Genomic DNA, 131503 nt, shown 5'->3' with positions numbered 1-131503 from the left:
AACAAGAAATTCCCAACCAATCTGTACATGGATGAATTTCTTGTAACATATATGCACTCTCTTCTTTTGCCACTCTGCCAATAAAGTCAAATTATTTTTGATAATACTCAATGCTGTCATGTTTTTGTACCATATAAAAGTATATATGTTACATACTTACCAGATTAAGAATCTTATTGTAAAGTGGAACTACATTGATGATAATGGCAACTGTCCAATATATGAATAAAATCCCGGATGTAACAAAACCTTTCCATCGTTCCAAATGGATGTAGAAACCTACCAAAATCTGAAAAGTAATAAAACAAATCCTCAATTGCCTAATTCTAACAGAATAACGTAATGTAGAGTATAGATCCACTGGGAGCTCTTTAGCGACCGGATCAATATCTTTATTTTTTAATTATAAAAACCTTTATCATATGAAAGCACGTGCCGTCAAGGTGAATATAAGATGTGATTTCTCAAACATCAAGCCAAAATCATTGAGAATGTAAACATTCATATCATTTGTTATTATTTTTGTGGTCATCCAATGAAAACGCGCGTCTCTAAACACTTTTGTCTAGGTTTTACACTTGGAACAACCCTCGGCCTTTTCCGCCAAGTTATTATGAAACGGTAAAGACCAAGCGATGTTCCGATGACCAGTAGGTCTTGCAGACAACGTACGTAAGGTCAGGTAGGTGAGTAAACATGGCGATATTCATATGTCTAAACGACGTACAGTTAGAGCGATAAAGATATAGAAAACACTCAGAGGGTCCCGAAAATGTCCTTGAAAACATTTTGAAGCTATCTAGTGAACAAAACGCCTTTCTCGTGATCTTAGACATCAAACAGCCAATAGGTGTATAGTGATTCGATACGGAATATCATGTTCTCTGTATGATCAATTTCAAATCAAAGCAGGCTACAAATAATTTGATGTGCGTGCCAATTGTTAGGCCGTTCTTTACATACTAATTTTGACTAAGGGTTACTCCGTTTACCTGGTCAAGATATAGGGCTCACAATGGGTGTGACCGGTCAACAGGGGATGTTAACTACTTCTAGGCATCTGAAAACACATCTGGTACATGTATGCCAAGTCCGCATTTGTCCTACTTTTAATTTTGTGTCGTTCATAGAATTCACAAGTACCCTGCGGGATCCATGAATATTGTTTTTCGCTGGTAGTTAAGATATTGTATTGACCCTAAATATGAGGGGAAACGCAAGTTTGTAAAATTGTTTCCTTGCCTTTTATCCTTCATGGTGCAAACAGCCGAGAATGCATTTCACTTGAACTTCCGTCAGGTTTTGAATTTTGACATGAAATTGCTATTTTCTTGTTTTGTCCTCTATAGAAAGCTTACAGCGTTGGCTTGGGCAGACTTTATCTGATGCCAATATTCATTTTTGTAACAAATATTATAGAAAAAGTATGTTGTGATTGATGTTTTTTTTACCAAGAAAAGTTCACAAAAAGTGAATTTAAACGGTAAGATTGCGTTATTAGGATTTTATGTTCTCCAAATAAATGGGCAAGTTATATACATGTAGAACCATATTGGACATGATCCATCTATTTTTTTTTTTTTTTTTTTATTTTTTTTTTGCCATCTTAAGAAATTTGATTTTTATGGGGCAAATAATAAATATTATAGTCTTTCATTCTATATAGGTATGATTATAAAGAATTAAAACTTTCGTTTTTGTCACAGCTAAGACTAAGGTATTCATTTGCAGGTTTAAACCTTGTATTATAATATGTGTGTTCTATGGGAATTTCAATACGATCAGACTGTAACAACACTGCCTGTTAAATGAATTCAATTTCAGAGACTTAAGGTTCTATTAGAAGTTTATCTTATGTTGTTATAATTTACTAATCATCGGTATAATAATATTGCAATTGATGTTAACATCTGCTGTTAATTTTTTTTTCTATGATCAAGCAATTTTTCAATAGATACATCGTTATACCCTAGTGATAATATGATAATCATAAATTTTGCAAACAATAAGGGTATTTCTATTACCTGTGTACAGATTTGCAAAGTAAAGCCTAAGACTGCTGCGTTCCACAGAGAATGATGAGGTGTGTACTCCAGAACCCACTGTACAATCAATAACGCTGTGTTTACTGCTAGGAGGAGCTGGAAAATATTAAATATCAAAATCTTAAGAGGTTCAAGTTAAAAAAGATAATCTTTCATATGTGATTATAAAACGTTATATTTCGAAAAACTGCTAACCTTTTGTCCATGACGGAGGACCGATGTTTACATAGCAAAATGATAAAGGAGAAATTGGCAAGCCAACATCCTAAGTTTAACAATGGAATAAAGACTGAAAGATATGTCTAATCAGTGCAGTGAACACGATTTCGATTCGTCTGCTTTTTTGTACGTACAGTCTTTAGAATTGTTCTCCAATTGAAAGGGTTGGGGTTTGTCTTGGTATTGAACAGGTAATAGATATAGAAGGGGGAGATAATCCATATCCAGCCGTGTATCACCCAGACAGGAACCGTGGACAGAAAACATGGAGTAAATAACAGCTGGTCCCCATTTACTGTTTGGTTCCAGTCCTATATCAATAAAAAGAAAATACATTAACATCATGATCTCCTTTTCAGATACATTTAAAAATATGTCATTTCATAATCCTTAATGTTAAAGTCGAATAACGTCAATTTCAGCACACTCGAAAGACACTGGTATTCGAACTTGGATTAACAAAGTTAATAACGCCTGTGACCACCATTTGCATTCACGCATGCTTGACAACGTCGCCTCATTGATTCCACTAAAGTATTCAGAAATGTTCGAGGGATGTAGTTCCAGATCTTGGTTAAAGCCTGGCCTAAATCAGCCAATGTCACTGGTTGATTTGGTAAACGGTGTAGATGTCGTTCCATTTCATCCCAGACGTGCTCGATCGGCGATAAATCGGGGGAAACAGCTGGCCTAGGCAAGACATTGACATTCTGTTGAACAAAAAAGTCCCTGACTACACGTGCAACATGTGATCTTGCGTTGTCTTGCTGCAGCGTGATGTGATTTTGTTGTCTCTGTATGAAGGGTATCACATGTCGCTGAATAATTTCGTCTCGATAGCGTTCGCCGGTGAGATTTCCATTGACAATTTGTAGAGGGGTCCTTCCACGTGCTATTATTCCACCCCATACCACAATGCTACTTCCACGAATTGTTGATGTTGCACAACACAAGCGTCCTGGTACCGCTCCCTAACGCGATGATATACCCTACAACGACCGTCACTGCTATCCAAATGAAATCTGGATTCATTAGTGAACAGAATGCTGGCCTAGTCCTGTATTCTAAATCGCAGATGTCGTCTGCACCACGCTAGTCTAGCGATACGATGACGTTAAAGCAGTATTGGGCGCGCCGCTGGACGTCTTGGTCTGATGTTGTGCTCGCGCAGACGATTATGCACAGTTCTTGGACTGATTGGTCGAAGTTCAGAAATGCTACAAAGAGCCAAACTTGCTGTCTGAAAACGATTTCTCAGGTGCACAAGTCTGATGTGGTTGTCCTGTCGATGCGACGTCACACGAGGACGCCCAGAACGTGGTCGATCCCGAGTGTTACCAGATTGTTGGAAATGTCTATATAAAGACTGGATGGTGTTCCGATGAACTCCAAAGTGTCTTGCAACAATATTTTGTACCATTCCAGCTTGAAGCATCCCAACAGCACGATTTCGTTGGTTTTCGCTGAGTCGTCGCATGACAGAAAGGTAAATGTTGTCAAAACTAAAGTGCTTTCCTTAAGGAATAGTGTCCAAACAAACCTTTTACACTTCTTACTCCAAACGATATTGGTCAGTAAAACTCGTGCGTACGAACACTTCAATAAACAACATGTGTTCACTAACCATGAAGACGTCCGTGCATCTGCATCGGGTATTATCCGATATTGCTAAAAAAAACATCACCTTTATCGATTGTTTAGATTTTATAAATATAAACAATAAATATAGAAAAATTATACTAAATTTTATAATGCACGGTTTCTTTTTTCCGCTAGTAATACATATACAGTATAGGACACAATATAAGATACTTACTTATACTTACAAAGTCTTACATGATGAGTGCCCAATTTATATCAAACGATTACTAGCGGTATGTAAGCCTACCCGAAATAGTAGGTCTATAAAACAATCGGTCACTCTAGTTGTTCCAAAAAGTCGAATCGTTACGTTCGGGGATCGGTGTTTCAGAACAATAGCTCCAAAACTGTGGAATGCCCTTCCGGAACATGCAAGGGACTGTAGAACACTGTGTGCGTTCAAGAAGTCACATTTTGTCTTTCAAGTTTTCCAGGACTAGCTTAGATTATCAATTCAGTCGTTCGTGTTTGCTGTTTCAGTGCATTAAGATTATCTTGTCTGTTTTGACTGTGTGTTTCGGTTTTTCGAGTACCATTCTGTGATGTTTCATTTTTTAAAAATCTATATTTTAATGTATTATAACGGAGACATTATACGCTGTGTGTGCGTGTGTGTATTTCATTATTATTATTATTTTAATACGCCCTGAAACTGATGTTTATTCTTATCTAGCATATTTATGGTATCTTGTGTTTTCATGTTTTATATATACAATCAGGATAGGTACAGCTACGGACTGTTTACATGTGATATAACGCCTTTTATATCATAATGATTGCTTTTTAATGTTTTATTTATTTTCTATGTATTATGTGTATAACATTCTATAGTAAGGTATATGCATTGTAAAGCACCTTTGAGCGTACATAGTGTATGAAAAGGGTACTATATAAATATGGTATTATTATTATTTATTATTATATAAGATAGGAATCGGAATCTTGTATGAGGATAATATAGAAGATATATAACTGACAGTATGTATGTTGAATGAATTTTGAGATTAAGTACATTGTCTTAAGTTGTTGTATGTCATTATATAACAAATCAATAAACATGGTTTTCATGCATCAATGCCAGCGAAAATGTTCTCTCATGGGTGTTAATGAGCCATGTACAAATATGCATTAAATGGTTTCGGTGAAATGTCACAAGCGATTTTTTCTTATTAGATTCACTTTTCGTTATTTAAGACCTAAGTGATGTCTCATAAATAACATTGAATTATCACATTTTTAGACATTCATCATGCCGGTACAAATGTAGCACTGACTAGTATGCAGATAAATTGAATACCATGCATATCAATTTTGTCATTCCAGTAAGGAACACTGGGACTTGCGAAGCTCCTTGGATGCATATATACATGTAAACCACGGGGATAACGATGCAAGTCAATACGAAACTTCAGTGCAAAGAAAATGCCAGAGTTTAAATGGATTGAGTCCTTAACCTCCGCACTTACCCAGAATTTTGTATTTTTGCACAGTTGATCCATATCACTAGGTCCCCATTATCCATGGACTTTATTCTATATCGAGATGGCACTCCATCCTGTTGCACAACACTAACACGCGGAAATCAGAAAGTACGGCAGCACAGTGCTGTAACCAGAGGAATACTTACCGTCAGTGACAAATATTGTTTACTCTCTAATTACTATAATTATAAGCAAAATCAAAACGTTTAACATAGGTAGTGACTGATCATTTGTCAAGCTCCCGACATAAAAAGTCTAGAGTGTTTCGGATATGACATTATATATGAAAGTCCCGGGTTATGGTATTCCCAATCACGATAAAGAACCCTCACTCTTACGATTGTAAGCGGGATCCACAAGTCAAAATTTGGGACAATTCACCAAAGGTGGGAATGCTCGAATGGAACGTAAACCAAGTCAACCTACAAGGATAAATATTATATTTACATGTATCAATGAAAAGAGACACATGGCCATACAATCCGACTGCATTATAATTTACATGTAATATGGTTAAATTTTGATTTTTGAATGAAAGTGCATTTTAATACCATATTTATTTAAAGTTTAACTAATTACTATCATTTTATTCCCAATGCACAAAGATGTAAACGTAGTCAAGGACATCATTTGTACCAAAAACCAAACATACAAGATGTCTTATTTCAATTAATTTACTTTACGTCAACACACAGTTGGATCTATACGGCGGTGTAGACAGGCCAAATACAAACAATTATAGTATTCGTTCGAACGAATCAGCACTTTGTTCGGACGAATTAGTCATTATGTTCGGGCGAAATAGCAATTTGTTCGGACGAGTTAACAAATTGTTTGGACGAATTTGTTATTAGCTATAAAGCAAAGCCAATGGCGTAGCCACACATCTTAAAGTGGTGCTAATGGAGCAAAAAACTTAAATTGGGGCACACGTTGAAATGACATTAAATTCCAAAATTTTCCTTATATAACTTTTTCAATCACAAATGGAGGCGGTAAATAAGGTAAACTACAAAATCGCCCGCAAACTCCTGAAATAATGAGCTGAAAATCTTGGGACCCCCTACATCGACAGGTTGAGATAAGCCTCAACACCCCCCCCCCACCCCACCCCAACACCCCCGACCTTGTAACGTGAATACGGTTAAAGAGGTATGTTACACCAGAGAAATTTGATGTAGATGAAAAGTGGAGGATATGTACATGTACAACAATATTTTGAAAATTTTCAAATTTACTAAATTTTGTCAAAAATACAGTTTTAGTAGAAGGTAATCTGAAAAAAATTAAAACCCCTGCTGGACTCGAACCTGCGACCTACAGTTCAGCATTCGGTATTTTAACATACTGAGCTACTCGGCTAGGTTTTTAAATGGAAAAGGAAAAGTCAAATATTGTTGATATCGATTTTTTCATCCATGTTTTTAAAGAAACGCAGCCATTATGACAATGTACAGTACTACCTTAAAACCTGTGTATGCATGAGTGATGGAGCTCAACTACATGTAAAACGCGGGTTTTTTCTTTTTACATAAAGCTTTACCATTACATATAGTTTCTTATACATGAAAGGTGAAGATAACGAATATTGATCAATCTCGTACCTCCTATAAGCAATACAAAATAGAGAGTTGGGCAAACACGGACCCCTGGATATACCAGAGGTGGGATAAGGTACCTAGGAGGAGTAAGCATCCCCTGTCGATCGGTCACAACCGCCGTGAGCCTATATCTTGATCAAGTAAACGGAGTTATCTATAGTCAAAATCAGTGTGCCTAGAAGGGCCTAACAATCGGTATGAAACAAGCCCGACAGCATTTCACCCGATGATAGGTTGTATTGGCAACCTAGATCGTTATAACAACCATAGAATTTGCGATATTCTAACTTTAAACGAGACTGTTGAAATCCTTGAACCATCAACTTGTTTGTCAATTGCCTGCCTCGATTTATAAACTGACCATACGCAGAATAATCTCTTGCGTGTTGAATCAGTTGAGATATATAAACACCATATGCTGGTGATAATGGAATATTGCTACATACACAAGGTGTCCGGATAGCGTAGAAAGGTGTCCGGGTAGGGCAGAGGTAGCGCTCTCGCTTCTCACCGCTGCGACCCGAGTTCGATCCCCGTGATCGGCAGTGGTTGTGTGTGAGAGGGTATGGCGGTCGCCACTCGGACACGTGGGTTTCCTCCGGGTACTCCGGTTTGCTCCCACATGAAATAGCAAATATCAATTTTAGAACAGAAATTCCTAACACCAAAATCAAGGGGAGGATGTTATCAAACATTAATTATAAAGATGAGGATTTCGTTTAGGACCCAAAGGAGTGAGAAGGGTGCACCAACATACTCTTCCCCCTAGTTTTGAAAATGAGAAAAGGAAACTAGCAGGCGCGAATCATCGTTTTTGAAGGGGAGCTGGGGGTCAGCGAAAAAGGAGGGGGCGCAGCCGGACCAAAAAGAATTTTAACATGTAAAAAGAAGACAAAGGGAAGATGTAAAAAAAAAAAAAGTGGGGATGGGGACCAAGCCCTTCCTGCCTACCCCCTCCCTGTTGCGACATCCTTGACGAGTCTCCTCTACCGTCCCCCTCCCCGTAATTTATATACCTACATGTAGAGAGCTCTTTATAAAGATACGTCGATTGATTGATTGATTATGGTTTATGCCTATTTGGCAATATTTCAGCCATTTTATGGCTGGTGATACGACGAAAATGTCCCTGAAATGCTGCTAACTCGTCCGAATAAATTACTAATTTGTCGGAGGAAATTTACTTATTCGTTCGAACGAATTTCTATTTCGTCTGAACGAATTGATAAGTTGTCTGAACGTATTTGCTAATTCGTCCGAACAAATTTCTATTTCGTCCGAACAAATTGACAATTTGTCCGAACAAATTGACAATTTGTCCGAACAAATTGCGAATTTATACGAAGGAATTTCTAATTCCTCCAAACAACTTGGTAATTCGTCCGAACAAATTACTGATTTGTCCAAACTATTTGCTAATTTGTCTGAACAACCAAATTTCTATTTCGTCCGAACGAATTTCTACTTCTCCCAAACGAATTTCCATTTCGTCTGAAAAAATTGCTAATTTGTCCGAACGAATAATATATTTTTATTATTTGACCTTTCTACGCCGCCGTAAATCTACATCATATTCGCACAAAAAGTATATTCCGCATGTTCCATTTAAACAATTGAATAGGCTGTTTGAAGAAGCCATATTATTCAACATCAGAATACAGGCTGAATTATGTAATTCTGGATGTTGCCCATCACAGGCTCTTAGAGCGGGTTATGGGTGGTATTCCTGACCAATTATAGAGCCGTTCCGAATATTTACATGTAGATATATTAACAAAGGAATAGATGTTGTCAACATAAGTAAAACTTTTGTCTTAAGAAATTCAGCCTTGTATTCCATCATATTTTATGTTCGAATCTATACCCTGTAAATCCTACAAATGTACTTTTACCAGAGCATGTAAACTTTTCAATTACAAATAAAATTTACAATGCCTGGATAAACAGTGTAGTGTCATATACGATCCAACTTCTATTTCTTTTACTATATGATTTATTGTAAACAACCACTTCTCTAAATCATTTTCATCAACTCATCAGGATTTCATTGATGGTACATGTAATCTTTTGCACCTTTAACAACACAAATACTTGCAGTTTCTGGTCCCAGTGTCTTATTTTTTCCTGTTCAGCCATGCGCATATCATATGACTGTAAGACCACCACGTTCCATTCTTACAAAGGATTGTATAAAGAAAATTGGATATGTTTTATAATAAATGTTTTATTTTCATACAAAATAGATCAAAAGTTAGCTCATTTATGGCACTACGATGTAGACCATCTTATACAATATCCACCGTGTTTTTCTTCCAACCTTAGTCCAACTGGACACGTCATTACTGGTCTGTCGATATGGTTGAAAATGACGATCTGAAGTCACATATTTTAAAGTAAAAAATTCAGATAGCACCATTTTTTTAAAATTGGAGATGGAACATCACCTTTGTTATGAATTCTGTTGAAGTATATGCCAGACAATCGATGATGCATGAAGAAGTTAGGACCTTGTCAGAATGAATAAAAAGTAAAAGAGATGCATTGAAATCTCCTATCATACACAATAAATACACTTTAAAACAAACGTGTGTACCGTTTTAGTAAACCAGAAGTGATGAAGGAATTAGGTAGTTCAGATGAGGAACATTTCATTAGTTTTAGCTAATCAAGCTTGTAATAACCCCTTTGTAAGGCTCATTATTATAACTGTATTTCAAACGAACTTGGCATTAATTCCACATTTGGTATCGTACTTATATTCATTCCTCATTTGGTAATCCAATTCATATTCAAACTTCCATTTCCAAAGACGAAATTCTTTTAAATCATGTTTCAGCTTTAAACGCATTTGATATCCCAATCAATCGATTGAATGATTATGAATTACCGTACCTATACTGGATGCCAAAACTACACAAAACCCTTACAAATAGAGATACATTGCAGGATCGAGTAAACGTTCTACCTACACAAAACCCCTACAGAGATCGAGGAAACGTTCTACCAAGTCTTTATCTTTACTCCTCACGAAAATATTAACTGTTTTGTAGAAGAAACTTCAGACGCACTGTGCCACATCATATGCAAGAAGTGGTGTAAATTAAATATGTATAGTCCAAAATTCCAAAGGACTTTTCATAAATTTGAAATCATGATTATTTTCCCAAATAAACATCATCAAAACGAACGACTTTTAAATACTTTACACGACCATTCCTTATAATGAATTAAAAACCAGATTTTTTGACATCATTGACAGCTATTCTTCAGTGACAATCGAGGATAGGAATAAACATATCTTGTACTCAGTCATTCGAAAATGACTGTTAAACACCATTCCGATTCTTGGCACATTAAAAAAGAAGCTGGAGTTCCTTATTGAAAATTTCCAATTTGTGTTTGATGATCAGGTCTTCGAGCATTTGTTGGAAATCCCATGGGTACAAATTGTGCTCCATTCTCGGATATTCATAATTGAATATTCTATTGAACATACATGTAGATGTCAAAGACAAACTTACAACACAATCTTATGACAAACGAGATGGCTTCAGCTTCTCCATCATCAACTTGCATGTGCGTTTTATATCGATGCAGGATACTGAAAAATACGTTGATGCTACAAAGGTTTCAACAGTCTCGTTTAAAGTAAGCATTTTGTAAATTCTACGGTTAAAAAAATAACGCCCTCGTTTATCAATTGAAGTATCTAAACACAATTTACAGACGATAATGGAATATTGCTATGGAAATATGGGAAGTTAATGATCGAAAAGCTGAAAATCATTGTCCTCGGACAAAACATCCAGCATACTGTTCTTGTTCCTGGCTGTTGAATTGGGTATATACTCTGCTGAAAAGTTTTTCTCCCAAGTAGAGTTAAGCAATTTAGGTCACATAGAATATTTTTTCATATTCACGTTGAAATAAATATATCGTTGACACCATTGGAATTAAAGTATGGCACAATACATTGATTTCATAGTAAAATCAAAGAAACAAATATTCTTTCATCTATTTATTTGATTAATCCCGCATTTTTGACAAGTTGATAAAACATGCTTTTAGAATCTGCCAAAAGATTCTGTGGTGTATCATACTCCAGCACACATCCTTTGTCAAGAACCATAATCCTGAAAATAAAATGTAGTACATCAAACTCGTATGGATTGATAAAGCATCTCACATGGAGTATAATTTCACCATCAAACGAGTACTGTAATCTTATCTCATTATTTGGAGGGGGCATTTCAAATTTATATATTTGGAAGGAACTGTATGCAAAAATAGGGAAGTCCTCTGATAGAATTTGAACTTCACAACTTTTCATTCACGGAAACAAAGTGACACCGAATAATAAAGGATTGATTTTCCTAATTGTACGTTTTACTCCAGTTAAACAATGTGTGGTGTTGAAGTTTAAAAACAGGAGGGTTTAATTACATTGCATGAACCAGTGAATATAACAAACAGTGATTAATCTCATCAATCATATAACGAATACAAAAGCAAAAGAACGGTAAACACAGACCCCTGGATATACCAGAGGTGGTATCAAGTGCCTCAAAAGGATAATCGTTCTGTTGACCGGTAACACCCGCCATAAACCCACATGTAACGATTACACTATAAATCAGTCTTACTATATAAATAGAAAAACGGACATACTGAGAAATTAAGATAACATCTGGGATCATTTTTTTTTCATGACCCAGAGTTTCGTTATAAATTTCATAGTCCTCTGTGCTAAACCCACCCCATACCTGTTGAAGTTCATGGCAGTCTTAAGTCTGGTGTGTACCTGTCTTAATCCACCAGTGGTTTATGTTCGTTGTCTGTATGCCATAGTTTATCAATATGTCGATTCTACTGTAAACTTGCCATGCTGCATCAATATATCATTCATAGGCTATCACTGCATTAAGTCTGTTCTATGCTTGCCGTATTCTATTAATATGTGAAGTTTGTTTTAGACCTGTTGTAATTCATCATTGTGTTAAATCCGCTGTATGCCTGTCATAGTCCATCACAGTGTTAAGTTCTCTGTGTACCTGTCATTGTCCATCACAGTGCTACGCTCTCTGTGTACCTGTTAAAGTCCATCACAGTGCTAACCTCTCTGTGTACCTGTCATAGTCCATCACAGTACTAAGTTATCTGTGTACATGTCATAGTCCATCACAGTACTAAGCTCTCTGTATGTCTGTCATAGTCCATCACAGTGCTATGCTCTCTGTGTACCTGTCATAGTCTAACAATGTGATATATTGTACATCTGACAATAGCCGCTAACAGTTTTACTTCTGTCCTATATACATATGTTGTATACCTGGTATTATCAATCACTGTGTTGATTATGTTCTATACCTGTCAGAGTCCATCATTGTTGATTATGTTATGTAAAAGGTGAAGATAACGAACAGTGATCAGTCTCATAACTCTAAAGGGAATACAAACTAGAGAGTTGGGCAAATGCGGACCCCTGGTTATACCAGAAGTGGGATCAGGTGTCTAGGAGGAGCAAACATTACTGACCGGTTATAACTATAACATTCCATCACTGTGTTAATTATGCTGTATACCTGTCATAGTCCATCACTGTGTCAAGTCTGTGCGCAATGGTCAGCACTGTGCATTCTCGGAACTCCTCGCGTATTGTCCTCTGTATAAGATCATCTGTCTCCAAATCAACTGCTGCCGTTGCTTCATCCAGAATTAGAATTTTTGTTTTCTTAAGTAGAGACCTTGCCAAACAAACCAGCTGTTTTTGACCAACACTGGAGATAAAATATAATATAATATATAGAATTTCGTTTCCAGGGATTATTTACAAAAGTACATTTTCACAGTTTGTGAAGTGTCGCATCTTAAAATTTAATCCCTCTCATTCTCAGTATAATCACATTTGTACACGAGTAAACAGCGCTCAGTTTTGTTTCTACAATAAATTTCATGCATTAAAATTACAAAGAAAAAGATATATTTCGGTACCTGAAATTATCTCCCCTTTCCCCGCACTCTGAGTCTAAACCAGTAGAGAGAGACTGAACGTATGACTTCAGATGAGCATGCTCTAAGGCATTCCAGATCTCTTCATCCGTGTACTCGTCCATAGGGTCAACGTTCATCCTCAGGGTACCAGAAAACAACACAGGGTCCTAACAAATATACTCAAACCGAATACAAATGTATAACACTTCTCTTTCTCCTATTATTCCTTTTCATTTTTATTGATAATCGAGGTGTAAATTATCGACCAAGTCCGGGGTTTTTTTTACTTATAGAATGTTAATGATTTTATTGCAACAACCAAGAAGTCAATATCAACCAAGGATTGAATTCAAATTTTGCCAACGTTTTTGCCATAATTACCATGAAAACTAACAATTGGTCTCACAAACGTCTACAGATTTAGAGAAACTGTCCTACCTGGGGTAAAATAGTCAGGTTAGACCTGCAATCATGAAGACCAAGATATGTTAACCTTTCTCCATCAATCTCAATGTTCCCAGAGACTGGTTCTATCAAGCGGAACAGAGACAGAGTCAAGGAAGATTTACCTGCCCCTGTTCTCCCAACAATGCCAACCTAAACACAAATAATAACGTTTGTCAAAATAAAAGAATAGCGATGTTTCTCTGAAAACAAATATCAATCGCCTATACGATAATTGTCAATTGTTTCAGTAAAATCGCATTATCATGTTATCATTTTATTAATTGCATGCTATTTTCTTAAACAAACATACCTTTTCTCCTGGTTTGATGGTAACATTGATATCTCTGAGTACCAAGTCTAGCTGGGATCTGTATCTTGTGGAGTAAGAGGACAGGGTGATCCGACCTTGACCAGGCCAGCCTTCTGAGGGTCGGTGGTCAACATTGATTAGATCAGCCTAAAGAGAAAGCTATTTCATTCCAAAAAAATATTTTCCATTAATGTGCCATGTGATATTGACAATATATTTAAAGTTATACGAGTCATTCTCCCTTCTAAAAGTCATATCGATTAACTGATAATGAATATTGCTTTTCCTGCGAGTTTAAAAGTATATGCGGCTGCTAGATCATTCACAATATATCAGAAATTTTACTAAATTTGAAATCTCAAACCATTTCTCAAATTCACATCAAAATGTATGACTTCTCAAAATTTTACACGACCATTCCTCATGATGAATTAAAAACTAGACATTTTTACTTCATAAGCACTTCCTTGTTCGATTAAAAAGGAAATATTCATATCTAATGATCAGTCATTCAAAGAATTACGTAATAAAAGATCACTCTGATTCTACGCACAAGTCCTTGGAAGTTGATATTAAAAAGATACTGGTGTTCCTCATTGACAATACCTTCTTAGTCTTTTTAGATCAAATATTCCAAGTCTGTAGGAATTTCCATGGGCATAAATTGTGCTCCTTTATAAGCTGACCCGTTTTGTATTCTTACGAAGCAGAATGTATTCAAAAGCTACTACATGAGAAGAAAACATCTTGCTGTCGCTTCAACTAGACATTTAGATATATCGACGACATTTTATCTATTAATCATTTTCATTCATATGTCGATTTGACTTCAAATAAAGGACACCACATAGTCTTCTACATCTGATTCGTATTTAAATATCTTATTGAACATAGATATTAACGGCAAACAAGCACCACTAGATATGACTATTTCCTTTTAGTCGAAGAGGTAAATTGGCTATGATGTCAAAAAATCTAGTCTTTCATTTACTGTGGAGAATTTGTTCCCTATAATGCATCCTACTGTGGAGAATTTGTTCCCTATAATGCATCCTACTGTCTTGATATCAAGTTGAAATGGAAACATGTATATCACGGCCTTTTTATTGAGCATCACCACAAGGTTTCTATCGAGCATAACAAACAAAGAAACTACAAAGGTTCATTTTTAACAGAATATTAGTGAATGTAAATAATATAAAGCGCAGAATTTTGTTGTAAATAGTGAATGACGCTGAATGCAGAACTCTCACCTCCGATTCATTGTTTGTGTACTCAGCTATCCTTTCCACCGATACCGCATTAGTCTCTACCAAGGTGAACACGTAGACAAACCAATTCATCAGCTGTGTTATCTTAAGACATAAATCAAGGATATACAGTATGTATATGTATATATATATATATATATATATATATATATATATATATATATATATATATGTGTGTGTGTGTGTGTGTGTGTGTGTGTGTGTGTGTGGCTAGATTTTTTCATAGTTGGGAGGAGTAACCCTTCATGAACAAAATTACAAGGGAGACATTCTTGCTGCCAGTGTTGTACCTCATTTTAATAACCACCCATCTTCAACCAGTGCTTGTGTTGCAGGACGTATACGTACAAAGGCAATTGTGTCTCTTAAATGACCTCAAAGTCCAGATATAAACCCTATTTAGCCCATTTGGGACATAATTGATCATCGACTTCGCCAAAATACACGGCCAATTTAAACATTAGATATATTACACAGCATCAGGAGTGAGAAACGCTACCACAGCTTCAAATTCAACGTTTTATCGGATACGTACAGAGTTTGTCATTCGTGTACTGTGAACGGAAGTTACACTAGATAATAATAATACAAAACCTGTTTGGTTTGACGTTGATAACATGCTAACCGTATTTAACGTTGTCTTATTCATAAGACACATTTCACTCACTAGATAGAGATATTTTTTAGAGATCAAGGGATGCTATCCAAAATGACGTCAAATATGAAAAGTGGTATTCATATTATAGTATGAAATGATTATCATACTTATGGCTAAGAGAAAACAGCTATTTGAGGTAGGATAAAATTATGTTTTTTTTCCTGTGACTTACAGTCAGAGAGTATGTAACTGAGAGTCCAGCTGTTCCGGCACTAATGTTGTCTTTGGTTCCTACTGCTATCATGCATGCCGCTAAAATGACCAAACAGCCCAACATTTCCACGTGAACACTTCTCCAGCTGTTGATATTATTGAACTTCATCAAGATATATACGTAGTGAATGGCGCAGTGAAAATAAGGCTTTGTGATGTCCATTTCTTTACTTGTTTAAACATATATGACTGTGAAATATATTGACAATTGACATACTAGTACCGTAAAATATAATTTCGGCATCACAAAGTACCTCCTCATATTTTCTTTTTCAACTTCCACGTCATAATAGCCAAACCTGTCAACTATTGTTGACAATTTGGTATCTACTATAATCAGTGATCAAATCTTTATATAATCTCTGATGTATACCTTATGTTAAGCTATTGATGCAAGGTGTAGATAACGAACAGTGATCAATCTTACAACTCCTATAAGCAAATCATTTCAGGATATGTATCCCATACACCGCATTTTGTTTTCCCTTTAGACATAGACAGATATATTATTTTAAACAATATGTATTACGACAGGCTACGTCATATCACAGGAGTTTCAACAGTCTTGTTTAGATTAAGCATTTCGCAAATTCTATGGTCGTTTTAACGGTCTAGTTTGCCAATACAACTTGTTATCGGGTCAAATGCTATTTTACTTTTTCAAACTAATTGTTATGTGGTTCTTAATACACTGATTTCCACTACCGATTACTCCGCTTACCTTATCAAAATATAGGACTCATGGAGCGTGTGACCGGTTGCCAGGGAATGCTTATTTATCCTAGGCATCCGATCCTACCTCTGGTATATCCAGGGGTCCGTGTTTGCCCAACTCTTTGTATTCCTCGTAGGTGTTATGAGATTGATCGCTGTTCATTATATTCAATCCTTTCATTCTTTAATCCAACTGAGTCTTTCTGGTTTATTTTACGTTCCAGAGGATCCGGGTTAGAATAGATCCTCATTACCCCTTTCATGTCGTAAAAGGCGATTAAATGGGATGGTTCTTTGAATAAGACCGCGGAAACCAAGGCCCAGTGTCACAACATGTGTGGCACGATAAAGATCCCTCCATGCTTAAAGGCTGTAAGCAACGAGCATATGCCTAAAATTTACAGCCCTACATTGACAATTGTGATATCTCGATCTGAGTGAAAAGTTTTCGAAAGCGACGTTAATCATTATACAGCGAACCAACCAAGCAAGTGCACATCGTAACATTATCACTATTTTCGCGGGTGATTATTCTTATTTCACATGGAAACTATCGTTTTACGTATCTATATTAATTAACTATTTTCCGGAGGGACGACACTCTTCAAACAAGCGAAATATACAATCAAGGAATATTATGAAATGCTATACGAAAACTTGAAACAGATGAATAAAACGAATACTCGACCTAGTGATGACAATATCAGCCCAGTCAACCTGATGGAAGTCATTCACTCTCCTCTGCATCTCTATCAGGAATTGGTTCTCCTTGCCAAAAGCTCTGATAACACTTGCACCAGCCAAAGTCTCACTGAAAAAACTGTAGATCGGGGATCTCTTAATTGAAATAATTCTTCTCAGTTGCCTTGATGATGGCAAATGGAAACTCTGCCAAAAGAAAAAGACTATCACTAAATTATCGTTTCTATGTTTAAATACACATAGAAATACACATGTCAAATCAATTCAGAAAAAAATCAGCATTTCGAAACCTTTATGGTCGTTATAACGATCTAATATACAAATGCAGCCTATCAATGGGTCAAATGATGTATGAAGTGTATCATACCGATTGTTAGACCCTTCTTTACATACTGAGTTTGATTACGGATTCCTTCCTTTACCTGATCAAGATGCAGGAATCACGGCGGGTGTGACCGTCGACAAGGGAAGCTAACTCGTCATATGCACCTGATTCCACCTCTGGTATGTCAAGGGGTCTGGATACTTAAAGAATCGTGAATATTTATCTTGACTAAAACATTTAAATATCAAGAGTGGCATTCACAAGTGAAAATAACAAAAGGAAATCAATCCCATCATTCCATTAAAAATACAAAATTAAGACGTCAAAAACGGACTCCTGGGAACATCAGAGGTGAGATCGGGTGCCTAGGAGGAGTAAGCGTTCCCTGTTAACCAGTCACACCGGCCGTGATGTCAATATCTTGACCACGTAAACGGAGTAATTCGTAGGCAAAATCAGTATGTAAAGAACGGTATGACAATTTGTGTGAAACAACTGACATCTTTCGAAACGAATGACTGTATTCACTGTAATAAGAAGCAGTAATACCATGATAAGGTAGTATATCACGCCGAGTGGGATAACTACAAGCAGAAACCAGTGAACACTGTATGTAATGGCTGCCAGAACTCCCATGATTGATATGATACAGAAAATCAGGTTCTCTAAATTAACTGGTAGCATGGTGTCCACTACTTCCATATCCTGAGAGAAACGGTTAATGATCCGACCCGATGGAGTTGTGTCGAAGAAGCTGATTGGACAGCGCACAGTTGTGTGCAGTAGGTTAGCATGCAGTGTGCGAGATGCAGCAACTGTTCTCAGTACACATAAAATTCCAAATAGCACCATGGAAGTTACTGTCAATGAAGCAATTAATAATGTAATGTAATCCTCGTTTGGTCAACCTATATTACTACTCACCATGGTATAATTAAATAAATCATTAGAAATGTATTAATTTCAAGTCGCGAAAGGTATATTAGTTTCTTATAAATCATAAGCGTTTGATCTGTGTTTCCATATCGTAAATGGTATAAAATACTACACGAAAATTATAAACGGTATGTGCTGTCATACTTTGCCCTAATCCAAATCCCAAGTAACTCCCAATGAAATGAATATTCCTTTGCTGAACACTGCTGTTGTTATTCGTTGTTGCTTTGGCTGATTTCATAACAGGGTCATCTGTCCACCTGCTCAGCCAAATGTTTCCCAGTAGAGTTAGGCATTCATTAAGACTATACAAGATCACCAACAAGACGCAGTATCCCAGACCAATGGTCCTAAAGTAGGTCATAAACTGCTTCCACTTCACCTATTGAGATATTTGAAATATATATATGAAACTGAAATGTAAAATGAAAGGATTAATTTTACATAATTGTTTTTATGTAACAAAACGAGGTTCTAATTAACGCATGGATAAGTAGAAACGCAATAGTCAAGTCGTTACATCCTTCCCTTCATCTACAGAAACTGCGATCTGAATTTCATTCATATACTTCCTGAAATGTACCTTTCCAATTTCCGTTGTCTCTTCCTCAATAAGATTATGCTTAATAAGATCTTTCTTGACTTCGTTATCTTTCGTCACAGAGGTAAGTCTGTGAGTTGCATGGCTTGAACTGCTTTTTACATGAAGATGATTTGCACTTAAATCATTTATAGATTGTCTAAAATAAAACAAATGGCAAATTAGACAAACACGATGTCTCGTAACATGCCTGAAGAGAGTTAGTAGATATGTTTTGTCTGTAAGAGAAAATGGATGCCACCACTGTAAATTATTATATTTACCATGATACACAATGTCATATGGTACAATGAGTGCCAATACATCGCATCATACGTGGAAGAAATAAAAATTAATACCTTGACAATATACACAATATGATGCCCTGCCTGACTAATTATAGGATCAGTGAAGCGGATCGTTTAACCTTAATGCAAAATGTAATTAAAAGTCCTTCTACTGTCATTTGTGAAAGAGTACGACAAAATAGTACCCAGATTAGAATTCTACTTAACATAAAAGTTCAAAGTTCAAAACTGTAATCCACCGTCCTGTCACATGTGAAAGGTTTCAAGGAAATCAAATCCCTGATAGTTACTACCAAAATAGCGATATATGATCGAGAACCCAGCTCTATTTAGACGTATTTACTTGAAACTGTAGGAGTTACATTAGTATCGGGGGCAAAAACTGAGAAGAAAAAATTCGAGTACATTATTCATTTCTAAATAGTTATTTGGCTTATACCAAATCACATAATGATAGTTGAAATAAGATCGCTACAAAACGCTACCGCTTCGCTCTATTTATATCATATCGGCTTTATTCACTCCTACTTACCGACACCCACCGTTGTGTTATCATTGCATACAAAATTATATTAAGATATGGGAGTTGAAATATAGGCATTTAGTTCAATGTAAAATATTACAATAGCTCATACCTCAAATCAAATACTGATCCATTTGTTTCATTCGATGTTAGTGACGTTAGTCGCTGTAAGACTTTCACCATAACCTCCTCTAAAATCACAGATGGTGTGTTAATTTTTGTTTGTTTTGATGTTTTCTGCCACACTCAACAATTTTTCAGTTATATGGTGGCGCCCAGTTTTTATTGGTGGAAGAGAGAACCCAGATACAATGTACCTGGGAAGAGACCACCGACCTTCCGAAAGTAAATTGGGAAACTTTCTCACTTACCGGCGCGAGCGGGATTCGAAGCCGCATCGACAGAGGTGAGAGGCCGTGTGATTTTGAGCGCAATGCTCTAACCACTCGGCCACGGAGGCCCCCCTGGTGTGTTAATTTTATACCAATTATAATATATGATAATCGTGAACAATATACATGCTCTAACGAAAACAATTGTCCTGTGGGGAATACCAATAAGGGTATTTATTTGAAATACTGGACATCAGGATGCCATATTCTTTTTTGGTGTTGATAAATTACTTTTTTTCATGATAAATCGAACGACCTCGCCTGAGCATATCAATTTCACACTATGCGCTTTAATGATAACTGCATTTGAATGACTGATAAGCAGCTGATAATTTCATGAGGAAATACATTACGTTTCCCGACAACCAGAGTGTAGACCGGGAATGGGTGAGAGTGGAGCTGAAAACCTATCACACGAAAACTTCACCAGAAGAAAGATATATATTACAGATACAAGGACAGATTGGTGATTTATAGGAATAACGCGGAAATATCTAACAGAGGAATGAATCCCATCAAATCAATTCACACCTTCAACGTCCCCTTCATCTGTATCATTCAAATAAGTCTCTAAAACTTCAGCAAATGGTCCAGCATGATTAAGCAGTTCGTCGTAAGTCCCGGATTCCGATATTTTTCCATTGACTAAAACAATTATCTCATCAACCTTGGGTAGCCACTGTATGCCATGTGTAACCAAAATACATGTCTGTCAACGAGAATATACGTTTAAAGTTTCTTCTGAAATCTTTAATATTTCACACTTCCAATGAAAACAATAGTGGTTCATAGATAGTGCGTGTATGTAAATGATTTAACATCAACATTACTACTTTGAAAGTGTATCCTACCTTGTCTTTCAGTAACCCGGATGATCCAATAACTTCATTAAAAATATGGCGGCCTACATGAGAGTCAACTGCGGACAATGGGTCGTCAAGGAGATAGACGTCCCTGTCACTGTAAACTGCGCGTGCTAGACTCACTCTCTGCTTCTGACCACCACTTAAATTGATTCCCTATACAATGGAAAAGTGAAAATAACGAACAATGGTCAATCTCATACTTCATATAAACAACATGAACTCAAGAGTGGGGTTGGTTGGTTGTATATTGTTTAACGTCCCTTAAAGACCAAATATACCGCGCAGTTTCTTCGTGGATCACTAGCTGTGGGCAGGGCTTATCTATGGTCATCTTTATTTACCTGGCCAAACGATCACACTGTTGTGTATAGCTTTGATAAACACAGGAGTGCCTCTAAGGGTTGTCTGCAAAGGTTATGTGGTCATAGTGTTTGTATAATGCTTGTACCCCTAACAGTAGCGGACTCATATACTACATTCCCCCTCTTTCTTTATGCAAGGTGAAGATAACGAACAGTGATCAATCTCATAACTCCTACAAGCAATACAAAATAGATAGTTGGGCAAACACGGACCCCTGGACACACCAGAGGTGGGATCAGATGCCTAGGAGGAGTAAGCATCCCCTGTTGACCGGTCACACCCGCCGTGAGCCCTACCTTACCATCATTCACTGGCTCAATGTATAATTTCTATTTGTAACTACATAAGAATTATTTCAATGACCAACATTTTTCACAATGCTATGCAAGTTTTTTCCTCATGATTACATATGGCGCGCAGCATATTGCTGTCCTCAGTTGACAGTGTCATATAAGGAATAAATGGAAACTTTACAAATTTTGATTGCAATCAACTGCCAGTTAAGGAATTTTTGTAAGAATTAAGTGTTATGACTAAAAAAAATAGTATAACTGAAAAATAATAGTTTTGTTACTGATTAAATTTACAAGTATGTGTCTCTTGTGTGGTTTTCTCCCAAGCGGTGTATGGTAATGATGTAAGAAAGTATGTAAATATTAACTAGTCCTCGACTTCTTTAGATCAGAATCAGGATGTCTTTAATATACCAGCAATTCTTCATTATTAATTCTTATCACTATTTTCGACAACCGAAACACGTGCAGTAAGATATGCCTAAAAACACATGTGCAACCAACGCATACTTGTACATTATCAATTTATCATTTCATACTGAACAAAACTGCCTGTTGCTAGACGTACACCAGGTGTACACAGAACATGGATTTTTTTTTTAAATCTTACTTGTCAAGAATTGTAGGACAATATTATGAAGTCAGCACTGCTTTTTTAAACGATGCAATGTGCGTGTGATTCAATCTTTTGAAAGTTAAATTTTGTGTAAGCCATTCAACTTACAGCTCTTCTTGTACTTCAATTACTCAAATGAGCAACAATTGGGCTGTCCCTTTTATTATTACATGTAACGTAAGTGCAAAGTTCGATCTATAGATAAGCTGCAAGCCCCCCCCCCTTTTTTTTTGTTTAAAAACAACCAGCATTTACTCAAGAATTGTAGGGCAATATCATGTAGGACCCCCCCCCCCCTTTAAACGATACAACGTTGTGCTTTAATTCTAGGTGTCTGTTGTTTTTAAAACAGATAACTACTGAAATTCTCGCTAATCATTGCGGTATAACTTGGACAGAAATAACGTCAACCACGCCTATAATACCCCTCCCCCTCCCCAACTCTACAATTTTACAAAGTGCATATTTCAAAAAGTTTTCTCCATAAAACCGAAAAAATTAAACCTTGTTTATGCCATAGATTTAATACAACCAGTTAAAACTCAGAATAATAAAGAATTTAGTAGCTATTTGTTAAGACTACTAATGTGAAGCTTAGGACCGTAATCGTAAGTGCACCCCCAACCTCCGGTGTAAGGGGAGTAACTGTACAAATGTAGGCCATTATCTATGTTTTAGAAATTAAATGTGCAAATTATTGTTTGATCATAGGGGGCAGGACTTGTTTAGAAAAATCAAGACACCCATGTAGGAAAAATATATGTGTATTTTTCCTAGAGCGGTGTCTTGGTTTCTACAAAAGCCCCTGTGTTTTGATGTGTATAATTTATATATATGAGAAATAAAACAATGATTATCAAAGTTGGGACTTTTTTTAAAAATTGGAATTCTAAGAAAATACCCATCGTGGACAGTTCAATGCTATCAAAACTCTGGTATACTGAACTCCCTCAAGATCTAAAGAATTTCGGTAATTATTGGCAGATATTTTTATCAAAATACCTTTCTTGGATAGCTACATACCACAGTGTCGGCAGATGTCAATCCACCTAATATCTATTGTTAAAAGATTGAATGCCATTAATCAGGAAAGATGTAAAGTTTGGGGGGGGGGGGTAGATTAAAATTGAGTCTTTAAGAGTAGGGCAAACACGAATCAATAGGCGTCTTGGGGAACACAGTACTCAAACTGCTATCATACTATCCTAAAATACCGAAAACGTACTTATTTGTACTGGGTCAAAATATCTGCTCGACTTTGTACAAAATCCGTTATCATACAATTTGATTTGAAAATAAATTGGTTGTACATTATTTATCTTATAACCCAATGATGAACAATGAGTTTAATTACCATTGTATGCGCGTCAGTTCCACGATACAATTATTGGTTAAAAGTCCAACTTTTGTGAACATTAACTTTTCCACAATAATCATTGCCCAACAAGGACTCCCTCATCTTGTCTAAATGACCTTTGAATCCATAATTAATCTGATGTCAAATCAAAAATGAAAGCGAAACATGTTGAGAGTGTTGCAAAGGTAATACATACCCACATTGCCAAAAGCGATTTTCCTATAAAGGGTCATGAATTATATAAAAACTAAGCAATCATACAGGAAATCACACTAACCAAATAGGTAATCATCGCAAAGCTACATAAAGGGTTATATCTCGTGTATAAGTAAGTCAACATCATTCATATTGAAACATGATATCTAGTCATTCCGAAGGTACACATCGAGTTTTACATCCATGTTGTTAAACGGAATAAAATGAATGAGAAAAAGAAAGTTAATCTAAAGGATCATACCTCTTTTAAAACTTGATAGAGTGTAGTTAGAAAGCTACACACCTTGTTTCACACGAAAATTACAAAGATTCATGGACCAACATGCGGAAATGAATATAATGGGAAACGCAAAATTCAAATTGTTCAAGCATAACGAAACTCGAACTTAAGATGCAATTATATAATCGCCATCAAGCTACACAGCAAGTTTTCCATCAGTACCTCAAACCATAATGAAGTGGGACATTCGGACAGCGAAAGAGTAGACATTGAGTCCTTCCATTTTCCCTGATAGCAGACGAAAATTCTGTTCACGTTAACGTAAAATTTCTTACCAGTCAAGAATACTTTTGAAAGAGATATTCATTAATAAATGCTTCAATCTAATATCCAAAACATCGAAGAAACCTTTTCTCCTATTTCTGTCTGATCTCCTGCCGGCAGTATATCCAGGTCCTGAATGAGAGCACACGCCTCCAGAACTTCATGGTAACGTTTGTCGTCCATCTTGTTTCCAAACAGAACATTTTCTTGAATTGTTGCATTTTGAATCCAAGCTTCTTGTGAGACGTATGCAACGGAACCCTGTTGTAGTTATTATAAGATGGATTTTTTCATATGAAAATATAATCGAATTTATCTTTTATGTCATATTGAATCTCCATGAATGTAAGGCGTTGGCATGATTGATATCCCGCTTAATCATTCATCCCTCAGAGGACATCTGAGACTATATGTTAGCTTTGAGAAATTGGACAATTGTATTGTGTCTTCAATATATGTGGATTCACTTCTACAATCGTGTTTTTATTTGCACTAGCTAAACAATTATCTGATGAATTAACACTAACCTTGACGCTGACTTTTCCCCTTATTTTTATCATTTCCCCCAATATGGCTGACAACAGTGAAGATTTCCCTTGTCCCACCTGTCCAACTACTGCCACAAGGCCTCCCTCTGGGATCGCTATATTCACTCTAAATAAATAGAACATCAGTTTGGACAAATTGTTCAACCACATTTAATACTTTTATACAAGAGGCCAATGGGCCATAACAGTCATTTGAGTCACCTCGGTTCTATTGTTGTTCAGCAGATGTAATTTTGAGGATCTATACATATTTCAAAAGAAGGTCCAATCGCAAGGTAAAAAACACAAGGGCACATATCGTAAAGAATGTGAAATATGAAAGCCCTATCACCGTTCATTCTAACGTTCTGCCTAGCGTTTCAAACTTACAGAGGGACAGACAAACATACCAAAGTTTCAAAGATTGATATATTGACGACCTTTTATGTATTAACAATACTCGTTTTCATTTATTAACAGCTGTGAAGAAAAAACTTCAAACGCACTGTGCGACTACATATGCCAAAAGTGGTGTAAATCAAATGTGGATTCTAAAAAATTCTAAAGAACGTTTAGTAAACTTTAAATCGCAAAACTTTTCTCAAATCAACAATATCAAAACGTATGACTTTTTAGCTCCTTACGCGACCATTGCTCACAATAAGTTAAAGACTAGACTTTTTTTTACATCATAGACAGTGGCTTCTTCAACAATTTGGAAAACGCAAATATTTCAATCTAGTAATCAGTCATCCAACTAATTACTTTGTTAAACGCCACTCTGATTCCACGCACAAGTACTCTGAGGTTGAACAAAAAATATGCTGGAGTTCCTTATTGACAATATATTCGTGGTCAAAGGTGATGAGATCTTCCAACAGTCTGTTGGAATCCCCATGTACACGAATTGTGTTCCTTTGTTAGCTGACCTGTTTTTATATTCCTATGAAGCAGACTGTATTTTTTAAAACTTACATGTGAGAAGAAAAAATTCTTTTGCTGTGGCCTTCAATATATCGACGACGTATTATCTATTAACAATGATACTTTTTACTCATATGTTGATTCGATATATTTCAGTGAACTCGAAATAAAAGACACCAAAGAGGCGTCCATTTCTGCGTCATATTTAGATATATGTTATTAAAAGTAGATATTAACGGCAAACTAACGACTCAAATTTATGACAAACGGAATGATTTCAACTTCTCCATCGTCAACTTCCTATATCACTGTTTGCGATCTTCACCTTCCATTAATGTAACAATATTCCATTATCACCTGCATATGGTGTTTACATCTCTCAACTGATTCGATACGCAAGAGCTTTTTCTACGTATGGTAAGTTTTTAAATCGAAGCAATCTACTGATGAACAAGTTGATGGTACAGGGGCTCCAACAGTCCCGCGTAAAATCAGCATTTCGCAAATGTTATGGCTATTATAACAAATAAGTTTGCCAATACAACCTATCATGGGGTCAAATGCTGTCTGACGCTTTTCATGCCAATTGTTATGCCGTTCTTGGCACACTGATGTTGACTACGGATAACTCCATTTACCTGATCAAGATATAGAGCTCCTGGTCGGTGTGACCGGTCGAGAGGGGATGCTTACTCCTCCTGGCCACCTAATCCCACCTTTGGTATATCCAGGGGTCCGTGTTTGCCCAATTGTCTATTTTGTATTGCTTATAGGAGTTATGATATTGATCACTGTTTGTTATCTTCACCTTTCATTTGTCATTTCGATGTATCCCATTGAACTCGAAATAAAAGACACCACATATTCCTCTACATCTGCTTCGTTTATTTGTTGTTTAACATCGCGTGCGAGAATTTTTCACTCATATTGCAAAAGTCACCATTGCCAGTGAATGACTGCAAAATTTAAATCTATATTCGGTGCAATTACGGCCTTTGAGCCTTTGCTCTTACACGGACATCATTTTTTCCGTTCTCATCCCAAGGACCGCCCCATTTCGTATCCTGCTACGACAAGCAAGGGGTATTGTGGACCTATTCTTACCCGTACCATCTGCTATTTTATTGAATATAGATGTTAACGGCAAACTAACAGTCCATTTTATGACATTTTCAATATATATAACCATCTTAGGTCCACTCAGGGGTATAAACCCAAAATCCTAGGGTCATGAATTTTATAGTCTGTTATAGAGGCCACATTCCTCATTACAATCATGGGAACATTTTCCTTGTTTGATATTCAGAATTAAATAGGATTTTGTAAGATATAGAACAATTTCAATATTTGATCGTCGTATTCCCACCTTAGTGTCTGATCCCTAAAACCAACATTGTTCACTATTATTAAGCCGACAAGTTGCCTCATTTTTGTCCAGAAGAAGGATATTTTTCAAAAATGAAATACATTTTCAATATATGACCAACTTAATTCTACCCTGGAACATCAACCATGATTCCTGGGGCCATACACTCTACAGATTTTGGTATCGGGCTTATCGATCATTATAATCATCCTAATAATTTGACTGTAAAGAAGAATATACAAGAAAACTACAGTAACGTTGATGGTTTTGATCATAGTCTTTAAAGCATTTTTATATTTGCTCATAGCACATAGTAATAGTGATTCACTCCTTGATACTATTCTACAATCCACTCCACTTATATTGAAGTTGGTAATATTGAACTATATCTTATATTGAAGTTAAAATAAATCCCGCAGTAGCAATATTCATGTAGTTCAGCATTGGTTATATTGAACTTTGGATATAATGAACAATTCAGGTCGGTGCCCTGTATTTTAATATATTCGGAGTAGACTGTACTAATACTGATGGTAAAGACTAGTGCAAACTCACTCTTTTAATAAACTGTTGCTGGTTTCCCAAGCAAACTCTCCATCGATGATAGCAACAGCCTCCCCTAAGAAGTGATAAACATGTGTCAAGTATAAAAATATACTGATGTTTTCTTATTTCAAAGAAGATATTTTACCTTGTTGACATCTTTCAACATTATCCTCCTGGATATCCACTGCATTTAAGAAGGTATTTATTCTCTTGAAAGCCACAAAAAATCTCATATTGTCTCGAACACAATAATACAGGTAGTCGACGGAGTATTTCAGTACGTTGAATAGAGAAAGGGAGACAAATACTGTCTTGGCATCCAGAGGTGTATCACTAATATGTATGTATGTGAGAAACACTGTAGATATGACCTGAAAAGAAATATACTAAATTCTAATAACAGTTGGAATCGGTAAACGGATGATCAGAAATTATTTATAGTAACTGTTATATCTGTTCTGAAGATTAAAATATATTATTTTCCTATAAACCTTTGCTTTTGTTTTTGACCACGTTTGAATTCTTGCAACGCTGTCACACGCTACACTATCATTGAGAATGGAAATGGGATGCATTCATTTGACGTAAATCTAAGAGATACACATTGCATTTTCAATATCTTAAAAAGCACAAATTCTGAAATAAACATAACTGCCTGGTCAAATATTAGATATAAAGCATGGAGAAAATCATTTTATTTGGATATCGACTTCCGCATTTTATCCCAGTTGAACTCGCAACATGCTTAACCAAATCTCCTAACAACATGTGACCAGCACACCTAACCTCTCGACGATCTAGGTAAGTTCGAATGAAATTGCTTTTAATTACGATGGACTTTCCGCTACGCTGTCGAATACTACTTGTCGCTTATACAAACATGAATCCCGTGGGGATCCGGGTTAGAGTAGGTCCTCAGTACCCATTACTTCTCGTAAGAGGCGGATGAGACCGCAAAAACCGAGTTCCCATGTCACAGCAGGTGTGCCACTTAACCTCTCGACCATCTGGGCAAATTCGCATAAAATTGCTTTCAATCACGATGGAATTATTTCTACGCTGTCAAATATCCCCTTGTCGCTTATACAAATATGATTCCCGTGGGGATCCAGGTTAGAGTAGGTACTCAGTACCCCTTGTTTGCTTGTCGTAAGAGCCGACTAAATGGATAGTTTCATCGGATGAGACCGCAAAATCCGAGTTCCCTTGTCACAGTAGGTTTGGCACGATAAGATCCCTCTCTGTTCAGAGACCGTAAGCGACGAGCATAGGCCGAAATTTTGCAGCCGTTCACCGGCAATGGTGACGTCTCCATAAGAGAAATATTCTCGAGAGGGACTTTGAATAATATACAATCAATCAATCGATTATGCAAGCACGATTCCTGTCTATCCGGGGATATGCCATGTCAAATATGGATGAAATTGGTCAAGTTGATCTAGCTAGAAAGTTGGAAATATAAACATCTCTGTGATTACGTGGACTTATTGAACTACGATAACAAGACAAAATGTTGATCAGAAAAGTGAACTTGAAACCATAACTCAAGTAGGTGAAAACAATGACGTTGAGTATTATTTAAATTTACATACTAGAAAGGGGGTTATGTGGAAAAAGGTTTCAGCAATTCGTTCGAAGACTTTAATTTTGAGCATCTCTCTCAACTCTACATTTCTCTTGTCTATAATTTTGTCTTTGAAAATCATTTCCCAGGCGTACAGCTTTAAGACCTGCAAATGATACACATATATAAAAACACATGTTTACTGTAAACAATTCTAAACAGTGATATTTACCTTATAATTCTTTTACATTAACCTTTTTACTGTAAACAATTCTAAACAGTGATATTTACCTTATAATTCTTTTACATTAACCTTTTTACTGTAAACAATTCTAAACAGTGATATTTACCTTATAATTCTTTTACATTAACCTTTTTACTGTAAACAATTCTAAACAGTGATATTTACCTTATAATTCTTTTACATTAACCTTTTTACTGTAAACAATTCTAAACAGTGATGTTTACCTTATAATTCTTTTACATTAACCTTTTTACTGTAAACAATTCTAAACAGTGATATTTACCTTATAATTCTTTTACATTAACCTTTTTACTGTAAACAATTCTAAACAGTGATGTTTACCTTATAATTCTTTTACATTAACCTTTTTACTGTAAACAATTCTAAACAGTGATATTTACCTTATAATCCTTTTACATTAACCTTTTTACTGTAAACAATTCTAAACAGTGATATTTACCTTATAATTCTTTTACATTAACCTTTTTACTGTAAACAATTCTAAACAGTGATATTTACCTTATAATTCTTTTACATTAACCTTATTTAAACACCGATGTTTACCTAACCAATTAGAAACACTGATTGTTGCCTTAAACAGGTCGCATTACGGATTGTAATTTAGCCAAGATAATGGGCAATATCACATTTTACTGAACTATGCAATAAAAGTCCTCACTTCATCGACTTCAAAGCTTTTTCAATGATCAGATTTTTTAACATAACAAAGGACATCAACTTCAGGGTCATATTTTTTGGTACCAATAAAAAAGGGTTCCGCGGAAATTCTAAAATTGAATTTTTATTTTAAAAGATATGCGCAATTTAAAAAAATGTCACTGAAATTACATGTATGTCAACTTTACATCATTTTTCTAATTGAATTCGAACCACTACCTTTACCCAAAGGTGATACGTTAAACAAATTCAAATTTATATTATAATTTTCTGCTACATTACAATGTTTGTAAATATCTGAACAATGGTTTGAAAGAAGACTATCTTTTATTAACGACTACATTTTGTGTGGGATTTTTATTCAAAATATCTATATTATATTTGACAATCCTATTAAGACAATATATATCAGTATATATCAGGACAATTAAGTATAGGACATTCTGAGTTAGAATTGAATAAATATTTGCCAATTGGTTTAAACACATAGCAAACCATCCCATGCGATATACAATAAGCGCTTTGATCTTTTGCAAAGTAATTTTTCTGGGATCAGAATAGAATAGATAAGGCATTGCCTGAGGTGCGATAAAGTCCAAATATGTTGACATTGTTTTGAAATTGTTTACAAATACTTTGATGTCATATTTTATATCAAATGTTGAATACTATACAGATCTCAGAAGATCGTACCCTAACTACATGTTCGAAATAGTTACCTTTATACCATTTATAACTTCTGACAAGAGATGTATGCGGTTGTCTTTGAGCATCATTTGTGTCTGCATCACTCTAAACAATCTTGAGCTAATAACTACATTCACAATCATCAGCACTATCAATACGCCACATCCTGCAAATGTAGCATATCCGAGGATCTCATACAGAAAGTAAATTGAAAGTATAATCTCCAGAAGGCTTTCAAACCATATCCCAAGGTACATCATGGCACTTCGTATGGTAGAGGTATCAACTGACATCAAATTCAAGATTTCTCCATCTGATGAAAACTGCTTCGAATGATGGCTGATTGTCAATACCTAAATATAATTAAGAGGTTGTCATTACCTTAAACATTTAACTGATCAAGATGTATGGTTCAAGGTGAGTGTAACTGGTCAACATATAAAAATACTTACTAGTCCTAGACACCTGATTCCACTTCTGATGTTTGCAGGAGCCCGTATTTATCTTTTTTTTTTTTTTATTTTCATAAGATTCGTGGGCTAGATCACAGTTTGTTATATTTGAGTTTTCATGCCGTGGTCCAAGACCACTGTAATTACTTTCTAATCGCTAGAAACTTGCCGAGGATTACGAAATTTACAGTATCATTCTATAACATGAATGTATCAACCACATTAAAACATGAATCCATATTCTGGCGACTAGCGCATAAGATGATAATACTGGAGAATGGATGCAAGAACTAAATAATATACTGAATATAATAGTATGGTCAAGATGGTTACGATTAGATTTTAAAATCAAGGGATTTGTTTTATTAGTGCAAGTTGGAAATACTATCTCTCAAGAAAGAGTTTAAGCTATTCAATGCATAACGATCATATTACTTGTATATATCTTATAATTGATGATCTGAGTTTCGTATTCATGGTATCGATTTGAAGGATTTATCAAATTGAAATATTCTACCACAGGAATATACATAATTGTCATTACTGCAAATTCATGTTGCTTTGAACATTATAATGAAGTCAATAGGAAGAGCATCTTTCATTAAAATTATTTTACAATGAATTGTATTTTCATACAAATCTCTTGGTTAAAAGTTAACAAACAATTTTTCATAACAATATGAAAAAGAATGCTATCTTTTAAAAATTAGGTTTTTCTTATTTTTGGTGGAGAAAATTCTTCAAAAAAGATTCAAGTGTGAAAAGAACGGATTTTAATCACTTACCAGTCACGGTATACACATTCCACTTCCATCATTATCGGACAATAAACATGAAAAGGTGAAAATAACGAACAGTGATCAATTTGATCAATCCTTCAAAGAACACAATTACGAGTTTGGCAAACACGGATCCCTGGAATGACCAGAGGTGGGGTTAAGTTCTTATGGGAATTAAGCACCCCTGCTGATCAGTCAGACTCATCGTGACCCCGTAGTCAAAATCAGAATATGAGGAACGACCTGACAGTTGATATGAAACATTCATCCTAATAACAAGCTATGTTTGCTTATTAAATCACAACAGCTTATTTTCTGTAATCTGTCTAAATTTTGGAAAAGATCATATGCAGATCTCTTATGTATCGTGCCTTTAGACATACCGATGGAGTTTCATCTACTAACAATACACATATTTCTTGATACATATCAATTCAATATATCATAGTGAACTCGGATTAAGTCACAACACAATATTCCATATCTGCTTCTTATTAGATAGGTCGACAGGGGATGCTTACTCCTCCAAGGCACCTGATCCAACCTTTGGTATATCCAGGGATTCGTGTTTGCCTAACTATCTATTTTGTATTGCTTATAGGATTTATGAGATTGATCACTGTTCGTTAGCTTCACCTTTTCGTTCACCTATTTATGATGTAAAAAAGCCTAGTCTTTATTCTATCATGAGGAATGGTCGTGTAAAGTGTCGAAAAGTAATCCGTGTTATGATGTTGGTTTTCGAAAAGGTTTGTAATCCAAATTTACCATAACTTAGGAATTTTTGAGAATCCACAACTCAAATTTCAAGATCCCTCTATGAAAATAGGATGTTTACCTCACTCCAGAGATTTGAAGATTTCACCTGTCCTGGGAAACAAATTCATGTGACGTGGCTCATAAGTATATACCGTTACCCAGTGTACTGCGTGTAGCTAAATACCCTAAAACTGATATTGTGAGCTTTTAGCCGTTAATAGGTATTACATGTATATGATGGACGTAGGAATGGCCTACCAGAGGAGGGGATTTGTCCCAAGAGGTATAGAAAGTACTTGCAATGTATATCACTTTTAACAACTGTATACCATTTCAGCTAACTATGCTGGGAAACGGGCAAATCGTTAAGGTTGAAGTGGGGGTCTGGGGCTCGCTGGAGATCATCTCAGGTACGTAGTAATCGAAACGAAAAATGAAAAATCATATATTGCAAGTTCTTCTGAGTTACTGCATAAGCCTTTGGTAGTTACTGGGAAATGTTCTAAAAGCACATGATATATATACTAAACATTTCGTGAGTGTGGGTGCTCCCTACCTTTTTATACAGTGCAGACATGAGAGTAGCACTGACTCTTCTACCCAAGTTCATGGAAGTGTATAAATAATGGCTGTAACACATGGTTTCTATTGCTGATACCAGGAACAGGGATACTGCGAGGATATATCCCCACCACAGCTGATTATTCTCACTCTGGGGGTCTGCTATAACATCAAGGAGCAATCTGTAATACCACAACATGACAGATTATCCCCATCAAATATTGTCATCGATTTCCATGCTCATAGTTTAAATTTTATTGCATATTACGTAGCATTCACTAAAGCAACACTGGTGACAGTTTGAATTTCGTTTTGGTTATACTCAACATGGAAAATTCTGTTTTCATTCCGTTTTACCCCCAAGATTGTGTTTATATGTTATATAAATGTTACAGTTATGTTATTTTCCTTGCCTTGTTAATTCCAGCAGATCAGTTAAACATTAGTAAACTATTTTTACATGTAAGCATACATTGTCTGTAACACTATGCAAAATCTCACCTGAGTAACTGAGGACTTGTCATTTTACAGACAACTCTGAACATGGCAAGTAAATGGAACATCAAGAATTCCCAACCAAACATTTTGATTAGAGTTCTCAAAAGGGAATGATGGGAAGGGTGGTATTCAGGATGGGTATTATCTCCAACATCATTCATCACAAGCAAGGATTCTCCAGCATTCTCTAATACAGGCAAATCATTTCCTCTTTCTATACAACTTTGAATGAAATATGTTATCGTAACACTACATTTTATTCATCAATGAGAACACATAATAAAGCCGGTTTGGTATTCGGAGAATAAAATAAAATGGTATATTGAATTTTCACCTTATTGGTCACTCTTGGTTTTGCTATCATTCTGTTTCATCATGTTCATCAATGTGTAATACTGATGAAAAGTAGTAAGAAGGGGGGGAGGAAATGGCATTGATAAACATTTTTAATCTAATGATACCTAACTCCAAAATATGTATTTTTATTACTTTTCCTTATAGAGTTTGACTTCAAATTTACCTTTGTGGTTCATACTCCTGCTGGTATATTACACAATGAATTATATGTAGAAGGATTGTGTTATTTAGAAGACACATTAACTTAAATTCAAAGCCCATGAATTTGAAATTTGTCAGGATAACAGTATGTCACTTGCTTACCATTTTGTTGAGGTATTCTCAGAAGGTTTCCAATGATATTGATATTTAGACAATAAGTAGCCCGCTTTGTCTCTGGAATCCATCGGAATGATATCCTCCTGAGTCAAGGGTTTTCTAAAACCTCTCATTAAAATCCTGTGTTTGTATCATGAAATATGAAGAACAGGGATCAATCTCATAACTCCTAGAAGCAATGCAATATAGAGTTGGGCAAAATATGTTTTGATAAACATTTTTGGTCAGTCAAAGTACATCAATTAAGCTGTATAAAAACTATATTATACATTTTAAATTCAATATTAAACAAAATGTAACACTCGCGAAAACACAAGCATAATTACATTGCACTTTGATGGTTAAAAATCTGAATATATAACGAAAAGTAATAACTTCTATAACTCGTAACTGTATCTGTGACCAAAGTCTCCCTAAGGGAAAAAAATAGAGGCTGATAGGTCATACCACTCGCCTCAGTCGATCTCTCCATCATGAGATTTGAATAAGATGTGCAAAGCTTGACAGTGGTTATACAATATGTCAATACCTATAATACCGATTGTTTACTTTGATGTTCATGGGATGGTTTTATAGTATTCTTTTGTAAAGTTATTGTGACCACAGTTTCTATTCCAAGCCTTTGTACAACTCAAAGAAGGGGATATCGGGAAGATTTTCCAATTAAATGACTTCAAAATGATGATATCATGGTTTCACCAAAGTTTCCATCATAAGTGGTAGAAAAGATTATTTCATACAACTCATATAAACGGTCTCTAAAAATTAATTTACATCACCTACCTAAATATCCATAAAAACAGCAGTTTGGAGGGGATGGAAGATGTACAATAAGGACTTCTCTCCTAAAAGAAATTTAACAATGCAATTTTAAAGAGCAATTTTTAGGAAGTAGACACGTGTTTTGAAAAGCGCAGTGAAGTTTTATAAGGCATTCATTTAGGTAATCATATATACATGCTTTTAATAACAGGTGTAAGCTTTTCTGGACTATGACGAAGGAAAGATAACAAGCAGTACTTAGTCTCAAAATTCCTATAACGAATACAAATTTAAAAGTAGGGCAAACACGGACACTTGGACACACCGAATGTGAGATCAGGTGGTACGAAATAAGTCTGACATATATAATTGATTGATTGTATTTTGTATTTTGCTCGAGAATTTTTCACTCATTTGGAGACGTCAACGGGGAAATGCTGCAAAATTTAGGCCTATGTTCAGCGATTAAAGTCTTTGAGCAGAGAGGGATCTTTATCATGCCACACCTGTTGTGACACGGGGCTCGGTTTTTGCAGTCTCATCTGAAGGACCGGTCCATCTAGTTGCCTCTTATGACAAGAAATGGATACTGAGGACAACAAGATCCCAACATTCTGCAACATCAACTTATTTGTCAGTAACCTGTCTCAATTTAAAAACTTTTCATACATATATGTAGAACATGTTCTCGTTTATCGAATCAGTTAAGAAACATAAATACCACATGTTGGTGATGATGGAATATAACTACTTAAATATGAAGAGTTGGCAATGGGGAAGCTGCAATTATCTCGTTTGGCATAAAGTTGTTTTTTTTTGGGGGGGGGTATTTTTTTCTTTCTTCACTTTTTAGTCTCCGCTCTATCTTGAGGATCGAACTCAGGTTGCAACGGTGAGAAATGATTGTGTTAACACTAGCTACGCGGACATATGTCAACTACATTCCCGTTATTTTTGCAGTATATTCCTGGTGTTGTATGTCACTTTCTGCTTCAGAATAGAACTTTACATATTGCACCTCTCCACAATAAAAGCATGTCAGGCAACTCCTCACTATTAAAATAAATTCAGTAATTGTCATAACAAATACACATCTTCAATTGCAAATACTTCTTTCAAAACACTATCCCTTTTCCCTACTTTTCGCTACTCTTTCGTTCATTCATCGCTCACCGCTCACGTAGCACACTCAAGCTGCCAGTAATGAGGCATGTCCTAATCTCTAGAGGAATGTGTATTGTGACATTATACAAAAACAACAAAATATCGCAATCCTTAAAAATATCAAGAAATAAAATTATTAATGTTTCTAAATTGCACGAAAGTATAGCACTACACAAAAAAACATTAAACAGGGTTTTTTACATTAACGTAATCTGACAACTTGAGATATAAGCAAAATATTTATTGCGATGCACTTGTCATCGTGACGTCATCATGAGAGTCTGACGCATTTTATTTGCAGTAAGTGCCGGATCAACTGTTGTTTCTTACTGAAAGGTGAAGATAACGAACAGTGATCAATCTCATAACTCCTATAAGCAATACAAAATAGAGAGTTGGGCAAACAAGGACCCCTGGACAGACCCGAGGTGGGGGCAGGTGCCTAGGAGGACTAAGCATCCCCTGTCGATCGGCCACACCCACCGTGAGTCCTTTATCCCGATCAGGTAAACGGAGTTATCTGTAGTCAAAATCAGTGTGCCAAGAACGGCCTAACAATCGGTATGAAACACGTCAGACAGCATTTGACCCAATGATAGGTTGTATTGACGAACTAGATCGTTATAATGATCATAGAATTTGCGAAATGATGACGTCAATTGAGACAGTTGAAACCCCTGCATTATCAACGTGTTTGTCAGTAGCTTTTAAAATGCTAAAATAGATAATCATATTTCATATAAAATTATACGAGCCTAGATATTTATAATATTTTGCTTCAAGACAAATTCGACGAAAAGTCCGAGGAAAGGAGGAGGGTGTTTTTATTTATTTCTTTAGCATTTGTGACATACATTTAGTACATCACAATATAATATAGTGAACGAATAGTATTTTGAAAGTTAACAGTTCTACATACAATTTCCGTATTTAGTTGAAAATAGCTATACTATTTGAATAACAATAAGATTTATACTGATTTCCAAATTCATTTTTTTTCAGCGGCGGTATCTAAAATATAAGAGCGAATGTGCTTTTGATAACGCGTTTAGGTACATGTAATACAAGAGGCCCAAGGGCCTAGAATCGCTCTTCTGATAAATTGTACAACCCCACCATTTCTATTCTTAGCCTCTTAGTATTCTAAATCTTTAGTTAAATCCTAAGAATTCAAAAAAAGTAGGTGAATGTGACCTACTTTTTGGTTTACACATTTTGAGAACCCAAGAAATATCAACTGACAAAGTTTGATGATTTTAAGCCAATTAGTATCTGAATATTGAAATATAGCTGTCAAATTCCAATCGTAGGTCATGGTGACCTACTTTTTGGTCAGCGAACTCCGAACATGCAAGACCCATCAACTGACAAAGTTTGATGACTGTAGGTCAAATAGTATCTGAAATATATAAATATAGCCGTCAAATTCCAAAAGTAGGTCAAGGTGACCTACTTTTTCGTCAACACCCTTCAAACATGCAAGACCCAACAACTGACAACGTTTGATGACTGTAGGTCAAATAGTATCTGAATTATATAAATATAGCCGTCCAATTCCAAAAGTAGGTCAAGGTGACCTACTTTTTGGTCAACACCCTTTGAACATGCAAGACGCATCAACTGACAAAGTTTGATGACTGTAGGTCAAATAGTATCTGAATATATAAATATAGCCGTCAAATTCCAAAAGTAGGTCAAGGTGACCTACTTTTTGGTCGACACACTCCGTTGACTCAAGATGCATCAACTGTCAAAGTTTGATGATTGTAGGTCAAATAGTGTCTGAAATATAGTAATTTAGCTGTCAAATACCAAAAGTACGTCACGGTGACCTACTTTTTGGTCGACACAAACCGAAGACGAAGACGCATCAACTGACAAAGTTTGATGATCCTAGGTTTTACAGTGCCCAAAATATGCATCTAAAATTGAAAATGTGAAATTTGAATATCTGCAAAATTCAAAAAGTAGGTCACTGTGACCTACTTTTTTTATAAATATGTTTCAAGGCCTCAAGATGCATCAACTTACAAGATTTGATGATTCTAAACCTCTCGGTATTTGAAATAACAACTTAAAATATATCTATAAATGATAAGCCATAAAATTCAGAAAGTAGGTCACGGTGACCTATTTTTCAGTTGACGCATTTCAAAGTCCCATGATCCACCAACTGACAAGTTTTGATGATCATAGGCTTCAAAGTGTCCAAGATATGCATCAAAATTAATTTTAAAATAAATACCTGCAAAAATTCAAAAAGTAGGTCACCGTGACCTACTTTTGAGACAACTTGACACAAGGTCCTAAGATGCATCAACTGTCAAAATTTGATGATCCTAGTCCTTATAATGGCTAAAATATCTAAGATTTAAGGAATTTAAAAAAAAATTAAATTTAGGTCAACTTTGAAGTGACCTTGAGACCACGCCCTTTGCCCCAGGGTAATGCCTTGAACAATTTTTAATCTACAACATATCCTCATCCTTATGTGTAAGTGTGGTGATAATCTGCCCTGTGGTTCTTGAGAAGAAGATTTTTTAGCAACCACTACTTTTGTTTGTATTTTCCTGATTATCTCCCCTTGTTAAAGGGTCACATCCCTTTATTTAGTATGTATGAAAGCCCTTGGGCCAATGATACCCTGTACCAAATTTGAAAGAAATTGGCCAAGGGGTTCTTGAGTTATAGCCCTTTTTCTAAAAAGTTTACGCACACCGCACACCGCACAAATGGCCATAGCATTAGCTCTTTGAGCCTTTGGCTCAGAAGAGCTAAAAAGTATCATTACCTTTCATCACAACGAATAAATAACATATTACATTAGAAAATATTGATCACACGTGCAGCATACACAGTTCTGTAATGATAATCAGTGAGGTTATTTGAAAGGGGCTTATTTTGAACCTTAGGGTCATCCAAGACATTGTTGACATGCATTAGAGAGATTGTCAACAAAACAGTTAATTAAATCAACTCATGTAGGTTATTTTGAGGAGGGGGGCCTGCATCCAAGTACCTGTGGCAGCATATATGTATTCAGTGAAAATCATGCATAGCTTCCATTCAATAAGAAAAAAACGTATGAAGATTGTAACACAATTAAATGTCACGCGATTTGGAGACGGGGAAAGCACGATATCTATTAATATTCCTACAGTGAATGTTGTCCTTTGTGTTAAGACCCGCCAAATTTGTTTATCATTTTTCATGAAGGAGTACCATGGCGAAAACTGATTGTTTAGCGGGTTTGAAAATCAATTGACATTTCGACATTTCTCATGACAAAAAACAAAAGGAACTATTTAAACTATTCAGAAACTATCGGCTGTGTAAATTTTAAGTTTTGTACAGAAGAAAAACTTTTATTGACCACAGAAAAGGGGGTCAACTTTAATACCTGTTTCACCTCATCCTTTGTTGATTACCTCAATATCGCAGATATATTTGCTAAACACACGGGACATCGAATCACGTGATCAGTCTAAAATTAAATAAAATCGTACTGAATATGTATTTTAGTCCATCATATTTTGACCCATTATCAGTAACGTTCCAAAATATCCCACCCCTCCTAATAAATGATATTTTTCAATTGCATATTTTCTGCGAATTTCTATTTGCCACCTTAACTGTGCTACTCTCCATGGATTCAATAAGAGGAGTCATTGGACTAAATCGCGTCGTTGACTGTGAGAATATACTTGTTACATATACATGCATATTAGTGAATAGATTGAATACAATCCCCAATCAAATTCGGGGAAAAAAACATAAATGCGAAGCTCAGAGTGATTGTACATGCCTTCTTGTAAACCCCAGCGTCAAACACAGAGTTGTATATTATGTAAAAGTAGCTAATTGAAATTTAATCAGCCTATGCAATAGTTTCATTGACCATTCTAAACATATGTATTACTCGTCAAGAAGATAAATATTGTATACAAAATACCAACACCATTCAAAGGCATTCGGGAAATTACACAGACCTGTTTCAAAAAGCTTTCTGCTCAGCGTATCAGAAGTATATCCCCTTATAATACTCTGTAAAATTAAACATCAGAACAATGTAATTGCTTTGAATAAAAGGTGAAGATAACGAACCGTGATCAATCTCATAACTCCTATAAGCAATACAAAATAGAGAGTTGGGCAAACACGGAAACTAGGACACACCAGAGGTGGAATCAGGTGTCTAGGAGGAGTAAGTATCTCCTGTCGACCGGTCACACCCATATTAGAATTCAATTCCAATTATCTTTGTATAATTCATCCATGACAGCATTTGATTAACCTATGGATCATACTGAATTTTTTACTATTTTCTTTAACTATCATCGAATATAGTTTGGCATCTCAGAGCTAATATTCATTCCAAATGCTAGATCACACCATGTTTCAATTACCTCCTCTGCATCAGACGAAAAGAAATCACACTAATCAATTGCCAGCCTATTTACCAGATATAATTTGTTTTTATGTTAAAATGTCCTAAATCTCATTCGATATTTTTTCACTCAGATGTGATTGTAGTGCCACACATTTCTCTATACATGTCGCCCAGGACAGTAAAGGTCGGGGTTCATCAATATATCATTGCCTGTCACAACACGGGTTATAATTTTTAAGATCCACAACTCTCAACTCTAAAAGCGGAACTTTGGCGAAGGAGCAATTACTGAACATAGTATTTTTATGTCATGGCTTTGACGCGACCAAACTGCTTGCACGAGCGGCACTCGAACCCACCATCCTCCGCTCACGAGACCAACATTCGTAAAACGAAACACTCATACATCCATGCAAAGTTGGCCATTATTGCTCAGAAAATGGACGTCCTTGATTAATGTGATTGGTAATGTATTCAGACATTCTTTCATCATCCCTGCATATTGACATAGCTATTTACTTAAATTGACTTTGGAATTCACCTGTTAGAGATCAGCAACATCACATTCGGGATCAAAGAAAGAGAGGTAGAGTGAATCCTTATTTGTATTTTATTCCATGTAAGGATGAAAAAAGATGACGAAGAGTGTAAATTTCCCCTTCTTGAACCACCCGAGAGAAGAAAAAAAGCATTCGTAGATGCATTATCTTTGTGAGCGTTGTCCAGACACGGATTCTAACCTTATCGCATTATATTTGAGGTGACATCTCAACATCTGCTGGCTGCGAATTATGATGTCTTTGTGGTTTCGATGGGGTATTAATTCTTACCTTATCATTATGTTTAGGAATATCTGCCAAGCAGGACAACATCCATTGCATGCACAAAACCACATACATAGCACAGAACGAGGTAAACAGCCACGTACTCTGAAGGTATTCCTAGAATATATATGTATACATAAAATCTAAAAATAGTATGCATATCAAGAACATTTCAATTGATGAATATAGCTCTAAATCTAATGTATTTTGTCGAGGTTGAATACAAAGACCAATTGTAGTGAAGAATCTACATTATATGAAATTACACTGAACCTGAAATAAATGTACAGACGTTAACTATAGATATATCACATTGAGAAAAACATAGCCAACGGAATCAGTGTGAAGAAACATATATGTCAATGATATTCAAACTTTTGTTGTAAACATTTTCTGTGTATGTATTTACATGTATATAATTCCAATGTTATTTATTACAGTTGTTTTGATTGGACAACAATAAACCTGAACAAGAGTTTACACATCAATAAATCCGAAAACGTGATGTATTCATACACGCCTGAAAACAAATATCATAGTGCGGGAAAACTATTCAATTTTTTGTATTTGTTAGTAAAGTGAATGAATTGGAATTATAAGAATCAAACATTCTTTTTGACGAATTTATCGATGTGCAAATTCCAGACATTTTACTAACACTTTTATTCAGTTTGTGAGTAAAATGTCCGGAGTTTACACATCGATAAATTCTTCAAAAGAACGTTTAATCATATAGTGTCTATGGAATCTCTTTATGTGTGTGTGTGTATGTATGTATGTATGTATGTATGTGTGTGTGTATTTGTGTATGTATGTATGTATGTGTGTAGGTATGTATGTATGTATGTGTGTATGTATGTATGTGTAATCTTTGAAATACTTGAAATAGCAGTTACATTTGGAATTGGATAAACATTGCATATCATGACAGTCGCGGTGACCGAGAGGTTAGAGCGTTCGCCCCGCATGCGGAAGGCCGGAGTTCGAATCCCGGCCGCGACAGACCTCAGTCGTTAAAAACAGGTAGTGACAGTTCCATCGCCAAACGCTCGGCAATATGTGTGAATGTCACATGTCCTCGGAGATTACCTTAAAAACGGATGTTTCGTGTCACAGTAGGTATGGCACGCTAAGAACCCTCCCTGCTCAATGGCCGTAAGCGCCGAGTATAGACCTAAATTTGAAGCCCTTCAGCGGTCTTGGTAACGTCTCCATATGAGTGAAAAATTCTCGAGTGAGACGTTAAGCAAGATACAATCAATCAATCATTTTTTTTTATCATGGATGAGTTTAGGAAAACACATCAACGTAAAGTAAATTCAATCTCCAAATCTCAATGGACCATTCAAACATGCCTACTAGTATTCAACCGTTACTTTGTTTGTCGAAAAGAAGTGCTATATTTTCATGCCCTATCTATATGCATGAAAGGTGAAGATAACGAACAGTGATCAATCTCATAACTCCTATAAATGTGAAGATAACGAACAGTGATCAATGAAAGGTGAAGATAACGAACACTGATCAATCTCATAACTCCTACAAGGAATACAAAACAAACAGGGGATGCTTACTCCTTATGGGCACTTGATCCCACCTCTGGCGTGTAATGGGGTCCGTGTTTGCTTTACTCTTAATTTTATATTCTTTATAGGAGTTATGAGATTGGTCACTATTCGATTTCTTCACCCTTTCATCATATCAATTTTTGAAATTTATAATTTACTAACAAAGCTTTGGAATGTTTTAAAATTCAGTCTTGATTTACATCATTTTTCATATTTGTTGGGGTACGGAACTTCTGAAGTTTTTTCTCCTTCACAGCAGACAATATTTTTGTGAGGAGCGAAGATAGGGTTTTGGTATAACATTTATTGCTTGCAGAAATGTATCTCTACATAGAAGAGTTTTTGTGAAGGTTTGGAAATTCTGCATAGATACGGTAGCTCATATTCATTCTTCCCATTGACTGGAATATTAAATGTGTTTAAAGCTGAAGCGTGACTTTGAAAAAATTGCATTTTTTCCAACGAAACGTGGACGATAAGTAGGATTACAAAATGCCAATTAAAGTCACGTTCGTTTGATATACAGTTGTAATTTGATCCTTACAAACAACGACAATGTTCTTTCAAGCTTTGCCAGCTGGAACAATATATAGTTTTCCATGTAACCTATCTAATATTTTGATCACTTCTAGATTACTAAACATTGAATGATAAATGGTAAGGATCTTTGTTCTGATATGAATCGAATGCGGGATTTTAATTTTCCTCTTATGATTTTATCCACATAAGGTAAATAGATTCCTTTTATTCTTGATATCCTTAAAGGGACTGGTTCACGATTTTTGATAAAAAACATTTTTCATTTTCAGTGTTAAACAATAAAAATATAACTCATTTAATGTTGACAGCCAAAATTTTGGCCTTAAGAATGCAAGGGATAAAAGCGATATTTTAGCCTTAAATCTGTCTTATATAAACAAGGACTCGAGTCTTTTTATGTTTACAAACAAACAGGTGAAATATTGATTTTGTAATGCAAAGCATGGTAATTTTGCATAGTCACAAATTTTACCTTTTAGATGACATATTTTACCCCCAAAATGCTTGAAATGTGAAAGATATGATAAACTTAGATCGATATTCATTTCTTTTGAAAATTTCGTAAACAATAACATACCGCAATCTTTGTTTACAAAAGAAATAATATTAAACTCTCTAAACTGAGCTTCTGTGATAATTTATAACCATATTATTATGTGAAAACTTTTAAACACATTAGACAGCAGATTTTGATCATTAAAAGTGAAAAAGAAAAGTTTGGGGGAAATCGTGAATTGGTCCTTTAACAACATTATAGTAAACTATAAGTAACCGTTATTATGCTGCATGGCAATATTTTATGGCATCACTTTGATACCCATATGGACAATTTACATGTGTAAATTGTAAACGAAGTCTTAAAAGAATTACGGAGGTCCAGAAAACTCATATAGTTGTACAATTGCATACATATATATAGAATTTTTCAATTATTTTAACTCCAAATATTGTAACAATATCTTTATGTTCATGTGTCATACATAGGTACATATGAGGTACTTACCAGTTTAAGAATCTTATTGTAAAGTGGAACTACACTGATGATAATTGCAACTGTCCAATATATGAATAAAATTCCGGATGAAAGAAAACCTTTCCATCGTTCCATGTGAATGTAGAAACCTACCAAAATCTGAAAAGTGACAAAAATACCGGTGCTAAGATCTAACATAATAAAGTAAATAACGAATATCACTATATGCTGGATGCTCTGTAGCTTTTAAATAAAAACGAAAATGCAAATGAAACAAGAGGCTCATGGGCCACATCGCTCACCTGCGTCACCTTGGCTCATATTTAAAGATTTTCCCTATACAGTCAATGATATTAATATATGCAAACCACAAGCCATTAGGGCAACCATTTTCAGGAAATCCACATGCCCGAACTCAATTTTACTTGCCCGAAGAAAAAAATGTCGTTGGCCTTGCGCTTTGGTGCTTTGCCAGGGACTGCCCCAGCTAAATACTTAAAGTTTAAGACTGACATTGAATAATGAAAGTCGTTGATCATGAAAGTAAATTATACGCATGCGAAATCTGAATAATTTTCGAGACAAATCCGGAACAGACCGAACGAAGATGCGTAATTAATGGGACGAATGACTTTGTTTGGGGTGATTTATTCTAATTCTATGATTTGAGCATGCGCATAATATTTATTTACTTCCGATTGCCAAATTAAAACTCCGACGGGTAGAATATTTTTTACAAGCCAGTCGGACTTGTTGCCAAGCGGATTTTACAAGTCCGACAGGAAAATCACTGGCCACGGGCATTCGGACTACCGCTAATTTCGCAGACTGGACTCTATATATTCGCATGTAATACTTTGATCCCTATTATGACCCCAAACCACTCCCGGGAGCCATACTTTTTTCAAAATTGAATCTGGACTAGGTCAGGAAACTTTCATGTGAATGTAAACTTTTTTGGCCAATTGATTTTTCAGAAGATTTTTAATGATTTTTCCTATATATTTGTATGTAAAAATTGATCCCCTATTGTCGCCTCATCTTATCCCCCGGGGGCCATGATTTTAACAAACTTGAATCTGCACTATGTTAGGAAGCTTTCATGTAAATTTCCACTTTCCTGGCCCAGTAGTCTTTGAAAAGAAGATTTTTAAAGATTTTCTCTATAGATTTGTATGTAAAACTTTTATCCCCTCTGTGGTCCCATCCTACTCCCGGGGGCCACGATTTTAACAAACTTGAATCTGCACTATGTCAGAAAGCTTTCATGTAAATTTCCACTTTCCTGGCCCAGTAGTTTTTGAGAAGATTTTAAAAGATTTTCCCTATATATTTGTATGCAAAACTTTTATCCCCACTTGTGGCCTCATCCAACCCCCAGGGACCATGGTTTGAACAAACTTGAATCTGCATTATGTCAGGAAGCTATCATGTAAATCTCAGCTTTCCTGGCTTAGCGGTTCTTGAGAAGAAGATTTTTAAAGATTTTTCCTATATATTTGTATGTAAAACTTTGATCCCCTATTATGGCCCCATTAAAACCCCCGGAAGCCATGATTTTAACAAACTTGAGTCTGCACTATGTAAGGAACCTTTTTATGTAAATCTCAGCTTTTCATGTTCAATAGTTCTTGAGAAGAAGATTTTTAAAGATTGTTCCTATACATTTGTATGTAAAACTTTGATCCCCTATTGTGGCCCCATCCAACCCCCGGGGGTCATGAATCGAACAAACTTGAATCTGCACTCTATCTGGAAGTTTTCATGTAACTTTCAGCTTTTCTGGCCCACTGGTTCTTGAGAAGAAGATTTTTAAATGACCCAACCCTATTTTTGTGATTATCTCCCCTTGGAAAGAGACATGACCCTTCATTCGAATAAACTTGAACGCCCTTTACCCAAGGATGCTTTTGGCCAAGTTTGGTTGAAATTGGCCCAGTGGTTCTGGAGAGGAATTCGAAAATGTGAAAATTTTACGGTACCGCCGACGACGACAACAGACAACGGACAAATTTTGATCAGAAAAGCTCACTTGAGCCTTTGGCTCAGGTGAGCTAATAAAAGCTATATAAATATACGAAACGCAGGTCCAAGTTGTTTGTGTGATGGATCTATATAAAGAATTGAAGGTAGTTTCCACAGACCATTCATTTTATATCCTTAACGTATAAACAACCTAAACTATACACGGTATTTTGACAAAAATGACTATTTTCACACAGTGTTTTCTCTACAAAATTTACAGCGCAGACCTAAACAAACCTCTTCTGTTCATACAAAATAAGTATTTCAATTAAATTTGAGTAAAATTGAAAACGTGTCACATTTGATGTTAAGTTCTCTAAAATGATCGACATATTGTGATCGCGCAAATCTGCATTGGGTACGAAGCGTTAATAACATAAACGAATATTTCGTTTTTCTAATAACAAAATTGATTTTTTTTTCAGGGGAAAAGAAAGTTAATATCATTTGTAGTCTTCTGCTATATGTTCACATGATTTACGAGAATCGAATGTTTCCACATTAAAGTCATTTATTTCGAAATGAAACCGTCGTGTTATATGAAATATGAAGAATGCTGAATATGGTTTGGGGAACTTTCATGTGATACTGTAAACTCAGTTTTCCATGTTAAATGAACTTGTCCTTTTCTTATTTTTATCTGGAAATTGCTTTATATCGAAAAATATTTGCTTTTAATCATTTAAGAGTATATTCATTTCAATGTAGCATAGACTGATTGATTTATCTGGAAGATCATTTGATTAAGACTTTAGTTGTTGAAGATTACGCACACAAAGTGTCACATACATGAATGAAGAAACTGGGCAGGCATACATACACTTTGTAATACCCATACCCTATGAACAAAATGTATCATACGATAGCAGTTGTATAATAAATGTCCTTATTTCGATTAGTATAATTCTAATCTTATAAAAAATACTAAAATGCAATATATCAAATTTGAAGATATACATGTAGGGCTCACAGCGGGTGTGACCGGTCAATAGGGGATGCTTACTCCTCCTAGACACCTCATCGTAACTGGTAGGTCCATGTTTAGCGTTCTCTTAATTTTGTATTCCTTTTAGGATTCATGAGAATGGTCACTAATCGTTATATTCACTTGTTCATTGATGTAACAGCAGAATAATATCGGTATACTCTTTGTATTTCATGTTTTTGAATTTCTCAGTAAAAACATGGTGAGAACAAATGTTTTTTTTAATCTGATAAACAAGGTCCAAATAATAAGGGTGTTACCTGTGTACAGATTTGCAGAGTAAAACCCAAGACTGCTGCGTTCCACAGAGAATGATGAGGTGTGTACTCCAGAACCCACTGCACAACCAGGAGCAAAATGTTTACTGCTAGAAGAAGCTACAAAAGGATAGAATACTCAATATAAATGTCAAATATTTAGTGTTTGAAATATCTGTGGTACACTTAAAGTCAACTTTTAACTTTTTAAAAATTTACATGGAGGCCAAAAGTATTTTTAAATCATTCCCCTCCATACCGAAATTGAATAAGTGGTTTCATATTTCTTTTATTCCATTTTTTTTTCAACGTGGATAGTTTGCTTAAATTCTGCTTGAACTTTATCGTGTCATTTAGGTGTGAGAGTTACGGGATCTTTAACTGAGCACTTGACCTACAAATGGCGTCGTTTCAATGTAAATTAAAAGCACTTGAAGGGTCATAAACTACGCAAATATAAAAATGACATACATATTTCGATATGATTCGCCCGCTCAGAGGGTTTGGATCTGATTTTTGTCTGAACAGGTAATACATATAGAAAGGGGAGACAATCCATATCCAGCCGTGTATTACCCAGACAGGAACCGTGGACAGAAAACATGGAGTAAATAATGGCTGATCTCCACTCATGGTCTGGTTCAAGTCCTGTAACAATTTACAGAAAAATCACTTTATTACAGAAATCCCCCTCCATACAAGTTAAAAGTATGAACTCGTAATATAATTATTATTTACTTGCAAGTAATGAATTCTACTATTCGTAAAACTAATTATGAATCACTTTAACGTACAATAAACTGTATCATTTACATCAATCAGTTTGCTTTAACGCTCTCGTTGCGGAGTCAAAAATATTCCCAAATTATCAGACTTGATGACAGCTACCATATAAAAATATTACGTTTTATGGGAAACACAATACATAAAACACCACAAGTCAATATACTTTAAACCTACCCAGAAATCCTCATGTTTACAAAGTGGATTCATGCCGTGCTGTTCGCAATATTCACCTTGCAAACTGTTGAACGGGTGGGATTTATACAATAACATCCAGTGATGCAACACGTTAGAGACGCTCGAATAGTATGGCGGCGCGTTTCTGTTACCAATGAAAATCCTTCTTCGTGACACTCATAAATAATTTTTCACGTTTATGAAAATGTTTACTCCTCGGTTGTATTCAACAGAAAACCAACAACGCTTATAAGTATATTTACATTACGTCTTTATTGTTTCGTGTGTCTCGAATTATAGCCACTTATCGTCTTGTCTTCTAGTTAATGAACATCATAAAAGCTTTGATACTGTTGTTAGTCTCTATGATTTGTTTTGACAAAGACAATGTTGTTACTGTTAAGAAGCTGTACTTACTTGACCTCGATGTTCAACATTCACATAAACCATTCCAAAACTAAAACGGCAACATATCTGTTTCAGGGAACGCACATATATTCCATTCCCTATAATTTTATTCAGTCATTAAGGAACAAGTGAAAATAACGAACAGTTACGATCTCATGAACCCTTTAATAACGCAAAGTTAAGAGAAGTGCAAACACGGACCCCTGGACATACCACAGGTGTAATTGGGTGCCTATGAGGAGTAAGCATCCTCTGCTGACCTATCACACTCTCTTTGTGCCCCAAATCTTGATCATGTAAACAAAGGCATTGATAGCCAAAATCAGTGTGCAAAGAACGACCTAACAATTGATATTAAACACGTCAGACAGCATTCTACTTTTTGGCATGTTGAAGTAATCACGTTTTTCACCAAATTGGGTTATTAGTTTGTCATTGATCTCTATGTCCAGTAATAATCTTATATAAATGACGTGAAATACTCTGTGGTATCTTTTCTTTCGAGATCACTGTGACATATTGAATTAAGATATGAAGGAACATGAATAATGTTAATAGATATTGTGATAGTGTTAGATGAAAGGTGAAGATCAATTTCATAAATCCCACAAGCAATAGAAAACAGATAGTTGGGCAAACACGGACCCCTGGAAACATCAAAGGCGGGATCAGGTGCCTAGGAGGACTAATCATCCCCCATCGACTGTTTACATCCGCCGTGAGCCCTATAACGGAGTTATCCGTAGTTAAAATTAGTGTGCCACAAATGGTCTAATAATTGGTATGACGATGGTAAAGATTTATAGTGCAGGCTGCCCAGTAGCGGCCCTGCTACACTAGGTTTGTTACGACGAGGCGACGATGGTGGTCGACCCTCGGATCCCCTGGAAACGGGGAAAAGCGGTATGAAACATGTCAGACAGCATTTGACCCAATGATAGGTTGTGTTGGCAAACTAGACCGTTATAACGACCATAGAATTTCAGAAATGCTCATATTAAACGAGACCCCTGTACCAACAACTTGTTTGTCAGTAGCTTGCATTGCTTTAAAAACTGACCATACGTGAGGGAATATGACTATTCTTAATAAATATTGCGATATTGATAGATAGATGACCTTCTGGTAAAGCTGATTTGGCATGAAAATTCTATCACAAGATTTTTCTAATCCAAATTCGCCAATATTCACCAATATGAGTTCAATAAGCCTATAACATCACAGCCAGATAAAACCAATAACATGAACGATATTTGTTTAATTTCGATACTGATTACTCCACTTCATAATTAACAGACTTTTATCATGCGGACAAAACTTTTCTAAACTAAAACTTTATTTCTTAGATATTGATGGCACCCAATGAAAAACAATTTACAATCCAAAGGAATAGTATATAAAACCCACCATACCACGTCAGTCAGTGTTTACGCGGATCAAAACATATAGGCCGTAGGAAGGCCTACTTTTAGATGAAAAGATGAAGATAATGAATAGTGATTAATCTCATGACTCCTACACGCAATACGAAATAAAGAGGTCGGCAAACACAACCTCCTGGATATACCAGAGGTGGGATCAGGTGCCTAGGAGGACTAAGCATCCCCTGTCGACCGGTTACATCCGCCTTGAGCTCTATATCTTGATCAGGTAAACATAGTTATCCGTACTCAAAATCAGTGCATGTGCCAAAAACGGTCTAACAATCGGTCTGAAACATATCGCAGGAGTGTGTCATTTGATTCACAAATCAAACTGTTGGTTGCAGCTTAGCAGTACACGGTTGATCCACATCTTGAAACTTTTTGTCTGTAACTTACGAATGCACCATGATCAACAAGACACAATATGCAGCGTGCCAGCTTGTCATTTTATATAACGTGTCAAACATTGACGTCCTATGTCGCAATTCATCGACTGATAAGATTTTCGCATATAGTAAAAGAGACAAAATCGTATTGATGACTCGTTTCGAGGTCATTGTTTCCACATGATGTGGATATAGTACAGACAAAGTACACATGCAAATGAGGTAATGAGTCATAATTTTGATTTGATTCGTGTTCAGCATTCTCGTTTGAAGTCAACGTTTCACAAATGTCATGGTCGCTATAACGATCTAGCTTGGCACTACAACCTAGACCTGTCATTGGATCAAATGCTGTCTGACGTGTTTAATACCGATTGCTAGGTCGTTCTTTACACATGAATTTTGACTACCGATTATCCTGTTTGCCTGATCAAGATATAAGGCTAAAGGCGGGTGTGACCGGTCGCCATGGAATGAGTCGACAAGAGATGATTACTTGTTTAACGTCTCGCTTGAGAATTTATCACTCATGCACGTATTGAGGCGTTTCCGGCCATGGAGCAATGAGGGTTCTTTAGCGTGCCACACCTACTGCGACACGGGTCACCCGTTTTAAGGTAATCTCCGAGGACCCGTGACATCCACACCTGAAGCCGTGCGTTTGGCAATGGAACTGGCACTAACTGTTTTAACGCCATAAACGTGGCCGGGATTCGAACCCTAACCTCCTGCACGCGGGACGAACGCTTTATCTCCTGTAGACCACTGCGGCGGTTGTGGATCAAGTGATGCATGTGTATACTATAGAGCTATACCCATCGATATTCGTCCTCTACATCACGTGATGCGCTGCTAAGTTACAAATACCAAAGTCGGATTTGTGGATTTCATCAATTTATTTTTCTACCAACACTCTCAAAATTTTACAAGGAATTTACAATTCATTGCACTCTGCTGTATGCAGGATTAAGCTCTTAAGGTCGCATACAACATTTTCCCTGAGAAATAAATATATCATTGACATCATTTACCATATCAATATTTTTAAAAAAAACAAAAACAAAATATCGTTATGTTATGGTAACATGAAAGATGAGAATGTCTTTACAAATGTATATCTTATTTTATTAAACCCGCATTTTTGGCAAGTTCAAAGAACAAGCTTTTGTCGTCTGCAAGAAGATTCTGTGGTGTATCATACTCCAGCACACATCCGTTCTCAAGAACCATAATCCTGAAAAAATGTATATATATTTTACAAGCTATTACTGATTTAAGGTGGATTGTTTCACCGACATTTTATTTATTACCTGGTTAAAAATGTCAAAAAGAAATTAGCAAGAAACATTAATAAATGATATCAAGTTAGATGATAAGCATTTTCTTGTCTACAGAGGGCCAATTTGTCGTAATTTTATCATACACTAGTTGGAAACTTTACTATATTGAAGAAAGTGGAGTATATGGGACGTTACAACCAATGTGTTGAGATATGTTATGTGCCAGTCTTTGAATGAATATTCTGTGCACCCTGTTGTAGTATAATAGAATCTTCACTTTAGTTTCTAGAAGTAGACTGTAAGTATATCTAGGTGATATACTGTGGTAGTATAGCCACTTGGAAAGGGTACAGTTGCAAGAGATAGGCAACTGGTTGAAAGGCAACTGGCTAACAGTAAGACACCAGGCAGGTGTTGCTATTATTGAATGCTTATTGTCAACAGATGCCAGGCAGGCGTCGGCTGACTGTATATAGACAGTTGTTACTGGGTAATTGCCATAAGGCACCAGGCAGGTGTCATCATTAAAGCACTTAGGTCACTTGATTCAAAGACACCAGACAGGTGTCGCACTATCTGTATATTTTGCTTAATCAAACCTTTAGTAAACTCAGTAATCTGAGCACGGATCTACTGACCGCTAAGGTCCGACACGTTACACAATATACCTCTCGTAGTCCATAATCGTTACGTTTGTTGCATATCTGTCACTATGTTAATTATATTGTATATCTGTCATAGTCCATCACTGTGTTAATTATGTTGTATACCTGTCATAGTCCATCACTGTGTTAATCATATAGTATACCTGTCATAGTTCATCACTGTGTTAATTATATTGTATACCTGTCATAGTCTATCACTGTGTTAATTATATTGTATACCTGTCATAGTCCATCACTGTGTTAATTATATTGAATACATGTACCTGTCACTGTGTTAATTATATTGTATACATGTACCTGTCACTGTGTTAATTATATTTTATACCTGTCATAGTCCATCACTGTGTTAATTATATTGTATACATGTACCTGTCACTGTGTTAATTATATTGTATACTTGTCATAGTCCATCACTGTGTTAATTATATTGTATACTTGTCATAGTCCATCACTGTGTTAATTATATTGTATACTTGTCATAGTTCATCACTGTGTTAATTATATTGTATACTTGTCATAGTTCATCACTGTGTTAATTATATTGTATACATGTCATAGTTCATCACTGTGTTAATTATATTGTATACCTGTCATAGTTCATCACTGTGTTAATTATATTGTATACCTGTCATAGTCCATCACTGTGTTAATTATAGTGTATACCTGTACCTGTCACTGTGTTAATTATATTGTATACCTGTCATAGTCCATCACTGCGTTTATTATATTGTATACCTGTCACTGTGTTAATTATATTGTATACTTGTCATAGTCCATCACTGTGTTAATTATATTGTATACATGTACCTGTCACTGTGTTAATTATATTGTATACCTGTCATAGTTCATCACTGTGTTAATTATATTGTATACATGTCATAGTCCATCACTGTGTTAATTATAGTGTATACCTGTACCTGTCACTGTGTTAATTATATTGTATACTTGTCATAGTTCATCACTGTGTTAATTATATTGTATACTTGTCATAGTCCATCACTGTGTTAATTATATTGTATACATGTCATAGTCCATCACTGTGTTAATTATATTGTATACCTGTCATAGTCCATCACTGTGTTAATTATATTGTATACCTGTCATAGTCCATCACTGTGTTAATTATATTGTATACCTGTCACTGTGTTAATTATATTGTATACCTGTACCTGTCACTGTGATAATTATATTGTATATCTGTCATAGTTCATCACTGTGTTAATTATATTGTATACCTGTCATAGTTCATCACTGTGTTAATTATATTGTATACCTGTTATAGTCCATCACTGTGTTAATTATATTGTATACATGTCATAGTTCATCACTGTGTTAATTATATTGTATACCTGTCATAGTCCATCACTGTGTTAATTATATTGTATACATGTCATAGTCCATCACTGTGTTAATTATATTGTATACCTGTCATAGTCCATCACTGTGTTAATTATATTGTATACATGTCATAGTTCATCACTGTGTTAATTATATTGTATACATGTCATAGTCCATCACTGTGTTAATTATATTGTATACATGTACCTGTCACTGTGTTAATTATATTGTATACATGTCATAGTTCATCACTGTGTTAATTATATTGTATACCTGTCATAGTCCATCACTGTGTTAATTATATTGTATACCTGTCATAGTCTATCACTGTGTTAATTATATTGTATACCTGTCACTGTGTTAATTATATTGTATACCTGTCACTGTGTTAATTATATTGTATACCTGTCATAGTTCATCACTGTGTTAATTATATTGTATACCTGTCATAGTTCATCACTGTGTTAATTATATTGTATACCTGTCATAGTCCATCACTGTGTTAATTATAGTGTATACCTGTCATAGTCCATCACTGTGTTAATTATATTGTATACCTGTCATAGTCCATCACTGTGTTAATTATATTGTATACATGTACCTGTCACTGTGTTAATTATATTGTATACCTGTCATAGTTCATCACTGTGTTAATTATATTGTATACTTGTCATAGTCTATCACTGTGTTAATTATATTGTATACCTGTCATAGTCTATCACTGTGTTAATTATATTGTATACCTGTCATAGTCCATCACTGTGTTAATTATATTGTATACTTGTCATAGTCCATCACTGTGTTAATTATATTGTATACCTGTCATAGTTCATCACTGTGTTAATTATATTGTATACCTGTACCTGTCACTGTGATAATTATATTGTATACCTGTCACTGTGTTAATTATATTGTATACCTGTCACTGTGTTAATTATATTGTATACCTGTCATAGTTCATCACTGTGTTAATTATATTGTATACCTGTCATAGTTCATCACTGTGTTAATTATATTGTATACCTGTCATAGTCCATCACTGTGTTAATTATAGTGTATACCTGTCATAGTCCATCACTGTGTTAATTATAGTGTATACCTGTCATAGTCCATCACTGTGTTAATTATATTGTATACCTGTCATAGTCCATCACTGTGTTAATTATATTGTATACATGTACCTGTCACTGTGTTAATTATATTGTATACCTGTCATAGTCCATCACTGTGTTAATTATATTGTATACCTGTCACTGTGTAAATTATATTGTATACCTGTCACTGTGTTAATTATATTGTATACCTGTCATAGTCCATCACTGTGCTAATTACATTGTATACTTGTCATAGCCTATCACTGTGCTAATTATATTGTATACCTGTCATAGTTCATCACTGTGTTAATTATATTGTATACATGTCATAGTTCATCACTGTGTTAATTATATTGTATACCTGTCATAGTTCATCACTGTGTTAATTATATTGTATATATGTACCTGTCACTGTGTTAATTATATTGTATACCTGTCATAGTTCATCACTGTGTTAATTATATTGTATACCTGTCATAGTCCATCACTGTGTTAATTATATTGTATACCTGTCATAGTTCATCACTGTGTTAATTATATTGTATACCTGTCATAGTCCATCACTGTGTTAATTATATTGTATACCTGTCATAGTCTATCACTGTGTTAATTATATTGTATACCTGTCACTGTGTTAATTATATTGTATACCTGTCACTGTGTTAATTATATTGTATACCTGTCATAGTTCATCACTGTGTTAATTATATTGTATACCTGTCATAGTTCATCACTGTGTTAATTATATTGTATACCTGTCATAGTCCATCACTGTGTTAATTATAGTGTATACCTGTCATAGTCCATCACTGTGTTAATTATATTGTATACCTGTCATAGTCCATCACTGTGTTAATTATCTTGTATACATGTACCTGTCACTGTGTTAATTATATTGTATACCTGTCATAGTTCATCACTGTGTTAATTATATTGTATACTTGTCATAGTCTATCACTGTGTTAATTATATTGTATACCTGTCATAGTCTATCACTGTGTTAATTATATTGTATACCTGTCATAGTCCATCACTGTGTTAATTATATTGTATACTTGTCATAGTCCATCACTGTGTTAATTATATTGTATACCTGTCATAGTTCATCACTGTGTTAATTATATTGTATACCTGTACCTGTCACTGTGATAATTATATTGTATACCTGTCACTGTGTTAATTATATTGTATACCTGTCACTGTGTTAATTATATTGTATACCTGTCATAGTTCATCACTGTGTTAATTATATTGTATACCTGTCATAGTTCATCACTGTGTTAATTATATTGTATACCTGTCATAGTCCATCACTGTGTTAATTATAGTGTATACCTGTCATAGTCCATCACTGTGTTAATTATAGTGTATACCTGTCATAGTCCATCACTGTGTTAATTATATTGTATACCTGTCATAGTCCATCACTGTGTTAATTATATTGTATACATGTACCTGTCACTGTGTTAATTATATTGTATACCTGTCATAGTTCATCACTGTGTTAATTATATTGTATACTTGTCATAGTCTATCACTGTGTTAATTATATTGTATACCTGTCATAGTCTATCACTGTGTTAATTATATTGTATACCTGTCATAGTCCATCACTGTGTTAATTATATTGTATACTTGTCATAGTTCATCACTGTGTTAATTATATTGTATACCTGTCACTGTGTTAATTATATTGTATACCTGTCATAGTCCATCACTGTGTTAATTATATTGTATACATGTACCTGTCACTGTATTAATTATATTGTATACCTGTCATAGTTCATCACTGTGTTAATTATATTGTATACATGTACCTGTCACTGTGTTAATTATATTGTATACCTGTCATAGTTCATCACTGTGTTAATTATATTGTATACATATACCTGTCACTGTGTTAATTATATTGTATACTTGTCATAGTCCATCACTGTGTTAATTATATTGTATACCTGTCATAGTCCATCACTGTGTTAATTATATTGTATACCTGTCATAGTTCATCACTGTGTTAATTATATTGTATACTTGTCATAGTCCATCACTGTGTTAATTATATTGTATACTTCTCATAGTCCATCACTGTGTTAATTATATTGTATACTTGTCATAGTTCATCACTGTGTTAATTATATTGTATACTTGTCATAGTTCATCACTGTGTTAATTATATTGTATACCTGTCATAGTCCATCACTGTGTTAAGTCTGTGTGCAATGGTCAGCACTGTGCATTCTCGGAACTCCTCGCGTATTGTCCTCTGTATCAGATCATCTGTCTCCAAATCAACAGCTGCCGTTGCTTCATCCAGAATCAAAATTTTTGTTTTTCTTAGCAGAGATCGTGCCAAACAAACCAGTTGTTTTTGACCCACGCTGTAATTGTAATAATTAATTTCCTGCATTATTTTCTTCACTGATTTACAAGATTTCCCAAGCTCATGGAGTACCAACTATTTTATTTTCGCTTTTTTCACAACCCCTTTTGTACACAAGTAACAAATGTTTTACATTGTTTCCACTTCAACCCCAATAAATTATATGTAAAACAATTACAAAACAGAAGACAATTTTAGTACCTGAGATTTTCCCCACTTTCCCCGCACTCTGAGTCTAAACCAGTAGAGAGAGACTGAACGTATGACTTCAGATGAGCATGCTCTAAGGCATTCCAGATCTCTTCATCCGTGTACTCGTCCATAGGGTCAACGTTCATCCTCAGGGTACCAGAAAACAACACAGGGTCCTAACAAATATACTCAAACCTAATACAAATGTATAATGATTTGGAAATTATTACAAAGGTACCACAGTCTCTCTCTCTCTCTCTCTCTCTCTCTCTCTCTCTCTCTCTCTCTCTCTCTCTCTCTCTCCGACACACACACACACACACACACACATTAATTATTTTAATTCTAACTGATAATTCTCGTACAAATTATCGGTATGTGTTTTATTCTATCATAGAATGCTGATGGTTTTATCGAACCGACCATGAAATTAATATTGAACATGGATTGCAATCAATTTGAGCCACTGCTATTTCTTTAATTACAATGAAAACTAATAATTGGTATCAAAAACGTCTACAGATTTATTCAAAATGTATTACCTGGGGTAAAATAGTGAGCTTGGACCTGCAATCATGAAGACCAAGATCTGTTAACCTTTCCCCATCAATCTCAATGTTCCCAGAGACTGGTTCTATCAAGCGGAACAGAGCAAGAGTCAAGGAAGATTTACCTGCCCCTGTTCTCCCCACAATTCCAACCTAAACACAAATAGTAACATTCCTCAAAATCAAAGAACTGTAATGTTTTGTGGAAACAAATATTAATGTCTTACATGACAAATGTCAATTGTTTTACGAAACTCACTTTATATTATTGTATGCTATTTCCTACATGAACATACCTTTTCTCCTGGTTTGATGGTGGCATTGATATTCTTTAGTACCAAGTCTAGCTGAGGCCTGTATCTTGTGGAGTAAGAGGACAGGGTGATCTGACCTTGACTTGGCCAATCCTCTGAAGGTCGATGATCAACATTAATTAGTTCAGCCTAAAGTAAAAACCTCATTCATGAAAGTGCATTTAGTCATGCGAGCTATTTTCCCTTTTGAAAATCATACAGAGATCAAATTATAATGAATATTGCTTTTCCTGCGAATTTAAAACTAAGTAATCTATTATCTCACGATATAATTAAGCGGAAAAGATTGCTTGGAAAAAGGTTATTGATATAGTCCCTGAAACGTTCTTCTTTCTCACTTGAACAATGAGCGCACGGTGAACACACGCAGAGTGAACGAAATACGCACACAGATCTAACAGTGAACGCACACAGAGCGAACACTGAACGCAATTTGGTGAACGGTTGGTAAACGGCGAGCGAACGTAGAACGCGAACGGAGCGCAAACGCGAGCACCATGTGAGCGCATGGTAAAGACACAGTGAACGCAACACAAAGTATCCATTCGGAATGTTTCCCCTTTGATTGTTTTTTTTTTCATAATCAGGTGAGAAAAAAGATATATACATTTAATCAATGGATAAATAATAAATATACCAAAATCGGGAAACTGCATGTTCTACAGTTCTGAATATATTCAGTCCAAACATAATATAGTGCATTTTTGTAAAAGTACTGAACGTATATTTCTCATGAAATGATCGCAAATTTCACATCAATTCACGCAGCAATTATACACAAACAAAAAGCAAATTTCATGTGTACATTGTGTACAGTATTACATGTACAGATACATGCATACATAGAAAAGCAGGGGAAAATGTATGCTTCGAATTATATTCTATAATATTTAGAATGCTTGACCTTTTCAAGATAAATCAAGAGAATTGATGGGTCATCTCGGGATATTATTTTGACTAATAATACATGGTATTTATTTTTTAATGAACTATGTATATGAAAAAGAAAAGACTATACTCTAGTAATAGCACTGTAGTGCCATCCAGAATTTACAGATGTTCATGTATGGATTCAAACTGTAGGAGCTCGGTCATTTGGAATACATGTAATTAACAAACACCTATAAAGGGGTGAAGATAGATGCATTAAACAGACACCACGGACTGTATAGGTACCCAGTGTCAACACCTTTATGCTCCTAAACAGTATAAGAAGTTTATTTCCAACTTAGATTAAACATTCAGATTTTGTTTCATTCACTTTATCGGAACTATATCGATCCGAAGCAGTAATCCCAGAATCTTTGTAAATACAAAATTTATTACTATCATTATTAATGAGACCAAGGATTGCATTTAGATCGTGCAATATTTGTATATCTTTGATGCAGACAAAACTAACTGCTGTATTTAACTACACGTAAAATGTTTAAAGAATGTATTATTTGTGAGGCAAGTACAAAAACATACGAGAAATACAAAAACCTTTTTGTTTGGGAGACAAAAGATATAAAAGTTTCAAATTTGGTGAAAACAGTAAATACATTTATTCACAATGTCTTTCATAGATATAGGCGTAAAATTTTTGTCAAATCAGTTTCAAATGACATTTAGGCATGCATGTACATTAAATTGGTGTATCATTTTCTTTTCAATTACAAAGTGGGGGAATTGACTTAAAATTATGTTAATGATAAAAATTTTAAACGTGTTCTTGCCCAAATTTGATAATGCGAAATCGAAGGTGTTCCGAATGACAATGCAAAGACAAAAGTCTGAACGCTGACCGAACAGTGAGCGCAGGGAAAAATAGTAAAGTAGAACGTTTCTGGCATTCTATCCATGAAATAGCCAAAGCACTGAATCAGCAAATTTAGAATTCCCAGGGAAGCTGATTATTTAGGAATAACTCCATGCTTTCATTGTTTCAATAACCCCAAAACACATCTTAGTTATGTATTTACTGATTTTGTTTTATTTCACACTTTTGATTCAAATATACTTGTATCAATATTAAGTTGAAATGGAAACTTGCGTATAACAGTGTCTCTATCAAGCATCGTAAACAATAAAACAACGAAGCCTCACTACCGAATTAATAAAAGTGGCTGTAAATAGTATTGTTAATGATGGTGCACCTATATGTTGTAAGAATACCCGGTGTAACATACAGAATCTCTCACCTCCGATTCTTTGACTGTATACTCTGCCATCCGTTCAACTGATACCGCATTAGTCTCTGCCAGGGTTAATATGTATACCAACCAATTCATCAGGTGTGTTAACTTGTAAAAGTTCAGTACATTACTTGTAAATCAGAATTATAGAACTAAAAAGTCTAATCATTCAACAAATGAAAATCTAATTCTATGTATATATTTAAAAAGAAAACGTTGGTAATTTCCTATACTTTACAAAGCTTGATACCATATAAAGGGAGTGAAATGATATTTTTTGTGACTTACAGTTAGGGAGTAGGTCACTGAGAGTCCAGCCATCCCCGCATTAATGCTATCTTTTGTTCCTACCGCTATTGTACCAGTCACCAAAATGACCAAACAGCTCAGCATCTCCAGGTGAACACTTCTCCAGCTGTAAATACCATTAAACTTCATCAAGACGGAAAACAGCGCAGGCTAAAATCGACGGCAGACAAACGACGCAAACTAAAACAGACGACAGGAAACCCGCGCAAAACTAAAGCAGACGACAGGCAAAAAAGCGCAAATTAAAGCAGACGACAGGCAAACAGCGCAAATTAAAGCAGACGACAGGCAAACAGCGCAAATTAAAGCAGACGACAGGCAAACAGCGCAAATTAAAGCAGACGACAGGCAAACAGCGCAAATTAAAGCAGACGACAGGCAAACAGCGCAAACTAAAGCAGACGACAGGCAAACAGCCAGGCTTCAACACAGCCCTTGATTTATCAAGACGACAGGCAAACAGCGAAGGCTTAAACACAGCTCTTTCAGCCTTCATGGTTTCCATTTTATTACGTGGACAGTATGATCTATGACTCTGATATATTTTGTAATTGACATATTGTACAATACGTCGAAATGTATGTCATGGTTATATAACAGTCTTGTCAAATTCACAGTCAGAAAGCAAAAAGATGTAAACTATATAATCCCTATACTTGATTATTGATAGAACCATAACTTTATTTTTCTAACGCATCTACCCTATCTAAAACACCGGTGAACAAGAGTATTCTAGAGTTTCCAACTGAAAATCTTATACGTCGCTTTCTTCTCTTTAATACATGTGATTATATCTAATATTTTTCAATGCAATTTAGTTCCATCGAGCTTTACTGATCAAAATATCTGTTTTATGAAAGGTGAAGATAACGAACAGTGATTAATCTCATAACTCCTATAAGCAATACAAAATAGAGAGTTCGGCACACGGACCCCTGGATATACCAGAAGTGGGATCAGGTGCCTAGGAGGAGTAAGCATCCCTTGTCGACCGGTCACACCCGCCGTGATCCCTATATCCTGATCAGGTAAACGGGGTTATCCGAAGTCAAAATCAGTGTGCCGAGAACGGCTTAACAATCGGTATGAAACACGTCAGACAGCATTTGACCAAATGATATAATGATTAAATCAGTTAAAATGGTAATATAAATGTTACAAGGTTACTTAACAAAATTCAAATAAATCGAATAAACAAACCCAGTGATGGCATTATTAGCCCAGTCAGCCTGATGAAAGTTATTCACTCTCCTCTGCATTTCAACCATGAACTGGTTCTCCTTGCCAAATGCCCTTATAACGCTAGCACCTGCCAAAGTCTCACTGAAATAGCTGTAGATCGGGGATCTATTAATTGAAATAATTCTTCTCAACTGCCTGAAGGATGGCAAGACGAAAATCTGTCAAAAGAAAAGAAAAAAGATTCTCCGTAAACCATGGTTTCTGCAGATGAAGACTCACATAATAATTTCAAATTAATTTTGTTAAAAAAAAATACAAAGACAATAACTGCTGACCAAGACATCTGATGTTGATCTTTGAGATTGACCTAGACCTGACCTTAAGTCATGACTGTGATGCCTACATGTATTTCTAGACATGAATTCTGTATATCGTAAGTTAAAATGTTATGACAGATACCTTAACTGTGGATTATTGTTTTCTATATTTGTTTAGTGTTCATGTCCAAGGCAGAATATGTTGCCCATATTGAGAGGTCATAAGTCATAGGTGACGTGTCACAAATTAAGATTCATAGTATGAACTCAGAAAAACACAGTGAAGATTGTCTGTCGCTGACTTGCACTTCTAATGCTGAACTTTCACAAAGAAACGTTCAGTACCCATCATAAGAATTCAGATATGTCACTACTAAGGTTCTAACCATAACCTCTCATTTACGAAGCAGGTGGTCTACGAATTCCTGTACTTTTGTGGTTTGAGAATACAAATCAGATGAGTTATTTGCCATTGAAAGGTATATGTTATATAATTACAATACTGAATACATACACTGATAAATGATTTCCTACGTTTGTTCATTGTAAAACATTACCCATGAAGGGTAAATCTAACGAACAGTGATCAATTTTATAACTCCTTTAAGGAATACAAAATATAGAATGGCAAATACGGGCCCCTGGATATACCAAAGGTGGGATCAAGTGCATAGGAGGAGTAAACATCTCCGGTCGACTTGCCATACCCGTCATGAGCCCTATATCTTGAGTATGTCTGTTACCTTCATTCGGAACATCCCTGCATCTACACAGGTACACGTACTCAATATTCCTACGTAGCAGTGTTTTGTAGACAGATTTAACTTGGAATAGAAGGGTTTCCGTACCTCCATTATAGTTTGATTCCGTTCCGATGGGAAGCAGGATGCGCCTTGTTGTATCAGATTGAACGCAACAGACTGTTCGGACGAGTTAACTGCTAATGATAGTCTTCCCATTGAAAACATGCCGAATTTTTAAGAAGAAAAACTATGAGTATGACATTACCCAATTTGGAAGACCGTTAATACAATCATGTATATTCCAAATCAATTTCTTTACGTGCATAACCTCAACTTCATTTAGATAGAGTAATTCATTAATATTGACAAGGTCGTCCACCGTTATAAGCACAGTACTGCTACACGTGGTTTAGAGGTTTTGTTACTTTCAGTAAAGAAGAATTGTATTTAGACAATTTTACACCATCACACCATCTTACAATTCTTACTAAGAATTGCGGAACCAATTACATCCAATATCAATTTTACACCATTGTCACCACAACATTGGCACTAATGTCTGATATTTAATGAAAATAACAATTGATATTTTCTTGACCAAATAATTCATAAACAGTATTACCATGATGAGGTAGTATATTACGCCGAGTGGGATGACTACAAGCAGAAACCAGTGAACACTGTATGTAATGGCTGCCAGAACTCCCAGTGTTGCTGTGATACAGAAAAGCATGTTCTCTAAATTAAGTGGTAGCATGGTATCTACTGCTTCCATATCCTGGGAGAAACGGTTGATGATCCGACCCGATGGAGTTGTGTCGAAGAAGCTGATTGGACAGCGCACAGTTGTGTGCAACAGCTTAGCGTGTAGTGTGCGAGATGCAGCAATTGTTCTCAGTACATATAAAATTCCAAACAGCACCATCGAAGTGACTGTGAATGAAACAATACATGTAATCTAGATCTGTTGATAGCGGTATAATTAAATGCATTAATTTTTGAAGTTGACAGAAATACATTAGTTTGTTAATGATTATTACGAATACTTTAATTTGCGTTTCCATGATAAACAACATAACTAACAAAAACAAGAAATAATAATGAAATGGGATATACTTTGCCCTAGTCCAAATCCTAAGTAACTCCCAATGAAATAAATGTTCCTTTGTTGAATACTACTGCTGCAATTTGTTGTTGTATCAGCTAATTTCATAGCTGGGTCTTCTGTCCACCTGCTCAGCCAAATGTTTCCTAGGAGAATCATGCACTCACCCATGCTATAGAGAGTCACCATTAAGACGCAGTATCCCAGACCAATGGCCCTGAAGTAGGTCATAAACTGCTTCCACTTCACCTATGGGTTTCATAAATCGCAACTTAGCTAACGATAATCTTAGTTTACATAAACACAAGTAAATGTATATAATTGTTGTTTTATGTAACAGAAATAGTACTGATTAACACATTGATAAATGTAAATACATCCAACCATTGTAGTCCAGTCGCTTCATCCTCAACCGCTACTTCGTTTACAAAAGCAACCAGTCGTATTTTACCCTTTCTGATATGTACCTTTCCACTTTCCATTGTCTCTTCTTCAATAAGAGTATGTTTCCTGATATCTTTCTTAACTTCTTTGTCTGTGGCCACAGATGAAAGTCTCTCAGTTGCATGGCTTGAGGTGCTCTTTATATGAAGATGCTTTCTACTTAAATCATTTATAGACTGTCTAAAATAAAAAAAAAAAGTCAACTTAGACAAAGACGACACCCCAGCGATATATGTGAACAAAACGGAGTACGGAGGTTGTGTCTGGACAAGGAAATTAAATGGATGCCCCCGCTATGCATTACCATGAAAGAGTGAAGATAACAAACCGTGTTCAATCTCATAAATCATTTAAAGAATAAAAGAGCTAAGAGTAGGACAAGAACGAATCCCTGGACACACTAGAGGTGGGATCATGTGCCTAAGAATAGTAAGCATTCACTTGTTGACCGATCGGACCCGCCTTGAGTCCTATAAGGTAAATGGAGTAACCCGTAGTCAAAAGCAGTATAAAAGGAACGGTCATGATTAGATTGTAAAATAAGTTCCTACACATTTTGTAACACGTGGAAAAAATCAAACAAATTGAAGAGCAATACACGCCGTCATATTGTATAAGTTAACTGATGTCCTGTTTGACATAAAAGTTCGAGTTTGATTACTTATAGGATGAATCAGAAGTTTCAAAGAAATCTAAATCCTGACAATTGTATAGCTTAAGAAGAGGTATCCTGTTTTATATATAGAAGTTTCAACATGAAAACTGTACGTGGAGTTAGTTAACTGCTTTACTCTATAACAGACAGATGGACGGACAAGGGTAAAATGAAATATGGACAATAGTAGTGGGAGCAGTAAAACAAACAAGATAGATTTCATTATTCAGTTATAGTATGTAATATGTTAATGACAATTTACAGTAATAAACAAACAAGAGTGCCACAAAACATAAAAAAAAACCGTCGCGTTATTTCCGATTCTAAATCTTCCAATACAAGGGAATAATATGATATTATAGTCGTTCAAATATAGGCATTCAACTCAATGAGAACAATACAGTAACCCGTACCTTAAATCAAATACTGATCCATTTGTTTCATTCGATGTTAGTGACGTCAATCGTTGCAAGACTTTCACCATAACCTCCTCTAAAGTTAGAAATATTTTGTTAATTCATACTATATATAAAACAAACCAACGCCAACATTTTTTGTTAGCCAATGTATGGTGATTAATTTCATGCTATTAGATGAACAATTCATGTTTGACGGCGTTATCTATAACACCATCATTTGATCTCTGAAAACATAAAAAAAAAAAACACCCTCCGTAAATGTGTTCATCGTCATTCTTTTTCAAAGATGAAACGACGGGTCACTTTAAGGAAAATTTACAGTAAATATCTATGCCTATATAGATTGATTCAAATGCTTATTATAAAAGATATAAAATTAAATAAGGTTAGCTTCACACTAATAACGAACAAACTAACAACTCAACTTTATGATAAAAGGGATGATTTCAGCTTCTCCATTGCTAACTTCCCATATCTATGTAGCAATATTACATTATCACCTGTATATGGTGTTTATATCACTTAACTGATTCGAAACGCAAGAGCTTGTTCTGCGTATTATCGATTTTTGAATTGGGACTGACAAACAAGATGATGTTACAGGAGTTCCAACAGTCTCACTTAAAGTCAGCATTTCGTAAATTCTATGGTCGTTATAACAATCTGGTTTGCCAATACAACATGCCATTGCGTCAAATGCTGTTTGACTTGTTTCAGGCTTTCAAGTGACACTGTGCAAAAAATAAGGGCCATTTTTAGGGCAAAATTATCAAAAACAAGAGATGTTTGTAAAACACATATGCCCCCATGGTGCAAAATTGAAAAGGGTTATACACATACACCATTTAATTGATAGTAGTATCATCAATTTTAAAATATTGAACAGACAATATATTCCTATGTCAAGAGTGAATTGACCATGTGACCTAAAAATAACTAGGGTCATTTACTCCTTATGCTGTACCAGTGTTCCAAGTTTGGTGTCAATCAAGCAAATAATTCTTAAAATATAGGAGACAATATATTACTATGTCCAGTTCAACTATTGACTTTTGACCTCAAAATCAATATGGGTCATCTTCTCCTGAAGATGTACCAGTGTACTAAGTTTGATGTCTGTCAAGCAAAAGGGTTATCAAGATATTGAGTGGACAGTATATTATATGTCCAGTTTGACCCTTGACCTTTGACTATGTGACCATAGGAGTCATCTTCTCCTGAATATACACCAGTGTACTAAGTTTGATGTCTGTCTAGCAAAGGGTTCTCAAAATAATGAATGGACAGTATATTGCAATGTCCAGATTAACCCTTGACCTTTAGACATGTGACCTCAAAATCAATAGGGACCATCTTCTCCTGAGTATGTACCAGTGTACCAAGTTTGATGTATGTCAAGCAAAGGGGTTTTAAGATATTGAACGGGCAGTATATTCCTATGTCCAGAGTAGATTGACCCTTGACCTTTTGACCTGAAAAACAATAGGGATACTCTTCTACTCATAACCAACCCACATATGAAATATCATTATCATCAAGTGAATGGTTCTCAAGATATTGAGCAGACAACATGCGGTCTACCGACCGACCGACCGACAGGTGCAAACCAATATGCCCCTCTTCTTTGAAAGGGGGGGGGCATAATAAGGGGCTTTTTAGGATTTTTAAGGGCTTTTTAGACAAAAGTAAGGGCTACGTTTACAAATCAAAAGGAAAAAAATATTTTACTCATCATTTGCAAGAGCAATAATACAAAAACTAATTACCCAATCGGAAGATCATACCAGTGGTCATCAACAGTCATATTCGGCATTCAGCACAAACCATGATATAATTCAGGTGGACTCCCATGGCTTACAATCAATGCTGAATATAGCTGATAACCATCAAGATGTCTTCTGAGATGTACATTTAATCAACATATTCATTTTCTGAAAGTATACTAAGACTAAATTTAATAAATTCCAACACTTACTTTATGTCAAATTTATTTAAACTTTCAAAATTTGAAAATGTACGAATTTCAACAAAAGATTAGGGCTTTTTTAGGATTCTAAAGCTCAAATAAGGAAAATAAGGACTGTTGTAGAAAAATAAGGAAAATAGGGCCGGCTTGAAAGCCTTTTGTTTCATACCGATTGTTAGGCCGTTCTTGGTACACTGATTTTGGTTACGGATAATTCCGTTTACCTGATCAAAAGATAGGGCTCACGGGAAGTGTGACCGGCCGACATGGGATGCTTATTCCTCTTAGACACCTGATTCCGCCTCTGGTATATCCAGGAGCCCGTGTTTGCCCAACTCACTATTTTGTATTGCTTATAGGAATTAAGATCGATCACTGTTCATTATTTGCACTGCCCATCCGGAATACTTTGACCCACTTAAAGACCTAAGTAGATGATCAAGTACATGCTCCTGTTGTGTAAACTTATAGCTAAATGTGAGCTTCCAACGATCGCTGCATTTGAATAATAGATAATTAGTTGATATTTTGATATCAAAGTATTAGTCTATGTGTAACAAATAGAAAGACGGATTTGCGATTTTGAGAAAAATGCAACAGACATGTGGGGCAATGGAATGAATCTAATCAATTAAATTAGCACCTTCAACGTCCCCTTCATCTGTATCCATTAAATACGTCTCCAAAAACTCGGCAAATGGTCCAGCATGATTTAATAGTTCGTCGTAAGTACCCGATTCTGATATTTTTCCATTGACTATGACGATTATGTTATCAACTTTTGGCAGCCACTGTATCCCATGCGTAACCAGGATGCATGTCTGTGAACAACAACATGTATATATATATATATATATATATATATATATTCTACTCTTTCATATTTACAATAAAAACTAGAAATTTGTCCATAGGACATGAATGTCCCGACTGATGTGACATTTGTAATGCAATATGAAAATAAGGGGTCCATGAGTCGCCTTGGCCCATATTAAAAAATCCCGCCTTTATATATATATATATATATATATATATATATATATACATACTTTTGATCCCCTATTGTGACCCCAAACTACCCCCGAAGGCCATGGTTTTTACAAACATGAATCTGAACTATGTCAGAAAGCTGCCATGTAAATTTGAACCTGTCTGGACTGGTGGTTCTTGAGAAGACGATTTATAAAGACTTTATCCTATATATTTGCGTGTAAAACTTTGATTCCCTTTTGTGGCTCCACTCTAGCCCAAGGGGCCATGAATTTAACTTGACTATGTACAATGTCAGGAAGCTTCCATATAAATTTGAATTTTTCCAACCCAGTGGTTCTTGAGAAGATTTTTAAATGACTTCACCCTATTTTTGTGATTATCACCCTTTTGAAGGGGACATAGCCCTTCATTTGCAAAAACGTTAAATCCCTTCCCCTAAGGATAATTTGTACCAAGTTTGATCGAAATTGGCCAGATGGTTCTGGAGAAGATGATGAAAATGTGAAAAGTTTACAACAACAGAAATTTTTGATAAAAAATGCTCACATTATTGAGCCTTTGGCGAAAAAAATAATAAGTTAACATTATTTAAAAACAAAAAACACCCAGGGATTATCGGTACCTTCTCATGGCATGATATTCTGCCCCATTCACAATGGAAAATAGGTTGAAGTTTTTCATTTTGTGAAAATAATAAAAATACTGAAACTTTTTTCTTTAAAGAAAATTATGCAGATTAACGATGACCATAGGTTCGATTGAAGGGGAGATATCTTCTTCATGTAAAAACAAACTTCAATGGAGAGGAAAAAATGCTGCACACTTTTCCATTCACTTTATCATTAATTAAAAAAAGAAATGCAGTGCTTTCACAATAGGGAATTCACTTTGTTGTGTTAGTATCAGAGTTTAAACCTTTAGTGAACTCAGTCTGTTGTGGTGCTAGTCTTTATACAGGTAAATCTGAGTTGTGTTCAAATCATATCACAAATGTATACAATATAAAGAGAACCTTTGAAGTACTATTGTTATTAACTCTAAAACCTTTAATACAGTTAAATATCAGTTCTTTACTAGTCATATCCAACACTAAAAAGGAAAACCTTTCTAACACTCTCCCTTATCATTAATGCATTATTTCTATGTCAAAGTGAAGTATCACCGTTCTTGAAAATGTTTTTATCTTTAAACTATTTAACTCAAGTATCACTTATTCATTCCACTCTGAATATTATTCAAATTTGCCATAATTCTAAGAAAATTGCTACAATGATAAATAGCAATTTTGCATTGGTTAAATGTTACCTAGCTATCAATAGAAAAGTCATCATTATTCAATATATGATTATTTCTACCAAAGAAAATATATTATACTCACATGACATGCTGATCTATGAATATCATAAACTGACATGACAAACACCAATCTAATCAAAATTTGACTTGTAAATCTGTTCCTCTACTATATGTCCTGACCATATTCAGAAAGGGACAAAAATCATCATTGCTTTGAAACTGAGCTAAACACGAGAATATGAAATAGTGAGGTCAAGGTTACAGGGAAGGCATAAAATAATACCACAGTTGAACAGTAACCACTAACAGGTATCAGTGGAAGAATTTTCATCAAAATATTGTCGATAGTTGCTTTGAAACTGAGCTAAACATCAAATATGGAAAAGTGAGGTCAAGGTCACAGGAGAGGTAAAAAATATTGATGCAGTTGAATATATGATACCAACATATATCAGCATGTACGGTTTGATGAAAACATCTTGAACAATTTCTTTGAAACAGAACTAAACACAGACCTAAACGCAAAGTGTGACGGAAAGACAAACAGAAGGACGGAAGGACGGATGACGGACATGACAAACACTATATGACCCGGCTATATTCATGGTGGGCCATAACAACAGTGACTGATAAACACTGAGTTCATATAAACGATATATATCTACAGTATTGCTATGAAATGGTGACCTACCTTGTGTTTCAGCAACCCAGATGGCCCAATAACTTCATCAAAAATATGACTGCCTACATGTGAGTCAACTGCTGACAGTGGGTCGTCAAGGAGATAGACGTCCGTGTCATTGTACACTGCGCGAGCTAGACTCACTCTCTGCTTCTGTCCACCACTGAGATTGATTCCCTATACAATGTAAAAGTGAAAATGACGAGCAATGGTCAATTTCATAATTCTTATAAAGACCACAAAATAAAGAGTAGGATTGGTTGTATATTGTTTAACGCCTCTTAAGAGTAGGGCAAACACGGCGAGAAGGGAAAACACGAATCTCTAAACATTCCCTATACAATTTATCAGGAATAACATCAATGAAACATTATGCTACATTTTTTTTATATGAAAAGCATTGATCATCAATTACGTTTCTTTCAGAAAACATTAGCCTTAATGACCAGTTTTATGACTATTTCCTGATCAAAAAAGTCCACTATTCGTGAATTCCAATTTACATATATATCCGTTTCCCACTATAAGTTGTTAAATTACAATACAAGTCCCAACATGCAATTGATGTTGGTTGGTTGTGTGTTGTTTAACGTCCCAATCGATATTTTTTCACCCATATGGAGATGTCACCATTGCCGGTGATGGGCTGCAAAATCTAGGCCTATGTTCGGCGCTTACGGCATTTGAACAGGATTAGATCTGTATCTTGCCACACCTTTTATGACAGGGGACTCAGTTTTTTCGGTCTAATCCGAAGGTCCACAATCGAAATTTCATCTAGTCATCATAGCCTTGGAACATAGTACTCATGATGTTTGAAAACACAAAAGATATAACGTCAAAATAAAACGAATGGAAAACATTCTAACAGTATTCCTAAAGTGATACATGTCCCCTACTTGGTCCCTAATTGCAGAAAACAAATTTCATACATAGGTCATGTGAAAACGAATCTATCATATTGGAAATGAAGTTAAGCATATAGTTGTTTATTACAAAGTTACATACACTTCGTTAATACCTGGTAGTTTATCCTGGTCTGTAGCCATTAAGTGTGAAGCTACATTGCGACTTGTATATCAAAATCTCCAAACGGAAAAAAATAGGTGTGGAAATCAAAGAGTACCAAAAGGACTGTAATTCTTGAAATCTTTGTGACCCGTAGCGTTTCACCAGAGAGCTACAGAGCTCGTTTCACACGAGAATCACAAAGTATTGTGAAACAAAGTGTACAACAAACTCAATGGAAATGGCGAAAATCAAAGTGGGTCAGGCATAAGGACCCTCTAATTTTATATGCCTCAGATATGTCCAGGGGCCCACGTTTGTCATACTCTTAATTTAGTATTATTTGTGTTATTTATTAGGATGGTCATTGTTCACCATCTTCACTGTTTCATTAGCAAGCTACACAACATTTCAGTAACAGGCTAAAAAACGGATAAAAACTTGCAGTCCTCCCCGCTCACACTAGTACAAAGCAAAGTGTTAATGTCAACACACTGTAAAAAAATTACTGTTGAAAAGTTTAATGATATATTCCTTAATCAGTTTTTTAATATAGCATCTAAAATATTCAACAAACCTTTTCTCCTATTTCTGTCTGATCTCCTGCAGGCAGTATATCCAGGTCCTGAATGAGAGCACACGCCTCCAGTACTTCACGGTAGCGTTTGTCGTCCATCTTGTTTCCAAACAGAATATTTTCTTGGATTGTTGCATTTTGAATCCATGCTTGTTGTGGAACATATGCAACAGAACCCTGTGACAAGTATTTTAAAGTATGAGGAGGAACTTTTCAATAGAACTATCAAATATGTATTTCATATTATATTGAGTCTATATTTTAGAACATGAATCAAACATTGATATAACATACATTCCTTCATATCTTATACTAAAATGAAATATTACGTTTGTGAGACTGAATAAATTAATATATTGTGCATTTGATATACGCGGGTTTATTTCTTCAAACGTTTATTTTCTTGTACTAGTTAACAGTGAAAAAGTAACACTAACCTTAATGCTGACTTTTCCCCTTATTTTCATCATTTCCCCCAATATGGCTGACAACAGTGAAGATTTCCCTTGTCCCACCTGTCCAACTACTGCGACAAGGCCTCCCTCTGGGATCACTATATTTACTCTAAATACATACAACATCAGTAGGGACAGACATATTCAACCGTATTCATTGAAAGGTGAAGATAACGAACAGTGATCAATCTCATAACTCCTATAAGTAATACAAAATATGCACCTGATCCCAACTTTGATATGTCCAGGGATCCGTGTTTGACCTTCTCTTCATTTGGTATCTTTAATAGCATTTATGAGATTGATCACTGTTCGTTATCTTCACTTTTTCATCTATTCTGTGAGTTTTGTAGTTCACTCTTTGATATCAATATATTTATATTGAGAGTAGATACTAGTGTTAGCTAACTGTTTGATACAATTATTTCTGTACTGAGAGCAAATACTAGAAGGACTCACTCTTTCAATAAACTGCTGTTGATGTCCCAGGCAAACTCTCCATCGATTATTTTAACTGCTTCCTCTGAGAAATGATAAACACATGTTGTTTGATATTGAAATGAACTATTGCTATTTTCTTATTACAAAGAAAAGTTGTTACCTTGTGGATCTCTTTCAACATTATCCTCCTGGATATCCAATTTATTTAGGAAGGTATTTATTCTCTTCAAAGCCACAAAAAATTTCAAATTATTTCGCACAGAATAATTTAGGAAGTCGACGGAGTATCTCAGTACGTTGAATAGAGAAAGGGAGACAAATACTGTCTTGGCATCCAGAGGTGTATCGCTGATATGTATGTATGTGAGAAACACGGTAAAGATGACCTGAAAAGAAATATACTAAATTCTAATAACGAGTTGGAATCGGTGGATTATCAGAAATTACTCCATTGTACCAATATACTTATACCTGTGATTAAATACATTAATTTCAGTTTTAAAAAAAACATTACTCAGTATCTATCAGAAACTACCATGTAAGTGACCAATTGGCAAAAGAGACGACTTAAACAAAACCTTATAAATCATAAACAAGAAATTACCACCAAAGAGGATGGGAGAGTTAATCAATGCTTGGTACATGTACCACAATCTAAACTTTGTAACATGGTGTTCACAGCAAATGCATTCCTTCGTAATCAACATACTTGAAATGGTCTTAATTATGAGAGTGATAATAGTACCTGTCAGGGTAACAAAGTGCTTAGTTATTTTGTTTCGTATCTGGGAGGCCCGGGTTCAATTCCCGATTCCAGCGCCTAGTGAACTCCATCACGCATAACACAAAAAAGACTGTTCCTTCGCCATGCACCTGCATTAGAAGTTAAACTCAGGGGTCTTCGGATATGACCTTAACAAAGGAGGTCACGTGTCATGGTATCCGTTATCACTATGAAGACCCTTCAGTGACACGACCCTGACTGTCATGTATCGATATAATGACAATGTTAACAACATGCAAAATTTGATCAGAAACACAAATTAAACACTATTGACAGAGTGTATGGTGGAACTTTACATACCAGAAAGGTTGTGATGTGGAAAAAGGTTTCTACAATTCGTTCGAGGACTTTCAGATTCAGCAATTTTCTCAACTCTAAATTCCTCTTGTCTATGATTTTGTCTTTAAAAATCATTTCCCATGCATACAGTTTCAAGACCTGAAAAAAATACGGGAGATATCTTATAGTGAGCGATATAGACACTCTCTGTAGTCACTATCATACTGACATTTTCATTCGAAATATGTTAAATATTTTTAAATTGATATTCATACCAATGTTCCTTATTTTGGGGTTTATTATGAAATACTTAATGATATACTGTTTATATTTCTGTAAAAGATAATTGACTTCATGAACTGTTTCCGGATTTTCTATGCCTGCAGTTCAATGTCATAAAGCTTGGTACCAATACATCATAATTAAAGCTTTCCATAGACTTTGGATACTCTATAACTTGTATTCCATAGCGTACGATCAATGATTAGGGGTTTAACCTAAATATCAAAGTCACAGGTTGGAATACTTTGTGCCGTTATACACAACATCCGTTAGACATAGAATAGCAATGTTCTTCCTTACCTTCAAACATTATTGAACGAAAATGATTCTTCATCTTTATAGTTTAAAAGACATGGAAAATAGGGTTGTTACTGAAAATTATTTTTACTCTGATACTGAAGTGATATGTTTGTTTGTTTGTTTTGATGTTTTCCGCCACACTCAACAATCTTTCAGTTATCTGGTGGCGCCCAGTTTTTTATTGGTGGAATAGAGAACCCAGATACAATGTAACTGGTAAGAGATCACCGACCCCCCGAAAGTAAACTGGGAAATTTTCTCACTTACCGGCGCGAGCAGGATTCGAAACCGCGCCGACCAGAGGTGAGAGGTCGTGTGATTTTGAGTGCGATGCTCTAACCACTCAGCCACGGAAGCCCGACTGAAGTGATTTAATCCCACTCCAAGGGTTATACACTGAACAATCAATATATCGCCTTCCTTGTGTGGATCTAAAGATGTCATTTAGACATACTGTGTTTTGTATGTTTTTCCAATTATTTCTCGTTTACGAAGCATAATTCTCTTACTGCAGTATAGATCAGAACTCCTGGCTATAGAATATTTACGATAAAATTGGTTCATTATAGAACAGAGTTTTCAAGATTTACATTTGAAACAAAGTTACATACATAGCATGTGCAATTGTTGTAATTGGAGGAAGTCGAACATTTGAAAAAGTTAAGCAGATGCATCGACATGCAGATGAATAATATTGTATTTACTGGGAGCAGAAAAACGCAGCTGAATCATCGCCTTAGGCGAGATAATCGCTCACATATTTTGACAATGGTTAAAGTTGTTGACAAATTTGATGTCATATCTTATATGTAAAACTTATACGGTACCAATTTTGATGCACCAGATGCGCATTTCGACAAATAATGTCTCTTCAGTGATGCTCAACCGAAATGTTTGAAATCCGAAATAACTATGAAGTTTAGAGCTAAATATAGCCAAAAACAGCGTGCCAAAAAAGTGGAGCCAAATTCGTCCAAGTATAAGAGCTATGCATGAGGGAGATAATCCTTAATTTTGAAATGAATTTCTAAATTTTATAACAGCAATTAAATATACATCCGTATTTTCAAGCTAGTAACGAAGTACTTAGCTACTGGGCTGTAGAGACCCTCGGGGACTATCAGTCCACCAGCAGAGGCCTCGACCCAGGGGTCATAATGTAAAAATTTTGATGCACCAGACGCGCATTAAAATTATCAATAGTAATCAGATCTCAGAACACAGATCAGTACCCAAATCTTTGTAATAATTACCTTTATACCATTGATTACTTCCGACAAGAGATTTATTCGGTCGTCTTTGAGCTTCATATGCTTCTGCATTACCTTGAATGATACTGAGCTAAGAAAAACATTCATAGGTATCAGTAATGCCAATACGCCACACCCTGCAAACGTGGCATAGCCGAGGATGTCATACAGAAAGTAAACTGAAAGTATTATCTCCAGAAGGCTTTCAAACCACATTCCAAGGAACATCGTGGCGCTGTGTATGGTAGAGGTATCAACTGACATCAAATTCAAGATTTCTCCAACTGATGAGGACTGCTTCGAATGATGGCTGATTGTCAATGCCTAAATGTGATCAAAAGAATAATATCACATTACACATTGTGGTTAATGGCTATTGTTGACTCCTTATCAATTTCAAAACAATTATTCAGTTTTTCTATTTCTTTAAGGTAAGGTTTGCAACAAGGAGATAAATCTTGATCTACTTCCGTGCACTTCACACTTTATGACGTCACAATGAAAAAGTGCGTCACGACGTACAGGTCTATATAGCTGTATCGTCGAGAGAATATCATATTTTCTCGTCATCTACTACTACTGTCAAGTGTTAAGCGGCGCATGTGTAAATCTGCGTAACAAATGTTTCTCAAATGATCATTTATTAATTTTCTTTGATATCATATACCGACCATTTCTATATATAGTATGCGCTACGATAATTTCAATTTTATGGATCCGGGTTAGAGTAGGTGCTCGGTACCCCATGCCTGTCGTACGAGGTGACTAAATCGGGCGATCCGTCGGATGAGGCAGCTAAAACCAAGGTCCCGTATCACAGCAGGTGTGGCACGATAAATATCCCTCCCTGCTTAAAGGGCGTAAGTGGCGAGGATAGGCCCCATTTTTGTAGCCCTTCCCTGACAATGGTGACGCCTCACATGAGTGAAAAAGTATCGAGAGGGACGTTGTCTGCTGTCTGACGTGTTTCACATAAATTGTTAGGTAGCGATTTTGACAAAGGATTACTCCGTTTACCTGATCGGATGTAACTGGTCAGCATTTAAAATTTAAATAAAGGTGGGTGGCAATCAAAATATGTGGGACAAATTCAGATGTGAAATGGAGGTCCTGAACCTCGCTGTAGAAGATCATTTCTCGGTCATTATAATTGATTTATTGTTTATTGTTTTGGCATTATTTCAGCCATTTTACGGCGGTTAACTAACTGTACTGTTTGGTTGTGAGTGTATGAGTTTCCCTGACGGCCCCAGTGAGCGTACTTGAAGGTAACAGAGAAATGCTCTAAAAAGCGAATTTATACTAGATATTTTGTGAGTGTGTGAATTTTCTCTACCTTTTTATACAGTGAGTGTGTGTGAATTTCCCTACCTTTTTATACAGTGCAGACATAAGCGTGGCGCTGATTCTTCTGCCCAAGTTTAAGGATGTGTATAAGTAATGGCTGTAACACATGGATTCTGATACTGATACCAGGAAGAGAGATACCGCGAGAACATATCCCCACCATAGCTGATTAGTCTCACCCTGGGGCTCTGCTATAAAATCAAGTAGTAATCTGTAATAGAAAACAACATGATGTATTAATCTATAAACATCTTCAGGCATCAATTCATATGTTCATATTTATTATTTATTGTATACATCATTTAAACAATCGATAAATAAATACTAAACATCGCTTAGATTAAAATTTCCTCCTGCTTGTAGAAATACACACCTCATTCATATTTTACAAATTCTGTTTTCATTCCGTTAAAAATCCGTGATTTTATTTTCATGTTCTTTTCATTGCAGTTTTAATTTCATGATTTAACTTTCTATAAAAACAGCAACAAAAAAAATCCCATGAGCAAAATTATACCATATACATGTACCAACATTTATATTCAGTATTTTTGTGAACAGTCAAATACACTTGACAAGAAATAAACACAAGAGGCTCATGGGCCACGTTGCTCACCTGAACAGCAGTTCCTAGCAATAAACAAGTTTGAGCAAAACTATCATTATACAGCTTGGTTCAGAATTTTTTTTTCAAAAGTTATGATTCATTAATTATCAAATTTAATTATTAACTATGACTACAAATTCATTATCATATGCCCATGTAGACGAGTATGGCCTTTCGTATTAACAAATTTCATCTAAGGATGCGTTGTGCCAAGTTTGGCTGAAATTGGTCCAGTAGTTCTGGAGAAGAAGATGAAAATGTGAAAAGTTTACGCCGACGACGCCGACAGACAACGGACAAATTTTGATCAGAAACGCTTACTTAAGCCTTCGTCTCAGGTGAGCTAATAATGATGGGTGATGAAGTCAAATATCAAATAAATATTTTTGTCGTATCAACTGCTGTGCAGGTGAACCTTCAGAGGTAATGTGCCACAACATATTCAAGAAATAATGTACATCAAATCTAAAAAATTCCGAAGAACTTTACAGAAATTTGAAATAGATTTTTACTTCGATATAAAGAGTATCAACACTTTTAGAAGATTTTCCATCATCATTACTCACGGTAGATTTAAAGAAGACTAGACTTTTTGCATCACATAAAGCTGCTTCTTCAATAAAAGAAACCCGGAGATACTCATATTTTGTGATCAGTCATCAAAAGAATTGACTTTTTCAAAACGATTTGCTTCTACACATGTACTCTGACGTTGATACTATAGAATATGCAGGAATTCCACATTGGCAATAAGCATGTATATCTTTTCTTCGGAAACCAGGTATCCTAAGAGTCCGTTGGAATTAAGTTGGGCACAACTTGTCCTTCTTTATCAGCTAATTTTTTTTTTGTTTGAGGCAGAATTTATTCAAAACATTAACATGGTAAAAAGAACACTTGCTGTGGCCCCAGATCTTCAACTTGATATTCCGGTACATGGACGAAGTTTTATCTATTGACAATATTTATTTCCATCCATGTCAATTTCGATATATTGCAGTGAACTCAAAATAAGACACCACACAGTCTGCCACTTTCATTCTTAGACATTTTACTGAACATAGACGTCAAAGTCAAATTAACAACTCAACTCTAAGACAGACTTCAGCTTCTCCATCATCAACGTCCAATCTTTAAGAATCTTATTCCACTTTTGGTATGTCCAAGGGTCCGTTTTTTTGTTCCAACCCTTTATTTTGTATTCCTTATAGGAGTTATGAGATTAATCACTATTCGTCATCTTCACCTTTCATGTAGCAATATTTTGTCATCACCAGTGTATGGTGTTTATAACTTCCAATTCATTCGATACTTTCTAACACGATACAGACGACTGATAGATATATTGATGTTACAGTCTTGTTTGAAGTTTGTTTTACGTCCCTTCGAGAAGTTTTCACAAATATTGAGACGTCACCAGTTGTAAGTGAAGAACCACAAGTTAAAACCTGTATTCAGCGCCCAGGGTCGTAACAGTGTGTGTTCTTTAACATTCCAAAATGTTAAGGTCATATTTGAAAGATCCATGATTCTCACTTCTAAATACCGAGTGTTTGGCGAGGGAGCAATCACTACTTGCGTTTTCGTCTTTAGTTTGACTCGGCGATCCGGACCCGAACTCACGACCTCTCGGTTATGAAGCTAAAGCTCTAGCACTGAACTACTGTAAGCGATCAGCATTTTGTAAATTCAATGGTCGTGATAATGATCTTGTTTGCAAATACAGCGTGTCGTGTCGTTGGTTCGAATGCTGTCTGTTTCACTATCAATTGTTTGGTCGCTCCTTCCATACTGATTTTGACTACAAATTACTCCGTTTACCTCACGACGCATGTGAAAAGTCAACAAGGGATCCCAACTCCTCCTAGACACCTGGTCCCGCCTTTCCTTTTTGCATGGATATGTTCTTGACTTTGTATTGGATTGGTGAGATTATTCTCTGTTATGTTCACTTTTACATACTAGTAATACCATGCAATGGATGTGACAATCAGTGATAATGTTTATTTTTACCTGAGTAACTGAGGACTTGTCATTTTACACACAACAATTATCATGGCAAGTAGATGGAACATTAAGAACTCCCCACCAAACATTTTCATAAGAGTTTTTACGAGGGAATGCTGGGAAGCACGAGAATCAGGATAGGTATTATCTCCCACATCATTCATCGCAAGCAAGGACTCTCCAACATTTTCTAACGCACTCAAATCCTTTTCTTTTTCGATGCAACTTTAAAAGAAATAAGTTATATTAACACTATCATGAGTCAAGGAGAACGTTTAACATCAACACAATTTGTTTACTTCTTATGAAGAGTAGTGTAGAGGGGAAAATGTCATAGACAAATATCGTTCATCAAATGCTACCCACCTCCGAAGAGATATATATTTTAATTCTCCGTATACGTTTCTTTTCACTTTTCTACATTGCGTAATGATTGATTGATTGAATATTGTTTAACGTCCCACTTGTGAAGTACACAATGACTTGTATGTTATACATATATTATTACTACAGTAACTTGATCCGAAGAGTCGGATCACGTCGAGTTGACAGGCGCGAATCATCAGATCACACGAGACGCGAAGCGTCGAGTTTGATCTGATGATCCGCGCCTGTCAACGAGACGTGATCCAACTCTTCGGATCAAGTTACTGTAGTAATGATAAATTTATTATATACCCCCTTCTGCATTTTAAATCCACATTTCTAAGATAATAAATGTAATCCAAACTATCAAAAACACAGACATACTATGAAATTATGTTTTGTGTACGCAGTTTCGTTTGTGACGCGTTCAATATTTTCCACAAATAACGTTGCGTTGATGCATTATGACGTCATTGTGACGGCATCAGTTTCAGAGGATACTGATACGGAATCAAAAAACCACAGTGTGGTGATCCGCAAAACCGGATCACACGCTGTCAAATCCACAGTATCAATGAACGATACATTCATGGGTATATAATAAAGCATATTACCTTACATTGAGAAGGAACATTGACGCTTTATTTCGAGGACATATCGATTTATATTTCGAAAACATAGGATTTAGACTTGTCATAGTAGGAGTATGTTACATGTATTAGCTTACCATTCCCTGGAAGTATTTTCAGACTTTTCCCAACATATTAGATATTTAGACAAAAGGTAGTCTGCTTTGTCCCTGGAATCCATAGAAATAATATCCTTCTGTGTTAGGGGTCTTCTGTATCCGTTCATTAAAAACCTGTTTTGGGTCATGTAAATAGTTTGTGTCAAACAGAGAACGTTAATTGAGCGCTATCAAAAACTTATTACAAGTATTGAATATGAATTTTCACTGTTTGCAAACCACAAAAGAAGAATCCCATTGCACTCTTAGGCATATTAATATGGTTTGAACGAACTTGAATACATTGCATGACGATGCGAGTATAAAACGATCACCCGAGACGATCAGTTGAGCCACCTATGTAATCTTAAAATATAATAAAGGTTCAAGAGTATTTCAATCTGGATACTTGCAAACAACAGGACAGTTTTGGCTCGAGTAGTCGAACTTGAAAGAATTTGGAACTTGTAATATTTCTTTAAGATGCTTTAATTACATATCGCCTAACTCATTACCCTAGCTGTGAATTAAATGACATTTCCGGCATTCCCTTGTAATGTTCATTATGGTCACAACATTTATTCATGTACACCTTAAAGAAGGAAATGCAAGGAACATTTCCCGGTTAAATGACACCAACATGACATACTGACATTTCCGATATAAATCATGTAATATCGACATTGTGGACTCAAAAACTTCATCATCAGTATACAACTCAAATAACAACTTTATTATCATCAGTATACAACTCAAATAACAACTTCATTATCATCAGTATACAACTCAAATAACAACTTCACCGTCATCAGTATACAACTCAAATAACAACTTCACCATCATCAGTATACAATTCAAATAACAACTTCATCATCATCAGTATACAACTCAAATAACAACTTCATCATCAGTATACAACTCAAATAAGAACTTCACTATCATCAGTATACAACTCAAATAACAACTTCACCGTCATCAGTATACAACTCAAATAACAACTTCACCATCATCAGTATACAATTCAAATAACAACTTCATCATCATCAGTATACAACTCAAATAACAACTTCATCATCATCAGTATACAACTCAAATAACAACTTCACCATCATCAGTATACAACTCAAATAAAAGGCGAAGATAACAAACAGTGACAAATGATCTCTACAAATGGATTTGCATCCACATTATACCTACTACAGTGTACTTACCTGAAGACCCAGGAAAACAGCAGTCTGGATGGAATGGAAGAAGTGGAATAAGGACTACACTCCTGGGAACAAATTAAGCAATTGTACAAGGCATTTCATTAGGTAATCGAACAACAGATACAAGCTCTTTAGAAATATTTCATACGATACAAACATATCCCTGTATCTTTTAAACTTAAAGAACTATATTACTACAATCCATGAGAGTTCTCCAGTTTGACTCGTCCTGTACTCGCCCATTGATCTCTCCTCATTGATTTGCACGAGTTCTACACTTGATCATGGATAAAATTTATTTATTTCATATCCCACATCGGTTAAAATTCGATAACATTGAGCTCGATTCGTTTTTCTTTATAACTGTTCAAGGAAATCTAGTTTACGTATGGAAGAAGATAAGAAGTAAAGTAAAACAGATGTTGTTCAGTTTAGTTGATAGATCCCAAGATAACTCACTAAAGTTGGAGAGCGTATGTCCAAGTGGGTCGTTAGCCAGGTTTTGTACAGATATAGGTTTGAGGGGGTCATTTGTTGGGAAGGAAACGGAAATACCCTGAGAGAACAAAATAGTACCAATGGACGACGCCATCCATTCAGCGGGTGTAACCGGTCAACAGGGGATGCTTACCCCTCCTAGGCACCTAACCCCACTCTGTTTTGCTCAGGGTTCGAGTTTCTCTTAATTTTGTACTTTTGAGCGATTTAAGAGATTGGTCACTGTTCGAAGTCTTCGCTTGTTCATCACCATCAAAGTCAAAAGGGGGTTGATTGTGTCATTAGGGACCGGTCGATATTTATTGGGAGGTTGGGACCAGTGCATTCCATTTTTCCATTTTTAAAAAACCCTATGTCCTATTTTCTAAAAATACAAAAAAGTTCCTGTCCTATATCAGATGTGTAATTAAAAAAGTGTGTCCTATCTAATGAATATATATATATATATATATATATATATATATATATATATATATATATGATTAAACAACATTTTCACTTCATTTTAAAAATCCATGGAGTTCTTAAAATTATCACTCTGTTTTTCTCACCAGTTATATCAGCTGAGGGATTCAAGCTCACGAGAAACTAGTGTTTACGTTGTCATCTTGGTTCGTAATTTGTCTCGTTTACAAATCTCATTATTTTCATCTTATTTTTATCTTTTTGTTGAATTGTTGTTTATAGTGCTATATTTTACATATTTTTCAATAACTGTTTTACTGAATTGTTGTCTCGTGTACTTACAAGTATTTTTCACATCTCTGTATTCTCTTATGCCACCTTTCACCTCATCACTATCAAAATTAGCATCAGAGAACTAACACAAAATTGTATTCCTGTGTATATCTTATTCAATTTTGGGTTGATATAGACTTTCCTAAACTTTATCTAAAGTATCATCCTTGTAAGTCTGGTCCTGACATTGCTTTCAACAATGAATCCCATCCTCAGTATTGGATATGACAACTCGAGATTTATGCTAGATGCGGACTACAAGGGTTTCGTTGAGGTATTGATTCTTACCTTGTCATTAGGTTTAGGAATTTCTGCCAAGCAGGACAACACCCACTGTATACAGAGTACCACATACATAGCACAGAACAAGGTAAACAGCCATGTACTCCGAATATGTTCCTGGAATATACACATACGCTAAAAATTGTATCGATGTCAAGAACAACCCCTGTCGTTTGGTTCATAAAGTTGGCTCCGATTGCAATAGATTTGTCCACATTGAATAAAACTCTAATTGTGGTACAAAATCTATAAGTTATGAACTTGCACCAGCATATAAACTGTAGACACAATACATTGAGATTGGTATGAAAATATAGAAAAAAAATCCGTCTAACAATCAAAGAAAATCAAACATTTGCTATGCAATGGAATAACTCTTTTCTCATTTTCGAAAGGCTAAAACTTTGACGTCCGCGATCTTAAGCTTTGGATAAACCTTGCATATTAACAAGGCGTTCAAATATTGTATTTCTTTCGAACGAAAATAATGTAGTAGCAGGCATGCTTGATGGGCTACATTCGACACGCAATAGTGAGATCAAAATTTGAAATTAGAGGCCATTCCCGAAAGTGGTGCATGACAACGTCATGCATATCATTGGAATGATTAATTTAAATGAATTACTTTAAATCCCGATATCCTTACATTGGAAATTTCTCTTCTATATGTACATGAACTTATTTCCTGTACGATTTCCTCCCCTTTTTTAAATACACAACTAAATTAAAATATCCAAATACCATAATTATATAGATATGATATGATATAATAAACTTGCCAGTTTAATAATCGTATTGTGAAATGGAACGATAGATACTGCATTGTGTACACACAGGTCACGTGTTACCCACATCAAGTGTTAGCTTGATGACGCGACCTCTAATTACAGAATGTAGATACTGTAGAATCATTTAAATTCGTGGGGGCCAATTTTCGTGGATTGATGGATTTTTTTACGGGTTCGTGGGGTCGTAAATTCGTGGATTTCTATATTTGTAAAAATTCTTGTATACTAGTTGTCTTTATTCGTTGAGGATGTAAATTCGTGGGTGAGACATACCCACGAAAATTGAGCCACCACGAATTCTGATGATTCCACAGTAATATTTAATATACTTACCAGTTTAATAATTTTATTGTGAAATGGAACTACATTGATGATGATTGCTACTGTCCAATATGTAAATAAAACCCCGGATGTAACAAAACCTTTCCAGCGCTCCATATGGATGTAGAAACCTAGCAAAAACTGAAAAATAAGAAAAGAGCGGTGTTTAGTTCTAATATAACGACGAACATTATCACTATGTGGGCTGTTCTGTAGCGAAATGTGAAAATAACGAACACTGATATCAATATCTTTATTTCTGTTAATAAAATCCAAAAGTTATAAAATATGAATAAAACTATAAGATTTAAAGCTAATATTCCTTTAAATGAATTGTGTTTGCAAACTCTTTTTCTGATCAGCAATTTATATCAATTGAACCTTTGATTTCACAAAAACAGAGTATAACATACATGAGTGAAGAAACAAGCTGGCAAACTTTGCAATGAGTATATTGTATAATACACAAAATGAAAGTAAAGATTTTAATATCAATGATTTTATCGCATTCAACAGTCTGCATCTTATTTTTTTTAAAAAGACATCAAAATTCAATAAGTCAACCTTTTAAATTGGTACCGTTAACAGCAGAGATAACATTATAATATTGTTCTGCTCGTATAATTGTATGTCTTTAAATTTCTAAATAAGTACATGCTATGATCAAAATAAAACAAGAGTCCCACAGGCCTCATCTGTCACCTGAGTACTAGTTAAAAGTATCACTAGTCCCAAGGGCTATGAGATCTAGAGAAAAAATCCTGTTCTGAATATCTAAGCTAAATTCTAATATTAAGCAACAGTATAGAACAGGATGTGGTCTATATAAACACGATATGAGTAATTTGGACCCATCCTCGAGTCAAAACCCTCGGGTTGCGAAAATCGCAGTTTTAGTACACTCTTTTATGTTCTTTCTAATATGCATCTAGTATTTTTTAACCGTATCAGTAAACTAAAAGAAGCCATTCAAATCAGCTATAATAGTCAATATACTAATGTTGGTCACACCCTGAAACCAAAAACCCGTTCACCCTGAGATCACGAATATTACAATATTAGTACAGGACTACCTAATCCTTCTAAATATCCATTTAGATTCAATTTAGTATCGATAACATTAAAGGATTTTTTAAAAATGGTTTCCACACATGTACTTTATACCAAATTTGGCCCCGCCTTGGAGTCTACATCACTATGCATTTAGTTTTTCTTAAAGATGAAAAGGTGGTATGTGGTTGTAGAGAAGACAATTGTTTTGAAAATTGGTCACTTTTTGGCCCGATCCTAAGGCCCAGGGGTGCAGGAATCCAGAAATTCACAATTTAGATACCTTTGTCCCAAAAAGGCTTCATACTAAATTTGAAAAAAAAAATTGAAACAGTAGTTATCATGAAGTTGAAGATATTCAATTCTTAACACATTTAATTACTGACCATTTTGGCCCAACCCTGAACGCAAAATCCTTACACTCCTAGGATCATAAAACACATCACCCTTGTCCCAAAGATACTTCATACTACATTTGAAAAGAATTGGATGGTAGATGGAAAACTTATACGGTACCAATTCTGATGCACCAGATGCGCATTTCGACAAATAATGTCTCTTCAGTGATGCTCAACCGATATGTTTGAAATCCGAAATAAAAATAAACTTTTAGAGCTATTTTAGGGGAAATAGAGTGCCAAAAAAGTGGAGTCAAATTCGTCTAAGGATAAAAGATATGCGTGAGGGAGATAATCCTTAATTTTGAAATGAATTTCTAAATTTTATAACAGCAATTAAATATACATCCGTATTTTCAAGCTAGTAACGAAGTACTTAGCTGTACTTGGCTGTAGAGACCCTCGGGGACTAACAGTTCACCAGCAGAGGCCTCGACCCAGGGGTCATAATGTAAATATATATATAATGTAGATGTTAAAAATATCCAATTGTTAACGCAAGACAGATGTCGACGGACGCTGACAAATTGCAATGGTAGACTCAGGTGACCTAAAAAGTGTTACTGATTATTAAGACCTTCCAAACAATGATTACCTGTGTACAGATTTGCAGAGTAAACCCTAAGACTGCTGCGTTCCAAAGAGAATGATGAGGCGTGTACTCCAGAACCCACTGTACAATCAATAACGCTGTGTTTACTGCTAGGAGGAGCTGGAAAATATTAAAATCTTAATATTCAGTGTCCACTTGGTTCGTATATAAAAGATTATCATTCACATATAACTTTACAATTTCATATTTCAAAAATGCAACATTTTCGGACAATTCCTACTTGCTTCAGGGCGAACGAAAATATTTAATTATCAAGAAGAATTAAACATTTGAACACTATATTTAGACTGAAACAAAAAGTCAAACTTTCAAAGATAAAGAAGATAAAGAAAGATATTTGTATTTAGTCCATTGAATACTATGAAGGTTTTTTTTCTACGTACAGTCTTTATGATGATTCTCCAGTTGACAGGGTTGGGATTTGTTTTCGTATTGAACAGGTAATAGATATAGAAGGGGGAGATAATCCATATCCAGCCATGTATCACCCACACAGGAACCGTGGACAGAAAACATGATGTAAATAATAGCTGGTCCCCATTTACTGTTTGGTTCCAGTCCTATATCAATAAAAAGAAAAACCATCAGGGAATCCTCCTTCAAATACTCTTTGAAAAAAAAGTATTAATTCCAGAGATCGCCGATATTCCAGTCTCAATTTTTTCTTCCAATCACTAATTCTTTGTGTCTTTCAGAACTTCTGAAGAATTTACCTATACTGTACATAGAAATATGAAAGGTGAAGATAACGAACAGCTAGTGATCAATCTCATAACTCCTACAAGCAATACAAAATAGATAGTTGGGTAAACACGGACCCCTGGATACCCCAGAGGTGGGATCAGGTACCTAGGAGGAGTAAGCATCCCCTGTCGACCGGTCACACCCGCCGTGAACCTTATATCCTAATCAGGTAAACGGAGTTATCCGCAGTCAAAATCAGTGTGCCAAGAACAGCATCACAATCGGTATGAAACACGTCAGACAGCATTTGACCCAATGGTAGAGGTTGTATTTTATATCTAATTTTATACCTCACGATATCTATCACCATAGATATGATATAAAAGAATCAAATCAAACAAATAACAACAATCTTTTGTGACGGTAATTCAATATCCGTTAGTTATTGTTAGATTCATTATGTGTGACGGTAATTCAATATCCGTTAGTTACTGTAAGATTCATTATGTGTGACGGTAATTCAATATCCGTTAGTTATTGTTAGATTCATTATGTGTGACGGTAATTCAATATCCGTTAGTTATTGTTAGATTCATTATGTGTGACGGTAATTCAATATCCGTTAGTTAATGTTAGATTCATTATGTGTGACGGTAATTCAATATCCGTTAGTTACTGTTACATGTAGATTCAATATGTGTGACGGTAATTCAATATCCGTTAGTTATTGTTAGATTCATTATGTGTGACGGTAATTCAATATCCGTTAGTTATTGTTAGATTCATTATGTGTGACGGTAATTCAATATCCGTTAGTTACTGTTACATGTAGATTCAATATGTGTGACGGTAATTCAATATCCGTTAGTTACTGTAAGATTCATTATGTGTGACGGTAATTCAATATCCGTTAGTTATTGTTAGATTCATTATGTGTGACGGTAATTCAATATCCGTTAGTTATTGTTAGATTCAATATGTGTGACGGTAATTCAATATTCGTTAGTTATTGTTAGATTCATTATGTGTGACGGTAATTCAATATCCGTTAGTTACTGTAAGATTCATTATGTGTGACGGTAATTCAATATCCGTTAGTTATTGTTAGATTCATTATGTGTGACGGTAATTCAATATCCTTTAGTTACTATTAGATTCATTATGTGTGACGGTAATTCAATATCCGTTAGTTATTGTTAGATTCATTATGCGTGACGGTAATTCAATATCCGTTAGTTATTGTTAGATTCATTATGTGTGACGGTAATTCAATATCCGTTAGTTATTGTTAGATTCATTATGTGTGACGGTAATTCAATATCCGTTAGTTATTGTTAGATTCATTATGTGTGACGGTAATTCAATATCCGTTAGTTACTGTAAGATTCATTATGTGTGACGGTAATTCAATATCCGTTAGTTACTGTTAGATTCATTATGTGTGACGGTAATTCAATATCCGTTAGTTACTGTAAGATTCATTATGTGTGACGGTAATTCAATATCCGTTAGTTATTGTTAGATTCATTATAATTTTAATTATCTTAGTATATTATATGCTAGTACAAATTATTCCATGTACTGGTAGATTAGTTGCACCAGTGACAGCATTTTACATTTGTTCAAATTACGCAGTCGAAGATAACGAGTAGTGGTCAATTTCATAAATTCTATGAAGAATAAAACACCAAAAACATTTCTGCGAATATTGCATGACAATACATAGTCTGCAAACACAACAACAAAAGTCTAAAAAACTTATAATTCATACTAATTTTCGAAGACCAGGGGTCGTAATTAGCTTAAAATTACAAAATTTATACTTAATTTATAACATGTTATGGCAAAGCATGCAATGTACAAAACATGAAATGAATATCTAGAAGCACAACAAAAAATTTAGAAACTCATAAAGTCCAAATGCAATAATGTAGTGAAAAATTAGCGGACCAAATATTCGAATTTAATCTGTAAAACAGGAAGTCCGAAAAACTAAAAACCCTTGCTATTTTTTTTATAGTCTAAGGGCCATGACTTAGCGAAAACTCAACTGGCCGAGACGAAATTCGAATTTGATCTATAACCTGTTAGGGCAAAGCAATCTGAAATAAATATCTGCAAGAACAGAGAAAAAAGTGCGGAAAACTGATTTGTTCCGATAGTGTAGCATGAACAAATTCAACAAAGTCCCATAACTCCTGGAAAAAAATTGTCAAATCAAAATGGCAGCGAAATATGATCAACTACACATGGTGACTAACAATCCTACATAATATGAACAAAATCCGTTGAGCGGTTTCTGAGGAGTTGCGACCACAAAGTGAAGTAGGACAGACGGACGGACACCGGTATTTCTATATCCCCTTCCGCGTTGCGGTGGGGGACAAAATGCATATTCCTTGGAGAAACTGTTTGAATCCAGAAATTGCTCATTGGTTAGACATTTTCGAGAAGGCGACAAATTGTTCGAAAACTTTGATTCTTCCTCCCCTTTTGGCACTTGCTGGATGTTTAGTCAGCCCTGGAACTTCAATCAAAATCGACAGTACAGGATTTAAATCTGTATTGAATCAATTTGTAATTGCTGTGTGTGATCCAGGTGGAGGAAAACCAAAACTTTCGAGTGTGTCATTTCTCCTGTCTTGGATAAAAGTTCTTCATTGGGAAAAACTATAGCTCGAGTCTTGCACAACAGCCGGCATCCAAAAACACCAAATTGCTACTGAGAGCTATGGATTAATTACTGGGGATGAAGGACATAGATTTTTTAGTTCCATAAATCAAAAGCAAATGAAAGGAGAGTCAGAGAGATCCAGTCTTTGTAATATGTGAGGAGGGAAGGGAGACGTGAGCACATTAGCCTCGGGTACTCGAGGATTTACCCACACACCTATGTCGATGTGTTAAATGATTCAGCCTCATCCCTTCCTTTCCGAGTTGGCAAATCTAAACGCAGAAGATGGACTTGTAGATAGGTTTCTGATCTTTACAGCAAAAGCCGAATTCCAAAAATCGACAACGATGAAAGATAATTTACAAAAACTACAAGAAACAAACATGCAATCTTTTGAAGACTTGTCCTCAAAACATTTACACAGAACATTTCAATGTCAATTTGGTATATCATCAATCCGATGACGCAGAAGCCTTATACACCGATATGATCGACCAGTACGAGGCCTTTATACAGCAGAAATATAGCGAAACTGAAGGTATGTATGAAAACATTAATTCCTAACAACTGCAATCGAGTTGTCAATAATCTTTTATATAGAATATTGTACAACTGGTATTTATTTATCAAAATATTATTGATAAAAAAAACCCAATTATACTTAGAATTTCTGAGAGAAATTAATTTATTATTTCATTTATTAATAATTTACAAAATAAATATGTCATTTACATTGCTCATCATTTTCATTTGTAAGTTTGAACGAATGATCAAATAAACAATATTCAATCAATCAATCTTTTTTAACTTTTTACAAGACAAAGAAAATTCGGAACCCAGCATAATGACCCAGGGAGAGACGGAATCGCCTATAACGTCTACAAAAGACACTACTTTGCACACCATCCGATTAGGAGCTCTTTTACATATCATTCAGCACTCGTGGATGTGTGTTTTACATCGATAGGACGACCACACACCCCAAACCATTGAGCGATGCAGCATAGAACAGGCCCAGCTACTCTATAACATTATTGGGCAACAGAAACACATCATTAACGAGGCAATATCATTATTCAACTAAAAAATAAAAACATTCATTGAGACTGAATTATTATTTCATGACCAAAAATGTATATGAAAGATTTGTAAATTATATATATATATATATATATATATATATATATATATATATATATACACAAAACTGCCTCTTCAGACAGTTATAAAATTTATAACTGTTTTTATAATTACATTTTATAACTGTCTGAAGAGGCATTAAAGCCGAAAGCGCTAACAGTGAAATGTTATTCGAGTTTTGTGTTTCTTGACTTTTATTATTGGATGTATTTACTGAATTCCTTTTTACAAACCATATATATATATATATATATATATATATATATATATATATATATAGTTGATTGATTTTAAATTCATGACCAATACTTTTTTTCCTTGACATGTAGGCCATCAAGCCGATTCCTACCCAAACTCTACCACTGAGAAGAGTGCAAACATTTCGACAAAGGGTCGTCAAATGTGTATGTAGATCACGTGGTCCCGCTGTGTCCGTCAGAATCCTTCAAAAACATATCAAGGGCTCCCTTGTATCAAACATTAAAAGTAGGTTAAACATACTGTTTAAAAAAAAAAAACCTTAATCAATGCACTTTAATTAAATGTGATATGTATAATTATAGGCACTCATGTTAACGAAACTGAATTCTAAAAATATTTGTAACAATGTGTATTTCATTGTTTTTAAATTAACTACAAATAATCACATAAATAATAAACAGACTCATATTCTTCAAATTGCCACCAGAGATTTAATTAACCATAGCCAGTTACTCTCGTTGTCTGGTGCCTCTGTTGAATTATACAGAATGTCATTTATTGACACTTCCAACATGGATAATGAACTGAAGTCGATTTGCAGAAACCATCAACCTCAATTCACAAACTTTGCAACATTTTCATAATCAAGAAGGGTTCTGTAAACGCAACATAAACATAAATATATGGTTTTGAGAAACAGGCATACATGCCTTTGTCTCTTCTTTATTTGACATGAAGGCAAACATGCAAGTATTAATTTCATTAATCGGATGACGATTACTCCTTCTGATAAGTCAACGACTAAAATTGTATGAGTTATACAATACTTAAACCCCTCAACCTATTCCTATTATAATAAAGGATTTAAATCGATTTTCTTATACAATGTGTAAATCAAAATTTATTATTATTCGACCTGCCGAGCCATCTACCCTTCTACCTTCCAACCCGTCGTCCTACCGATCCATCGACCAGTCTACCTGCCGAACTGTCTATGTCTATATTATTATTTCTATTATATCTTGTAGTATACATTTATGTGCATTAATATACATTTAGGCGCATTAATGCACAATAATTCGTTTTATTATATAGCTCATAAATAGTCTATTATAAAATCTGCGTAAAATCTAGAGAATGTTAGCGTTCAATATCCTGAGAATTTATTGAACGCTAACTTTGCATTGCGTAAATTGTATGCGCCCGAAACATTCCGAGTATTAGCGTTCAATATTGACGTTACCGTAACGACGAAAACAAGCCAAAATGGCAGACGACGGTCCTCCGAAACTGACAGAGCCGGTATTTGATATTTACTTAAGCAAAATGTTTTACTGCCCCGCACCTCAGATCTCCAGATTTTTTCCGCATTTAAAATATGGAAAAAATGCGCACGGGAGTATTGGGACTCTTTTTCCGGATAAATTTTTAAAATGTGGAAATGGGGGAATATGGAAATCTTTAACAGAAATGCAGAAATATGGAAATCTGTTAACAGAAATTTGTAACAAATATGCAGAAATACAGAAATCTGTAATAGAAATACGGAAATCTGTAACAGGAATCTGTAACAAATGCAGAAAAAAGAAAACTCTTCAATAAACTTCATTTAAATTCTTATGGGAATATTTATTACATCCTAATAAAACTTGAAGAGTTACAGTTAAAAGCTCTGTAAACAAATGAACAGATAAAACCAAACATCTGCAACCATGTGCAGTTCTTTGATTTGTTCACTTCGACACTTGTTCAATATTTGGTCATAAAATCACTCGAGTTTCATCCACAACAACTCCACCGGCTACCGTCAGTCCCATCCATTTTTTATGCATTTCAAAGGATCTGTACTCATAAACACATTGTCGCAGTCAAAGTAAACTCACTCAGAAAGTCACGGTTGAAGGTACAAATTGGATAAAGTGCAATTTTTCGATTAAACTCTTTAAAAATCCTCATTTTGGAAATATTCACAATCATTCACGAAGAACAGCTACAGAACACCCTCTGAAAAATAAAATGAAATAAAATAAAATTGCAAATACTCATTATAAAAAATACCACAGCTAGACCCCATATAACCAGAGTTTTAAATTACACACGTCTCTAATTGATGATACTATAGATATTTTGATAGAGTAAGCGAGAATCCTTGTCTTATCTAGAGCAAAATTAATCAGTCTATAAAATACATTGTAGATTGCTTGTATACATACCGTAATATATGCATTCTCCAGCTACATGTACATAAATTCGTTGTCAACTGTTGTAAAATGGCATTAAACATCAAATCCATTGGTTTCTTGTCTGGCCTCATGGTCTAGCTGTCCTGGTTCCAGTAAAAAATGAATAACACACCCGATGCGTTTAAATTATGAGCCCGATCTCTCTTGAAGACTTTCTTTTCAAAGTATTTAATATCAGTAGGGGTAACTAAATATTTTTCAGAGCTCTGCATTTTTTCCATATGAAATTTTTTCTAAGTTCTGCATTCCTAATTGAAAATAGAAAATAGCCCAACTTTCCGTATTTTTTCCACATAATTTCCAGATTTTTTCCTCATTTCCTTACTTTCTTAATTTCATCCATTTTTTCCGTATTTTAGATGAAATTTATGGAAATCTGGAGATCTGAGGTGCGGGGTACATCAATTATGATGTCCCCATTTACAAAATGAGTTTGTTTCATGCATTAATGACGGGTTAACTATTGAACAGTTAAGAAATGGATGCACACATTCACCTTAGATGCCAATATTGATGAATTCTCGTCTATTTTGGAGTAGTTTAAGTGAAAAAGGATATAATTTAACAAATAAATACTTTAGCTATATGATAAAAGGGTTATTGAACTTACATACGTGAATATTGGCACTCGTTGGCTGTCAAAATGCACTCGCAAGCTCGTGCATTTTCACAGCCAACTCGTGCCAATATTCATCAATATAAGTTCAATAACCCTATAATACTACTTTGTCCGTATACTCCACTTGAGCCCTAAGATTTATGTTACACGGCGAAGTAAAAATATTTCTCATGTAGTAGGCCTATAGCTTTCTGGTAGACAACCTTGGGTATGCTCTTTCTGCCTATCTAATTAGTTTTAGCATCGAAGTTCAAAGGAAGATTGTAGGCACGTGGAGATCCGGGTTAGAATAGGTCCTCAGTACCTTTTGAATGTCGTAAGAGGCGACTTCCTTCGGATGAGACCGCAAAAACCGAGGTCCCGTGTCACAGCAGGTGTGGCACGATAGAGATCCCTCCCTGCTCAAAGACCATAAAAGCCGAGCATAGGCCTAAATGTTGCAGCCCTTCACCGGCAATGGTGACGTCTGCATGCAAGGTGAAGATAACGAACAGTGATCAATCTCATAACTCCTACACATATGAGTGGAATATTCTTGAGAGGGGCGTTAAACAATATTCAATCAATCAAAGGAAATTTTGATAATTTAGAATTTTCTCAAAGCGCCTAAATTTATGCACTAAACTGTAGGTACAATGTGAGAAAAAAGAATCCTTCATTATTTACTTGTGTGGGATAGGGAAATTCCACCTCTAGAACAAGAAAGCCTCGTTCTAGACTGCGAATCTTGTCCCCTGGGTGGAATTTCCCTATCCCACACTCGTACTAATGAAGGATTTTATCAAAATCTAATACTTTCATTAACTTTCATTAACGAGTTACGGAGAACGGCTGCATACATTTAAGGAGTAAAAAAGAAAACCGGAAGAATAATTATTGAATGATTGATTGTATTATTTTTTTTTAAATGTCTCTCTCGAGAATTTTTCACTCGTATGTCAGTGGCGGATTTAAGGGGTGGGTGTGAATGCAGCCCCGTGGTCTCTTGTTTAGAAGAATGTAAACAAATTAAGAAGAAGCAATAATTTCTTCCACTCTCGGAGAAATATATAACAATTTTGTTTTTTATTTATTGAATGACTTTTATTGGGAGAACTTCCACATTTTTTCCAAACACCCTTAAAATTTTATTAATTTCACCTTTCCCTGCAGAAATGACAGAAATTAGTAAAAATGACTGCAGAGGAGACATATTTCTAGCCCTATAAAATCTGAAAAATCCAGGAGCTTCCGGGGACTCGAGGCGGCCCCAGATCCCGTGCCTTAACAAGTCCCCCCCCCCCCCCCAACTGCAATTCATGGATCCGCCCATGTATGTAGATGTCACTATTGTCGGTGAAGGGCTGCAAACTTAAGGCCTATGCTCGGCACTTACGACCTTTGAGTAGGGAGGATTCATTAACGTGCCACACCTGCTGTGACAAGGGGCCTCGGTTGATGTGGTCTCATCTGAAGGACCACCCCATTTAGTCTCTTCCTACGACAAGCAAGTGACACTGAACCCGGATCCCCACGGGACGGAAAAACAATAAGCTTTGAACAAATCTTCGAAGTTTGGGAGACTTGAAACATTGTATGTAGACTCCACAGCATTACAATTTCTATGCTAGGCGACGTGTTCAGCAGTAATAAATCGTTATTTTTGTCAATAAATGCGATAGTTCTAAATATTTATATTCGTTTTATCAATATCCATTATTCGTCATGTTTTATCAGGATATAGGGCTCACGGCGGGTGTGACCGGTCAACAGGGGATTCTTACTCCTCCTAGGCACCTGATCCCACTTCTGGTGTGTCCAGGGGTCCGTGTTTGCCCAACTATCTATTTTGTATCGCTAATAGGAGTTATGAGATTGATCACTGTTCGTTATCTTCACCTTGCATACTATGTTTACTTTTCACTCAATGGGATGCCCGACACGATATTACGATCCCATCCAATGAATAAAAGGTTTTTAACGCACACACTCAACACTTCCTGAAGCAACATTGAAAAAGATAAAATAGTTTTCTTAATTTTCCGCAAACACAGCTTTTTTTTTAAATCGGACTTGCTTTTCATGGACCTAAATATTTTTAAAAATTTGATATTGATTCTACACCTAGGGCCAGTTGCATGAAAGTTAGTTTAAGCTTAACTGACAGTTAACTTCAAGTTACCGCTATATAGATGTTCAAGTTAATGGCAAGTTAAATGTCAATTAAAGTTAACTAACCTTCGTGATTTATTGGTTGTATAATGTTTAACGTCCTTTTCGAGAATTTTTCACTCATATCGAGACGTCACCAAGACCGGTGAAGGGCTTCAAATTTAGGCCTTTGTTCGGCGCTTACAGCCATTGAGCAGTGCGGGTTCTTTAGCGTGCCACACCTACTGTGACACGTGACATCCGTTTTTAAGGTCATCACCGAGAACCTGATGCCGAGCGTTGGCGATGGAACTGCCACTACCTGTTTTGTCGGCATGCAGCCATTTTAATAAAAACAGACGACACTTTGAGTACATACTTTAAATCTCAGGTAAGCTATAGAGCTTATTCGAGATTTAAGCATGGCATACTCCATTTGGAGTATGTGTTCCTTATACCACCTTCACACTCATGGATTTTTCTTACGAGTCCTTACGGATCGAGCCCGGCGTGTATGTAAAGGGTTTGTCTCATGAAAGTTTGTACACTAAGTACATGTTCCGGTATCCTGTGGTTTGGTTTTGAACCCTAATCGAGAAAGGGGTCAGGGGAATAAAACAATTGAAGACGATTCAATGTGAACTTTATGATTCATAATATATGAAATTGTTAAACGGCTAACAGAGAATTTATGTTTGAATTTAATTAAAAGGTCATTTCATAATTAATGTGAATGATCAGATAGGAAATAAGCTGCCAGAAGTTCTCATCTATTTACAAAAATGTGGAGTGCCGAGGTCACGCAGTTTCTGTTCGTTAAAAATAATAAATCAAATTTAAGATGTTTAACTTGTGGAGTGAACAATATCATGAATTATCGTGTTTTATACATACAGGTATAGTGTGTACACACACTCCCTATTGTAACATGAACAGTGTGCACTATATTATGTGTAAATGCCCCTGGGTCGTACGGTGTGTACCCATAAGTGTCGCTACTCGCGAACACCTCTGTCAATGAACATAAGTCTAAAATGGTTACTTTTTCATTCCATTTGATATTCATATTTGCTCATGCACTAATTGGCTTTCAATTTATGCCATAATTGACTGTGATTTTCCTATGTTAGTCAGAAAAGTAGTACTTTTGGATGAACGTATTATACGCAACGTTTCATTGCCTTATAAAGATTTGGTTTCGTAATCGTGTATATGACCAATTACGTATTTTAATGTAATTTTCAGTCAAAGTTGTATTAATGTAATTAAGCAAATATATCAGATTTTAATTCGAATTATTTAGAGTACCATGATTTGATCTTTCGGATATTTAAACAAAATACGAAATGTATACAGTGCTCAAGGGCCGTAAGCGCCGAGCATAGGCCTACATTTTGCCGCCTTAACTGCACATGTGAGTGGGAATTTATTGAGCAGTTCACTACCGACCAACCTTAATACTGTAGGTCAACACTTTTGGTTATCTACAGAGAAATTAATTGAAGAAAACATGTGTGACTGTTGGGTTATATGTATACCGGGCGACATCAATCCTCAAGGACAGTGTCCACCAGCAGAGATACATGTATATACACGATAGTTAAATGAACAAGGTAAAGATAACGAACATTTAATAAAACCGAGTATCTTACAAGGTAGTTCAACGAGGAAAATATAATGTAGATGTTAACTTTTAAAAGGAATAAATCTCTCAGACTTCGTACCACACTTACCCAGAAAGTTGCGTTTTTGCAGAGTTGATCCATATCACTATTTCCAGATTATCCACTCAAATGGCATGATCCTGATTTTATACTATGTCGAGGCATTTCGCTCTGTTGTGCAACTTCAGGAAGTATGGTAACGCAGTACTGTTATCAGTGGAATATCCGCCGCCAGTGACAGAGATACCATTGCCTTCGTATTTACTTTTTACGATAAACATTTCTGAATCTCCATTGAAGTATATGTGAAGCGGAATAAAGATATGTATGTTATCATCTTGACAGCTACATAGAGTACTACTTTGGGTTAGAATTATTTCAGGTGTATGAAGAAATTCAACTCCCAAACTGACAAAGCCAGTTCACAATTTTACAGTCATTGACATCAAGCCACAATCCGCACATTTAATCGATAATTCTGTTGTTTTATCTCCGTTATATATCTCTGTAGTGTAGGTATCTCATTATCTCAATAATTCTGTTGTTTTATCTCCGTTATATATCTCTGTAATGTAGGTATCTCATTATCTCAGTAATTCTGATGTTTTATCTCCGTTATATATCTCTGTAATGTAGGTGTTTCATTATCTCAATAATTCTGGTGAGAAATAATTCTCATGAGAAAAGGGCCCTTATCGCTCGACGTCACAATTCACAGAAAACAACGTCAAAGTTCCTGAACTTGAAACGTCAAAATGGCGGCAACGTAAACCCGAAAGTAATTTTTTCGGCTGCGTTTGTTCAACATCCTGGGTTCATGTACGTTGTTTACATAGAATTCCAACATGAAATACTACTAGGTGTATATGGCTAAGAAGAAAGTCTAATGGATTTACTGGTAAGAATTATAATTTCATTTGTGCAAACATTCATTTAAAAAAGCTGTTTGTGTTTACAATACTGAAATCATCTCGTATGTTGGTGATCAGGTCTTCCAACAGTCTGTTGGAATTCCCATGGGCACGAATTGTGCTCCCTTGTTAGCTGACCTGTTTTTATATTCATATGAAGCAGAATTTATTCAAAAACTTCTACATGAGAAGAAAAAATCTCTCGCTGTGACCTTCAATTCGACTTTTAGATATATCGATGACGTTTTGTCTATTAACAATGAAAGCTTTCATTCATATGTCGATTTGATATATCCCTGTAAGCTCAAAATAAAGGACACCACAGAGTCGTCCACTTCTGCATCATACTTAGATATTTCATTGAAAGTAGACATTACAGCAAACTGACAACTCAACTGTATGACAAACGGGATGATTTCAGATTCTCCATCGTCAACTTCCCATATTTGTGTAGCAATATCCCATTATCACCTGCATATGGTGTTTATATATCTCAACTGATTCGATTTGCAAGAGCTTGTTCTGCGTATAGTCAGTTTTTAAATCGAGGTAAGCTACTGACAAACAAGTTGATGGTACAGGGATTTCAACAGTCTCGATTGAAGTCAGCATTTCACAAATTCTATGGTCGTTATAACGATCTAGTTCGTCCGTACAACCTCGCATTGGGTCAAATGCTGTCTGACGTGTTCCATACCGATTGTTAAGCCGTTCTTGGCACACTGATCAGGATCTAGTGCTCACGGCGGGTGTGACCGGTCAACAGGGGATGCTTACTCCTCCTAGGCACCTGATCCCACCTCTGGTGTGTCCAGGGGTCCGTGTTTGCCCAACTATCTATTTTGTATTGCTTATAGGAGTTATGAGATTGATCACTGTTCGTTATCTTCACCTTGCATGTTATGTAATAGTACAATCGCGGATCCTATGTGTAGTATATATATCAATGTAATATACATGTAGTGTTATTTATTTAAACCTATTTAAGTATAATCGCGGTCACATCAACTCGATCTTTTTTCATAGAACTTTGCAACACGGCTGAGAGTATATGATAAAATTATATGTTACAAAAATTTATATGCATTCTTGATTTTTACTGATATTCACCAAATTATTGTATATGTTTGTCCTAATTGGTTGACGTACAAAACATAATGATGAGCATTATGCATAGGTTTTTACCACCTATCAACAACAATCATGACCGCTACACAATAAAGGATTAAAAACAATTACAAGGATTTAAGTTTAAGTTAAACACAATTTGTTAAATTTTTTTACTTAAGCGGAGTATAAGTAAGAAATGATAATCAAGGTTATCAAGCACATTTAACGTTTTAAGGTATTCCACCCCCAATGAGCCGTAAAAATATTTCCTTAAGAATTAATCGAATTTTGGCAAATGTACTATAGAACATACAAAAAAGATTTACCGAGAGACAATTTAAAATTTTCCCTCAGGATCAGAAGATATGGCCTAATTAACTTACAAATGTAGCATTTAAGCCTATGGAAAAAGTATATTTTTCATGAATAAAAACAAGAGGTACTGTGAGCAATGTTCACTAAGAATACACCCCCCCCCCCCCCCGGCTTACCCCAATCTCCCAAAGGGTGTTGTTAATAGGTATAAATCACCTCTTTCCTGAGTGTAAAAATATAGTATGCCTTTGTAGAAGAAAATGGAAGATAGAGTCCGAACACAAATCCATGGCATAAACCTATAATTTTGACCTTGATATCAAATATCAAGGTCATAAAGAGGTCATGAATGTACCCGACACATCGTCTCATGGCGATACACTCATGTGTCAAGTATGGTATGCCTATGTGAAAGAACAAAGAAGTCATGGCCCTGACACGAATCCATTGTAAAAACCTTTAATTTTGACCTTAAGGTCAAGGTCATAAAGGTACATGACACATCGTTTCATAGTGATACACTCATGTGTCAAATAAGGTATGCCTATTTCAAAGAACAAAGAAGTTATGGCCCGGACACGAATCCATTGTAAAAAAAACAAACCTTTAATTTTGACCTTGAGGTCAAGGTCATGTAGAGGTTGTGAAGGTACTCGACACATCGTCTCATGGTGATCCACCTGTGTGCCAAATATGGTATGCCTAAGTCAAAGAACAAAGAAGCTATGGCCCGGACACTAATCTGCACAGTCAGAGTGATTCCTATATACCCCCCTGAACTTCGTTTGTGGGGTATAATAAAAGGAACGATGGTTTGGAAAAAAAAGCTTTCGGTGAAAAGATTCAGAAAAATATTAATAATCTAGTGAGTGCATAGGTCACTGTGCAGATTTTCTGGTGAATATCATTTTTTTCTAAATTCAGCAAGGAGACGCATCTAATGATTAATACTGATTTTTAATTAATAGTTGTTGTTCATATATTCTATTCAGTGTTAAACTTATTCTAAAAGCACTAAAGTTAAAATTTCCGAAGTGGTTTTGTAGGATCTTGATGAAGTAATACGGGAATTCTTTCCGCGGACAGAATATTGAGCTAGATACATTTAGTGGGATAGTTAATGATGAGCTTCCTCTAATCTGAACTCAGAATCTGATGTAGATATGATACATTGACTTGCCTCAAATTATGTACAAGACGAAATACAAGATTATGTTGTGTTCGACGAGGATTCCAGATTAGACACTCTGAGAGAGAAAGTTTCGCACATTTGTTGTCACACGAAATGCTTTGAAACTTTTACATATGCCGAGATTAAGGAACATATATTCACGATGCGAGAACTATCTCGAGATGAGAAAGATATGTACATAATGGGAAAACTTAAGAGTAACAGTACCGGAATCGACACAAGTCAAAGAAAGCGGCAAAGATAACGGGCTGGGGCGAAAATTTTCAGTACCTAGTTGTGATTATTTAGTGCTTTATATATATATATATATATATATATACACACAATTATGATGACAGAGAGGTGTGCAAAGAGGCATTTTTAATTAGGCATGACATCGGGGGGGGGGGGGGGACTTGAAGAATTTAGCTAAACACATGAAACTTAACGGCCCAGTTCCCATGGGAATAGAGGTAAAAACCCGAAACATGCCCCGTCATTCCAGGACATCAAAAGAGTTGTTAATTTCATCGTGCGTTACAGTGAGGAATATGGATTGCCCCTCCCTGCAGTCCCCCATGCTAATGATACTACACAAGCTCCAGTACTTTTACCAGCCTCATCAACTAAGGGTTGATATTCACACTAAATACAAGTCTGTCTGTAAAGAAAGCAATGAGGTGTGTCATGTCTTAACTTCCTAGTTATTGATTATGAAATCTGTCTGCTAATGACAAATATAAAAACAAACAAGAACACTTGGAATAACTTTCAGTAGTGCTAACTTTGCCATATCCTAGTATATTAATGCACTTTAAGGTAGGTAAATACTATTAGAAATTTCTGTCAATCAAAATTTTTTTTCATTTAAATAACTTTAACAACTCATAAACTAACTAAAAAACCCATATTAGACATACCTTTGCAGGTTTATTTTTATACTATGTGCTACATAGCACATATACCCCCAAATGCAAAAACCAAATTTTAACACAAGAATGCATGATCTCATGTTTTATTAAAAATATGCACCAAAGCACATTATATTAAGCTATAATATATAAAGACCAATAGCTATTCATTTACTGAGAGAATTTTTAAAGATATTCAATTGAAAACATACACAATTGCTGTTTAATCTGCGCACATCCTTCAGAAAAAAATCACAGAATATCGCAATTTTGAAAAATTCTCAAAATCTAAATTGTTTACATACCAGTTTTTCTTTAAAAATATTTAGAATTATATCTAAGGTTAACAATAAAACATATTTTACCATAGTTGACCAGAGATATTTTGCAAAATGGTCTCTTGAATACGTAAACCCCCATTTTTAAATTTAAGTTTTACAATTATTCTTTGCACACTTTGAAAATAGTAAATTGTAACAGCAAATACAGTCTTAAAATCAAGATTAACAGAATATGACAATATATATATATGTAAAACATACTGAAAATTTTGTCCTACCAGCCCTTCCTTTTTCTCACATTTTTTTTGTTGTTTTTTTTTTGTTGGTGTGTGTGTGTTATTCTTTTTTTGTTTGGCTATCAATCATATCATACATGTACATAAAAATACCTACATGCTATCTCATACTTAGAGAAAAAATAAATATAGTGTGACATATGTGTAGATTCTAGCAACTACAGCTCATGTACAAATAATTCTGTTTCTTGAAAATACTTGTGAAGAAGAGTTCAAATATTCAACAACTTTACTGATAATGTTCTGAGGATTTATAATTCTGGGTTTCTTTGAACCAAACAGAAACTCACTAAAAACAGTTTGAATTCCACTGTGAGGGTCACGCCTATGTATGATTTTTAACTTGTTCAGGTTTAGATTGCAAGCTATGAGCCTTTTAGAGATCAGTGTAGATATTACATTGCTTTGTACCATTGGAGCTAGTGAGGACTTGACACTATAATAAATCATGGTACAGTGTAAATATATCTAAGATTCACATTTGAATGCTAAATTTGACTCGTGCAGTTCTCGTAAACTACAAACATCAGACAAAGAAGTTATAACTGGAACTTTCTAGTCGGTGTTTAAAATTTAAAACCGGATACGTAAAAGCACGGACTTTCCTTAATTTAAAAACAATAAAATATAATTTGTAAAATACATGTATAGGTCTGGGGAGCTATCATCATTTAAGGGCATCTGGTTGTAATGCCTTCCTCATATAAAAATCGCCTCTCCCAAATGTGAATCTCTTCGGTGTCGTGTGGTGGGCGTTGTCTCGGAGTAGGATAAACTGACTGCCCTCAATGACTATAAGCGACACAATCACACAACTCCTATAAGCAATACAAAATAGATAGTTGAGCAAACATGGACCCCTGGACACACCAGAGGTGGGATCAGGTGCCTAGGAGGAGTAAGCATCCCGCCGACCGGTCACACCCGCCGTGAGCCCTATATCCTGATCAGGTAAACGGAATTATCCGTAGTCAAAATCAGCGTGCCAAGAACGGCCTTACAATCGGTATGGAACACGTCAGACAGCACTTGACCTAATGATAGGTTGTATTGACAAACTAGATCGTTATAACGACCATAGAATTTGCGAAATGCTGACTTCAATCGATATTGTTGAAACCCCTCTACCATCAACTTGTTTGTCAGTAGCTTACCTCGATTTAAAAACTGACTATACGCAGAACAAGCTCTTGCAATTCGAATCATTTGAGAAATATAAACACCATATGCAGGTGATAATGGAATATTGCTTCATAAATATGGGAGGTTGACGATGGAGAAGCTGAAATCATCCCGTCATACAGTCAGTTTGCCGTTATTTATATCAATATTATACACCAACTTTTCTTTCATTGCTGCTCTGACAAATCCTATCACAAAAAAGTCCTCATTTACACAATTGATACTCAATGTTTCCACTTTCTCAGACCCTAAAAGCAGTTTTCCTTTCACAATTGCCTTTGTATTAGCCATCATTTGTCTGTCAGCTGCTTGTCTGTATTGAAAATAACTTAAACAAAACACCCTTAAATGATAATACAAGTTTAAAGTTTGATATCCCAAGAAAGAGTTTGAATTCAGGGTTTGACAAAAACATCAGCCTGCTAGCCTGGGACAACCAACAATTGAAATCAGGCCACTGAACAAGCCTTCCTTGCATGCGAAACCATGAAAAGGATGCCATCTGGTAGGTTCTCTTTTAGCTTTGTAAATTGTGTGTATTGCCACTTGGCTTCAAACAGATGATTTGATAAGTTTCTGTGGTTCTTGCTGTAATTCATTTAACTGGGTTGAGTGTTTTCCAAGCACTTTTTTCGATTGCATTTCTGTTGTGTTTTTTTTTATTTGTTACTGTTACACAGATTACCATTTGCTCCCCTCTACAATATCCTTTGACATTTGTTCAAGTAAGGTTATTAAATCTTTCTGACCATTATCTACTACTACGTGTGGAGGTATCAGTTTCGTCCTACGGTATAGAAGACTGAGTACAAGTGTCAGATTAATTGCAATGCACCTGGTGTATTAAAAATATCTGTTAATTGTACATTTGTGTAAAGACCACACCAATTCGATCTTTAATTCTTTAGACTTGTATGTTCGCCAAAACAGAGGCAAGCAAGGGACATTTTTCATTCATGTTTGTATTGAAATATTTTAAGCGAAGGGAATTTTTTTGAAGAGGCATACAACTACTTTTCTGAAAATTCAATTTTGTACACAATTTTAGAATAGCGCAATCAGTTTTTCGTTTAATTTTCAAAGAAAACGGAAAATTTGAGATGATACTTCATTATTTTTAAAGAGCTACGCGGCAAGTCTTTTTCTCATTTAAAATCTACATTCTGGGAAAATTGAGGCAAGCACATCCAAAGATCTAAAGTTCAAATTGGTAAGGCCTTATTTACTTTTTATTTGTTGCTACACAGGTTTTTTGTTACATGTACTTTTATTTATATAGTGTGTATGTTATTCGGTTGCATGTCATGTTGGTATTTGTTAGCTTGGTCTTGTCTTTGCCTCAAGATTACGAATTTGCGGACGTATCAATATTTCACATTTAAGTTCTTTTTTCTATTTTAAAGTCTTAAAGTTCTATAAATCATGGATTAGACAACAGAACTATAACACATTTCTTGATAAACCATCACACTATAGTTGAAATAATTCCTATTGTGATATATTTTAAAAGTGAAGGGACATGCAACCGGAAGGGTTGATTTCAATTCCATTTGTCTTCACTAGAGGGATTATATGTGGTGCTCATTATAGCGATGGATCATGGAAGAAACCGGAGTTTCCCACGAGAACCATCACCTTTGAACAGGTTACTGGCAAATCGGTACAGCTGATTGATTGATTATTGTTTACCGTCCCTCTCAAGATTATTTTACTCATATGGAGACGTCACCATTGCCGGTTAAGCTTTGTAAAATTTAGGCCTATGCTCGGCGCTTATGGGCATTGTGCAGGGAGGGATTTTTATCGTGACACACCTGTTGTGACACGTAGCCTCGGTTTTTGCGGTCTCATCCGAAGGACCGCCCCATTTAGACGCCTCTTACGACAAGGGGTAAAGATGACCTATTCTAACCCGGATCCCCACGGGACCGATATAGTTGACACTGAAGACTCAATCCTATATCACATCTATGCAGACAATAAGAACAGGAATTATCCATTATCAGTGAATAAATCTTTCTTATGCCTGTACTCTCTCTCTCTTCTGTAATCGACTTTCTCCTTTTTTCTCTCTCCTTTTACTGGCTGGTTGCTACATGTTGTACTGAACTTGCGGGTTCTTCTTTGTTTTTTCCCTATATTTTCGCATTCTCATTTTAGCGATTTCTCTGTCTCTGTAATGTAAATTTAAAATTTTAGAACGTCAACGAACGAAATCATGCAAAGCTCCGAGTTTTGGGGTGGTATAGAAGTTTTGATAAATATTTGAAGATATGTTAAGAACACAAGGATATCAGGCCTCAACCGTCGCAGCTTTTTGTGCGCCATAAATCGAAGGTTTATATATATATATATATATATATATATATATATATATATATATATATATGTATATATATATATATATATGTATATATATATATATATATATATATATATAAATAAAGGGTGGCTCTGCAGCTCTCTGATCTGTCCCAATGTTTCCTCAGAGAGCTACAGATCTGCAATTGCTTACCGCCATGACAGTCTTTGCCTTTAAGTTGTGTTTTTTTCGGGTAAAAGTTTATAAACAAAAAAGTCCAGTCTCATCAGCATTAAAGATGTCACAAGATTTGAAGAATTTTATGATGTGTACAAATTTTTCTTTCCAATTCTCTGTAATCTGGGGATCAACAATACCACTTTCACCGTTAATTGTTCGACACACGATTCTACGCCGACTTTTAAATCGATTCTATCTAGTCGGTATTTTCCCTTAAGTTATTTTTAAGCAAGATCGTCAGCTTTATGAAGTAGAATTGGTCTACTAAGTGGCAGATTGTCTTTACGTTTTCCTTGAACCATTACAGGAACGCATCGTCTACATTCTGATGTGACACGTAACGGTGCCGTTGAGGCAACACTACCCGTGACATACGAATCCAATACAAAACCGTGGATGACAAGTTGTATTTTTGTACAATGGCTAAAAGAACTCGATAGGAAATTCACAAGAAAAGAAGTGTTGTTATTTATTGATAAGTGTGCTGCCCTTCCCCAAAACTGAAAATCTTGATTCAAAGGTGAAGATAACAACAGTGATCAATAAGCAATACAAAATAGAGTTGGGCAAACACGGACCCCTGGGCACATCAGAGGTGGGGTCAGGTGCCTAGGAGGAGTAAGCATCCCCGTCGACCGGTCAAACCCGTCGTGAGCCCAATATCTTGATCAGCTAAACGGAGTCCCATCTCCCCGAAATGTTCCCAATCAAACACTACACGCAAACATCAACCTATGGATCATCCATGAAACACAGTTAAGGTAATCAGTAAGTTCATTAATAACACATTTTCAATAAAATAAGGCACAAAAACATGTCCATGTTTCCTCTTTCTTTCTTTTTTATTTCATGTCATTTTTCAACCTCGTTATTTCTCCCATTACACGTGATCACGGTAGTCGGACGTTTCGGCCCAAAAGTTGGACACATCGGCCCAGACGTTTCGTTTCGGCCCAAAACTTTTGACAGTTCGGTCCAAATGTTTAAGACGCTTCGGCCCTAATTTTTGTTTTTTGGCTGTGACACTTTGGCCCATATTTTTTATTTTGCCAACATCACCCATATTATTGCGTTTCCACAACATTATAGTACATTGACACTTCGGCCCTGAGACACTTTAAAATTAGTTCCGACTCGATACTTCTACGTAAGTAGCATTCTGGAAGGTTGTTTCAAATGATGCTTCAAATGTTTAGCTATATATATTTACACGTGTATATCAAGATTTGGATCCATATTTACTAATTTTAATAAATTGCAGATAGCTGTGTCGAATGCAACTTTGTCGTGCGGCCACGCCAGGAGGCCCTCCAGTGTGACAACTGTAAAGCCTCGCAACAACGATTGATTGTTTTACTGTTTTCCGCCACACTGAACAATTTCTCAGTTACCTCAGTTTATATTACGACAACGAACATGCAATTCTGGTAAGTAGCTTTGTTTTCAATTAATTAAATTTTGATTGTCATTCATCACAAATTAAGTATGGTCAACTTATAAATCAACATGCTGAGACGATATCAGCCATAAACTCAATTGTGAATTTCAATCCAGTCCTGCAATTTTTGCTAATCAGAAATGTAATATGAGATTGATCACTGTTCGTTATCTTCGCCTTTCATAAAGATTGATTGTTTGATGTTTTTCGCCACACTCAACACTTTTTTCAGTTATCTGGTGGCGCCCAGTTTTTTATTGGTGGAAGAGAGAACCCAGATGCAATGGACGAGACTCTCCATCGACCTTCCGAAAGTAAACTGGGAAACTTTCTCACTTACCGGCGCGAGCGGGATTCGAACCCGCGCCGACCAGAGGTGAGAGGCCGTGTGATTTTGAGCGCGATGCTCAAACCACTCGGCCACGGAGCCCTCCCCTCTTTCATAAAGAAATGAAATGCTATGGGGTATATTTAGGGCACGCATTTTTTCCCCTAAATGACTTATTACCTCGTGCGAATGACATGATATTTCGCACAATACTAAATCTGAGACTGCATGTTGGTTAACATCATTCTTCTATCAGTTGCTGTCAATTTCACACCTTAATCAAATTCAACGACAGCTTCAAACAGATATTGTTTTTAAATTCTAACAAAATTATAAATTGAAGAAAAAACAAAAATGTTAGAAAGGCCAATAAATTGAAATCAAGATATTATATGTACGAGTCAAAAGTTAATTATCATAATACAAGGTAATAATGTATGCCATAGCCTTTATATAGAATGTTTTTGTAAATCATATTATTGTATGAATTCTTTAATAAAATTCCAGGTTCCACTCCTGTTCTGTTTGATGTCCGGAGAGAAGAAGTCCGACAACAAAGGTGTATTCCGGGCTGTCAAAGACCTCTTTCCAACTGATACCCTGTAAGATGTTGTGATTGATTATGAAATGGGCATGTAGAAAGCCTCTTCGTCCATTTTTCCAGACGCATACATCCGTCAGTGCGCATTCCATTGGGGCCAAGCTGTTTGGAGGAAGATCCCAGACATCGGACTCCAGACTGGCTACATGGAGTGGAAGGAGACGTATGACTTCTGTAAGAAGATCATGGCCGTGCCCTATCTCCTAGCAGATGTTATCCCCCACCTCCAGGAATCGGCCATCACTCAAGGTCTGGTCGGACTGTGTGAATATGTCAATTCCACCTGGATATGTGAGACGGGACGCTGGCAGCCTTCCCCGTGCAGCGTGGCCAACCAAGCTGTCCGCACCAACAATGATGTAGAGGGATGGCATCGACGCGTGAACCACGCTGCTGGGAAATCTAATTCACCTTTCTGCCTGTTGGTACAGCTGCTGGGAAAGGAGTCCAAAGTAGCTGCAGTGGAAGTTCGCCTTCTGAGGGAGGACCGTTTGTGAGGACGACAGAGGAAGAGCATGTTAAAATGTCAAAAAGTGCTTTTCCGTATTTGGGATCAGCTTACCGCTGGATACCTGTCTGGCAGGAAATCGCTGAAGAAAATAGGAGCAATGTTGGTGGACGTTCTTTATGTGAACACTCGCGTGTAAATACAGACAGCGCGTAAACACAGACAGTTTTGATTTCTTATTATTACATGTATATTGATAATGGAACTATTTATGCAACATTTTAATATTCTTTGTTCTTTCATTTATATCTAACTTTTGCGTCCTTAACATGATAATTAGAAAAAGTAGCAAACAAGAATGAAATGATTCAAGTAGCACTTGTAAATATTTCTGTACTGATGCGGTATCTCATTTGGCAAACGTGTCATATGTATTGTTAGAGGGAAAAATTGGGCCGAAGTTTTAATCTCCAGTCTGGATTGAGTCGAAATCATAGAATAATACAACAACAACAACACCCCCCCCCCCTAAAAATGGGCCTAGGTGCCTCGAGTTTGAAATATTACTTGACCAATGTGTCTACAGTGTATATACTATTGGAAGAAAAATTGGGCCGAGGTGACAATGTACTATCTAGTGTTGAGAAGAAACTACGGATGTGTCAATGATCCTCTTTTTAAGAAAATGGGCCGAAAATTCAAATGTCATATGATTTTGTTTTAAAAAGTAATGTGTGTGATTTTTAAAGCAAAATAATAAAACTTTTTTAGGATCGAAATGTCAAAGTTAAACAAAAATAGGGCCGAAATGTCCTTTGAGCCAAAGTATCTTATTCGTTTGGGCCGAAGTGTCATTGGGCCGAAATGTCTGACATTCCCAGTCACATTCTTTCACCAGAGGACGCATTACGCAAGATTCACTTTCACCTCTGGCAACGCTTGGAATCACATGATATAAACAATCATTCTCGTTTCCTTTTCTGGCATCAGGTGATACATCAGGCTCTTTTTCATAGCCCACTGACGCTGGGGCTCTGGGTTAGAATAGGTTTTCAGTACCCCCCTTGCTTGTCGCAAAAGGCGACTAAAAGGGGCGGTACTTTGGATGAGACCGCAAAAACCGAGATCCCGTTTCACAGCAGGTTTGGCACGATAAAGATCCCTCCCTGCTCAATGGCCATAAGCGCCGAGCATAGGCCTAAATTTTGCAGCCCTTCACCGGCAATGGTGACGTCTCCATATGAGTGAAATATCCTCGAGAGTCCCTCTCAATATTCAATCAACCAATTTGACACTTTGATAAGTACATATTTACCATTTAGCTGTTTGTCTCTTATTCTACAAGTTATATCGTATGTTTTACGACCTTTCTTACTTTTGATTACATGTTTACATTTAAATCTCCACCACGTGAATGCCCTACATTCATACGCATATTACGAAGTAGTTCTAAATTTAGGATCAGAAAACGGCAATCTAATTAAAATCAGACCTTCTCTAACCGTTACGGTTAGAGAAGGTCTGATTTTAATTAGATTGAGAAAACGGCTATTTCAAACAATTTACAGAAAGCACCAATTTAACTGTACCAAATGCATTCCATAATATGACTTAATATTTAGCCCAAAACATAAATGTTTGATATTAGAAACTTTTACAAGATTTCTGTAAAAAGCCGTTGACAGAGGTGTAGTGTGATGAGCGCACGGAACTCTTGATTAGAGAATGTCCCAGTCACATAATGTGCTTCTCTACCAAGGCCATCCTTAAAAATATCTTCGTTTCCCGCACCCGACCCGCCATTTCCAACATGGGTCGGTCGGTCGGTAGATTTTTTTTTTCCTAATTGAATGTCTGTCCAAAGCATTCATATATGGTTTCATGACAGTGTAGTTTGTTTGATATTCGTAGGATTGGTTAACTATATATCGTTAACCGATTGGTGACTGTATTATCTGCCATAATACTATCCATCTCATTGCGATCCAGCCTCACCCTCCAACACCTCCCAAATGCATCAACATAGTGAAGTTGGAAGTGTGTTGTAGTAACATACATTTGCTCCGTATGGGACGTATGGGTTGTCGCATGGTTTAAAAATAAATAAATATAAATAAATAAGGATCGACCATCGTGTACCAACACGTCTAATGACTGTGGTACTGTCTTTTGATGGCTGGACAATACATGTGGTCAAATGTCATAAATCATAATTAAATAAAGAAGTAACTTATAAATGAGTAATAAAATTGATAAAGAAAATTTATTATAATAATGTTTATTTGATTTATTTAATAATTTTAATAATAATTTATGTTTAATATATTATAATTTTTTATAAATAACAGAATATTTAATATTTATTTGGATTTTAATAGAAGGTAATAATTAGTAATATTAGTAACAGGTAATAGTAATAGGGATGTACGTATGTATATACATGTGAAATAACTAAAATATATACAGAAAAGAATTAGGGTAGGGTCGCCAAAGAATATTTTGATAATAGAGTGCTACTAGTTATTAATCATAAATTATGCCATACAACAATTTTGAGATCGTCATTAGGCAAGAATTTTGAGGTCATCATCAGGTGCTACACCTCATACCCTGTACCATGTTTCTGTAGCTAGATCCAGCTAATATAGCACGACATGGCTCCCTAACTCTTATTCGATAGTATGTATTATGTATGTAAACTAAAGATGAATATCGTAATAAAATAATAAAGTAAAAGAAGTTAATGAGTTAGTTCATATAACAAATTAGTATGACATAGACTAAATTAATGACTATATTAATGGCTATAATAATTGATTTTAAAATTAATGTATACCCGTGATATTACAGCATAATAATTTACATATAAACACACATTTACATATGCACAGATATATACACATAATATAATATCCATACATATGGACATATCCGTATTCATATAAAGAGAAAGGAGGGAAAGAAAGAAATAAAGAATTTTTTTGGGGCGTAATCAGGATTCGTAACCGCGTACATATAGATGGTAGGCCGTGTGATCTTGAGCCCAACGCTCTAACCACTCGGCCACGGAGTCCATACGTTATTTAATGCCAAAAGTTCATTAGAATGCTGTAAAATTAAGTTTAATATAATAATTATTAATGTTTGTAAATTTATATGTTGTAAGTTTAGATGTTGTAAGGGTTTGTAAGCATATACGATAAGAAACTTTTAGTTATGGTAGTAAATATTTGTTAATGTTACAATGCTATAAAGATTGCGTATAAATTTATAATGTTAAACGGATTTCGTATAAACATTTAAACGATGAAAGGACGTTTTCCGATGTATTGCTCAGATCTATCTTTCGAATAGTTTTGGTTACGATCTCACAGTCGTCCTATAAAAATTGTGACAGAAAACACGGCGAACTTCGCCATGTTTTCAAATTATGACTGTTTGGTCGTAAAATTTCTCTTTCGGAGCAACTCCGCTTTTGTCCATACTTTGTGTGTTGGAAATGGCCGAGTAGTTCCAGTTATCCACAGAATTCTGTACAAGGGAAATAACTCCAAGGCTCAAAATAATATACAGAACGATTCCGGTCAAGATCCGGTTTAAAAAAAAAAAAAGAACGTCCAATGACCGAAAAAAAAAATTCGGTCGCAACGTCTTCACACGGTCGGTCGGGTGCGGGAAACAAAGCTATTTTTAATTTTGGCCCAATGGAAGCGTGAATATCGATCATGTGACCCATAAATCACGTGATATATTTTAATCTTAACCAAGTAACTATAAATCAAAGGCCAGCAGTCGTTTTCACGTAATTCATCCTTTCATCTGCATATATTTTAATGAGACACTACAGCTAATTTTCAACATTTTAACGCGGTATGTGAAACGATCAAGATCCCTCCCTGCTAAAGGGCCGCCCCATTTAGCCTGTTACAAGTAAGGGGTACTTCGGACCTAGTCTAACCCGAATCCCCACGGGAACAAAACAAATCAATCAACAACTGTGACTTACTGAGGGATTGATTGATTGCTTATTGTTTAACGTCCATCTCGAGAATATTTCACTCATATGAAGACGTCACCACTGCCGGTGAATGGCTGCAAAATTTAGGCCTTTGTTCGGCCCTTACGGCCATTGAGCAGGGAGGGATCTTTATCGTGCCACACCTGTTGTGACACGGGGCCTTGATTTTTGTGGTCTCATCCGAAAGACCGCCCCATTTAGTCGCCTCTTACGACAAGCAAGGGGTATTGAGGACCTATTCTAACCCGGATCCCCATGGGACAGCATGCAAATTGATGATGTTTTCCGCCACACTCAACAATTTTTCAGTTATCTGGTGGCGCCCAGTTTTTTATTGGTGGAATAGAGAACCCAGATACAATGTAACTGGGACGAGACCACCGACCTTCCGAAAGTAAACTGGGAAACTTTCTCACTTTACGGTGCGAGCGAGATTCGAAACCGCGCCGACCAGAGGTGAGAGGCCCGTGTGATTTTGAGCTCGATGCTCTAACCACTCGTCCACGGAGGCCCCATATGCAAAATGAAAAAGAAACACATTTCAATGAATTTTCTATTAAAATACTGCCATTAACAAGAAAAATAAGGTTTTCACACAACTAAAGAATAATTCAAATAGGAAATTGAAAAGAAATTGAATGTTGTTTTTTAGTTGAAAATTAAATATCAGAAAAATATATTGCTTATTTTTTATGTCTCGGAAAATTCGAAACCATTTTGTAGAGAATGTATCATGGTGTCTGCCCATCCTTGAATTTGATAATGTACAAAATTACGATATCTTACAGCTTTAAGAGTGTAACGCCCCAAGATGTATTTGCCATATCATGCATTCTCAAAGAATATCTCAAGATTGCAAAGTACCTTACAAAGGACAAGTACTGGAAAGGTGATAATTCAAATAGTAAGAAAAAAAAAAACGTTTTTGCAGCAATATTCCTTGCAATTATGGTGTGCTTTGACAAATACGAAAAAAAACATTTCGTACATTCTGTTCAAGATTGTGCTCAATGTGAACCTATCAACCCTTCCATTTCATTACTTCACAAATCAGCTAGCGATACTACAGAAAACCTATGTCCGAAACAAAAACACTTGTTGAGGAAATCAAATCAATGACACCAAACAGAACAACCAATGCTCCAATACAGATCATACATATATCAGAACCCATCTTTGAAAAAAAAAGTATCGAAAATGCGGTTTCATAAAAGACAACAGCAGTGGCCGAGAGGTTAGAGCGTTCGCCGCGCATGCGGAAGGCCCAGGGTTCGAATCCCGGCCTCGACAAGCGCTCGGTATCAGGTGTAAATGTCACGGGTCCTCGAAGATGACCTTAAAAACGGATGTCTCGTGTCACAGTAAGTGTGGCACGCTAAAGGACCCTCACAACGCCGAGCATAGGCCTAAATTTGAAGCTCTTCCCCGGCCTTGGTGAAAAATTCTCGAGCAAGACGTTAAGCAAGATAAACTGAGAAAAGTCTAGCGCTAAAACAATTAACAGTAGTCGCAGCATTTTAAATCTGCTATCCAATGAAACGTAAATCAACTCCTTTCTTCTGGGACCTCTTACGATCAGAGATAGGTTAGCTGCCTACTCCGCGACTCATGTAGGAAACATAGAAAATTACACTTTAGACAAGGAAGAGTTCTCAAGATACATTGAAGCTCCCCCTGGGTCAAAAGGTAAACGAATAGGAATGACATCAAATCTTCAAATAGAGGTCAGGTTATGATTGAATATGCTAAGAACTTTGGGATCGAAATCTGTTCAAAGAGCTAGACGAGCAAGGCAAAAACTTTACAAAAGAATTTCAATACCAACACTTCGTCCAATTAAAACCTTTCATCAAGCTATCCAGAAAATCTAAACGCCAAAGAACTTAACATAGGAGAAAATATGGCACCCAAAATGTACAGAAACAAAATAAAACATTCGGCAAACTAGAGACAGTGACAGTATGTGGCAAAGAAACACAGTCAGCATTTCGCAAATTCTATGGTCGTTATAACGATCTAGTTCGTCAATACAACTTATCATCGGGTCAAATGCTGTCTGACATGTTCCATACCAATTGTTAAGCCGTTCTTGGCACACTGATTTTGACTGCGGATAACTCCGTTTACCTGAACAGGATAAAGGGCTCCGGCGGGTGTGACCGGTCGACAGGGGATGCTTACTCCTACTAGGCACCTGATCCCACCTCTGGTGTGTCCAGGGGCCCGTGTTTGCCTAACTCTCTATTTTGTATTGCTTATAGGAGTTATGAGATTGATCACTGTTCGTCATCTTCACCTCTCATCAAGCTATCAATCCAAAAGTGGGAATCTGAACTCACGTTTTGCGTGAAACATCTAGAATGAAAGGTGACGATAACAAAATTAATAGTGATCAATCTCAAAACTCCTACCGGTATAAGCAATGCAAAATAGATAGTTGGAAAAAAGGTGGGATCAGGTGCCTAGAAGGAGTAAGCATCCCCTGTCGACCGGTCACACCCGCCGTGAGTCCAATATCCTGATCAGGTAAACGGAGTTTTCAGTAATCAAAGTCAGTGTGCCAAGAAGGATAACAATCGGCATGTAACACGTCAGACAGCATTTGATTGATTGTTGCTGTTTTCCGCCACACTACACAATTTTACAGTCATCTGGCCGTGCCCAGTTTTTATTGGTGAAAGAGAGAACCCAGATACAATGCACCTGGGAAGAGAGCACCGACCAACTAACTGCAAGTAAACTAGGAAACTTTCTCACTTACAGGCGCGAGCGGGATTCGCACCCACGCCGACCAGAGGTGTGAGGTTGTGTGAATTTGAGCGAGATGGTGTAACCACTCGCCGCGGAGCATTTGACCCAATGATTGGTGATTTTGGCAACCTAGATCTTTACAACGACCATAGAATTTGCGAAATGCTGCCTTTAATCGAAACTGTTTAAACCCCTGTACCATCAACTTGTTTGTCAGTAGCTTGCCTCCATTTAAGAACTGGCCATACGCAGAACAAGCTCTTGCGTTTCGAATCAGGTGAGAGATATAAACACCATATACAGGTGATGATGGAATATTGTTACATGAATATGGGAAGTTGACGGTGGAGAAGTTGAAATCATCCCGTTTGTCATACAGTTGAGTTGTCAGTTTACCGTTAATGTCTACTTTCAATAAAATATCTAAGAATGGAGTGGACGACTCTGAGCTCGAGCTCACAGGGATATATCGAAGCGATATATGAATCAAAGTTATTATTGTTAATAGACAAAACGTCGTCGATATGTCTAAATGTCGAATTGAAGGCCACAGCAAGAGATTTTTTCTTCTCACGTAGAAGTTTTCGAATAATTCTTTCACAATATCTAGAAGTAGTGTTTAGTAATCTGGTCTTCCAACATTCTGCCCGAATTCCATGGGCATAAAATGTGCTCCTCTATTAGCTGACCTGTATACGTATCTATATTCTTACGAGGTAGAAGTTATTCAAAAGTTTGTACACGGGAAAAATATCTTTCTGACCTTCATTCATGTTTAGCTACTAAACATTTAGATATTGTTAGCACCAGAGGCAACTGCTTAAAGTTTCCACATCCAACAACTGTCATTTACCACTTAGATGATTAAAAGTCCCGTCAACTGAGAAATATAAAAGTACTTATAAACCTCCAAACACCAGGCCTGGGGGACCACCAACATATAAAAATCTCCAACTCAAACTCAGACTCAAATTCAAGTTTTTCACCTCAGCAGAGATTTTACTAAAATGCTGAGCCACCAAACTTTCTCAGATTCACCTCACGTTAGTTGAGATTTGACAAAATAACTCAACGTGTTTTCATTGTTACAAGGTGCCTTACTTTTCAATGATCCACTTTCACTTCGTTGTTTACATTAACTACAATGCTTTAACTTTACATGTAATTTTCTTACGATTTAATGACGTCACCTTTAGAAGTCGTCTGCAATTACATGTACATTATATACAGTACAGTATAATCCAATATGTCGTCAGGCTACGAAGTAGCGCTGCAAATCGCAAACGATAAATGCAATTCCAAATCCTCGCCCGCCCCTCTACTGAGAAAAAGGCCGAATTGGACTGAGATAGAAAAGAAAATCCTTGTCAAGGAGGTGCAGAATAGAGAAGACATTCTATTTGGTAAATTCAAAGGAGGTTTTGGTGGGAAAACGACGAAAGAAAATGCCTGAGCCGAGGTGGCCGCAGCCGTGAATGGGTAAGTTGTGTTTATAAAATACCGTTTACTCGTGTCACATGATTTTTAGATTAAAAATAGCACAACAAAACTGCGACTGGATACGATAGCATGGGGATCTTAAAAACGGATAAGTTGATTTATATATTTATAATCAAATTATCTTTGTTTTCAAGCGATCCAATGGTCGCCTCATTACTCAGAGGCTCTTCTCGTACAATCGCAGGGTCAATACACGTGTACAAATTGTTATGTAGATTGTAAAGAGGCCCAAGTGCCACTATACTGAGCAGACTTAGTAATATTTTTACATTCTATGAATGATGACTATCATACGTATTATGGTCTCTTAGCACAACAAATTTTATTAAAACGTTGTAAAAACATTGTGAAAATGTTATGAAAACATTTTCTAAAACGTTATTATAACGTGATTTGCGTGGTTTTTGAAACGTTAGAGTCTAGCATAACATTTTTAAAAAACATTTTACTGCAATGTTTTGAAAACATTTCTAAGAAAAGTTTTGAGAACATTTAGAAGAAACGTTCTGAAAACATTTATACATGTAGAAACATTTTGAGAGCATTTAAAATTCAATTTAACAAGATTAAACACGACATTCTTCAAATAATTCTGATGAATGTTTTCAAACCTTTTCACCAATGTTCTATATAAACTATGAATATGTTTAAAAAAACAACCATAATAAAATAAATTAACCACAGTCTTCTTTACAAATGCAAGGTGAAGATGACGAACAGTGATCAATCTCATAACTCTTACAAGCAATACAAAATAGATAGTTGGGCAAACACGGACCCCTGGACACACCAGAGGTGGGATCAGGTGCCTAGGAGGAGTAAGCATCCCCTGTTGACCGGTCACACCCGCCGTGAGCCCCATATCCTGATCAGGTAAACGGAGTTATCCGCAGTCAAAATCAGTGTGCCAAGAACGGCTTAACAATCGGTATGAAACACGTCAGACAGCATGTGACCCAATGTGAGGTTGTATTGACGAACTAGATCGTTATAACGACCATAGAATTTGCGAAATGCTGACTTCAATCGAGACTGTTGAAATCCCTGTACCATCAACTTGTTTGTCAGTAGCTTACCTCGATTTAAAAACTGACTATACGCAGAACAAGCTCTTGCATATCGAATCAGTTGAGATATATAAACACCATAATTATGCAGGTGATAATGGAATATTGCTACATAAATATGGGAAGTTGACGATGGAGGAGTTGAAATCATCCTGTTTGTCATACAGTTGAGTTGTCAGTTTGCCGTTAATGTCTACTTTCAATAAAAATAAGTATGAAGCAGAAGTGGACGACTCTGTGGTGTCCTTTATTTCGAGCTCACAGGGATATATCAAATCGACATATGAATGAAAGCTATCATTGTTAATAGACAAAACGTCATCGATATATCTAAAAGTCGAATTGAAGGTCACAGCGAGAAGTTTTTTCTTCTCACGTAGAAGTTTTTGAATAAATTCTGCTTCATATGAATATAAAAATAAAATTTGAATTTTTGAAAACTCAGTCCATATTATTCCGAATCTGATGGAAATTGTAAATTAAGATATCAAACACATTATTTATAGATCACAAAACATCTTGTCACACAATCATGTTTTACATTGTCAATATAGATGTATAGCGGTAATGATAATATAAGTGATTTTTCAATATTTTTCAAAAGGGTCCTGTGGCTTTCAAACTGGGAAAACTTGTCAACATTTTGATCAAATTGGGAAAACCTTGTCATAGTTGTAAAATATTCTCTTATTTCAAGAGAATAAATAGTCTTTTATTTTATTATCCTTGTATAATTTGTAGCTAAGCATCATTTTCAATTTTCAGAGGCAGTGGTTCCGGAAATTCTAGAACATCCTTAGCGTCTCAAAAGCAGTACAGCAATTTGAAGCAGAGAGGTTATTATATATACATATGAATGTACTTCTCCTGTTTCTCTCCTTTCGAAAAGTTTGCACCTATCAGTCCATTGATCTGTAGACCAAGTGTTGTCTGCTCAGTATCTTGAGAACCCTTTGCTTAAGAAACTTAAAACTTGGTGGATTGGTGTCAATTGAGAAGATGATAATTGATTATGAGGTTTCACAGTTAATGATCAAGTACTCAAAACTTGTAATTTAAGGGCCTGTAAATTATAAACATCCAGTGTGAGTAAAATGTTAAGAATTAGCACTCTTTTATACTTCATTTAATTTTTGATACGAAAAAAAAAAAGAATCCTGTTATGAATATCTAAGTTAAACTCTAATACTCAGCAACAGTATCAATGCCCTAAACAGTGCATATACTGTTGAAAGGCTAAATTACATATTTATTAATATAATTTTTGTATCAACATTAAATGATACGACTAATTTAGACCTATCCTAGAGTCATAACCTTGGGGTTGCAAAATTCACCATTTTAGCTCACCTGAGCTGAAAGCTCAAGTGAGCTTTTCTGATCGCCTGTCCATCTGTAAACTTTTCACATTTTCGACTTCTTCACCAGAACCACTGGGCCAATTCCAACCAAACTTGACCAAAACCATATTTGGGTGAAGGGCTTTCAAGTTTGTTCAAATGAAGAGCCATGCTCCCTTCAAATGGGAGATAATCACAAAAATGCAGAAATAGGTTGGGGTCATTTAAAAATCTTCTTGAACCATTGAGCCAGAGGGGCTGGAATTTACATCAAAGCTTCCTGACATAATAGTGCAGATTCAAGTTTGCAAAACATTCAGGCCCCTGGCGGTAGGTTGGGGCCACAATAGGTATCAAAGTTTTATATGTTAATATATAGGGAAAATCTTTAAATATGGGCCAAAGTGACTCAGGTGAGCGACGTGGCCTTTGAGCCTCTTGTTTTAATGCATCCTTTTATGCTATTCCTAAATATGTATTTAGATTTTATAAAACATCAGAAAATTAAAGTCCTTCAAATATTTTTAATGTTTTTATGATATATTTTGGAAATATGTATTCTGTCAATGTTTGTGTAGATGCAAGGTGAAGATAACGAACAGTGATCAATCTCATAACTCCTACAAGCAATACAAAATAGATAGTTGGGCAAACACGGACCCCTGGACACACCAGAGGTGGGATCAGGTGCCTAGGAAGAATAAGCATCCCCTGTTGACCGGTCACACCCGCCGTGAGCCCCATATCCTGATCAGGTAAACGGAGTTATCCGCAGTCAAATCAGTGTGCCAAGAACGGCTTAACAATCGATATGAAACACGTCAGACAGCATTTGACCCAATGCGAGGTTGTATTGACGAACTAGATCGTTATAACGACCATAGAATTTGCGAAATGCTGACTTCAATCGAGACTGTTGAAATCCCTGTACCATCAACTTGTTTGTCAGTAGCTTACCTCGATTTAAAAACTGACATTTATAAAAAGATCAATATAATTTATTTCAATTGATTCCTAGCAAAAGGAAAGTTGTCAGAGATGAAAAGACCAAAACAGGTGGTGGTCCCAAGCCTTCCAGTCCATCTCCTGCTGAAAAGGCTATTTTGGACAACTTGGTGGGTCGACCTTCACTAGAGGGAATATGTGGAGGAATTGATACCGCTAGTAATTATTCACACAATACTTAATAGTGTTTCAAATGAAGCATACATATACATTTCCATGTATCTCTGTCAGTTGAAAAAATTTGGGAGTGTGTGTCTGTCCATCCATTCGTATATGCAAGGTGAAGATAACGAACAGTGATCAATCTCATAACTCCTACAAGCAATACAAAATAGATAGTTGGGCAAACACGGACCCCTGGACACACCAGAGGTGGGATCAGGTGCCTAGGAGGAGTAAGCATCTTATACCTTTCATCAGAAATTGATATAATTGATCATAAATGTTCCTTGGTTAGATGTAGTTCTGGGAGCATCCATCAGTTTTACTAATATTAGCAATAATATAGTAATTATAATTCATTTGGCAACTAGACAGCTGAAAATACATAATCACAATTCACATCTAAAATTTCATAGATCAATTATTCACAAAATAATTAACAAATTACAAAAGACAAGCATACGAGCACTTTTATTCTAAGATTATTGAAGTCTGTGCATTGGCACCAAGAAAATGTATATGACTTTTTTATTACTAAAATTTATTGTCTGACAATTTTCACAGATCTGTCAAAGAGCCAGCCTTCCATCTCCTCAAATCTGCCTTCTACCTACTCCAATCTGTCAGAAAAGAGGAAGGCAAAAGGTAATATAAATGAGAACGGGAAAACTGGCAGTCAGAGAGGGCCCTACTGAGGACTTTTATTATTAATGTAGTCCAGATTAATATGCAGAAATTATGATCTAGATTTGTCTGAACTGTTTGTATCCTATCTTCTTATGTGTACAGACAAAAAAGGGAAATACATACAATTTACGTTATTGTACTTCCATTACCGGTAATCGAGATAGTATTGCATATTTACAGGCAAATAGTAGAAAAAGAAGCAATATTTTAAATGATGTGATAAGGTTTCAATTGAGACGTCAGTCTAGTGTACACTATCATTAAAGTTTTGTATGTGTGTGTGTGACAAAGATAAATCCATCACTTTCAATTCTTTACTTGTTTTAATAGATCCTGATAAGTTGAAGAGGAAAATGACCATCCAGGATTTAGAAGAAAGGAACCTCTCCTTTGAAAATGAAAAGTTTCAGGAAGAGATCAAGATAAAAGATGAGAGAGACCTTATTAGAATAAAGAAATCTTTCTACGTGTTTAAAATTCAAATTTTGATTTATTCGCACCCAGAGATTGCATTGCAGATGTTACATAGTAATGAAATGTAAGAGTTTGTCCATTTAAAATCAGGTAGAAGCTGGTATATTAACGTTCATTTCTGGTGCTGTACGATGTAATTACAATCAACTAGGTTTTTAATCACTTAAGGTATTTCCACCCTCCTGTGATATCATAAGATTTTGATTTGATAAGATTTATGCATGACAGGAACTTTAAATTTTGTTGGAGTCTTTTTCAATAGTTATTGTAAAAAATCTTCTTAACCTTAAAATATTTCAAAAGTCTAAGTTGTATTTGAATAATCAATTATATGTTTCAAAATATTGAATCCAATGGCAATAACTCTGTTCCCATTAAATTATTTGTTAAGTCCATTTTGCAATATATTTCCTTTATTTTTCACCAACATTTTGTACATTTTTTTTACACTTGAAACTCTGTACAATATTTCATTACCATTTGTAGATGTGCATATTGCCATAACGGGGGCCCAATACGCCGGTTTCGAGATACGTCCGAGTTATTTCCCTTTGGAGAACTCTCGTACATAGTAAGGCGCGAAAGAATTTGTTTACACGAGGGGGTGGGACAAATACCCATCACTGCGTAAGTGAATGTACTCAGTAAGTTTCTCGTACGCTGTTTGATCACCCGAATTTGACTGATACACAAACTAAGTAAGTGATAAGTAATACGGAACTTTCGGGATATACCGAAACGACCGATTATATTTGACGTTTATACACCACGGTCACGTGATAATAACCAATTGTAGGGCAAAGTTGACATCGATACATATAGTGTTTCGCTAACAGACGGTCCGTAAAGAGCTATGCGCAGTCCCACGATGACGATCCAAGTCATTATTGGTGCTTAGTACCTGGGTGTAAATTAGATGGAAGGGAAAAGGCGCATTTAGACGCGTACCACTGGATGCAAGGCGTGAAGTTTTACTGATATCCTCAAGATATTCTCTAGATTTATTTCCCGCGCCGACTCGCATAATTTAATTAATGGTTGTAGTGACTCCTTTCTTTCAAAGATAGCATTCAAATGCAGGAAATTGATAGCAATTGAAATATTCCATGTTTGATTACTTAGTTGTTATTGTAATCCGGAAGTGACATGCCCTACAATTACTTTCAACGCGCGATAAAAGTCAGAGTGGATCCGTATCTCGAAAGTCCCGTATTAGGGAGTAATTAAATACATGTACACATAATTCTTATCCTATCAGTCACGTTATTTCGTCGGTCGTAAGTACCATATCCAAGATATTTCTTGCAAATATGACATTGTTTGTATGCTTCCACTTCGGTAAAACATTTCTTTATATAATACTGTGTATTTCCCACATTTACATATTTAAAGAGAAGCCACTTTTAATACATTTCATCGTCTTCCTTGCTGGCTGTAGATCCACTCTGTCTAGCTGCAATAACGTAGCCCTCTCTGATTTTTGATTTTTTTTTAGGGAGAGGGCTACAACTCCTTGGGATCTCCGTAATGGTGCAAATGCAGGAGTGATTCACTCCCGCAACATTTACGCTCATTCTAAACATTTCCTGACTTTCTTTACGTAAATAAAATGATATTCTATGTTTCTTATTCAATATATAAATTTACAACCTTCAACTTTAGATTTGTGAGGCTCTATTCTACCGTTTTCAACAATTTCGATAAATTCCAATTCCTCGATTCATATCTGTACGCCATGTTTGATGTACTGAAGTTTCAACTTCCGATTGTCAAGTCATTTGCATATGCCATATATGGTAGTATTTACATCAATGGACAAGTATGGAGGCGAAAGCTATTTCGTCGGTATTGAAAAGGTTTAAATTAAATATCAAGTTAAAAACCGAACAGCAGAGTGTAAATTCTTTCTGCAACAATATGATTTTCTTTTCTTTGTCGAAGTGGCTCGAGTAACTACATTTTCGCGCTGATTGTCAATGTTTAGACTTTCATTAGATCCACCTACGAGATCTCGCGATAACAAGCATGGCGGAGCAGACGAAGAATTTTGCATGCTGTACATTATATTTAATGAAAAACACCTTTATTAGACATGCCCGAGCACAAAGTGGTACTCCTTTTGGTGTAAACAACATTTGGGACTAATACACAGAGTTTATTATCGGGTTATTCATAAAATTATTTTGCACCATTACGGAGATCCCAAAAACGTCAGAATAAAAAAAAAATTGGATAGGACTACATTATTGCAGCTAACTCTGTCCCACTTAGGCATTCAAAGTCCCACTAAATGCACCTCCTATACAGAAGAGTTCATATCTCGAAACTGGTGTATTGTTATCCTTAAAATTATAGTTGATCGAAAAGGAGTGGAGGGTGAAAAATACAGTGTGAACACTTCCCGATATGGCTTAATTTGAAATAGGTTTATGTAGGATAATATTTAAGAATCTTTTCCTTACAGTAAGTGATCAATATTTTAGCTGCAGGGGTAACTATAATGGTCCAGAGTTCAACTGATGCGGGATGTGGCCCATGGGCCTCTTGTCATATTCTTCTATGTAGAACTTCGTAATTTATTTTCCCAGCCTGTATAGAGCAAAGATGTTACAACTTTTTTCCTAGCCATAGCATTTAGGTCTTAAAATTTATGGTCCTTATGACATGTAGGTGAGTTTGGGCATCAATATTTTCAATCTAATTTTAATTAGATTGCAATATTTTTGACAAGGCTTTTGTTTTAATTGCATTTCCTTTCTAAAATTCATAACCAAAATTTTGGATGGTCATTTTTTCTGAAGTGTACACACTGTTCATGTTTACTGTTTGTTTGTATTGCATTCCTAAGTGTGTATTAGCATTTGTGATGGATGGATGAAGGATATACATGCATTATGTTGAATCTGATAAAGATTGTTAGTTTGTAAACAATAAACTCAATTAAATATTATCATCAAAGTTAAAGCTTGGTTGCTGTTGTTTATTTTTAAACTGTAATAGACAAAACTCATAAATTTCATAGTGTAATAAAATGTGTAAGCACGATATATGTTCCTTATGAGATTGATCACTGTTCGTTATCTTCACCTTGCATTTAACCATCGAGTTTGTATCTCTGCTGGTGGACAGTCTGTCCCCGAGGATACTTGTCGCTCGATATATGTTCCTTATGAGATTGATCACTATTCGTTATCTTCACCTTACATAAAGCCTTATATTTAAAAAAAGGGTTTGTATGGCCATCTTTCTTGTCCGTAATTCTTGTATTACATGTCAAGGTGTGTTATATGTAATTGTTTTAAACATACTTTATGAATATGAATTTACAACAATCGTAATGCATTTAATTTTTTCGCTTGTGTTTGTATTAAGTGAAGTTCATAATCATATGGTTTGTTATTTGTGTTGTACAGAATTGAAGTACCATAAGAATTAAACATGAAAGTAGGTGTCTCTAATGTGATCCCGCACAGTTGCATCATCAGGGATAACAACATCATGTGTTCTGCTGGAGTCAGTAGTAATCGGGGGCACCTCTTTCAAAATGTCCCCCTTCATTAGACCAATGTTATGCAGGATGACACATGCTGTGACCACCCTGCATGCTCGCTCAGGATTTGTTCTTAATCCGCAGTGAAGAGCATTGAATCTTTTTTTTTTAAATACCATACGTTTGTTCTATGGTTACTCTGAGATAAAAAGAAAAATATGTATTACGATAGGCAAACCATATTCTTTTAAAGAGTTTTGACTTTCATATAATGATTATAGAACAGATAATTGCCTAGTTCTGCAATGAGCTACATTGAACTTCTGTGTGGCCTCTGTCTCTGCTGATAAGTATGGGGTCATCAGATAAGGTTTTAGGCCATACCCTGAATCGCCAAGTAATATCCCCTGAATCTGACCTGTAGATGATAATTCACCTCATCACAGTTGTTATAAATTTGCTCAAGTGAGCTTTTTCTTTATCACCATTTGTTTGCATGTTTGTCTGTCAGTAAACTTCACATTTTTATCGTCATAGTTCAGTTATCTCTTAATATTCTAACCTGAAAGACAACTATATATTCTTAATTTCTATTTTACAATATATTTATGTTTATTTAACACCCTCCTCCTCCAATCATTCTCCATGTTAGTCATATTGATGTTGATTCGGAGTCAGCTCTGTGTTATGTGAATTCATTTTCAGTTATGTTGATATCATTTGGGGCTAGGTTTGGGTAAAAAATATTCATGAGCATAAAGTTTGATAAAAAAAAATTTAAACAATTTTACATTTGAGCAGTGACAGGCCAAGATGACTCAGGTGAATGATGTGGCCCATGGGCCTCGTTATCATTATATTTTATTAAAATAAAAACTTATTATTCTGTGTGCATATGAGTTTATCACGTACCTTCTTCCAAATATGTACATAAGGCTGATTCACGGAATATTCTTGAATCATGCACACTGCCTGGCCACTTTGCCACCAAGTCAATTATTTGATACCGTGGGTCGCATGTCATCTGTAATTTTATTATAAGAAGTATGTGATACTTGTAACTTCATACTATAATGGTTGCATTGCCTCCATAAGCGCAAGTAAATTTTCTTAAGTCAAATATGTATATTATAATAATTATATGATTCAACATTACTTGTATGTTGAGGGCGTAATATCCTTTCCTACATATATAATCAGCTTCATTTTCTTTGGGAGCCTGAATCTTATTAATAGTCCCATCAGTACAACCCACAACACCTGGAAATCCTAAGACGAAAAAAAAAATGAATAAAGAAAATGTGAACTCGCTGTGATGAATATGCGATTTTTTCCCCCAACATTTAAAACAATATTGTCTTTTGTTGATATGCCTATAATAGGCCACATGTACCGTGACAGATTGAGGTTGAATTTTTAGGGATTTGTGTTTCACAATTAATTAAATGGTATTTAGGTTCAACCCCAGAATTTCCCCATTAATCATGACAACACAACTATCATATATCGTGTGCAGTTGTTTTTGACATATAATGAATTTTAGTAATCTTTTTTAAAAATATTTGTATAATATATAATTTTGTAGAGAAGTTAAATGTAATGTGACTGTCATTGACACAATATTTGAATACACACATGTATACATGCTACTGAACTCGGGCTCGAAGATACGCTTTAATGTAAGGGTCACGGTCACTAGGTACAAGTAGCCTGTAGCAGACAACATGGAATTCCCTTACCGGCTATTTTGTGAAATGCTGTCTTGATGTGTATAAGTTCCTCACGGCTTGGAAATTTAATAAAAGTGTTCGCCAACTGGAACAGCAAGTCCGTGACCACTCTTATAGCTCTGCCTGCTGCGCTTTTAGAAACATTGAGAGTGTCACCCACCGTAATATAAAATGACCCCGTGACAAAAAATCGCAGCGCAACCAAGACTTGATGGAGGGGGTTTAAAGGATTATTCTTAATCCGATTGTTGTGCAACAAATTTTCTTTAACTAAATCTACGATGAAGAAAATGGTGACGGGAAAAATTCGATATCTGTCAAAAATATCACCATCGCTCAACCCCTCTAACGGATTGGACCTGTCAAGGATTCTCCTTGTCCTCACAATCATTGCATTTCTACGACGTCTGCGTTGACGAAGTCGTCTGGCAGCCATTTTGTTGTGAGTAAATACACTTGAGATTTTATTTGAGTTTGCTATTAACCAATCTCGGGATTTTCTGAGAAATCTCAAATATTTTTCTCAGCTGAGTTCAAAATTAGTTTAGTGGCACGCGCATTTGAGAAAATTCTCAAAAGTGAGGAAAAAAACTCAAGAACATATATGAGTTTGAGAAAATATGTATTTGGTGGCACAGTTGGGCGAGAAAAACTCAAATTTTCTGAGAAATCTCAAATTTGAGAAAATCTCAGCGTTGGTGGCCCCAAAGCCAGGCCTGTCTTTAAAAGAAATCTGCAAGCACATTCTATACTTGATCAAAAACTTTCTTTGACATCATACCAGTTGATTTCGTATATGATTTGTATAGATCTCTGTATTTTGTCTCTTGCTGCAGCAAACATCATAAATAATACTTCTTCCAACTGACCAAGAGAATTGCGATTGTCTAGTGGTACTGTGTTGTTCTAGAAACTCCAACTACATATATTAATATCTCACAAGTGGTCATCTCTAAAGCTTACAGAAATTAAAAACTGACTATTCAGAACGACTTGTGAGGGTGATCGGTGGGGAAATAACATTGGTTCTGTATAAAATAATTGCATTCTAGAAGGGGGGGGGGGGGGTATGCACATAAGATATAAACAAGCTATCCACACTTCAGGTACCTGTGCTTACAGCAATAGATACCTTTTTGAGATTAGTGGGTCGCGGTAGTTCAGTAGTAGAGCGTTCGCTTTGTTACCGGGAGTTCGTGAGTTCGAATCTCGCTCCTGTCATGGCTGCGTCAAACCCAAGACGTTAAAATTAGGCAGTGATTGCTCTTTGTCAACGGACTCGACGCACGACATTTAATTAAAAGTGAAATTCACGGGTCTTTCGTATATGACCTTAACGTCGGAGGCCCATGTCGCGAAAGGCGTTGGCACGATGAAGAACCTTCACTGCTACGGCCCTGAGCGCTAAGCATAGATCTAAATTTGTGGTACTTCACCTACAGCTAATGGACGAAGTCGCAGAATGAGTGAAACATTCTCGACAGGACGTAAAACAATCAACCTTCAATATAGCAATACTTATCTCCATTAGTGGAACTCTTCAAATTAAAGGCGTTGAAAAGCCGTGCTACCAGGACAACGGTTCGTTGGTTGTGTACTGTTTAACGTCCCTTTCGGGAATTTTTCTCTCATATGGAGCCAACAAACAAGGGGTACTGAGGACCTCTTCTAACCCAGATCCCCACGGGACGACAACGTACGTTAACATTTGGCATCAATTGCTTGATTGTAGCTTGTTTAACATCTCTCTCTCTCTCGATCGAGAATTTTTCACTCATGTGGAGCCGTCATCAAGACCGGTGAAGGGCTTTAACTTTAGGCCTTTGCTCGGCACTTACGGCCATTGAGCAGTGGGGATTCTTTAGCGTGCCACACTTATTGTGATATTGGAGATCCGTTTTTAAGGTCATCTCCGAGGACCCGTGACATTCACACCTGATGCTGAGCGTTTAGCGATGGAACTGTCACTACTTGAAACTACTGATTCAATAGGTTTGTCGCGGCCGGGATTCGAACCCTGGCCTTCCGCATGGGGGAGGAGCGAACGCTCCAACCTCTACACCACCGCGACAGTTCGAATACCATAATCGCCCTGTAATTGATGAAAATTAATGAATGTAAATAACCTGATAATTGACTTAAAATTTTGTTTTATATCATGTAGGCTATGTATAATTTATACAGGTTTAATGACATACCATTTTAATAAATCTAAAAGCCTCTGCACATCAAGGAAGAACGCAATAGGCAATTTAAGCAGGCGTTTTTCAATGACATCCCCTGCCGTCTCTTTAAAGATAAATAAGATTTATTAAACGCCGATGCCCCCAAATTACAACGATTGATTGATTGAATATTGTGTAACGTCCCTCTCGAGAATATTTCACTCATATGAAAACGTCACCACTGCCGGTGAAGGGCTGTTAA

General features: G+C 35.8%; 3 protein-coding genes, 1 long non-coding RNA gene and 1 pseudogene across 15 annotated transcripts in view; 1 reads left to right on the top strand and 4 right to left on the bottom strand.

Annotated features, from left to right (window-relative positions):
* LOC125664125 (multidrug resistance-associated protein 1-like) overlaps nt 1–5525 on the bottom strand; it is a 43441-nt gene extending 37916 nt beyond the window's left edge. The window contains exons 1-5 of one of the 3 annotated variants that reach the window (XM_056152648.1): nt 5372–5506; nt 3889–3932; nt 2399–2575; nt 2025–2141; nt 161–289 (exon numbers count right to left, since the gene is read on the bottom strand). In XM_056152648.1, coding sequence (XP_056008623.1) covers nt 161–289; nt 2025–2141; nt 2399–2575; nt 3889–3891 — 426 coding nt within the window. In that variant the 5' untranslated portion in view covers nt 3892–3932; nt 5372–5506. Of the gene's footprint in view, nt 1–160; nt 290–2024; nt 2142–2398; nt 2576–3888; nt 3933–5371 lie in introns of all 3 variants that reach the window. The other 2 variants (XM_056152647.1, XM_056152649.1) reach the window with 2 other exon arrangements.
* A 5465-nt stretch (nt 5526–10990) lies between these two features.
* Nucleotides 10991–49450, bottom strand: LOC125664122 (multidrug resistance-associated protein 1-like). Of its 9 annotated transcripts, XM_056152643.1 has the most exons (31): nt 49321–49450; nt 48832–49008; nt 48364–48480; nt 45124–45252; nt 42019–42129; nt 36141–36248; nt 35656–35717; nt 34858–34992; nt 34201–34419; nt 33695–33881; nt 31181–31501; nt 29568–29705; nt 28121–28346; nt 27985–28048; nt 25140–25266; nt 24697–24873; nt 24511–24576; nt 21209–21376; nt 20889–21066; nt 20078–20156; nt 19138–19294; nt 18699–18936; nt 18168–18478; nt 17280–17479; nt 15837–15963; nt 14989–15090; nt 13736–13882; nt 13417–13575; nt 12979–13145; nt 12570–12764; nt 10991–11120 (listed from the first exon to the last, which is right to left on the bottom strand). In XM_056152643.1, exons 1-31 carry the CDS (start codon nt 49414–49416, stop codon nt 11006–11008), a joined length of 4803 nt encoding a protein of 1600 aa, XP_056008618.1. In that variant the 5' UTR covers nt 49417–49450; the 3' UTR covers nt 10991–11005. The 9 variants fall into 9 exon arrangements, with proteins under 9 accessions (XP_056008618.1, XP_056008619.1, XP_048752627.2 ...); XM_056152644.1 differs by lacking the exon at nt 24511–24576 and having other exon boundaries at nt 49321–49447; XM_048896670.2 differs by lacking the exon at nt 36141–36248 and having other exon boundaries at nt 49321–49447.
* A 2965-nt stretch (nt 49451–52415) lies between these two features.
* Nucleotides 52416–99520, bottom strand: LOC125664124 (ATP-binding cassette sub-family C member 3-like). 2 transcript variants are annotated; one of them, XM_056152641.1, is made up of 29 exons: nt 99388–99520; nt 88347–88523; nt 87946–88062; nt 85915–86043; nt 84800–84910; nt 83279–83340; nt 82068–82202; nt 80981–81199; nt 78385–78571; nt 77017–77337; nt 75203–75340; nt 74279–74504; nt 74137–74200; nt 73660–73786; nt 73223–73399; nt 71647–71814; nt 69310–69487; nt 66695–66773; nt 65650–65806; nt 65194–65431; nt 64700–65010; nt 63036–63235; nt 61815–61941; nt 61533–61634; nt 59332–59478; nt 59030–59188; nt 58497–58663; nt 58099–58293; nt 52416–52772 (listed from the first exon to the last, which is right to left on the bottom strand). In XM_056152641.1, exons 1-29 carry the CDS (start codon nt 99418–99420, stop codon nt 52658–52660), a joined length of 4566 nt encoding a protein of 1521 aa, XP_056008616.1. In that variant the 5' UTR covers nt 99421–99520; the 3' UTR covers nt 52416–52657. The 2 variants fall into 2 exon arrangements, with proteins under 2 accessions (XP_056008616.1, XP_048752639.2); XM_048896682.2 differs by lacking the exons at nt 52416–52772; nt 58099–58293; nt 58497–58663 and having other exon boundaries at nt 59051–59188; nt 59332–59444.
* Nucleotides 99521–118867: 19347 nt separating this feature from the next.
* Nucleotides 118868–122867, top strand: LOC125664395 (uncharacterized; annotated as a pseudogene).
* A 280-nt stretch (nt 122868–123147) lies between these two features.
* LOC125664132 (uncharacterized) lies at nt 123148–128811 on the bottom strand. Its single transcript, XR_008799592.1, has 3 exons — nt 128503–128811; nt 128259–128370; nt 123148–123315 (listed from the first exon to the last, which is right to left on the bottom strand). It is a non-coding gene; the product is annotated as an uncharacterized LOC125664132 (long non-coding RNA).
* Nucleotides 128812–131503: the final 2692 nt, after the last annotated feature.

This window comes from Ostrea edulis, chromosome 1, assembly GCF_947568905.1.
Source record: "Ostrea edulis chromosome 1, xbOstEdul1.1, whole genome shotgun sequence".
Classification (NCBI taxonomy): domain Eukaryota; kingdom Metazoa; phylum Mollusca; class Bivalvia; order Ostreida; family Ostreidae; genus Ostrea; species Ostrea edulis.
This window is presented reverse-complemented; position numbering and strand designations above follow the sequence as displayed.

Excerpts from the sequence above, each read along its gene's own strand:
- LOC125664122 (XM_056152643.1), bottom strand. The coding sequence starts at position 49,416 with ATGTTATTGTATAAATCCCACCCGTTCAACAGTTTGCAAGGTGAATAT. Across the intron at positions 31,502-33,694 it reads TGTCTGCACTGTATAAAAAG|GTATTGACAATCAGCCATCA; the intron begins GTAGGGAGCACC and ends AATTATATTTAG. Across the intron at positions 24,874-25,139 it reads GGGGAAAAGTCAGCGTCAAG|GGTTCCGTTGCATACGTCTC; the intron begins GTTAGTGTTAAT and ends TAACTACAACAG.
- LOC125664124 (XM_056152641.1), bottom strand. The coding sequence starts at position 99,420 with ATGGATCAACTCTGCAAAAACGCAACTTTCTGG. Across the intron at positions 74,505-75,202 it reads TCCACATCACAACCTTTCTG|GTCATCTTTACCGTGTTTCT; the intron begins GTATGTAAAGTT and ends ATTTCTTTTCAG. Across the intron at positions 65,432-65,649 it reads AGACAATGGAAAGTGGAAAG|GTGAAGTGGAAGCAGTTTAT; the intron begins GTACATATCAGA and ends TGAAACCCATAG.